This window comes from Salvelinus fontinalis, chromosome 28 (assembly GCF_029448725.1).
Source record: "Salvelinus fontinalis isolate EN_2023a chromosome 28, ASM2944872v1, whole genome shotgun sequence".
NCBI lineage: Eukaryota > Metazoa > Chordata > Actinopteri > Salmoniformes > Salmonidae > Salvelinus > Salvelinus fontinalis.
Genome location: NC_074692.1, coordinates 40,655,186 through 40,799,364, shown reverse-complemented (window position 1 = coordinate 40,799,364; position 144,179 = coordinate 40,655,186).

Below are 144,179 nucleotides of genomic sequence, written 5' to 3'. Positions count from 1 at the left end.
TACTGTAGTCATCCTGTTACCTACCCAGACTGCTCTCCTGCAGGTATAACTCTACTGTAGTCAACCTGTTACCTACCCAGACTGCTCTCCTCCAGGTATAACTCTACTGTAGTCAACCTGTTACCTATCCAGACTGCTCTCCTCCAGGTATAACTCTACTGTAGCCAACCTGTTACCTGCCCAGCCTGCTCTCCTCCAGGTATAACTCTACTGTAGTCAACCTGTTACCTACCCAGACTGCTCTCCTCCAGGTATACCTCTAATCGAGTCAACCTGTTACCTACCCAGACTGCTCTCCTCCAGGTATAACTCTACTGTAGTCAACCTGTTACCTACCCAGCCTGCTCTCCTCCAGGTATAACTCTACTGTAACCAACCTGTTACCTACCCAGACTGCTCTCCTCCAGGTATAACTCTACTGTAGTCAACATGTTACCTGCCCAGCCTGCTCTCCTAAAGGTATACCTCTACTCTAGCCAACCTGTTACCTGCCCAGACTGCTCTCCTCCAGGTATACCTCTACTGTAGCCAACCTGTTACCTGCCCAGCCTGCTCTCCTCCAGGTATAACTCTACTGTAACCAACCTGTTACCTACCCAGACTGCTCTCCTCCAGGTATAACTCTACTGTAACCAACCTGTTACCTACCCAGACTGCTCTCCTCCAGGTATAACTCTACTGTAGTCAACCTGTTACCTACCCAGACTGCTCTCCTCCAGGTATACCTCTACTGTAGTCAACCTGTTACCTACCCAGACTGCTCTCCTCCAGGTATACCTCTACTGTAGCCAACCTGTTACCTACCCAGACTGCTCTCCTGCAGGTATAACTCTACTGTAGTCAACCTGTTACCTACCCAGACTGCTCTCCTCCAGGTATAACTCTACTGTAACCAACCTGTTACCTACCCAGACTGCTCTCCTCCAGGTATAACTCTACTGTAACCAACCTGTTACCTACCCAGACTGCTCTCCTCCAGGTATAACTCTACTGTAACCAACCTGTTACCTACCCAGACTGCTCTCCTCCAGGTATAACTCTACTGTAGTCAACCTGTTACCTACCCAGACTGCTCTCCTCCAGGTATACCTCTACTGTAGTCAACCTGTTACCTACCCAGACTGCTCTCCTCCAGGTATACCTCTACTGTAGTCAACCTGTTACCTACCCAGACTGCTCTCCTCCAGGTATAAATCTACTGTAGCCAACCTGTTTCCTACCCAGACTGCTCTCCTCCAGGTATAAATCTACTGTAGCCAACCTGTTTCCTACCCAGACTGCTCTCCTCCAGGTATACCTCTACTGTAGTCAACCTGTTACCATCCAGCCTGCTCTCCTCCAGGTATAACTCTACTGTAACCAACCTGTTACCTGCCCAGCCTGCTCTCCTCCAGGTATAACTCTACTGTAGTCAACCTGTTACCTCCCAGACTGCTCTCCTCCAGGTATAACTCTACTGTAGTCAACCTGTTACCATCCAGCCTGCTCTCCTCCAGGTATAACTCTACTGTAACCAACCTGTTACCTGCCCAGCCTGCTCTCCTCCAGGTATAACTCTACTGTAGTCAACCTGTTACCTCCCAGACTGCTCTCCTCCAGGTATAACTCTACTGTAGTCAACCTGTTAACTACCCAGACTGCTCTCCTCCAGGTATACCTCTACTGTAGCCAACCTGTTACCTGCCCAGCTTGCTCTCCTCCAGGTATAACTCTATTGTAACCAACCTGTTACCTACCCAGACTGCTCTCCTCCAGGTATAACTCTACTGTAGCCAACCTGTTACCTACCCAGCCTGCTCTCCTCCAGGTATAACTCTACTGTAACCAACCTGTTACCTACCCAGACTGCTCTCCTCCAGGTATAACTCTACTGTAGTCAACCTGTTACCTACCCAGACTGCTCTCCTCCAGGTATATCTCTACTGTAGCCAACCTGTTACCTTCCCAGACTGCTCTACTCCAGGTATAACTCTACTGTAACCAACCTGTTACCTTCCCAGACTGCTCTCCTCCAGGTATAACTCTACTGTAGCCAACCTGTTTCCTACCCAGACTGCTCTCCTCCGGGTATAACTCTACTGTAGTCAACCTGTTACCATCCAGCCTGCTCTCCTCCAGGTATAACTCTACTGTAACCAACCTGTTACCTGCCCAGCCTGCTCTCCTCCAGGTATAACTCTACTGTAGTCAACCTGTTACCTCCCAGACTGCTCTCCTCCAGGTATAACTCTACTGTAGTCAACCTGTTAACTACCCAGACTGCTCTCCTCCAGGTATACCTCTACTGTAGCCAACCTGTTACCTGCCCAGCTTGCTCTCCTCCAGGTATAACTCTATTGTAACCAACCTGTTACCTACCCAGACTGCTCTCCTCCAGGTATAACTCTACTGTAGCCAACCTGTTACCTACCCAGCCTGCTCTCCTCCAGGTATAACTCTACTGTAACCAACCTGTTACCTACCCAGACTGCTCTCCTCCAGGTATAACTCTACTGTAGTCAACCTGTTACCTACCCAGACTGCTCTCCTCCAGGTATATCTCTACTGTAGCCAACCTGTTACCTTCCCAGACTGCTCTACTCCAGGTATAACTCTACTGTAACCAACCTGTTACCTTCCCAGACTGCTCTCCTCCAGGTATAACTCTACTGTAGCCAACCTGTTACCTACCCAGACTGCTCTCCTCCGGGTATAACTCTACTGTAGTCAACCTGTTACCTACCCAGACTGCTCTCCTCCAGGTATACCTCTACTGTAGCCAACCTGTTACCTACCCAGACTGCTCTCCTCCAGGTATAACTCTACTGTAGTCAACCTGTTTCCTACCCAGACTGCTCTCCTCCAGGTATAACTCTACTGTTGTCAACCTGTTACCTACCCAGACTGCTCTCCTCCAGGTGTAACTCTACTGTAGCCAACCTGTTTGCTACTCAGCCTGGTCTCCCCCAGGCAAAGGCCAACTGAGCACCTAAGAACTCTTTCCAGGAACTCCATTCCACTGGGAATGTTCCATCAAGATAGTCCACAATACATTTCCACCATAAATTCATAATTTCCCATGAACATAACATCATAAACAACAGTTTTACGTAAACCCACACTTCAATAACTTGTAACTAGCATCTTCTTTAAGTAAAAAAATACACGTTCATCAAGTAATTCACCCCCTGGGATGATTCATCCCTTTGGTTATTCCCATCTACCAATAAATGTTCCTGGATGACTGGCAGACTAATTTGCATCATGTGTAATACATGCTGGCACTTCAGCAAGGAAACAGCACAGAGCTTCAGACAAACACTTCAGGTAAATTATATGATTATTATTCTACCAACACTTCAATCGTTGGTAGAATATATTTAACATTGCTAAAGCATGTATTTTTAAATGGACAGCTTTATACATGGGGAAAATATAATTAACAAGTTGCATTGTTTTAGTAACTGGCATGCACAACAAACACTCGACTTTGGCGCCTTATGTCAAGGTATTGTTAACAAAAGGAATGCTCAACTCTAACCAACATTCTCTTTTGTATCAGGATTCTTGGTTTTACCTTAAAGAGATACATGAAAAAGTATTTCTCTAACCAATCATGCGTTTCAGTGTCAATGTCTATATGTCACAGACATGTGCTCCATGACAATGTGTGTGTTTGCCTGTGAATGTTTTAGTGTGTATTTGCTGGTTTTACAACTCTCAACTCTCAAGCTGTTTATAACCACATGCATTGCATAGCAGGAGTCCTTCCTAAATCCTTCATTGTCCATGTGTAGCCTCCTTGCCCTGTTCTGCTCCTCCACTCTAGTAAAGTTGAAGTGTTTGATCAGTGTAGAGGTGTGCGTGTGTACTACAAACCCAACATAGTCGATCAATAACACACGTCTTTCAGGTTGTAGAAACTTCTGACCTCCAAACATCACTCTTTCATTTGATTTATCAATTTTTTTCCTGCAAGTTGGGCCGTGCAGATACGTTTGTTTTAGGAGAATAGAAATAGTGAAAACAATGTTTTATTTCAAAATATTAAAGGTAGGTAGGGATGAAAAAGGTACAAGATATATCCTCAAAGTAACAGTTCTACTCTTCCCCAATTTAACCCCTACTGTTCAATTCAAAGGAGAATGAGTGAGATGAGAGTCCATCCCAGTGAGCTGTGATTATTGCAGCGCTGCATGGTAACAGGTCTCTTGTGGGGGCCGGGATCTGGACTTCCAGTAGAGCTAGAGCTCTACAACCTCTCTAATCTGTCATTAACATCGCACCAGGAGAATCACCCTAGACTCTCGCTCTCTTTTCTTTCCCTCTCTTTAGCCATATCTCTGCTCCACACACGCTAATGAGATAATAATTGCTAGTTTTCTCTCATAGGCGTCTTGCTGTGCTGAGCGATAAACAAGGTAGGAGGGATGGAGACAGACAAAGAGACCATGGACCCCATGCTGGATGATGAACCCATGCCTGAGGAGATGAGTGAAGCTCAAAGAGCTGGATGATGAAGCCATGCCTGGGGAGATGAGAAGGAGATGGAGGGATGTGAGAGATGGAGGAGAGCCATCCTGTCATCCATGACATGAAAGAAGTGTAACATGCTGTAAATGTTTCTTTCCCCCCGTCTCCCACATGGACCCCTCAGAGGAAAAAAAAATGGTCTTAGAAACTATTAGTTTTCCCCTACTGTGTTATTGACTTGTTTATTGTTTACTCCATGTGTAACTCTGTGTTGTTGTCTGTTCACACTGCTATGCTTTATCTTGGCCAGGACGCAGTTGTAAATGAGAACTTGTTCTCAACTAGCCTACCTGGTTAAATAAAGGTAAAATAAATAAATAAAATTGGACAGACATTTTTTGTTGCCAGAGGAGTTTCAATGGGAACCCTGCATCCCACTACTGTAGATAGTGTTGCGTATCAGGAAGGTACTGTTGATTAATCTTTGCCTAATGGCATGCAGATATGAAGATCAAACTCCCTGTCGTGATGACAAGCACTTTGTTTGATCACGTTACACTGGCAGGAAACCAGAAGCGATTGCAGAGATGTGTGAGTGGCCATCCTAGAGGTCAAGCGTTGATGTTGATACAGGGAGGGAGGCTATTTAAAGAGGGATAACAAACAGCAGAGCACACCCTGCGTGAGGCCCAGCACCAAACCTCTGCACCTCTACCATTGTCTTAAAGTCCGTTCTCATCCAACTTATTTCCTGTGCTTCATTGTATTTGAGAGAGAGAAGCCGCCATTGTTACAACTCTAGATAGCCAATAATATGAAATGTCTATACGCTTTAAAACTATTCTGTGTAATATTTGTGTAATATTTATTATTGTTTATATCCCTTTTGTTTATTGTCTATTCCATTTCCTTTGGCAATGTAAACATACAGTGGCTTGCAAAAGTATTCACCCTCCTTGCCATTTTTCCTATTTTGTTGCCTTACAACCTGGAATTAAAATAGATTTTTGGGGGTTTGTATCATTTGATTTACACAACATGCCTACCACTTTGAAGATGCAAAATATGTTTTATTGTGAAACAAAGACGAAATAAGACAAAGAACTGAAAACTTGAGCGTGCATAACTATTCACCCCCCTAAGTCAATACTTTGTAGAGACACCTGTTGCAGCAATTACAGTTGCAAGTCTCTTGGGGTATGTCTCTATAAGCTTGGCACATCTAGCCACTGGGATTTTTGCCCAATCTTCAAGGCAAAACTGCTCCAGCTCCTTCAAGCTGGATGGGTTCCGCTGGTGTACAGCTATCTTTAAGTCATACCACAGATTCTCAAATGGATTGAGGTCTGGGCTTTGACTAGGCCATTCCAAGACATTTAAATGTTTCCCCTTAAACCACTCACATGTTGCTTTAGCAGTATGCTTAGAGTTATTGTCCTGCTGGAACGTGAACCTCTGTTCCAGTCTCAAATCTCTGGAAGATTGAAACAGGTTTCCCTCAAGAATTTCCCTGTATTTAGCGCCATCCATCATTCCTTCAATTCTGACCAGTTTCCCAGTGCCTGCCGATGAAAAACATCCCCACAGCATCATGCTGCCACCACCATGCTTCACTGTGGGGATGATGTTCTCGGGGTGATGAGAGGTGTTGGGTGTGTGCCAGACATAGCGTTTTCCTTAATGGCCAAATAGTTACATTTTTGTCTCATCTGACCAGAGTACCTTCTTCCATATGTTTGGGGAGTCTCCCACATGCCTTTTGGAGAACACCAAATGTGTTTGCTTCTTCTTTTCATTGAGCAATGGCTTTTTTTCTGGCCACTCTTCCGTAAAGCCCAGCTCTGTGGATTGTGGCTTAAAGTGGTTCTATGGACCCATGCTCCAATCTCCGCTGTGGAGCTTTGCAGCTCCTTCAGGGTTATCATTGTTCTCTTTGTTGCCTCTCTGATTAATGTCCTCCTTGCCTGGTCCATGAGTTTTGCTTGGTGGCCCTCTCTTGGCAGGTTTGTTTTGGTGCCATATTCTTTCAATTTTTTTATAATGGATTTAATGGTGCTCCGTGGGATGTTCAAAGTTTCTGATATTTTTTTATAACACATCCCTGATCTGTACTTCTCCACAAATGTGTCCCTAACCTGTTTGGAGAGCTCATTGGTCTTCATGGTGTTGCTTGCTTGGTGTTCCCCTTGCTTAGTGGTGTTGCAGACTCTGTGGCCTTTCAGAACAGTTGTGTGTATATATACTGAGATCATGTATATCACATTGTATATAGACTTATTTTTCTACTGTATTATTGACTCAGTTTGTTTTACTACATTGGTAACTCTGTGTTATGTGTGTCAAACTGCTTTGCTTTATCTTGGCCAGGTCGCAGTTGTAAATGAGAACTTGTTCTCAACTTGCCTACCTGGTTAAATAAAGGTGAAATAAAATAAATACAAAATAAAATGTGATACTTAGTAAAGTCCACCTGTGTGCAATCTATTATGTGACTTCTGAAGTTAATTGGTTGCACCAGATCTTATTTCAGCGTCATTTCCGGTCACAACTTGTAGACTTGTTTACGTGCTGCTGTGCGTTTTGTTGCTAACCTTACTTTGCTACCTGACAACTTTACGGTTTTTACATTTTAATTACTGTTTATATTTTTATATTTTCCCTCACTCAACTTTTTTTCATTCAACTTTTTCACTCTGCACGCTTTATCTGGACTTGGTTCGTCAGGACCACCACCAGTGAAAGCTAAGTAGTAACATTACTTCTTATGGCTGCAAGGGGCCGTATTGAGTAGCCAGTTAAATCATGCCCATTTCAAACGGCCTCGTACTCAATTCTTGCTCGTACAATATGCATATTATTATTACTATTGGATAGAAAACACTCTCTAGTTTCTAAAACCGTCTGAATTATTTCTCTGAGTGAAACAGAACTCCTTCTGCAGCACATTTCCTGACCAGGAAGTGGAATGTCAGAAATCGATGCTCTGTTCAACTTCATGCCTATACATGGGCAATGAACGTAAGAGTCTACGTACACTTCATACACCTTCCTCTGGGTGTCAAGAAGGCTGTGAGAGAAGAAATTAGGTGATTATCTCGATCTGGGATGGAATAAATCCTCTTGGAATGACGTGTACCCCATTTCCGGTACTCTGAAGAACGTAATTTGGACAGTGGGGTTGCCTTTTGTTTTGCTGACGTTATAGGCGACTATTATTTCCGGCTTTGATTTTATTTGATACATGTCACCATATCATCGTAAAGTATGTTTTTTCAATATAGTTTCATCAGATTATTGAATTTTTTTCGGCAGTTTTGCCGTGTTCCGTTCTCTTCCGTTTGTTTACATGGAGAGATCCGTGCAACCCGGCTAGCGTGCTTGCTAAATGGAGAGAGAAAGTTGCCATTCTGAATCCAAACAACGACTCATCTGGACAAAGGACACCTTGTTCAACATTCTGATGAAAGATCAGCAAAAGTAAGACCCAACTTATGATGTTATTTCATATATCTGTCGTAGTCGCCGGCGCCCAAGTGTTTCTGGCTATTGTGCTAAGCTAATATAATGCTACATTTTGTTTTCGCTGTAAAACACTTGATAAATCGGAAATATTGTCTGGAATCACAAGATGCCTGTCTTTCAATTGGCGTACACTATGTATTTTTCTGAAATGTTTTATGATGAGTATTTAGTTATTTGGCGTTGGTGTCTGTAATTTTTCTGTCTGCTTTCGGTGCAATTTCTGACTGTAGCTGCAATGTAAACTATGATTTATACCTGAAATATGCACATTTTTCGAACAAAACATAGATTTATTGAATAACATGTTATAAGACTGTCATCTGATGAAGTTGTTTGTTGGTTAGTTTGGTTGGTTCTTGGTTAGTTAGTTTGGCTTTGTGCATGCTACCTGTGCTGTGAAAAATGTCTGTCCTTTTTTGTATTTGGTGGTGAGCTAACATAAATATTCGTGCTGTTTTTGCTGTAAAACATTTTAAAAATCGGACATGTTGGCTGGATTCACAAGATGTGTACCTTTCATTTGCTGTATTGGACTTGTTAACCTGTTTGGGCTGCAAGGGACAGTATTGAGTAGCCAGATAAAAGGTGCCCATTTCAAACGGCCTTGTACTCAATTCTTGCTCGTACAATATGCATATTATTATTGCTATTGGATAGAAAACACTATCTAGTTTCTAAAACCGTTTGAATTATTTCTCTGAGTGAAACAGAACTCATTCTGCAGCACATTTCCTGACCAGGAAGTGGAAAGTCTGAAATCGATGCTCTGTTCTTCTTCCTGCCTATAAATGGGCACGAGACCTATTAGTATACATGCACGTCATACACCTTCCCTGTAACAGTCCTGACCTATTTATGTTAGTTTTATGTGTTTTTGGTCAGGGCATGTGTTTTGGGTGGGCAGTCTATGTTATCTGTTTCTATGTTGGTTTCGGTTTGCCTGGTATGGCTCTTGATTAGAGGCAGGTGGTTTGCATTTTCCTCTAATCAAGAGTCATATTTAGGTAGGGCATTATCACTGTGTGTTTGTGGGTGATTGTCTCCTGTGATGTCTTTCGTCGTTGTCGATGTGTTTTCACTTACGGGACTGTTTGGCTGTTCGTGTGTTTCGATGTAACGTTCCTGTCCGTGAGTTTACGTTTATGTATGTGAGTTTATGTTCAGGTTACGTTCTACGTCGTTTTGTTATTTTGTAGTTTTGAAAGTGTTTTGTTTTGTTTCGTGTTACCATCTTCATCGTTGTAAATAAATAAAGATGGCATATTTCCCTGAACCCGCATTTTGGTCAGAAGATCCTTCTCTCCTCACCTCGTCCGAGGATGAGGAAAGTGACAGCTATAACAGAATCACCCACCAACAAAATGTGACCAAGCGGTATGGGAAAAATAAACGGAGTAAGGGACAGAAGAAGGAGCAATGGACATGGGACGATGTTCTGGATGGAAAGGGTGTCTACACATGGGAGGAGATCCTAGCGGGTAGAGATCGCCTCCCATGGGAACAGCTGGAGGCACTGAGGAGAGCGGAGGCTACCGGAGAGAGGAACCGGAGCTATGAGGGAACGCGTCTGGCACGGAAGCCGAAAAAGCCCGTGAGTAACTCCCAAAAATTTCCTGGGGGGGGGCTAAAGGGTAGTGGGCCAAGGGCAGGTAGGAGACCTGCGCCCACTTCCCAGGCTTACCGTGGAGAGCGGGAGTACGGGCAGAAACCGTGTTACGCAGTAGAGCGCACGGTGTCTCCTGTACGAGTGCATAGCCCGGTGCGGGTTATTCCACCTCCCCGCACTGGGAGGGCTAGATTGGGTATTGAGCCAGGTGTCATGAGGCCGGCTCAACGCGTCTGGTCTCCAGTGCGTCTCCTCGGGCCGGCATACATGGCACCTGCCTTACGCATGGTTTCCCCGGTTCGCCTACATAGCCCGGTGCGGGTTATTCCACCTCCCCGCACTGGTCGGGCAACCGGGAGCATTCAACCAGGTAAGGTCGGGCAGGCTCAATGCTCAAGAGAGCCAGTACGCCTCCACGGTCCGGTATTTCCGGCACCACCTTCCCGCCCCAGCCTAGTACCTACAGTGTCTACACTACGCACTAGGCTACCAGTGCGTATCCTGAGCCCTGTTCCTCCTCCACGCACTCTCCCTGTAGTGCGTGTATCTAGCCCGGTGCCTCCAGTTCCGGCCCCACGCACTAAGCTACCAGTGCGTCTCCAGAGCCCTGTACACACTGTATATTCTCCCCCTACTAATCCTGATGTGCTTGTCCTCAGCCCGGCGTCACCAGTGCCGGTACCACGCATCAGGGATAGAGTAGGCTCTGAGAATACAGTGTGCCCTGTCCCTGCTCCCCGCACTAGTAGGAAGGTGCTTGTCATTAGCACGGTGCCTCCAGTTCCGGCACCACGCACCAGGTCTACAGTGCGCCATATCCGGCCAGAGCCATCCGTCTCCCCAGCGCCATCTGAGCCATCCGTCTCCCCAGCGCCATCTGAGCCATCCGTCTCCCCAGCGCCATCTGAGCCATCCGTCTACCCAGCGCCATCTGAGCCATCCGTCTCCCCAGCGCCATCTGAGCCATCCGTCTGCCAGGAGCCTGCAAAGCCGCCCGTCTGCCATGAGCCTGCAAAGCCGCCCGTCTGCCATGAGCCTACAGAGCCGTCAGCCAGACAGGAGCCGCTAGAGCCATCAGCCAGACAGGAGCCGCTAGAGCCGTCAGCCAGACAGGATCTGCCAGAGCCGCCAACCAGACAGGATCTGCCAGAGCCGCCAACCAGACAGGATCTGCCAGAGCCGCCAACCAGACAGGATCTGCCAGAGCCGCCAACCAGACAGGATCTGCCAGAGCCGCCAACCAGACAGGATCTGCCAGAGCCGCCAGAGAGCCATGAGCAGCCAGAGCCGTCAGAGAGCCATGAGCAGCCAGAGCCGTCAGCGAGCCATGAGCAGCCAGGGCCGTCAGAGCGCCATGAGCAGCCAGAGCCGTTAGTGAGCCATGAGCAGCCAGAGCCGTCAGAGAGCCATGAGCAGCCAGAGCCGTCAGAGCGCCATGAGCGTCGAGAGCCGTCAGTCTGCCATGAGCGTCGAGAGCCGTCAGCCTGCCATGAGCGTCGAGAGCCGTCAGCCTGCCATGAGCGTCGAGAGCCGTCAGCCTGCCATGAGCGTCGAGAGCCGTCAGCCTGCCATGAGCGTCGAGAGCCGTCAGTCTGCCATGAGTGTCGAGAGCCGTCAGCCTGCATGGACCTGCCAGAGCCGTCCAAACAGGACCTGCCAGAGTCCTTCAGCCGGGATCTGCCCCTTGTCCCGGTGTTGCCCCTTGTCCCGGTGCTGCCCCTTGTCCCGGTGCTGCCCCTTATTCCAGTGATGGTCCTTATCCTGGTGCTGCCCCTTGTTTTTGTGCTGCCCCTTGTCCCGGTGCTACCCCTTGTCCCGGTGCTGCCCCTTGTTCCGGTGCTAGCTGTTTATTTAGGGGAAGCTAATGTTTGGGTGGTCAGTGGAAGGGGTAGAAAGAAGAGGGGAGTGACTATGGTGGTGCGGGGACAGCGTCCTGAACCGGAGCCACCACCGTGGTCAACTGCCCACCCGGACCCTCCCCTGGACTTTGTGCTGGTGCGCCCGGCGTTCGCACCTTGGGGGGGGGGGTACTGTAACAGTCCTGACCTATTTATGTTAGTTTTATGTGTTTTTGGTCAGGGCATGTGTTTTGGGTGGGCAGTCTATGTTATCTGTTTCTATGTTGGTTTCGGTTTGCCTGGTATGGCTCTTGATTAGAGGCAGGTGGTTTGCATTTTCCTCTAATCAAGAGTCATATTTAGGTAGGGCATTATCACTGTGTGTTTGTGGGTGATTGTCTCCTGTGATGTCTTTCGTCGTTGTCGATGTGTTTTCACTTACGGGACTGTTTGGCTGTTCGTGTGTTTCGATGTAACGTTCCTGTCCGTGAGTTTACGTTTATGTATGTGAGTTTATGTTCAGGTTCCGTTCTACGTCGTTTTGTTATTTTGTAGTTTTGAAAGTGTTTTGTTTTGTTTCGTGTTACCATCTTCATCGTTGTAAATAAATAAAGATGGCATATTTCCCTGAACCCGCATTTTGGTCAGAAGATCCTTCTCTCCTCACCTCGTCCGAGGATGAGGAAAGCGACAGCTATAACATTCCCCTGGGTGTCAAGAGGCTGTGAGAGAAGAAATTAGGTGATTATCTTGGTCTGAGATGTAACACATCATCTTGGAATGACGTGTCCCCCATTTTCGGTACTCTGAAGAGCGCGAGGTGGACAGTGGGATTGCCTTTTGTTTAGCTGCCGTTATGGGCGACTATTATCTCCGGCTTTGATTTTATTTGATACATGTCACCATATCATCGTAAAGTATGTTTTTTCAATATAGTTTCATCAGATTATTGAAAATTTTTCGGGAGTTTTGCCGTGTTCCGTTCTCTTCCGTTTGTTGACATGGAGAGATTCGAGCCACTTGGCTAGCGCGCTTGCTAAATGAAGAGGGAAAGTTGCCGTTCTAAATCCAAACAACGATTGTTCTGGACAAAGGACACCTTGTCCAACATTCTGATGGAAGATCAGCAAAAGTAAGAAACATTTTATGATGCTATTTCATATATCTGTCGTAGTCGTCGGTGCCCAAGTGTTTCTGGCTATTGTGCTAAGCTAATATAACGCTACATTTTCTTTCGCTGTAAAACACTTAATAAATTGGAAATTTTGGCTGGAATCACAAGATGCCTGTCTTTCATTTGCTGTACACTATGTATTTTTCAGAAATGTTTTATGATGAGTAATTAGGTATTTGACGTTGGTGCCTGTAATTATTATGGCTGCTTTCGGTGCAATTTCTGATTGTAGCTGCAATGTAAACTATGATTTATACCTGAAATGTGCACATTTTTCTAACAAAACATATGTTATACAATAAATATGTTATCAAACTGTCATCTGATGAAGTTGTTTCTTGGTTAATGGCTATTTATATCTTTATTTGGTCGAATTTGTGATAGCTACTGACGGAGTAAAAAACTGGTGGAGTAAAAATAGCACAATTGGTTAGGAGCCCGTAAAACGGCAGCCATCTCCTAAAAACGTGCAATATTGTCCTGCAGCCAACACAGTGACGTGACCAAGTTTTCCCAAGTCATCTTCAGAGCCACTATTTTAATGCCTACATTTCACACGTTCATCTCAAATTCCAATTGATACTGTGAGTCTTTTATTAAACTGTCTTTAAACTGCTACAGTAGGTTTTAGAAACTGCTGTGTGTAATAGCTGTCGCTTTCCTCATCCTCGGATGAGGTGAGGAGAGAAGGATCTTCGGACCAAAATGCGGAGTCAGGGAAATAAGCCATCTTTATTTTATAAACGACAAAACTGAATAATGATGGCAACACGAAAAAACAAACACTTTCAAAACTTACAAAATAACAAAACGACGTAGAACGAAAACCTGAACATAAACTTACATAACTGAAACGTAAACTCACGAACAGGCAACAGACGACATCGAAACAAAACGAACAGCCAAACAGTCCCGTTTGTGAATATACATCGACAACACGAAAACATCACAGGAGACAATCACCCACAAACAAACAGTGAGAATGCCCTACCTAAATATGACTCTTGATTAGAGGAAAATGCAAACCACCTGCCTCTAATCAAGAGCCATACCAGGCAAACCGAAACCAACATAGAAACAGATAACATAGACTGCCCACCCAAAACACATGCCCTGACCATAAACACATAAAAACTAACATAAATAGGTCAGGACTGTTACAGTACCCCCCCCCCCAAGGTGCGAACGCCGGGCGCACCAGCACAAAGTCCAGGGGAGGGTCCGGGTGGGCAGTTGACCACGGTGGTGGTTCCGGTTCAGGACGCTGTCCCCGCACCACCATAGTCACTCCCCTCTTCTTTCTACCCCTTCCACTGACCACCCAAACATTACCTTCCCCTAAATAAACAGCTAGCACCGGAACAAGGGGCAGCACCGGGACAAGGGGTAGCACCGGGACAAGGGGCAGCACAACAACAAGGGGCAGCACCAGGATAAGGACCATCACCGGAATAAGGGGCAGCACCGGGACAAGGGGCAGCACCGGGACAAGGGGCAGCACCGGGACAAGGGGCAGCACCGGGACAAGGGGCAGCACCGGGACAAGGGGCAGCACCGGGACAAGGGGCAGCACCGGGACAAGGGGCAGCACCGGGACAAGGGGCAGCACCGGGACAAGGGGCAGCACCGGGACAAGGGGCAACACCGGGACAAGGGGCAACACCGGGACAAGGGGCAGATCCCGGCTGAAGGACTCTGGCAGGTCCTGTTTGGACGGCTCTGGCAGGTCCATGCAGGCTGACGGCTCTCGACGCTCATGGCAGACTGACGGCTCTCGACGCTCATGGCAGACTGACGGCTCTCGACGCTCATGGCAGACTGACGGCTCTCGACGCTCATGGCAGGCTGACGGCTCTCGACGCTCATGGCAGGCTGACGGCTCTCGACGCTCATGGCTCTCTGACGGCTCTGGCTGCTCATGGCTCTCTGACGGCTCTGGCTGCTCATGGCTCTCTGACGGCTCTGGCTGCTCATGGCTCTCTGACGGCTCTGGCTGCTCATGGCTCGCTGGCGGCTCTGGCAGATCCTGTCTGGTTGGCGGCTCTGGCAGATCCTGTCTGGTTTGCGGCTCTGGCAGATCCTGTCTGGTTGGCGGCTCTGGCAGATCCTGTCTGGTTGGCGGCTCTGGCAGATCCTGTCTGGCGGGCGGCTCTAGCGGCTCCTGTCTGTCTGACGGCTCTAGCGGCTCCTGTCTGGCGGATGGCTCTGTAGGCTCATGGCAGACGGGCGGCTTTGCAGGCTCATGGCAGACGGGCGGCTTTGCAGGCTCCTGGCAGACGGATGGCTCAGATGGAGCTGGGGAGACGGATGGCTCAGATGGCGCTGGGGAGACGGATGGCTCAGATGGCGCTGGGGAGACGGATGGCTCTGGCCGGATACGGCGCACTGTAGACCTGGTGCGTGGTGCCGGAACTGGAGGCACCGGGCTAATGATAAGCACCTTCCTACTAGTGCGTAGAGCAGGGACAGGGCACACTGAACTCTCAAAGCGTACTCTATACCTGGTGCGTGGTACCGGCACTGGTGGCACCTGGCTGAGGGCACGCACCTCAGGACTAGTACGGGGAGAAGTGACAGTGTGTACAGGACTTAGGAGACGCACAGGTGGCTTAGTGCGTGGGGCCGGAACTGGAGGCACCGAACTGGATACACGCACTATAGGGAGAGTGCGTGGAGGAGGAACAGGGCTCCGGAAATGCACTGGTAGCCTAGTGCGTAGTGTAGGCACTGTAGGTACTAGGCTGGGGCGGGGAGGTGGCGCCGGAAATACCGGACCGTGCAGGCGTACTGGCTCTCTTGAGCATTGAGCCTGCCCAACCTTACCTGGTTGAATGCTCCCGGTCGCCCGCCCAGTACGGGGAGGTGGAATAACCCGCACCGGGCTGTGTAGGCGAACCGGGGAAACCATGCGTAAGGCAGGTGCCATGTATGCCGGCCCGAGGAGACGCACTGGAGACCAGACGCGTTGAGCCGGCCTCATGACACCTGGCTCAATGCCCAATCTAGCCCTACCAGTGCGGGGAGGTGGAATAACCCGCACCGGCCTATGCACACGTACAGGAGACACCGTGCGCTCTACTGCGTAACACGGTGTCTGCCCGTACTCCCGCTCTCCACGGTTAGCCTGGGAAGTGGGCGCAGGTCTCCTACCTGCCCTTGGCCCACTACCCTTTAGCCCCCCCCCCAAGAAATTTTTGGGAGTTACTCACGGGCTTTTCGGGCTTCCGTGCAAGACGTGTCCCCTCATAATTCCGGTTCCTCTCTCCGGTAGCCTCCGCTCTCCTCAGTGCCTCCAGCTGTTCCCATGGGAGGCGATCTCTACCCGCTAGGATCTCCTCCCATGTGTAGACACCCTTTCCATCCAGAACATCGTCCCATGTCCATTGCTCCTTCTTCTGTCCCTTACTCCGTTTATTTTTCCCATACCGCTTGGTCACATTTTGTTGGTGGGTGATTCTGTTTATTGTTTGTCATCTTTTAAAAATAAAAGAAGATGGCTTATTTTCCAACTGCTGCATTTTGGTCCGTCAATCCGCCACACGATCGTGACACTGTGGTTTCGGCTGGCTGACACAGATGAAAACTAAGTGCTGTATATGAAATATAATCCCCACAGCTTTGCATTTTCCTTCACAGCATACACCATAACTACTAAACCGGGACTTCAGTTTTTAGGCTTTCCCTTTTTTGTCCACATTCAAGGTGGTGGTATGCGTGTTTACTGTATGACAAAGCAAAGCCTAAATGGTAATTCATCTACCTCTGGCAGGAAGGTTTCAGGGGCCATTAATTCAGGCTAGAGATGCTTACCAGCGTAAAGCGCATTTCCAATCCTGTCCAGCACCATTTTAGATGAGTATCCCTTCTAATTTGTTTTAAAAAGCAGGCGATCCATGTCATTTTTTAAATGTGAAATACAATCACTTCTGATTAAATAGGAGAGGTGCATTCACTTTATCTCTGTTTCTGAAGGCGTTTGTCATGAAAGTACATAAAAAGCTAAACCCACTCCTTCAGGCAGGGGTTTATAACTTATATCAGTGACCTATAACTTCTATACCAAGACAAGTATCTGGAAGAGCTCCAAGACACACAGTAAAGTAGCTTTTACAGAATAAGGCTACCGTCAGTGTAGAAAATGTTCAATCCACCAGTGCAGTGGCTGCCATCTCTACTGTGTGATGTCACGCCTTACTATGAATGGGGATGTTATTAGAATGTTGCACCAACACGCAGCACAACACAGATAGACCTGAAACACGCAGCACAACACAGATAGACCTGAAACAGGCAGCACAACACAGATAGACCTGAAACACGCAGCACAACACAGATAGACCTGAAACAGGCTGCACAACACAGATAGACCTGAAACAGGCTGCACAACACAGATAGACCTGAAACAGGCAGCACAACACAGATAGACCTGAAACAGGCAGCACAACACAGATAGACCTGAAACAGGCAGCACAACACAGATAGACCTGAAACAGGCAGCACAACACAGATAGACCTGAAACAGGCAGCACAACACAGATAGACCTGAAACACGCAGCACAACACAGATAGACCTGAAACAGGCAGCACAACACAGATAGACCTGAAACAGGCAGCACAACACAGATAGACCTGAAACAGGCAGCACAACACAGATAGACCTGAAACAGGCTGCACAACACAGATAGACCTGAAACAGGCTGCACAACACAGATAGACCTGAAACAGGCTGCACAACACAGATAGACCTGAAACAGGCTGCACAACACAGATAGACCTGAAACAGGCTGCACAACTTCCTAACGAGGTGACGGAGGGATGCGGTCTGTCCGCCTAAACTTGGAGTGGGGGGGGAGTTTCAGACCTATTGTATCTAATCACAGCTATGTACTGTATACAGTAGACTGAGGGCAATGACTTCTGGTCCCTAATCAAAGACATAAGGCATAATGATACTGGTATGAGGAGGAGAGACGATGCACAATCTAATTAATGTCTGAGGACATGAAATGGCACAGGGCAGCCATGTTAGTTGAACAGCCCCCGTCTCCCTTTGATGATGTAGTTGCTAGCTTGCTAGGTGTCACAAGGTACAACTCTTCCTACTGTAATTAGAAGGACTCCTAAGCACGAGGCCAGCCTGATGCACATACATACACTGAGGGAACAAAACATTATGAACACCTGCTCTTTACATGACATAGACTAACAGGTGAATCCAGGTGAAAGCTATGATCCGTTATTAATGTCACCTATTAAATCAACTTCATTCAGTGTAGATGAAGGGGTAGAGACAGGTTAAAGTAGGATTTTTAAGCCTTGAGACAATTGAGACATGGATTGTGTATGTGTGCCATTCAGAGTGTGAATGGGGAAGACAAAATGTTTAAGTGCCTTTGAACAGGGTATGGTAGTAGGTTTGTGTCAAGAACTGCAACACTGCTGGGTTTTTCTCACACAGTTTCCCGTGTGTATCAAGAATGGTCAACCACCGAAAGGGCATCCAGCCAACTTGCCACAACTGTGGGAAGCATTGCAGTCAACATGGGCCAGTATCCCTGTGGAAAGCTTTCGACACCTTGTAGAGTCCATGCCCTGACGAGTTGAGGCTGTTCTGAAGGCAAAAGTGTTCCTAATGCTTGTACACTAAGTGTCTAGGCAGTAAATACATTTCTGTGTAATTGACATAACAGGCCCGATTCGGGCGTCAAGCTGGTTTGCCTTCCTCTGTTGACGGTGGAGCCTCTCCTAACCTCTACATTAATCAATTGGGGCGCTAGCGAGGACCAAATGGAGTGTGACGGCAACATTACAAAGCCATGCAAACATTTTGTGAGTTTTTTTTGTTTATTTCTTAACCATTTTCCTGGCGAGCGTCATAACAAGAAAACAACATCTCAGCGTTCCACAGAGTTTCTTGGTGAGACATTAATCAACACCATGCCGGTGTAGCACAGCATTTTACACCCCATTAACCAAACCACAGTGTGTTCGCTGAGGTAAATATTTTATCACCAGGACATCTGTACCGGGGTAATTAACGAAATCCAAGTAATATACCTGGTTGGTCAGGAGAAAATAAACAGGCCCTGGGCTATAGAACTATACTGAACACAAATATTAACTCAACATGTAAAGTGATGGTCCTATGTTTCATGAGCTGAAGTAAAATATCCAAGAAATGTTCCACACACACAAACAGCTTATTTCTCTCAAATGGTATGTGCAAATTTGTTTACATCGCTTTTAGTGAGCATTTTATCCTTTGTCAAGCTAATCTATCCACCTGACAGGTGTGGCATATCAAGACGCTGATTAAACAGCATGGAGTTACACAGGTGCAGCTTGTGCTGTGGACAATAAAGGGCCATTAAAAATGTGCAGTTTTGTCACACAACACAATGCCACAGATTTCTGAAGTTTTAAGGGAGAGGTTGCAATTGGCATGCTGACTTCAGGAATGTCCACCAGAGCTGTTGCCAGAGAATTTCATGTTAATTTCTCTACCATAAGATATCTCCAATGTCGTTTAAGAGAATTTGGCAGTATGTCAAACGGCCTCACAACCGCACGTGTATGGGGTCGTTTGGGTGAGTGGTTTGCTGATGTCAACGTTGTGAACAGAGTGCCCCATGGAGGTGGTGGGGTTATGGTATGGGCGGAATAAGCTATAGACAACAAACATAATTGCATTTTATTGATGGAAATTTTAATGCACAGAGATACCGTGATGAGACACTGAGGCCCATTGTTGTGCCATTCATTCGCTGCCATCACCTCATGTTTCAGCATAATGCATGGCCCCATATCGCAAGGATCTGTACACAATTCCTGGAAGCTGAAAATGTGCTAGTTCTTACTTTGCCTACATAATCCCGAGACATGTCACCCATTGAGCATGTTTGGGATGCTCTGGATCAACGTGTTCCAGTTCCCGCCAATATCCAGCAATGTCGCACAGGCCACAATCAACAGCTTGATCATCTCTTTGCAAAGGAGATGTGTCGCACTGCATGAGAAAAATGGTGGTCACACTCACACCCAATATTGACTGTTTTTCTGATCAACGACCCTACTTTTTAAAAGGTATCTGTGATCAACAGATGCATATCTGTATTCCCAGTCATTTGAAATTCATAGATTAGGGCCTAATACATTTTTTTCAATTGACTGATTTCCTTATATGAACTGTAACTAAGTAAAATCTATATTTTTGTTCAGTATAGTTGTCTACCCCTGCTGTATGGGCTGTGTGATGGATGGGCTGTGTGATGGATGGGCTGTGTGATGGATGGGCAGTGTGATGGATGGGGAGCGTGGGGTTTTAGGCTGGGTTTCTATATAAGCACCTTCTGACATCTGCTGATGTAAAAAGGGCTTCATAAATAAATATGATTCATTGATTGACTGTATGGGCTGTGTGATGTATGGGCTGTGTGATGTATGGGCTGTGTTATGTATGGGCTCTGAGCTGTTTGTATTGGCAGACTGGGGGGAAAATATCACTCCTATGCTGTGATATGTCTACAAAGCACCTTTCCACCTTACTTTATTGTATTCAGTCATCTCACATGACTTGATAGGTGAAAGCAAGGTTTCCACCACCACCTTACTGCGCTCCATGTGAGATGAGTAGCTGTTCAATGTGAGATCAGCTGCTGAGTGTTCTGCTGTTCCTGTGCTGAGTGAATACAAATGAGGCCTAACTAAGAACTGTGAACTAGTAAATGGCTAATGTGCTGGTTTCATTCTTACCTCTGATAGTATTTATTAAGTCCTGTTGATGAAACTAGAGAGACTTATGAGCAGGTCCCAATCATTTTCAGAATGATTCCTTGGGTCAGAGAAAGCTATTCCCAAACTAGCGGTTCATTCCTAAGGAAATACCCAGCAACTCCTCCCCAGGACCTCCATTCTTCAGAGCAACCATTGAGTTCATGAGAAGTAGGAGGCTGACGTACACAGGGGATCTTGAAAGGACAATTTCTACTTTTAGTTTCATCCCAAAGAAGAAAACAAAAAACTGCAACCATTACGGTAAAATCATCTCTTATTTCCCACTCCTCGCATCAAACACAAGAATAGACATTAATCTGGCCAGCTCTGATGAGTTTACAAGCAGGCTTCGGCCACTGTCATAACTCTGCACTGATTGATGATGTAAGCATATTTATTTGTGTTGACCTTGTAGTGGATTCCTCTTCATGACAGAGACAGACAGTTGCTACTAACAGACCCTGGGCAATTCCACGTAAACACTCAGATTTGTCACTTTACAAATGTATGTCAAACAAAAACCAATGATTGCTAAGTCAAACAAACCATACAAGGACTAACAATCTGAACTAAACATTTTTACAAAAACACATTTATTTATAGAACAGTGCAGATGCAAAGCCTGGAAACAGAATGATGGAAACTGTCATGCCCTGACCTTAGTTATCTTTGTTTTCTTTATTGTTTTGGTTAGGTCAGGGTGTGACATGGGGGATGTATGTGTTTTGTCTTGTCTAGGAGTTTTGTATGTTTATGGGGTGTTTACTAGTCTAGGTGTTTGTATGTCTATGGTTGCCTAGATTGGTTCTCAATTAGAGGCAGCTGTTTATTGTTGTCTCTGATTGGGAACCATATTTAGGCAGCCATATTCCGTTGGGTATTTCGTGGGTTATTGTCTATGTGTAAGTTGCCTGTGTCTGCACTTTATATATATAGCTTCACGTTCATTTTGTTGTTTTGATTCGTTCGTTTAACTTCTTTGGGCTGCAAGCCCGCAGCCGGGCACAATATGACAACAGCCACTTCAAGTGCAGGGCGCGAAATTCAAAATATATTTTTTAGAAATATTTAACTTTCACACATTAACAAGTCCAATACAGCATATGAAAGATAAACATCTTGTGAATCCAGCCAACATGTCCGATTTTTTAAATGTTTTACAGCAAAAACACCACGAATATTTATGTTAGCTCACCACCAAATACAAAAAAGGACAGACATTTTTCACAGCACAGGTAGCATGCACAAAGCCAACCTAACTAACCAAGAACCAACCAAACTAACCAAGAAACAACTTCATCAGATGACAGTCTTATAACATGTTATACAATACATCTATGTTTTGTTCGAAAAATGTGCATATTTGAGGTATAAATCAGTTTTACATTGCAGCTACCATCACAGCTACCGTCACAAATAGGACCGAAGCAGCCAGAGCAATTACAGACACCAACGTCAAATACCTAAATAATCATCATAAAACATTTCTGAAAAATTGATGGTGTACAGCAAATTAAAGACAAACATCTTGTGAATCCAGCCAATATTTCCGATTTTTTAGTGTTTTACAGCGAAAACACAATATAGCATTATATTAGCTTACTACAATAGCCTACCACACTACCGCATTCATTCATCAAGGCACGTTATCGATAGCAATAGGCACGTTAGCGATAGCGAATAAACCAGCAAAAGATATATAATTTTGACTAACCTTGATAAGCTTCATCAGATGACAGTCCTATAACATCAGGTTATACATACACTTATGTTTTGTTCGAAAATGTGCATATTTAGAGCTGAAATCAGTGGTTATACATTGTGCTAACGTAGCATCTTTTTCCCAGAATGTGCGGATATTTTTATGACACTCAAACTATTCTGACCAAATAACTATACATAAACGTTACTAAAAAATACATGTTGTATAGGAAATGACAGATACACTAGTTCTTAACCTGTTTGGGCTGCAAGGGGCAGTATTGAGTAGCCAGATAAAAGGTGCCCATTTCAAACGGCCTCGTACTCAATTCTTGCTCGTACAATATGCATATTATTATTACTATTGGATAGAAAACACTATCTAGTTTCTAAAACCGTTTGAATTATTTCTCTGAGTGAAACAGAACTCATTCTGCAGGACATTTCCTGACCAGGAAGTGGAAAGTCTGAAATCGAGGCTCTGTTCTTCTTCCTGCCTATAAATGGGCACGAGACCTATTAGTATACATGCACGTCAAACACCTTCCCCTGGGTGTCAAGAGGCTGTGAAAGAAGAAATGAGGTGATTATCTTGGTCTGAGATGGAACACATCATCTTGGAATGACGTGTCCCCCATTTTCGGTACTCTGAAGAGCGCGAGGTGGACAGTGGGATTGCCTTTTGTTTAGCTGCCGTTATAGGCGACTATTATCTCCGGCTTTGAATTTATTTGATACATGTCACCATATCATCGTAAAGTCTGTTTTTTCAATATAGTTTCATCAGATTATTGAAATTTTTTCGGGAGTTTTGCCGTGTTCCGTTCTCTTCCGTTTGTTGACATGGAGAGAATCGAGGCGCTTGGCTAGCGCGCTTGCTAAATGAAGAAGGAAAGTTGCCGTTCTAAATCCAAACAACGACTGTTCTGGACAAAGGACACCTTGTCCAACATTCTGATGGAAGATCAGCAAAAGTAAGAAACATTTTATGATGCTATTTCATATATCTGTCGTAGTCGTCGGCGCCCAAGTGTTTCTGGCTATTGTTTTAAGCAATATAACGCTACATTTTTTTCCCGCTGTAAAACACTTAATAAATCGGAAATATTGGCTGGAATCACAAGATGCCTGTCTTTCATTTGCTGTATTTGGTCGAATTTGTGATAGCTACTGATGGAGTAAAAAAAGTGGTGTCTTTTGCTAACGTGGTTAGCTAATAGATTTACGTATTGTGTCTTCCCTGTAAAACATTTTACAAATCGGACATGTTGGCTGGATTCACAAGATGTGTACCTTTCATATGCTGTATTGGACTTGTTAATGTGTGAAAGTTAAATATTTAAAAAAATATCTTTTGAATTTCGTGCCCTGCACTTGAAGTGGCTGTTGTCATAAGTGTACCGACGCCGGCCTGCAGCCATAAGAAGTTAACTTCTTCAGGCTGCAGGGTGAATATTGAAAAAACTGGAAAATATGTGCACATTTTCAAACGGCCTCTTAAGAAATTTTTGATTTTACAATATGCATATATTTACTACTATTGGATAGATAACAGTCTATAGTTTCTAAAAACGTTTGAATTATTTCTCTAAGTGGAACAGAACTATTTTTACAGCCATTTTCCCAGCCGAATTGAGATTTCCAAAATGCGATGTGTCTCTTTAAGACCTTGTCTATACAAGGTCATGACACTTAGGACCGTAGAAACACGTCATACGCCTTCATCTGGGTGTAATGCGGAAGTGAGAGTTGAAAGGAGTCGAATATCTCTTCCATGGACTGAATACCACATCTTCTTGTGACACCTGCGCAGTTTAATTTTTTTTCCGGGCGCGAGGCAGAATCTGGACTCGGCTCCTGGAATCCGCTCGTTAAAGGTGAATATGACCTCTGCCTACGATATTATTTGATACATGTCACAAAATCATCCTAAAGTATGTTTTTTCAATATACTTTAATTATATTATTGCAATTTATTCTGGACTTTAGATGTCATGCGACGGAAGAATTTTTTGAAGAAAGACAGATTAGCGCCGCACGGCCGTTGTGCTTGCTAACCAAAGAGGGAAATATTTCGTTTTGGAACCCAACTAAAGACTTTACTGGACAATGGACCCCGTTACAACATTCTGATGGAAGATCAACAAAGATAAGAACCCAATTTGGGATGCTTTTTCATATATCTGTCGAACTGTGCTATGCTAGCGCTTGACTAGAATTTATGCTGCCGTATGCTAGTGAATGTTGTAAGCTAATATAACGATATATATTGTGTTTTCGCTGTAAAACACTTCAAAAATCGGAAATATTGGCTCTATTCACACGATATTTGTCTTTCATTAGCTATCCACCATATGTTTTTCTGAAATGTTTTATGAGGTGTAATTAGTAGTTGACGTTGGTGTCTGTATTTTCTCTGGCTACTCCCGTCTGATTTCAGACTGTAGCTATGCTGTAGCAATGATGGGAGCAGTAATGTAAAACTGATTTATAGCTAAAATATGCACATTTAAGGAACAAAACATAGATTTATTGTGTAACATGTTATAGGACTGTCATCTGAGGTAGTTTTTTCTAGGTTCTTTAGGTTGGTTTTAGGTTATTTAGGTTGGCTTGTGCATGCTACTTGAATCATAATTCATACATCATAATCATAATCATACGTGTCTGTCCACTTTTGTATTTGGTGGTGAGCTAACATAAATATATGTGGTGTTTCTCTGTAAAACATTTAAAAAATCGGATATGTTGGCTGGATTGACAAGATGTTTATCTTTCAAATGCTGTATTGGACTTGTTAATGTGTGAAAGTTAAATATTTTTAAAAAATAGCTTTTGAATTTCGCGCCCTGCACATGAGCTGGATTTTGTCATATTTGTACCGACGTCGGGAGAGCCCGCCTAACAGGTTAAGGACATATTCAATCAATCCTTATCCCAGTCTGCTGTTCCCTCATGCTTCAAGAGGGCCTCCATTGTTCCTGTTCCCAAGAAAGCTAAGGTAACTGAGCTAAACGACTACCGCCCCGTAGCACTCACTTCCGTCATCATGAAGTGCTTTGAGAGACTAGTCAAGGACCATATCACCTCCACCCTACCTGACACCCTAGACCCACTCCAATTTGCTTACCGACCCAATAGGTCCACAGACGACGCAATCGCAACCACACTGCACACTGCCCTAACCCATCTGGACAAGAGGAATACCTATGTGAGAATGCTGTTCATCGACTACAGCTCAGCATTTAACACCATAGTACCCTCCAAACTCGTCATCAAGCTCGAGACCCTGGGTCTCAACCCCGCCCTGTGCAACTGGGTCCTGGACTTCCTGACGGGCCGCCCCCAGGTGGTGAGGGTAGGTAACAACATCTCCACCCCGCTGATCCTCAACACCGGAGCCCCACAAGGGTGCGTTCTGAGCCCTCTCCTGTACTCCCTGTTCCCCCACGACTGCGTGGCCATGCACGCCTCCAACTCAATCATCAAGTTTGCGGACGACACTACAGTGGTAGGCTTGATTACCAACAACGACGAGACGGCCTACAGGGAGGAGGTGAGGGCCCTCGGAGTGTGGTGTCAGGAAAATAACCTCACACTCAACGTCAACAAAACAAAGGAGATGATTGTGGACTTCAGGAAACAGCAGAGGGAACACCCCCCTATCCACATCGACGGGACAGTAGTGGAGAAGGTGGAACGTTTTAAGTTCCTCGGTGTACACATCACGGACAAACTGAATTGGTCCACCCACACAGACAGCGTTGTGAAGAAGGCGCAGTAGCGCCTCTTCAACCTCAGGAGGCTGAAGAAATTCGGCTTGTCACCAAAAGCACTCACAAACTTCTACAGATGCACAATCGAGAGCATCCTGTCGGGCTGTATCACTGCCTGGTACGGCAACTGCTCCGCCCACAACCGTAAGGCTCTCCAGAGGGTAGTGAGGTCTGCACAACGCATCACCGGGGGCAAACTACCTGCCCTCCAGGACACCTACACCACCCGATGTCACAGGAAAGCCATAAAGATCATCAAGGACAACAACCACCCAAGCCACTGCCTGTTCACCCCGCTATCATCCAGAAGGCGAGGTCAGTACATGTGCATCAAAGCAGGGAGCGAGAGACTGAAAAAACAGCTTCTATCTCAAGGCCATAAGACAGTTAAACAGCCACCACAACATACTGACTCAACTCCAGCCACTTTAATAATGGGAATTGATGGAAATTATGTAAAAATGTACCACTAGCCACTTTAAACAATGCCACTTAATATAATGTTTACATACCCTACATTACTCATCTCATATGTATATGTATATACTGTTCTCTATATCATCTACTGCATCTTGCCATCCTTATGTAATACAGGTATCACTAGCCACTTTAAACTATGCCACTTTATGTTTACATACCCTACATTACTCATCTCATATGTATATACTGTACTCTATACCATCTACTGCATCTTGCCTATGCCGTTCTGTACCATCACTCATTCATATATCTTTATGTACATATTCTTTATCTTTTTATTTAAGGTAGTAGTGGAATTGTTAGGTTAGATTACTTGTTGGTTATTACTGCATTGTCGGAACTAGAAGCACAAACATTTTGCTACACTCGCATTAACATCTGCTTACCATGTGTATGTGACAAATAACATTTGATTTGATTTGATTTGTGTCAGATTTCAAAAAAACTTTACGGAAAAAGCAAACCATGCAATAATCTGAGAACGGCGCTCAGAAAAAATCATTAATCTTCAATAACGTTCCAACCGGAGAATTCCATTGTCTGTAGAAAAGCCATGGAACACAGGTCGCTATCATGTGAAATGCCCATGACCAGGACCTGGCTCTCTGCCAAACCTCTGACTCAAAGAGCTCTCATCTGGCCCCACATCACAGTAGCAGCCTCATTCAAGTTTCTAAAGACGGTTGACATCTAGTGGAAGCCTTAGAAAGTGCAACATAACCAATATCCCACTGTGTATTCAATAGGGGCAGGGTTGAAAATCAACCAACCTCATATTTCCCACTTCCTGTTTGGATTTCTTCTCAGGTTTTAGCCTGCCATATGAGTTCTGTTATACTCACAGACATCATTCAAACAGTTTTAGAAACTTCAGAGTGTTTTCTATCCAATAATAATACTAATATGCATATATTAGCAACTGGGACTGAGGAGCAGGCCGTTTACTCTGGGAACCTCTGGGCACCTTTCATCCAAGCTACTCAATACTGCCCCTGCAGCCATAAGAAGTTCTTAACTCCCAAAATACAATTGGTTGTAGTTGTTTCTGTTTTTAAAACCCCACTACTCTATCTATAGCACAGCTCTCCAACCCTCTTCTTGGAGAGCTACTTTAGGTTTTCACTTCAAACCCAGTTGTAACTAACCTGATTCAGTTTATCAACCAGCTAATTATTAGAATCAGATTAGGGCTGGAGCACTAGATTAGGGTTGGAGTTTAAACCTACAAGATGGCTCTCTCCAGGAACAGGGTTGGAGATTAAACCTACAGGACAGTACTGTAGCTCTCCAGGAACAGGGTTGGAGTTTAAACCTACAGGACAGTAGATCTTCAGGAATAGGGTTGGAGATTAAACCTACAGGAGAGTAGCGCTCCAGGAACAGGGTTGGAGTTTAAAGCGACAGGACAGTAATGTAGCTCTCCAGGAACAGGGTTGGAGTTTAAACCTACAGGACAGTAGATCTTCAGGAATAGGGTTGGAGATTAAACCTACAGGAGAGTAGCGCTCCAGGAACAGGGTTGGAGTTTAAAGCGACAGGACAGTAATGTAGCTCTCCAGGAACAGGGTTGGAGTTTAAAGCGACAGGACAGTAATGTAGCTCTCCAGGAACAGGATTGGATTTTAAACCTACAGGACAGTAGATCTTCAGGAACAGGGTTGGAGTTTAAACCTACAGGACAGTACTGTAGCTCTCCAGGAACAGGGTTGGAGTTTAAACCTACAGGACAGTAGCTCTTCAGGAACAGGGTTGGAGTTTAAACCTACAGGACAGTACTGTAGCTCTCTAGGAACAGGGTTGGAGTTTAAACCTACCGGACAGTACTGTAGCTCTCCAGGAACAGGGTTGGAGTTTAATTCTTCTCAATAGGGGGTGCTGTTTGCACTTTGTAATAATTTTGTTCCCAAATTAAACTGCCTCGTACTCAGGCCATTTACAACCTCTCAGTTTAGTCAAGTTTATGATTAGTTATCGATTAGATTAGGTGCCTCTCCCAAGATTTCTCCCGACATATTGTTGGCAGCCTGGCTACTTTTCTCATTGTATAACCACGATTTGTGCCGCTAAATATGCAAATTTTCGAGCAAACTCTATATGTATTGTGTAATATGATGTTATAGGACTGTCATCTGATGAAGTTTTGAGAAGGTTAGTCAAAAATGTAATATCTTTTGCTGGTTTATTCGCTATTGCTAACGTGCATGAATCAATGCTGCTGTGTGGTTGCCTATTGTAGTAAGCTAATATAATGCTATATTGTGTTTTCGCTGTAAAACACTTAGAAAATCTGAAATATTGGCTGGATTCACAAGAGCTTTGTCTTTCATTTGCTGTACGTTGTGTATTTTTCAGAAATGTTTTATGATGAGTATTTAGGTAATTCAATTTGTAAGTCGGATAAGAGCGTCTGCTAAATGACTTAAATGTAAATGTAAATGTAATTCACGTTGCTCTCTGTAGTTATTCTAGTCGCTTTGGTGTGAGTTGTGATGGTGGCTGCAATGGTAAACTATGATTTATACCTGAAATATGCACATTTTTCTAACAAAACATATGCTATACAATAAATATGTTATCAGACTGTCATCTGATGAAGTTGTTTCTTGGTTAGTGGGCTATTTATATCTTTATTTGGTCGAATTTGTGATAGCTACCTATGCAGGAAAAAAATGGTGGAGTAAAAAAAGTTGTGTCTTTTGCTAACGTGTTTAGCTAATAGATTTACATATTGTGTCTTCCCTGTAAAACATTTTAAAAATCAGAAATGATGGCTGGATTCACAAGATGTGTATCTTTCATCTGGTGTCTTGGACTTGTGATTTAATGATATTTAGATGCTAGTATTTACTTGTGACGCTATGCTAGGCTATGCTAGTCAGCTTTTTTACTGATGGGGGTGCTCCCGGATCCGGGATTGTGTGGAAGTAGAGGTTAAACCTTCCCGGACAGTACTGTAGCTCTCCAGGAACAGGGTTTGAGTATAAACCTACCGGACAGTACTGTAGCTCTCCAGGAACAGGGTTGGAGTTTAAACCTTCCCCGGACAGTAATGTAGCTCTCCAGGAACAGGGTTTGAGTATAAACCTACCGGACAGTACTCTAGATCACTAGGAACAGGGTTGGAGTTTAAACCTACAGAATGGATCTCTCCAGGAACAGGGCTGTAAAGCCCTGATCTACAGTATATGTAGTAGCTAGAAGCTCCCTCCCTAGTGTGTGTATGAGCTCATATTTCATCACATTTAATCTCCACTGATCAGCAGCAGGAGGAGAGGATCATGGGCCATGTGATTGTGTTTGATGGAATGTCCCAGAGAGAGATTTGATATGTGCTGTACAGTTCCATAAAGTGGGTTGTGTGGAATGTTGCCTATCCTGTCAGTGCCTGCTAACAGTAGTAGTTAATGGGATGGTGTTGGTGTATAGGCGTGTGATTTAGCAGGGGGGCATTTCCACAGTTATACAATGATGCTGAGACTCAGATTGTTTACAAAGTTAAACAAAGCACACAACTCTATGCACAAGGGCTACTTTTAACATTTTCAACTGAACATTTTACAACACTCAGATTTGTCTCTTTACAAATGTTTATCAACAAAAACCAATGATTGCAAAGTCAAACAAACCATACAAGGACTAACAATCTGAACTGAACATTTTTACAAAAACACATTTACTTAAAGAAAAGTGCAAATGCAAAGTTTGGTAAGATACATATTTTTTTCTGTTTGTGCCATCTTTCTGTTTCCATCATTCTGTTTCCATCGTTCTGTTTCCATCGTTCTGTTTCCATCGTTCTGTTTCCATCATTCTGTTTCCATCATTCTGTTTCCATCATTCTGTTTCCATCGTTCTGTTTCCATCGTTCTGTTTCCATCATTCTGTTTCCATCGTTCTGTTTCCATCGTTCTGTTTCCATCGTTCTGTTTCCATCGTTCTTTTCCATCGTTCTGTTTCCATCGTTCTGTTTCCATCGTTCTGTTTCCATCATTCTGTTTGTGCCATCTTTCTGTTTCCATCATTCTGTTTCCATCTTTCTGTTTCCATCATTCTGTTTCCATCATTCTGTTTCCATCTTTCTGTTTCCATCTTTCTGTTTCCATCATTCTGTTTCCATCATTCTGTTTCCATCGTTCTGTTTCCATCGTTCTGTTTCCATCATTCTGTTTCCATCATTCTGTTTCCATCATTCTGTTTCCATCTTTCTGTTTCCATCTTTCTGTTTCCATCATTCTGTTTCCATCATTCTGTTTCCATCGTTCTGTTTCCATCGTTCTGTTTCCATCATTCTGTTTCCATCATTCTGTTTCCATCGTTCTGTTTCCATCGTTCTGTTTCCATCGTTCTGTTTCCATCGTTCTGTTTCCATCATTCTGTTTCCATCATTCTGTTTCCATCATTCTGTTTCTGTCACGTTCGTCGTATGGAGGAAGAGAGAAGGACCAAGGCGCAGCGTGATACGAATATATTCTTCGATTTATTTAACACGAAACGAAGAACACTTAACCTGTTTGGGCTGCAGGGGCAGTATTGAGTAGCCGGATAAAAGGTGCCCATTTCAAACGGCCTCGTACTCAATTCTTGCTCGTACAATATGCATATTATTATTACTATTGGATAGAAAACACTCTCTAGTTTCTAAAACCGTTTGAATTATATCTGTGAGTAAAACAGAACTCATTTTGCAGCAAACTTCCTGACAGGAAGTGGAAAATCTGAAATCGATGCTCTGTTCTAGGGCCTGCCTATAAATGTCCTTGATATATATCAGTATACATGCACATCATACGTCTTCCACGATGTCGACAGGCAGTGAGAGAAGAAATGGAGTGTGTAACTTGATCTGGGGTCGAACAAAAGCTCTTTGTATGACGTGTCACCAGTTTCCTGTTTTCTGGAGAGCGCGTGAAGGGACCTGGTTTTGCCTTCTGTACAGCTGTCGTTATAGACGACTAATATCTCCGGCTTTGATTTTATTTGATACATGTGACAATATCATCGTAAAGTATGTTTTTTCAATATAGTTTTATTCGATTATTGAAATTTTTTCAGGAAGTTAGGTGTGTTGCGTTGTGTGCCTTGTTCAGGAAGGAGAGCTTCGCGCCACTTTGCTAGCTTTCCGTGCTAATTGACTGGAGAAGAGGACATTCTAAATCCAAACAACGATTGTTCTGGACAAAGGACCCCTTGTACAACATTCTGATGAAAGATCCTCAAAAGTAGGACCCATTTTATGATGCTATTTCATATATCTGTCGAACATGTTGTACTAGTCGTTTGCGCCCAGAGTTTGGGCACTCTCTCGCTATAACTATGCTGGATGTCGTAATGAAGTTATTTTTAGAATTCTAACACGACGATTGCATTAAACACACCAGCCAGCTGGTCTGCGCATGCTCTGAGGACGTGGCTGGGAATGCCGTCTGGGCCTGCAGCCTTGCGAGGGTTAACACGTTTAAATGTTTTACTCACCTCGGCTGCAGTGAAGGAGAGCCCGCAGGTTTTGGTTGCGGGCCGTGTCAGTGGCACTGTATTGTCCTCAAAGCGAGCAAAAAAGTTATTTAGTCTGTCTGGGAGCAAGACATCCTGGTCCGCGACGGGGCTGGTTTACATTTTGCATTAAGGTTGCATTAAGGAGAGGTATATCTATAATTCCATGTGTAACAATTGTATTTTCATCAACATTTATGATGAGTATTTCTGTAAAATTGATGTGGATAAGCAAAAACCACTGGATGTTTTGAAACTAGTGAACGTAACACGCCAATGTAAACTCAGATTTGTTTATATAAATATGATCTTTACCAAACAAAACATACATGTTTTACATACATGTATTGTGTAACATGAAGTCCTATGAGTGTCATCTGATGAAGATCATCAAAGGTTAGTGATTCATTTTATCTCTATTTGTCATTTTTGTGACTCCTCTCTTTGGCGGGAAAAATGGCTGAATTTTTCTGTGACTTGGTGGTGACCTAACATAATCGTTTGTGGTGCTTTCGCTGTAAAGCCTATTTGAAATCGGACACTTTGGTGGCATTAACAACAAGATTACCTTTCAAATGGTATAAGATACATGTATGTTTGACGAATTTTAATTATTAGATTTCTGTTGTTTGAATTTGGCTCCCTGCACTTTCACTGGCTGTTGTCGTATCGATCTTGCAGCCATAAGAAGTTTTAACAAACACAACATATTTTCTTCATTTAACCTTTATTTAACCAGAAAAATCCCATTGAGACTCAGTCTCTTTTTCAGGTGAGACCTGGCCAAGGCAGCAGCAACAATCAATACATTGCATAATTAAAACATGCAACAAACAATACAATTGGGGCAGCAGGTAGCCTAAAGGTTAGAGGTTAATTGAAAGGTTGCAAAATCGAATCCATGAGCTGACAAGGTAAAAGTCTGTGTTTCTGCCCCTGAACAAGGCAGTTATCCCACTGTTCCTAGGCCATCATTGAAATTAAGAATGTGTTCTTAACTGACTTGTCAAGTTAAATAAAGACTTTAAAAAAATACAACAACATGATCCAGCCTAATAAAAGCATTTACACTCCTCTGTAACAGAGTCTCCCTTCAATATTTTAAATTCATTCAGTGGCACTAACATATCTAGATTAAGCATGGATTGTAGATTATTCCATGCATCTGGTGCAAAATAAGAGAATGCAGTCTTGCCTAGTGCTGTGAATGACCTGGGGACTTTAAGTGTCAACCACCTAGCAGACCGGGTATGATAACTGCTGATGGTGAAGGAGACAAGACTACAGAGGTAAATAGGGAGTTTACCCAAAAGGGCTTTGTAGATGAACACATACAAATGTATCTTTCTGCGCATATAAAGTGATGTCCAACCTATCATTTGATACAATGTGCAATGGTGGGTGAGTGACTTGGCATTTGTAATAATGTGAAAGGATGCATGATAAACAGAGTCCAGTCTCTGTAAGACAGAGGAGGCTGCATGCATATACACCAAGTCACCATAATCAATTACAGAGCGGGAAGCAAGCCTTATTACGGGGGAAAAAATGTAAGCTTTGTCACAAGATTATCCCGATAAACTTTAAAGGACACCTTGTCATCCAACCAAATACCTAGGTATTTGTAGGATGACACTTTTTCAATAGATGAGCCACCAAATGTGACAATATCTAGGTATATCTGCATTCAAGGAATTAATTATCATGGGGAAGCAAAATGTAGCATAATACTGCAAACAGATGTCTTCTATTGAACTTCACTGGCTCACGCAAAAGTTGGCAAAACCCTTGCACTGTTTTTATGCTTGCAAAAGACCACTGTATATCAGCGAATCATCACAAAAAGATGCCACCAACGCACACACTGACAACAACAACAGATGACTCAGACAGAATTTGGAATACATAACGCTGAATCACTTTACTGCAATTACGAGAAGCACTCAACTGGCACAGATCCTACTTCTCTCTCTCAGTGACTAACTCCCAGTCAGTCTCCCACACACAGTAGAGATGGCATTTTGGTATTTTTTTTAGAATCACCATTAGCTGTTGCAAAAGCAGCAGATACCCTTCCTGGGGTCCTCACAAAACATGAAACATGACATAATACAGAACATCAATCAGCAAAAACAGAACTACATATTTTTGTTAAAGGCAAATATAGCCTACATATGAATACATACAAAATATCTAGGTCAAATTGGGGAGGAACCAGGATTGCAGTATATTTGTGCAATACGAGGTGGAACGGAGTTCCATGCAATAATTGTCACGATCGTCCATGGGAGAGAGAGAGGACCAAGGCGCAGCGTGTAAAAAATGCATCTTCTCTTTATTAAGGAGATGACCAATCAAAGCAAAACAATAAATCGAAGACCGTGAAACCAAAACCGACTAAATGCAAAACATGCAAACCTGAAACAGACCTAGACACAGACTAAGACACCGACTAAATCAATGACCCAACAAACACATGATGCCTATGGCCGCCTAAAATATGGCTCCCAATCAGAGACAAATGAAAGACACCTGTCTCTGATTGAGAAACCACTCAGGCAACCATAGACATACCTAGAAACCCTCACTAAACCATAGACATACCTAGACATACTCACTCAACACAAAACCACAAACACAAAACCCAACAACCCCTTAACCATATAACCACCCAAACACAAACCTTCCCCATGTCACACCCTGACCTAACAAACATAATAAAGGAAACAAAGATAACTAAGGCCAGGGTGTGACAATAATGGCTCTTTATTGTACTGTACACTTTCTTACATTTGTTCTGGGTTTGGGTACTGTGAAAAGATCCCTGGTGGCATGTCTGGTGTGGTAGGTATGTGTGTCAGGGCTGTGTGTAATTTGATTATGCAAACAATTTGGAATTTTCAACACATTGTTTCTTATACAAAGAAGTGATACAGTCACTCTCTCCTCAACTCTTAGCCAATAGAGACTGGCATGCATTGTATTTATATCAGCCCTCTGATTACAGTGAAGAGCAAGACATGCCTCTCTGTTCTGGGCCAGTTGGAGCTTTACTAGGTCTTTCCTTGCAGAACTTTTATCACAGGCAGACGTCCCCCCATCTTTACAACCATTATGTGTGTATTAACCATGACAGTTTACAATCTAAGGCAGGGGTGTCAAACTCATTCCACGGAGGGCCTTGTGTCTGCAGGTTTTTGGTTTTTCCCTTCAATAAAGCCCTAGACAACCAGGTGTGGGGAGTTCCTAACTAATTAGTGATGTTAATTCATCAATCAAGTACAAGGGAGGAGCGAAAACCCGCAGACACTCGGCCCCCCGTGGAATGAGTTTGACACCTGTGATCTAAGGTAACAACAAGTAATTTAGTCTCCTTTATTTTAATTTTATATAACTAGGCAAGTCAGATAAGACAAATTCTTATTTACAATTACTGCCTACCGTGGCCAAACCCTATCCTGCATAATGCTGGACCAATTGTGCGCCGCACTATGGGACTCCCAATCACGGACTGTTGTGACACAGCCCGGGATTGAACCAGGGTCTGTAGTGATGCCTCTTGCAGTGCCTTAGACCTCTGTGCCACTCGGGAGCTTGAACTTGTTCAACAGCCTCAACAGTCATTACCAGATTCAGCTGAGGTCTAGAATTTAGGGAATGATTTGTACCAAACACAACGCTCTTAGTTTTAGAGATGCTGATGACCAGTTTATTACTGGCCACCCATTGCACAGACTGCAACTCTTTAAGGTTTTCAGTGACTTCATTAGCTGTTGTTGCTTGTTAGTATATGGTTGTATCATCAGCACACATGGACACATATGCTTTGTTTAATGCCAGTGGCAGGTCAAAGGTAAAAATAGAAAAGAGTAGAGGGCCTAGAGAGCTGTCCTGCGGTACAACACACGTTACATGTTTGGCATTAGAGAAGCTTCCATAAAAGAAAACTCTGAATTCTGTTAGATAGATAGCTCTGAATCCTCAATATGGCAGAGGTTGAAAAGCCATAGATGGTGTGATGCAACACGTGGCTGGTGGAAGTTAGACTTAGCTAGCCTTGTACACTACAGTGCTTAGGGAAAGTCTACACACCCCTTGCACTTCACATTTTGCTGCCTAACATATGTTTTATGTTTTCAAAGTATAAGAACAATTCTAGAAAATGTTCAAAATGATATACAGTACTGGTCAAATGTTTGGACACACCTACTCATTCAAGGATTTTTCTTTATTACTATTTTCTATATTGTAATCAAAACTATGAAATAACACATATGGAATCATTTAGGAACCAAAAAAGTGTTACAAATCAAAATATATTTTACATTTCAGATTCTTCAAAGTAGCCACCCTTTGCTTGATGACATCTTTGCACACTCTTGGCATTCTCTCAAACAGCTTCATGCGGTAGTCACCTGGAATGCATTTCAATTAACAGGTGTGGCTTGTTAAAAGTTAATTTATGGAACGTTTTAATGCGTTTGAGCCAATCAGTTGTGTTGTGACAAGGTAGGGTTGGGTATTATGGACCATATTATGGAAAGAAAAAACTAAAATAAACAAAGAGAAATGACAGTCCATTACAATAAAGACATGAAGGTCAGGCAATACGGAACATTTCAAGAACTTTGAAAGTTTCTTCAAGTGCAGTTGCAAAAACCATCAAGCGCAATGATGAAACTGGCTCTCATGAGGACCGCCACAGGAAAGGAAGACCAAGAGTTACCTCTGCTGTAGAGGATTAGTTCCTTAGTTTGTTTTACACTTTTTTGGTTACTCCATGATTCCATATGTTTTGTTTCATAGTTGCGATGTCTACAATGTAGAAAATAGTAAAATTATAGAAAAACCCTTGAATGAGTAAGTGTCCAAACGTTTGACTGGTACTGTATATAAACGTCCCTTTTTCAGGACCCTGTCTTTCAAAGATAACTTGTAAAAATCCAAATAATTTCACAGATCATCATTGTAAAAGGTTTAAACACTGTTTCCCATGCCTGTTCAATAAACCATAAACAATTAATGAACATGCACCTGTGGAACGGTCATTAAGACACTAACAGCTTACAGAAAGTAGGCATTTAAGGTCAACGTTATGAAAACTTAGAACACTAAAGAGGCCTTTCTACTGACACTGAAAAACACCAAAAGAAAGATGCTCAGGGTCCCTGCTCATATGTGTGAACGTGCCTTAGGCATGCTGCAAGGAGGCATGAGGACTGCAGATGTGGTCAGGGCAATAAATTGCAATGTCCCTGCTGTGAGACGCCTAAGACAGCGCTACAGGGAGACAGGACGGACAGCTAATCGTCCTCGCAGTGGCAAACCACGTGTAGCAACACAAGCATTTCGCTACACTCGCATTAACATCTGCTAACCATGTGTATGTGACCAATAAAATATGATTTGATTTGATTTGAACACCTGCACAGGATCGGTACATCTGAGCATCACACCTGCGGGACAGGTACAGGATGGCAACAACAACTGCCCAAGTTACACCAGGAACGCACAATCCCTCCATCAGTGCTCAGACTGTCCACAATAGACTGAGAGAGGCTGGACTGAGGGCTTGTAGGCCTGTTGAAAGGCAGGTCCTCACCAGACATCACCGGCAACAATGTGTGTGGGAACAAACCCACCGTCGCTGGACCAGACGGGACTGGCAGAAGGTACTCTTCACTGACGATTTGCGGTTTTGTCTCACCAGGGGTGATGGTCGGATTCGCGTTTATCGTCAAAGGAATGAGCGTTACATCGAGGCCTGTACTCTGGAGTGGGATCAATTTGGAGGTGGCGGGTCCGTCATGGTCTGGGGCAGTGTGTTACAGCATCATCGGACTGAGCTTGTTGTCATTGCAGCCAATCTCAACGCTGTGCGTTACAGGGAAGACATCCTCCTCCCTCATGTGGTACCCTTCCTGCAGGCTCATCCTAACATGACCCTCCAGCATGACTATGCCACCAGCCATACTGCTCATTCTCTGCATAATTTCCTGCAAGACAGGAATGTCAGTGTTCTGCCATAGCCAGCGAATGTCCCGGATCTCAATCCCAGGGCTAGGGCCCTTCCCCCCAGAAATGCCCGGGAACTTGCAGGTGCCTTGGTGGAAGAGTGGGGTAACATCTCACAGCAAGAACTGGCAAATCTGGTGCAGTCCATGAAGAGGAGATGCACTGCAGTACTTAATGCAGCTGGTGGCCACATCAGATACTGACTGTGACTTTTGATTTTGACCACCCATTTGTTCAGGGACACATTATTCCATTTCTGTTAGTCACATGTCTGTGGAACTTGTTCAGTTTATGTCTCAGTTGTTGAATCTTGTTATGTTCATACAAATATTTACACTTGTTAAGTTTGCTGAAAATAAACGTAGTTGACAGTGAGAAGACATTTCTTTTTTTGCTGAGTTCATATATATATTGTTTTAACAAACATGTCTTCATTGAGTATGTCTTCACACCCCATAGTTAATAATTGGTGGAAGTACATTTGGCAGCCATTGCAGCTGTGAATCATTTTGAATGAGATTCTACCAGCTTTGCACATCTCTTAGGGCAACACGCATGTATTATTTTTGTCAAAAATGCTCAAGCTCAGAAATTTGGTTGGGAATCATTGATGGACAGTAATCGTCAACCTTTTCTCTGATTTTCAAGCATATGTAAGTCAGGACTGAGAAAGGACCATTTAGGAACACTCAACACCTATTGAAAAGCCATTCTGGTGTGTCTTTGGCATTAACATTTAAGTAACTGTCTCGCTGGGGGAAAAAACTATATCTGAGGGTTAGATATTCAGAAGACTGAGGCAGGGTTTCTTCAAACTTTTTACCTGGGCTTTGCTCCTTTCATATTTATTTTGATCCTGACAAACTCCTAGGCCCCTGTCGGTGACAAGCATACTCATAACATGATGCTGCCACCACAAAGCTAAGGAAATACAGAGGATCAACAACATTGCATTCCACATTACTGGCCTGTATGACAAAGTGAAAAGAAGGAATCCTGTGATAAAAATACACTCCAAATCATCCATTCTGTTTAAATCAAGGTCGTTAAGTAACACTGCAAGACAACGCCGCAAATAATTATACAGGAGAGAAGTGATCATAGAGAGAGAGCTTAGACTTGATGTATTCTAACCAAGGACTCAGAAATTCATGTACATTAAAAGCCAGGCAGGAATGATTCTTTACAAGGCCAGTTTTCAGTGTTTATATGAAAGGAAATGAACACATATAGATCTTAATTTGACCAGTATGTTGTTACAGGACATTTCCTGCACAGCAGTAAATGCAAACTTGCAGTGTATTCAATGTTTTGGTTATTGATCATTGTTAAACAACCATTTTCAGGTATTGACATAGATTTTCAAGTAGATTTAAGATTATTCCTGCTGAATGGTGAATTTATTTCTGGTGTCTGGTGGAAAGCAAACAGAACCATGTATTCCTCTAGGATTTTGCCTGTGCTTAGCTCCATTCAGTAGATTTTTTTTCTTGAAAAACTCCCCAGTCCTTAACGATTACAAGCATATCCACAACATGATGCAGCCATGACTATGCTTGAAAATATGGAGAGTGGTACTCAGTAATGTGCTTTATTGGATTTTCCCCAAACATAGCACTTTGTAGTGAAAACACTTTCTCTGGAGTTAAGAGTCACGCTTCACCATCTGGCACTCCGACGGATGAATCTGGGTTTGGCGGATGGCAGGAGAATGCTACCTGCCCCAATGCATAGTGCCCACTGTAAAGTTTGGTGGAGGAGGAATAATGGTCTGGGGCTGTTTTTCATTAGTTCCAGTGAAGGACAATCTTAACGCTACCGCATACAATGACAGTCTAGAAGATTCTGTGCTTCCAACTTTGTGGCATTAGTTTGGGGAAGGCCCTTTCCTATTTCAAAATGACAATTCCCCTGTGCACAAAGCGAGGTCCATACAGAAGTGGTTTGTTGGATCAGTGTGTAAGAACTTGACTGGCCTGCACAGAGCCCTGACCTCAACCCCTACGAACACCTTTGGGATGAATTGGAATGACAACGTTGAGCCAGGCCTAATCGCCAGACATCTGTGTCCGACCTCACAAATGCTCTTGTGGCTGAATGGAAGCATGTCTCCACAGCAATGTTCCAACATCTAGTGGAAAGCATTCCTAGAAGAGTGGAGGCAACACAGGGGGGACAAACTCCATATTAGTGCCCATGATTTTGGAATGAGCAGGTGTCCACATACTTTTGGTAATGTAGTGTACACCATCTAAAGTGTAATTAATAACTTCACCACGCTCAAAGAGATATTCATTGTCTGTTTTTTATTTTTTACCCCTCTACCAATAGGTGACCTTCTTTGCGAGGCATTGAAAAACCCCCTGGTCTTTGTGGTTGAATCTGTGTTTCAAATTCACTGCTCGACTAAGGGACCATACAGATAATTGTATGTGTGGGGTACAGAGATGAGGTATTCATTAAACAAATCATATTAAACACTAATATTGCGCACAGAGTGAGTCCATGCAACTTATTACGTGACTTGCTATGCACATTTTTACACCTGAACTTATTTGGGCTTGCCATAACAAAGGGGTTGAATACTGATGGACTCAAGACATCGCAGCTTTTCAATTTTATGAATTTGTAAGCATTTCTACAAACATAATTCCACATTGACTTTATGGAGTATTGTGTGTAGGCCAGTAACATTTTCTTTTAAATGTACTACATTTTAAATTCAGGCTGTAACACAACAACAGGTGGAAAAAGTCAACGGGTGTGAATACCTTCTGAAGGCACTGTACATGCATGTTTGTCCCCTCTGCCAGCTGGAACGGAGACTCTGCTCACAAACACAAACAGACCCCACAGAGCCCCAGGACAGCAACACAATTAAACCCAACCAAATCATGAGAAAACAAAAAGATAATTACTTGACACATTTGAAAGAATCAACAAAAAAAACGAGTGAACTTGAATGTTATTTGCACCCCAACAGAGAGTATACAGTAGCAGAATACCTGACCACTGTGACTAACCCAAAATTAAGGATAGCTTTGACTATGTACACACTCAGTGAGCATGGCACATGCTCCAGCAGGTATATTTCACTGGTCATCCCCAAAGCCAACACTTCCTTTGGCCGCCTTTCCTTCCAAGTTCTATGCTGCCAATGACTGGAACGAATTGCAAAAATCACTGAAGCTGGAGTCTTATATCTTCCTCTTTAACTTTAAGCATCAGCTGTCAGAGCAGGTTACCGATCATTGTACCTGTACTTAGCGAATCTATAAATAGCACACCCGACTACCTCATCCCCATATTATTACTTACCCTCTTGCTCTTTTGCACCCCAGTATCTCTACTTTCAAATCATCATCTGCACATCTATGACTCCAGTGTTAATGCTAAATTTTAATTATTTCACCTCTATGGCCTATTTATTGCCTTATCTCCCTACTCTTCTACATTTGCACACACTGTACATAGATATTTCAATTGTGTTATTGACTGTACCTTTGTTTATGTGTAACTCTGTTGTTTGTGTCGCACTGCTTTGCTTCATATTGGCCAGGTTTCAGTTGTAAACGAGAACTTGTTCTCAACTGGCCAACCTGGTTAAATAAAGGTGAAATAAAAATAAAAAATTAATGAAATGGGTTTCCTCTAAAGAGAATACTTTCTGAAAGCACTGAACATGCAGGTGTGTTTTCTAGGTATGATACCATATAGAATTTACAAGAAAGATAAGACGTCCATCCCCATAAAGGGTAAGGATGGAAACATTGACCATGTCATACTTCTAGAGATACGCACTAAAGAGCCTGAATGTGCTGCCACTTCCATTCTGGTTCACAGGCTAGATGGTCCCGTAGCCATAACACATTGTGTTTGTCAGAGTTTTCCAGGGTGTTGTTTGTTGTTAGATAGGGGCCTATGGGGCCTTTCTCCTTATGTAGACTAATATCCACTAATACCTGTGTGTATGTTGTAAAACAAGGGTCCTATGAGATATTCCATAGACTAATAAAGGCAGTGCTTGGCCCCTTGATGCTGCCAGTTTCCTGGAAGTGTGTGTGAAAGGCCTGCTTTGTCTAGCTCCAGGGCCTGAGCAGGGTTATGGGGATACGTCAGTTCACTCTGAAGCCCCATAGATGGTTAATATGGAGGTTCACAATAAGCCAACAGAATAGTGAGGTGTAGTAGTACCTTTGTTCATGTGAAGGTTATGGGGGAGTACCAGAGCAGTGAAGAGGTTAATAGTGGACCCATAGATATCATAATAAGGGTTAATATGGAAGCAGCATGAGCCAAGAGTAGTGTACTGCACAAGTAACTGGGCAAGGTTATGGGGCTATATCAGCAGTGACGGAGTTAACTCTGTACTCAAGGTCACAATATCAACAACTAGCAGATTGTTATTTGAACAAAGCAACAGCAGCAAGACCCTCTATCTGTGCTGCCCAGTAGGATATACGTTGTTTACTTCTGCGCACAGTTTCTATATAAAACCAAATATTTCAAATGAACATTGTACAGTTTAATCGAGCTGTGGATGAGGACTACAATGACTCAGCACTGTGTACTACACTAGAAAAAGAGAGAGACAGAGACAAAGATAGAAATACAGAGAGAGAGAGAAGTAGAAAGCGAGAGAAACAGCAAAAGAGAGAGCGAGAGAGATAGAGGGAGACAGACAGAGAGAGAAGTAGAAAGTGAGAGAAACAGCAAAAGAGAGAGCGAGAGAGATAGAGGTAGACAGACAGAGAGAGTGAATGTGCCTCAAAACCAAATGTGTTCCACACCTCCACCCTGGACTTGAACAGACTTTACGACCAGGTCCACCTATACAAGGCAGCAGTGCCCATCTTCGCTCGAACCCTAAAGGACATTGCTCTCAAACGCAGCCCCACAACTTCACACAGGAGCAACAGATCAATATACACCCTGCCCAGACCAGCGAGACACTCTCCCAGACCAGCGGGACCCCCCAGCCCGAACCAATACATATAGAGGAGTCACGTCGAGAGGACCTACATCCAGACCACAACACCACCATTCACATACACCCCCCCCCCCAAGTCAACCACGCCCACACCCCATTTAGGCCCCCTCAGATCAGACCTATTCCCCTCCTGCCCACCCCATTCCCCCCACTCCCTTAAAAAGAGCCTCAACATGGAAAGTCACATATATGCCCAGGCCGTGAGCGGGCAAACAGGCCCAACCCCCACTCTTACACCAGCCCAAGCCAATGGCATGTGCCAGATTCTCAGCAGGCTCTGCTCACATTTACTGGCCTGAGGCCAAACCACATGACCAACAACATTGGACACTTTATGGAAAACAAAGCCCTCACTATCTCATCCTGGAATATCCAAGGCCTGAGGTCATCTGCCTTTGGCCTAAAGAGCAGGAACCTGGACTTCATCAAAGAAATCCGAATACAGACTTTGTCATCCTACAAGAAACATGGTATAGAGGAGATGGACCCACTGGTTGTCCTCTAGGTTACAGAGAGCTGGTAGTCCCATCCACCAAACTACCAGGTGTGAAACAGGGAAGGGACTCAGGGGGTATGCTAATTTGGTATAGAGCAGACCTAACTCACTAGTAAATTAATGAAAACAGGAACATTTTACATTTGGCTAGAAGTTCAAAAGGAAATTATCTTAACAGAGAAAAATGTCCTCCTCTGTGCTACCTATATCCCCCCACTAGAATCCCCATACTTTAATGAAGACAGCTTCTCCATCCTTGCGAGGAAATCAATAATTTCCAGGCCCAGGGACATGTACTAGTCTGTGGCGACCTAAATGCCAGAACCGGACAAGAACCTGACACCCTCAGCACACAGGGGGACAAACACCTGCCTGGAGGTGACAGCATTCCCTCCCCTTAAGCCCCCCTAGGCACAACTTTGACAACATATCAAACAAAAATGGGTCACAACTCCTGCAGCTCTATTGCACGCTGGGTATGTACATAGTCAATGGTAGGCTTCGAGGGCACTGCTATGGTAGGTACACCTATAGCTCATCTCTTGGCAGTAATACTGTAGACTATTTGAGCGTTCAGTCAGCCCACTGACACCCTTGTCAGATCACAGCAAAATCACAGTCTACTTGAACAGAGCAATACTCAATCATGAGGCATCAAAGCCAAAGGAATTTAGAAATATTAAGAAATGCTATAGATGGAAGGAATGCAGTGTGGAAATTTGGCAACAATAAATTCAATCCCTTTTAAACAACTTCCTGGACAAAACGTCCCAGTGTAATAGTGAAGGTGTAAACTTGGCAGTAGAAAATCTTAACAGTATATTTGACCTCTTAGCTTCCCTATCAAATCAAAAAATCTCAAATGGAAAACGATAAACAATGACAAATGGTTTGTCCAACCAAAAACATAGAGACCCAGAAAACCTGAGTCTATGCCTTCACTATGGTGAATCACTAAAACAATACAGAAATGTACTATGGAAAAAGAATGAACAGCACGTCAGAACTCAGCTCCATGTAATTGAAGAATCCATAGAATCTAACCTCTCCTGGGAAAATTGGACAACACTAAACAAACAACAACACAAAGAATTATCTATCCAAAATGGAGATGAATGGATAAACCACTTCTCCAATCTTGTTGGCTCTATAACGAAGAACAAACCGCAAAATCATGATCAAATACAAATCTTAGAATCAACTATTAAAGACTACCAGAACCCAGTGGATTATCCAAATACATTGAATGAACTAGAGGACAAAATAAAAACCCTACAACACAAAAAGGCCTGTGGTGTTGATGGTATCATCAATGAAATTATCAAATATACAGACAACAAATTCCAATTGGCTATACTTAAACTCTTTATTAACATCATCCTTAGCTCTGGCATCTTCCCCAACATTTGCAACCAAGCACTGATCACCCCAATCCACAAAATAACCCTATTACCTACTGTGGGATATTCATCAACAGAAACCATGGGAAAATCCTCTGCATTATCATTAACAGCAAACTCGTACATTTCCTCAGTGAAAACAATGTACTGAGCAAATGTCAAATTGGCTTTTTACCAAATTATCGTACGACAGACCATGTATTCACGCTGCACACCCTAATTGACAAACAAACAAACCAAAACAAAAGCAAAGGCAAAGTCTTCTCATGCTTTGTTGATTTCAAAAAAGTCTTTGACTCAATTTGGCATGAGGGCCTGCCATACAAATTGATGGAAAGAGGTGTTGGTGGAAAAACATATGACGTTATAAAATCTATGTACACAAACAACAAGTGTGCTGTTAAAAGTGGCAAACAATACACCATTTTCTTCCCACAGGGCTGTGGGGTGAGACAAGGATGCAGTTTAAGCCCCACCCTCTTCAACATATATATCAATGAATTGGCGAGGGTACAGCACCCGGCCTCACCCTACTAGAATCTGAAGTCAAATGTTTACTGTTTGCTGATGATCTGGTGCTTCTGTCACCAACGAAGGAGGCCATACAGCAGCACCTAGATCTTCTGTACAGATTCTTCCAGACCTGGGCCCTGACAGTAAATCTCAGTAAAACCAAAATAATGGTGTTCCAAAAAAGGTCCAGTCGCCAGTACCACAAATACAAATTCCATCTAGACACCGTTACCCTAGAGCACACAAAAAAACTATACATACCTTGGCCTTAACATGGGCACCACAGGTAACTTCCACAAAGCTGTTAAAACTTCTTAAGACTAGGGGGCGGTATTTTCATTTATGGCTAAAAAACATACCCATTTGAAACTGGCTATTTCTCAGCTCCCGAAAATAGAATATGCATGTAATTGTCAGATTAGGATAGAAAACACTCTAAAGTTTCCAAAACTGTCTTAATATTGTCTGTGAGTTAAACAGAACTGATATTGCAGGCGAAAACCGGAGGAAAATCCAATCAGGGTGTGTCCCTGTTTTTGAAAGCTCTCTGTTCCTATGCATCCCTATTGCCCATATAAAGGGATATCAACCAGACTTCTTTTTCTATGGCTTCCCTAAGGTGTCAACAGCATTTAGACATAGTTTCAGGCTTTTATTTTGAAGAATGAGCGTGAACGACCACATTGCGTAAGTGGATAGGTGGGGGCTCTCAGAGTGAGTTGTGCGCAAAAGGGAAAGGCAGCCATTGTTACTCCTGGTCCTAGTGAAAAGCCAACTGTCCCGGTTGATATATTGTCGAATAGATATTTGAAAAACACCCTGAGGATGGATTATGAAAAACGTTTGACATGTTTCTGTGGACATTATGGATATAATTTGGAATTTTTTTCGGCATTGTCCTGACCGCTCTTTCCGTTGGATTCCTGGGCATAACGCATCAAACTAACGGAGGTATTTGGATATAAAAAATATCTTTATGGAACAAAAGGAACATTTGTTGTCTAACTGGAAGTCTCGTGAGTCAAAACATCCGAAGATCATCAAAGGTAAACGATTAATTTGATTGCTTTTCTGATTTTCGTGACCAAGTTACCTGATGCTAGGTGTACTTATTGTTTTGTCGAGCGATCGATAAACTTACACAAACGCTTGTATTGCTTTCGCTGTAAAGCTAATTTCAAAATCTGAGACGACAGATGGATTAACAAAAGGCTAAGCTGTGTTTTGCAATATTGCACTTGTGATTTTATGAATATGAATATGTTCTAGTAATATTATTTACCTGTGGCGCTATGCTACGCTATGCTAGTCAGCGTTTCTGATGACAATTATCCCGGATCCGGGACGGGTGGTTCAGAAAGGTTAACGATCTGAGAACAAGGCAAGAACGGCCTTCTATGCCATCAAAAGGAACATGAAATTTGACATACCAATTAGGATCTGGCTAAAAATACTTGAATCAGTGCCTGAACCCATTGCCCTTTATGGTTGTGAGGTCTGGGGTCTGCTCACCAACCAAGAATTCACAAAATGGAACAAACACCAAATTGAGACTCTGCATGCAGAATTCTGCAAAAATATCCTCTGTGTACAACGTAAAACACCAAATAATGCATGCAGAACAGAACTAGGCCGATACCCCCTAATGATCAAAATCCAGAAATGAGCTGTTAAATTCTACAACCACCTAAAAGGAAGCGATTCCCAAACTTTTCATAACAAAGCCATCACCTACAGAGAGATGAACCTGGAGAAAAGTCCCCTAAGCAAGCCGGTCCTGGGGCTCTGCTCAGAAACACAAAGACCTCATTGAGCACCAGGAGAGCAATACAATGAGACACATCCAAATCATGAGAAAACAGAAAGTTAATTATTTGACACATTGGAAAGAATCAACAAAAAATGTAGCAAACTGGAATATTATTTGGCCCTAAACAGAGAGTACACAGTAGCAGAATACCTGACAATTGTGACTGACCCAAAATGAATGGCTCTCAAGAGATAGACAGGCTATGTTTCCACCCCATCATGAGGTGGAAACCGAGCTGCACTTCCTAACCTTTGGCCAAATGTATGACCATATTAGAGACACATATTTCCCTCAGATCACACAGACCCACAAAGAATTTGAAAACAAATAGAATCTTGATAAACTCCGATATCTATTAGGTGAAATACCACCAGTGTGCCTTCACAGCAGCAAGATTTGTGACCTGTTGCCACAAGAAAGGGAAACCACTAAAGAACAAACACCATTGTAATAACAAACTATATTCATCTGTTAATTTATTTTCTCTTTCGTACTTCAACTATTTGAACATTGTTACAACATTATACATAGCCATAATTTAACATTTGAAATGGCTTTACTGTTCATGTTTTCTTTTCTTTTGCCTTGTTTATTTCCCGCTTGTTTCTTGAGATAGAGATAGAGAGAGATGTAGGGAGAGAGAGATGTAGGGAGAGAGAGAGATTAGAGAGAGAGAGAGAGAGAGAGAGAGATGTAGGGAGAGAGAGACATGTAGGGAGAGAGAGGGGGATGTAGGAAGAGAGAGAGATGTAGGGAGAGAGATGTAGGGAGAGAGAGATGTAGAGAGAGAGAGATGTAGGGAGAGAGAGAGATGTAGGGGGAGAGAGAGATGTAGGGAGAGAGAGAGATTAGAGAGAGAGAGAGAGACGTAGGGAGAGAGAGAGATGTAGTGAGAGAGAGAGATGTAGGGAGAGAGAGAGATGTAGGGAGAGAGAGAGATGTAGGGAGAGAGAGAGATGTAGGGAGAGAGAGATGTAGGGAGAGAGAGATGTAGAGAGAGAGAGATGTAGGGAGAGAGAGAGATGTAGGGAGAGAGAGAGATGTAGGGAGAGAGAGAGATGTAGGGAGAGAGAGAGATGTAGGGAGAGAGAGAGAGATTAGAGAGATAGAGAGATTAGAGAGAGAGAGAGATGTAGGGAGAGAGAGATGTAGGGAGAGAGAGAGATGTAGGGGGAGAGAGAGATGTAGGGAGAGAGAGAGATGTAGGGAGAGAGAGAGATGTAGGGAGAGAGAGAGATGTAGGGAGAGAGAGAGATGTAGGGAGAGAGAGATGTAGGTAGAGAGAGAGATGTAGGGAGAGAGAGATGTAGGGAGAGAGAGATGTAGGGAGAGAGAGAGATTAGAGAGAGAGATGTAGGGAGAGAGAGAGATTAGAGAGAGGTCATGAGCTCCTGAACATTTCTGTAAAAAAATACCAGATTTAGAGTTAGATAAACTTAAATACTTGTTCCACTTTTTTCATAAGGACCTATAAAATGATATTACCCTCTACATCATAACCTTCATTTTAAACCAAAACTCCTAACATACCACCTGTATTTTGGACAAAATTACCTGGAAGGAGTTTTACCACCTAGGACTATCCAACAAACTTTTTGGAAAACCAACAACCAGCAGAAGAAGCACAGCAGAAACCTAAACATACCATCCAACCTGGAACTGAGTGAGTAATGTTCAATCTGAAACAATGTTTAAAGCTAAGAAGTAAATGCCATTACAATAACCTAGATATTATACTTCGAAGCGTGCTAGTACTATCTTCAATTAGCACTGAAGTGTGAAGTGAGAGGTGTGAACGCCCTTGAACCAACAATGTCAACAGAGAATCACAACCTCAGAGGCCCTCTGCCCCATGGCGTCCTTACCTCCCAGTGCAGAGCCTAGCATAGTACAGAAAAGAGTACAAACAGATGCTCCTCAGGGACAATCCGGAGACACTATTTGCGACTGTTAAAAGACTGGGAAAATGATAAACTTAATTTTCCATACGCACAATCCCCTGGGATGGAACAGTGCTATAAGAGCATGCTACCCCCCTGTCAAGAGACAGGGTATTGGCCCAGGGTGGAAACTCAGAATACTGGAACACGAGGACACAGACTGAGACAGACTGAGACAGCCTCAATTTGTTCAAGGTTGGAACAGTGGTGGTGCAGGGAAACTTCAAACACGTCCAAAAATACTTTTACAGAATCAAAAAGATCGTACAGCAGGAGAAGCTCTTCACCCATGCCAAGTGAGTCGGTTCACACCCCCACAGATGAACAACCCCAAGAGGAGAGTCCCCCCCCAGCACAGAGCACTACTACCTTATTGAAATGAGGGATTAATTCATCCAGCTGGAGGTAAGGCAGGTGGAACTCGAACAGTGTTTTTTAAATTTAACTAGGCAGGTCAGTTAAGAACAAATTCTTATTTACAATGAAGGCCTACCCTGGCCAAACCTGGACGTCGCTGGGCCAGGTGTGTGCCGCCCTATTAGACTCCAAATCACAGCCAGATGTGATACAGCCTGGATTCGAACCAGGGACGGTAGTGACACATCTTGCACTGAGATGCAGTGCCTCAGACAGCTGCAGTAAGTCGTCACACTCCAGTCAGCACAGACCCAGACAACAGTCCAGCATAACAACACCCCCTCAACTAGACCCAGAGACCGGGAGGGGGAGAGAGATGTGTCAGCACTTTGGACTGTGGTGAGACAACTTCAACAGGACAAAGAAGAGGAGAGGAAAGAGGAGGAGCCAGCGGCAGGAGAAGATAAAAACACTAGAGGAGGAGAGAAAGCTGAATGAGGAGGAGAGAAAGATGAGGTGCGACAGAGAACAACCCATGAAAGAGCTGGCCACTCCCCCAGCGAAGCCAGCAGAACATCCTACCCCAGACCATGACCAGAACCTTGACACCCCAGCAGAACAGCCCAGACCATGACCAGAACCTCGACACCCCAGCAGAACAGCCCAGACCATGACCAGAACCTCAACACCCCAGCAGAACAGCCCAGACCATGACCAGAACCTCGACACCCCAGCAGAACAGCCCAGACCATGAACAGAACCTCGACACCCCAGCAGAACAGCCCAGACCCTGACCACAGCCTCGACACCCCAGCAGAACAGTCCAGATCCTGACCACAGCCTCGACACCCCAGCAGAACAGTCCAGATCCTGACCACAGCCTAGACACCCCAGCAAAACAGTCCAGATCCTGACCACAGCCTCGACACCCCAGCAAAACAGCCCAGACCCTGACCACAGCCTCGACACCCCAGCAAAACAGTCCAGATCCTGACCACAGCCTCGACACCCCAGCAGAACAGTCCAGATCCTGACCACAGCCTCGACACCCCAGCAAAATAGCCCAGACCCTGACCACAGCCTCGACACTCCAGCAAAACAGTCCAGATCCTGACCACAGCCTCGACACCCCAGCAGAACAGCCCAGACCCTGACCACAGCCTCAACACCGCAGCAGAGCAGCCCAGACCTTGACCACAGCCTCGACACCCCAGCAAAACAGTCCAGATCCTGACCACAGCCTCGACACCACAACAGAACATGTCACATCAGACCCTGACCGCAGTCTCGACACCCCAGCAGAAAAGATAAATTAAGAACCACCAACCCAGCAGCCCTCATCCACTCCTAGCATCCCTTATGAAAACCATTGGACACCCGTTAAGGACACATCAAAGCCACAGATTGTACTCCTTATGGACTCGAATGGGAAATACATAGAAGAACATTTACATTTCCCCAAACACCCAGCACGCCCTCGATCTGCTGTCTGAGGACCAACTAGGGTCACCCAGCCACATCCTAATTCATACAGGCACAAACGACCTGAGAGCACAGCAGGAAAGGGTGGCCACAGCATTCAAGGGAGTGCTTGAAAAAGCTTCTTCCACTTTCCCCACCTTTTTGAGGGCAATATTTAATGTTAATTTCTAATCGTTTTTTGTTCATGTTTTGAGTCTTCACTTGCTTTGGCAATATAAACATGTTCCCCATGTCAATGAAGCCCCGTGGAATGGAGACAGAGAGAGAGAGATAGAGAGAGAGAGAGTGAGAGAGAGAGACAGAGTGAGAGAGACAGAGTGAAAGAGACAGAGTGAGAGAGACAGAGTGAAAGAGACAGAGTGAGAGAGACTGAGTGAGAGAGACTGAGTGAGAGAACAGAATTTGTTATGTTATTCTCTCTGCTGGAAGAGACAAGTCAATATAGTCAGCTGTAGAGAGAAGAAGAGTACTTTCATTTCTCAGAAAGGACCATGACAAAAACACTAAGAAACATGTATAGTCTCACAGGCACTATACATCTCTCTCTATCTGACACACACACACACACACACACACACACACACACACACACACACACACACACACACACACACACACACACACACACACACAGACACAGACACAGACACACAGACACACAGACACACAGACACACAGACACACAGACACACAGACACACAGACACACAGACACACAGACACACAGACACACAGACACACAGACACACAGACACACAGACACACAGACACACAGACACACAGACACACAGACACACAGACACACAGACACACAGACACACAGACACACACACACACACACACATCCATCCATCCGTGTCTCAATGCAGTATCAATCTGCCGGGCATATAATTGAGGGCTTACAGTACAGTCCCCTTCTGCTAAGCCTTGCTATCTGCAGGCCACACACGTTCTCTCTTTCTGTCACACAAACACACGCCTCTAACATAGCGCTCTCGTTGGGGCACATCTGATTAAGTCAGCTCTGTAAATGAGTCTTCACATATGAGGGAGATATTAGAGGAGGAGAGGAGAGAGGAGATGAGAAGGGAAGGAGGGAAGCAACAGGTTACAGCAAGATAATGGGGGGGGGGGGGGGGGGTAGAGGAGTTTGAGATTAGCAACAGTGTAGGTAAAGCAGGCCTCAGGGCAATCCAAGCCGTCTGTCAAACTTATTACTATCTCGCTATTAAATCAAAGGACCAGTGATCTACAGAGCTGGAGAGAAGCCCTGTACTCAAGTTAACAGACATTTTCTATTCCATATGATGTCTCGTGTACAAATAGTTGTTGTTATAATGTATTGCATCAACAAAATAACACTGACCTCTTAGACATGCAGAGCATGTGCATGTGCTGCCAACCACCTAACACGTGCCCGAGCACACATACAAACACAAACACACACGCACGCACACTCACACAGGCCATACACACACGTGTGTAGGGTGCAGTATGTGGGCCTGTGGAGTCCTCCTGCTACATTAGTCAGTTAGCTAGACAGGCTTTGTAACTAACATCCAGCCATTGGAGTATGGAGATGAATACCTAATTCCTCATATCCAGGGTCCGCATGCATGGCTCTGCTCACACCTGATGTTACGCACACACACACACGCACGCGCTAGGACACACAAAAACATGTGTGAATGCACACACATGCACATGAAAACACACTGATTCTCTATAGATATGGATGGATGGATGGATGGATGGATGGATGGATGGATGTGAGCAGTATAGGCTCTACTGTGCAAATGGCACAAGCATTTCATATATGTTCTTTTAAATGAATCATGGGATTCAATAACCTATAATGTATAATGAACAAAAATATAATCGTAGCACGTAAAGTGTTGTTTTCATGAGCTGAAATAAAAGACCCAGAAATGGTCCATACTCATACAAAGCTTATTTCTCCAAAATGTTGCGGACAAATGTATTTACATTCCTGTTAGTGAACATTTCTCCTTTGCCAAAATAATCCATCCACCTGACAGGTGTGACATATCAAGAAGATAATTAAACAGCATGATCCTTACACAGTTGCACCTTGTGCTCGGGACTAGAAAAGGCCACTCTAAAATGTGCAGTTTTGTTTCACAACACAATGCCACAGATGTATCAAGTTGTGAGGGAGCATGCAACTGGTATACTGACTGCAGGAATCTCCATCAGAGCTGTTGCCAGATAATTTTATGTTAATTTCTCTACCATAAGTCTCGTTTTAGAGAATTTGGCAGTACGTCCAACTGACCTCACAACCTTAGACCACATGTAACCACGCCAACCCAGGACCTCCACATCCAGCTTCTTCACCTGCGGGATGGTATGAGATGAGCCACCGGGATAGCTGATGAACTGTGGGTTTGCGCAACCGAATCATTTCTGCACAAACTGTCAGAAATGTCTCAGGGAAGCTCATCTGCATGCTCATCATCCTCACCAGGGTCTTGATCTGACTGCAGTTCAGCTTCGTAACCGACATCAGTGGGTAAATGCTCACCTTTGATGGCCACTGTCACGCTGCAGAAGTGTAATCTTCACGGATGAATACCAGTTTCAACTGTACCGGGCAGATGGCAGACAACGTGTATTACGTCATGTGGATGAGCGGTTTGCTGATGTCAACATTGTGAACAGAGTGCCCCATGGTGGCGGTGGGATTAAGGTATGGGCAGGAATGAACTACGGACAATGAACACAATTGCATTTTATCAATGGAGATTTGAATGAACAAAGATACCTTGATGAGATCCTGAGGCCCATTTTCGTGCCATTCATCCGCTGCATTAGTTTCAGCATCATAATGCACAGTCCCATGTCACAAGGATCTGTACACAATTCCTGGAAGCTGAAATTGTCCCAGTTCTTCCACGGCGTGCATACTCACCAGACATGTCACCCATTGAGCATGTTTGGGATGCTCTGGATTGCTGTGTACGACAGCGTGTTCCAGTTCCTGCAAATATCCAGCAACTTCGCACACCCATTAAAGTGGAGTGGGACAACATTCCACAGGCCACAATCAACAACCTGATCATCTCTATGCAAAGGAGATGTGTCGTGCTGCATGAGGCACATGATGGCCACACCAGATACTGACCCTTAAGGTATCTGTGACCAACAGATGCATATCTGTATTCCCAGTCATGTAAAATCCATAGATTAGGGCCTAATTTATTTGTTTCAATTGACTGATTTCCTGGTATGAACTGTAACCCAGTAAAAAAAAAAAAAATGTTATGCGTTTATATTGTATTTTGTTACGTATATTTCATATCAATATTTTTCACCATCTTCAATATTTAATGTGCAATTCTAATATCAACATGATAAACATGTTGAGAGGGGGAAAAGAGCGAGGGAGAAACACAACACAAGTGACTAAACACCAGCCAGCAAATCATTACTACTATAAACCCACCATTACCACGACACTACACTATTTTGTGCTCCTAATTTCTGCCCTGCATGTGGACAGGAAGACAGTTCTCATGTGTTCTCTTCATGATTCTATGTAATAGCTTCTAGAACCTCCATGGTATTCCGAGAGAGAGCGAGATCCACTGCTGGGTGTCCTATTGCTGAAGCACTGTACGCACGCACACGCACTCACACAAACGCACACAAACACCGAGTGTAAGTTCAGTAGGCTGATCTCATCCTATCTGTACTATTGATCAGCTGAAGTGTATAATAGGCCTGGACTGTGTTCTACTGTCTGACACTGTTCTGCTGTCTGACACTGTGTTCTACTGTCTGATACTGTGTTCTGCTGTCTGACACTGTGTTCTACTGTCTGACACTGTTCTGCTGTCTGACACTGTGATCTACTGTCTGATACTGTGTTCTACTGTCTGACACTGTGTTCTACTGTCTGACACTGTTCTGCTGTCTGACACTGTGTTCTACTGTCTGATACTGTGTTCTGCTGTCTGACACTGTGTGCTGCTGTCTGACATGGTGTTCTACTGCCTGATACTGTGTTCTGCTGTCTGACACTGTGTTCTACTGTCTGATACTGTGTTCTACTGTCTGACACTGTGTTCTACTGTCTGACACTGTTCTGCTGTCTGACACTGTGTTCTACTGTCTGATACTGTGTTCTGCTGTCTGACACTGTGTGCTGCTGTCTGACATGGTGTTCTACTGCCTGATACTGTGTTCTGCTGTCTGACACTGTGTTCTACTGTCTGATACTGTGTTCTGCTGTCTGACACTATGTTCTACTGTCTGATACTGTGTTCTGCTGTCTGACACTGTGTGCTGCTGTCTGACATGGTGTTCTACTGTCTGATACTGTGTTCTGCTGTCTGACACTGTGTTCTACTGTCTGATACTGTGTTCTGCTGTCTGACACTGTGTTCTACTGTCTGATACTGTGTTCTACTGTCTGATACTGTGTTCTACTGTCTGACATGGTGTTCTACTGTCTGACACTGTGTTCTACTGTCTGATACTGTGTTCTGCTGTCTGACACTGTGTTCTACTGTCTGATACTGTGTTCTGCTCTCTGACACTGTGTTCTGCTGTCTGACACTGTGTTCTACTGTCTGACACTGTGTTCTACTGTCTGACACTGTGTTCTACTGTCTGACACTGTGTTCTACTGTCTGATACTATGTTCTACTGTCTGATACTGTGTTCTACTCTTTGACACTGTGTTCTAGTGTTTGACGCTGTGTTCTACTGTCTGATACTGTGTTCTGCTGTCTGACACTGTGTTCTACTGTCTGATACTGTGTTCTGCTGTCTGACACTGTGTTCTACTGTCTGATACTGTGTTCTACTGTCTGATACTGTATTCTACTGCCTGACACTGTGCTCTACTGTCTTACACTGTGTTCTACTGTCTGATACTATGTTCTACTCTTTGACACTGTGTTCTACTGTCTGACACTGTTCTGCTGTCTGACACTGTGTTCTACTGTCTGATACTGTGTTCTGCTGTCTGACACTGTGTTCTACTGTCTGACACTGTTCTGCTGTCTGACACTGTGTTCTACTGTCTGATACTGTGTTCTACTGTCTGACACTGTGTTCTACTGTCTGACACTGTTCTGCTGTCTGACACTGTGTTCTACTGTCTGATACTGTGTTCTGCTGTCTGACACTGTGTGCTGCTGTCTGACATGGTGTTCTAATGCCTGATACTGTGTTCTGCTGTCTGACACTGTGTTCTACTGTCTGATACTGTGTTCTGCTGTCTGACACTATGTTCTACTGTCTGATACTGTGTTCTGCTGTCTGACACTGTGTGCTGCTGTCTGACATGGTGTTCTACTGTCTGATACTGTGTTCTGCTGTCTGACACTGTGTTCTACTGTCTGATACTGTGTTCTGCTGTCTGACACTGTGTTCTACTGTCTGATACTGTGTTCTACTGTCTGATACTGTGTTCTACTGTCTGACATGGTGTTCTACTGTCTGACACTGTGTTCTACTGTCTGATACTGTGTTCTGCTGTCTGACACTGTGTTCTACTGTCTGATACTGTGTTCTGCTCTCTGACACTGTGTTCTGCTGTCTGACACTGTGTTCTACTGTCTGACACTGTGTTCTACTGACTGACACTGTGTTCTACTGTCTGACACTGTGTTCTACTGTCTGATACTATGTTCTACTGTCTGATACTGTGTTCTACTCTTTGACACTGTGTTCTAGTGTTTGACGCTGTGTTCTACTGTCTGATACTGTGTTCTGCTGTCTGACACTGTGTTCTACTGTCTGATACTGTGTTCTGCTGTCTGACACTGTGTTCTACTGTCTGATACTGTGTTCTACTGTCTGACACTGTATTCTACTGCCTGACACTGTGCTCTACTGTCTTACACTGTGTTCTACTGTCTGATACTATGTTCTACTCTTTGACACTGTGTTCTACTGTTTGACACTGTGTTCTTCTGTTTGGCACTGTGTTCTACTGTTTGGTACTGTGTTCTACTGATTGACACTGTGTTCTACTGTCTGACACTGTGTTCTACTGTCTTACACTGTGTTCTACTGTCTGACACTGTGTTTTACTGTTCTACTGTCTGACACTGTGTTCAACTGTCTGACACTGTGTTCTACTGTCTGACATTGTGTTCTACTGTCTGACACTGTGTTCTACTGTCTGATACTGTGTTCTACTGTCTGATAATGTGTCTAATACTTCATTCTACTGTCTGATACTGTGTTCTACTGTTTGATACTGTATTATACTATCTGATACTGTGTTCTGCATATGAGACTAATGATTGCACTGTAGCACCTACAGATGAAACATTATGGAGTCTTAAAGGAAAACTCCATGTTGGTACTTGTTTCATTGTTGCTATAGTCCAAAAATGTTTTGTATGTCAGCAATTCAGTTTTCAAGAGAGAACAAGAGAAAGAAAGAAGAAAAAGAAAGAAAGAGAATGGGGAGGTGAAGAGAGGTGTGTAAATCCATTAGAGAGGTTCTTGTTGACTCAGTGTGTTCAGCTCTAAGCTATAGCAGACACTTACTCCTGCTCAGGTCCTGCTCAATACCAGTTGTCCTATAGAAGGGATTGGAGTTGTGTCTCATCCTGCAACACATGAAATATCTGTGCAATCTCCTCGCTATCCCAGATTCCTCTGTACTCAACCGAGTGTGTGTTTATGTGTGTGTCTCAGTTAAATTATCTTGTTTTCTAGGCTCTGTTCAACATTTTATTTTCATTTCTCCCTCCAGGACAAAACACAGCACTTTATGAATGTTTCTCTGTGATATTGCTCTATCATTTTTCCAGGGTCAGGGGAAGATGGGTTCTGTGGGTCACGGCTGTTGGCCATGGGCTGAGAGAAGAAAGGCTGTTTTATGTTTAATGTCTTTCAACTCAGGATTCTGAGTGGCTAATACCATCATCAGGCCTCATTGTATTGGTCAAACTAGGCATCAAGCAGTCAACAGCACTCTATAGAACTCCCCAAGGTAAATGAGAGACAGGCTCCAAACACACACACAGCAAAGTGATTAAAAAAAGAAATTGTCCATATTCGTCACCATGGGTGTAATAAGAGTACGCCGGGGCCTCTTCTCTAAATGTGAACCTCATAGCTAGCAATAAAGCAGACCCACACACATTATTGTGTCCTGAGGGTACACTTATTAGAGAGAGAGAGAGAGTGAGAGAGAGAGGAGAGAGGAGAGAGAGAGAGAGAGAGAGAGAGAGAGAGAGGAGAGAGAGAGAGAGAGAGAGAGAGAGAGAGAGAGAGAGAGAGAGAGAGAGGAGAGAGAGAGAGTGAGAGAGAGGAGAGAGAGAGAGAGAGAGAGAGATGAGGAGAGAGAGAGAGAGAGAGAGAGAGAGAGAGAGAGAGAGAGAGGAGAGAGAGAGAGAGAGAGGAGAGAGAGGAGAGAGAGAGAGAGAGAGAGAGAGAGAGAGAGAGAGAGAGGAGAGAGAGAGAGAGAGAGGAGAGAGGAGATGAGAGAGAGGAGAGAGAGAGAGAGGAGAGAGAGGAGAGGAGAGAGAGAGAGAGAAGGGAGAGAGAGAGAGAGAGGAGAAGAGAGAGAGGAGAGAGAGAGAGAGATGAGAAGAGGAGCAGAGAGAGGAGAGAGAGAGAGAGAAGAGAGAGAGAGGAGAGAGTGAGAGAGAGAGAGAGAGAGAGAGAGACCTATATGAGTTCCCACAAATAAGACCTGGGGTATTATTAAAAGTGACGGCCTCAATCTCCAGAACAATCCTCTGCTATCCTCCAAGGGGAGATTTAAGCCAGAAATAGCAGAGGCTTAAGCATCTTTTCCAAAGTTAAGCAAAGTGTGTAATGAAATATTGTCTGAGTAAGTGTGTTGGTGTCTAAGTATGTGCTTTTCTCCTTTCAAAATCAAACAGTGCCTGTAACACAGAGCTCAACACTAGAGAGAGAAGAGGACAATCTATGAAATTCAATTTCTACTCCTGCCCCAAATCTCCAAATACCACCTAATGCATGAAAATGCTTCATTCTATAGCTACACTAGATCTCCAGGAGTGATGAGTATCATTTTTGTCTATCTTTTGTTGTCTTTTTGCTAGCTAGGGCCATCTACTTTTAGTGCTGCCTGTCTTCCCAGTAGCCTACTGGTGTGTGAACTGCTGACTGCTATTAACCTGCAGATGATTGTTGACACACAAACCAGGATTAAGGGGCAGGGCAACTTGTGACTGTTGTTGTTTTGGTAATCAGTGTCTGTATGGAGGGGGAGTGGTTTCTCCTCTCCTAGGCAATCAGCAATTAGTACCGGGAGCTGTGCTCTTCACCTTTGCAAAGCAACTAGTATTAGTAATTCAGTCTCCCCTGTCTTCTCAGTGGTAGCTGTAAGTGGCAGTTGTATCAGCAGCGGTCTTGTCGCGAAACTAAGACTGTCATCGAAACAAAGACGGTTCTGCCAAGTTGTTCAAGGAAAGAGAGGAAGGCTCCACACCACGCTCTCACTTGAGTATCCTACCTAGTTATTTTCAGATCTCATTTTGCTCTTTTGTAACTTTGGCAACTACGTGTGTGTTTCTATCCCAGTTTGCTCCTCACCTTGTAGGCTTTACAGACGATTCCCTCCACGTGGCTGCAACCCTTCTAATTTAGTGTTCCCTGCGCGCACAATCCATGTGGAATTCCTGGTCTCTGGCAGCGTTTGGAACTGCCGATCTGTGGTCCAGAATGCAGAGTTCATCTCAGCCTATGCTGCCTTTCTGTCCCTTAGCATTTTTGGCCCTGACTGAGACATGGATCACCCCAGAGAACACTGCTACTCCAGTGTAGCAGTAACTACGTTTTCTCTCATAGTCAGAGAGTATCTGGTCGTCACGGTGGTGGCACAGGGCTACTCATTTCTCCTATGTAGAGATTTTCTCTTTTCTCCCTCTCTCACCTGTTCATCTCTTCATTTGAATTCTACTGTCACTGTCACTTGTCCACTCAAGCTTAACATTGTTCTCATATATTGCCCACCAGGTGACCTTAGAGAGTTCCTCAATGAGCTTGACACCTTGATAAGCTAATTTCCTGACGATGGCTCANGAGAGTATCTGGTCGTCACGGTGGTGGCACAGGGCTACTCATTTCTCCTATGTAGAGATTTTCTCTTTTCTCCCTCTCTCACCTGTTCATCTCTTCATTTGAATTCTACTGTCACTGTCACTTGTCCACTCAAGCTTAACATTGTTCTCATATATTGCCCACCAGGTGACCTTAGAGAGTTCCTCAATGAGCTTGACACCTTGATAAGCTAATTTCCTGACGATGGCTCACTGCTCTTCGTACTTGGCGACGTCTACCTCCAGATGTCTGCCTTCGATTAATTTCTTTACAACTCTCTCTTTCCCCTCCTTGCCTCTTGACCTCAACCTTTCCCAGTCCCCTCCCACTCACAAGGCAGGCAATACGCTTGACCTCATCTTTACTAGAGGCTGTCCGCCAACTAATCTCACTGCAACCCCCCCAGGTCTCTGATCACTACTTTGTTCCGTTTTCTGTCTCCCTTTCCTCCAACCCTAACCACTCAGCCCCTACCCAGATGGACATGCGATGTCGCAATCTTAGCTCTTTCTCCCACTACTCTTTCCTCTTCTGTCCTATCATCTCTCCCTTTTGCTAAATCCTTCTCCCTCACGTCTCCTGATTCTGCCTTTTCAACCCTACTCTCCTCCCTTTCAGAATCCTATGACTCGCACTGTCGCCTTTCCTCCCTCCCAGCTCGGCTTTCCCCTCCTGCTCCGTGGCTGAGTGACTCCTTGCATGCTTACAGAACAGGGCTGCAGGCAGCTGAGCGAAAATGGAGGAAAACTAAACTTCCGGAGGATCCTTCATCCTTTCCACTCTCTCCTCTCTACCTTGTCTTATTCTGTATCCACTACCAAAGCTGCTTTCTATCACTCAAAATGTCAAGCATCTGCCTCTAACCCTAGGAAACTCTTTCCCACCTTCTCCTCCCTCCTTAACACCAGCTAACTCTAACAGTAAATCTCCATAATGGCATTGTTGCATCTTCGGTAGAAGAGTTTTGAAATTCCTGAATTTACTGAGACCATGACCTATGTGTACATTTATGAACATACTTTGCTGGTGTAAAACCATAAATGAAAACATGATACATATTTTCAAAGCTGGGAAACAACCCTTTCAAATTATGACATGCAGTGGCACCACATCAATCAAATGGTAATCTGTTAAGAAAACAACTGCCATTTACACATTTTCCTAATAACTTAGAGCTTATTGAGTCTTATTTATTTTGTAAGGATTGTTCATCTGAAATCAGAATAGTAATACCTTTTACTGTGAAGGAATTACAACCGAATATTGTGTGATCAGACACTTTCTTATCCGGATAGTATATTATGTCTATACTGGGCATTCGGAAAGTATTTTGACCCTTTGACTTTTTCCACCTTTTGTTACTTTACAGCTGTGTTCTAAAATTGATTAAAATATTTGTTTTCCTCATCAATCTACACACAATACCCCATAATGACAAAGTGAAAACAGATTTAGACATGTATGCTAATTAATAAAAAATAAAACCCAGAAATACTCTATTTACATAAGCATTCAGACCCTTTGCTATGAGACTCGAAATTGAGCTCACGTTCATCCTGTTTCCATTGATCATCCTTGAGATGTTTCTTCAACTTATGTAATGAACAGCCAATGTTAACTTGTTTAATGTGAGGATATGAGAGACAATTGCAAATTAGTCTGACATAATTTATATTCTCTCACCACCACTAGTGACATAGATGTGCTTGATACATATTGCATCAGAGCTTCTTAGAGCCAAGGGGCGTGGTCAAAAGTGCGCACCTCATCTCTGCTGTCACATCCAACCTGATCGATATTTGTTTTTAATGCAGACGAGAGCACAGAATCAGATTACTATGAGTTTTAACGATAGGAGGGAGACGGCACAGTATTCCCTTTGAGACAGGAACCAAAACTCCTCCATAGTGACCCGTGAATGTGTTGTCTGCAGCATTCGGTCACATGACAGCTCGATCAGCTGTTTGATTTCACTTGCCGGCATGTCAACTGAGCCAGGATCACAGTCAAACGGATTTCGCTGATTCAGTCACTCATCTGTATAATTATAATTATTTTGCTTTAGTTCGTTCAGTTTCCCAAATATGTCTGTTACATAGGCAAGGAGACACACTTTTTTTTTTACATCCATTGTGAATGACAACTGTTCCTCTCTCAAAGAAAAATATTTTCAACACTACACTACGAAATAGAGCATTGCCATGCTGTGATCCCATATCTCCACATAGTTTTGCGAACGGGTGTGCACGATGTAGTTTACATTGGAAGTTACCTGCTGCATATCTCAGAGTTCTGTGCTCAGCTCTTTTGCCCCCAGTTGCTCTCTGTGTATCATACAATGTGTCCATATGGCAGAGCGAGACACATTCATAACTAGAGTACAGAGGCCTGCCCTCTGTCCCGCCATAGATGGAGCCCAATCTGTGCAAAAGACCACCATTCACTCCCATGGAATCTGTTTTTCGTCAATTCTTTAGCCATGCAGAACACTGAACATCACCGGTGCCATTTCATGCTTGGGAATCGCGAGACAAGAACAGTATGTCCTTGTGAATAGCATCCCCGACTTTTAGCAAACAAAATAAAATGAATGGGCATAAAACTCCAAAAAGCTTAATAAGAATTTGTTATTCACTGACTTGCCTAGTTAAATAAAGGTTAAATAAATAAAATCAATAAATTGCGTCATGTGGCCAAGCGGTTTGCTGATGTCAACATTGTGAACAGAGTGCCCCATGGTGGAGGTTGGGTTATGGTAGGTGCAGGCATAAGCTACAGACAAGGAGCACAATTGCATTTTATCAATGGCAATTTGAATGCACAGAGATACCGTGATCAGATCCTGAGGCCCATTGTGAGACCCATTTTTTTTTAAAGTTATCTGTGACCCACAGATGCATATCTGTATTCCCAGTCATGTGAAATCCACATATTGGGGCCCTATGCATTTATTTCAATTGACTGATTTCCTTATATGAACTTTAACTCAGTAAAATTGTTGAAATTGTTGAATGTTGCATTTATATTTTTGTTCACTATAGTTAGGGCAGAGATCTGTATTTAATGACGAGATGCTCATGTCTCCACCCTAACAATGGGAGTCGCTCTCCCAAAGGCAGGAAGGCAGGCCTGCATATTAAGCCCATAGAAAAGAATTGGGCTTATTGTGGACAGATTTAGGCAAGAGATAACACTCTCACTTTGCCACTTCCTCTATGGTTAGGGTAGGAGTGGGAAGCTATGTTTTTGTAGTTGCCTAGCAGCATCCAGGACCTTCCTTGTTGTAAAGTCCACTAAGACAATCTGTATAGTAGAGAATTTGGGCCTAGTTACTGTTGCTAGGCCTAGTTACTGTTGCTTGGCCGAGTTACTGTTACTAGGCCTAATTACTGTTGCTAGGCCTGAAAGTACCTTGTCTTGAACATTATGTCCCTGTTGTATAACAGCTTCAAGAGAATGGGAAGTAAACTTTAACATGGATGGTTATAAAAGGCTTGGCTTTGGGGAAAGAGTTGGAACACATACCAGAAAAGTGATATAATAGGAGTAATGTAAAACACATAAAAATACATTGTAGTTAGTAGAGGACACACACACACACGAGACTCATGTAAAATGCTTGTCAAAGCCTTTGTAATAGTACTGCTAAACAGACTTGAAAGGAGTGTTTGACATTGTGAAATATAGCCTAGTCTCAAGAGCTTTGTTCCTCTGTCCTGTACTTTCTTCACCTGTTAGCAGTAGTTACCTATATGTTGTAATGATAATGAATAATATACAGTACCAGTCAAAAGTTGAAACACACCTACTCATTCAAAGGTTTTTCTTTATTTTTACTATTTTCTACATCGTAGAATAATAGTGAAGACATCAAAACTATGAAATAACACATATGGAATCATGTACTAACCAAAAAAGTGTTAAACAATTGAAAATGTATTTTAGATTCATCAAAGTAGCCACACTTCGCCTTGATGACAGCTTTGCACACTTTTGGCATTCTCTCAACCAGCTTCATAAGGAATGCTTTTCCAACAGTCTTGAAGGAGTTCCAACATATGCTGAGCACTTGTTGGCTGCTTTTCCTTCCCTCTGCTGTCCAACTCATCCCAAACCATCTCAATTGGGTTGAGGTCGGGTGATTGTGGAGGCCAAGTCATCTGATGCAGCCCTCCATCACTCTCCTTCTTGGTCAAATAGCCCTTACACAGCATGGAGGTGTGATTTTGGTCATTGTCCTGTTGAAAAATAAATGATAGTCCCACTAAGCGCAAACCAGATGGGATGGCATATCACGGCAGAATGCTGTGCTAGCCATGCTGGTTAAGTGTGCCTTAAATTCTAAATAAATCACAGACAGTGTCACCAGCAAAGCACCCCCACACAATCACACCTCCTCCTCCATGCTTCACAGTAGGAACTAACAAGTGCGGAGATCATCTGTTCACCTACTCTGCGTCTCACAAAGACACGGCGGTTAGAACCAAAAATGTCAAATTTGGACTCCAGACCAAAAGCCACATTTCCACCAGTCTAATATGCATTGCTCGTGTTTCTTGGCCCAAGCAAGTCTCTTCTTATTATTGGTGTCCTTTAGTAATTGTTTCTTTGCAGAAATTTGACCACAAAGGCCTGATTCACACAGTCTCCTCTGAACAGTTGATGTTGAGATGTGTCTGTTACTTGAACTCTGTGAAGCATTTCTTTGGGCTGCAATTTCTGAGGCTGATTAACCTGTCTAGGACTGGGGTGCCACTAGCGGCACTCCCCCCCCCACCCCCACTGAAAAGGCAGAGCCGCGAAATTCAAAATTTTTTTTTTTTTTAATATTTAACTTTCACACATTAAAGTCCAATACAGCTAATGAAAGACACAGATCGTGTGAATCCAGCCAACATGTCCGATTTTTAAAATGTTTTACAGGGAAGACACAATATGTAAAGATGTAAATCTATTAGCTAAACACATTAGCATAATCCACCATTTTTTCTTTGTCCACCAACACCAGTAGCTATCACCAATTCGGCTAAACTAAGATATTGATAGCCACCAACCAAGAAAAAACCTCCTCAGATGACAGTCTGATAACATATTTATGGTATAGGATAGGTTTTGTTAGAAAAATGTGCATATTTCAGGTAGATGTCATAGTTTACAATTGCACCCACCGTCACAAATGGACTAGAATAATTACAATGAGCAACGTGTTTACCTAACTACTAATCATCAAACATTTCGTAAAAATACACAGCATACACTAATCGAAAGACACCGATCCTGTGAATACAGACAATATTTCAGATTTTCTAAGTGTCTTACAGCGAAAACACAATAAATCGTTATATTAGCATAGCACATGTGCAAACATTACCCCAGCATTGATTCTAGCCAAAGAGAGCAATAACGTAAACATCGCCAAAATATATTAATTTTTTCACTAACCTTCTCAGAATTCTTCAGATGACACTCCTGTAACATCACATTACAACATACATATACAGTTTGTTCGAAAATGTGCATATTTAGCCACCAAAATCATGGTTAGACAATGAGAAAAGTAGCCCAGCTGGTCAGAAAATGTTTGTGCGCCATATTAGACAGTGATCTAGTCGTATACATAAATACTCATAAACGTGACTAAAAAATATAGGGTGGACAGCGATTGATAGACAATTTAATTCCTAATACAATCGCGGAATTACATTTTTTAAATTATCCTTACTTTTCAATACAATTTGCGCCAAGCGAAGCTAAGTCAAAAAACATGGCGTCCTAAGCCACTAACATTTTTCGACAGAAACACGATTTATCATAATAAATTGTTCCTACTTTGAGCTGTTCTTCCATCAGAATCTTGGTCAAAGAATCCTTTCTTGGGTCTAATCGTCTTTTGGTCGAAAGCTGTCCTCTTGCCATGCAGAAATGCACATTGCGTTCGGCATGAACTGGAACGGTGCCCAGAGATTCACAGTGTCTCAGAAATAAATGTCCCAAAATCGCACTAAACGGATATAAATTGCTATAAAACGCTTTAAATTAACTACCTTATGATGTTTTTAACTCCTATAACGAGTAAAAATATGACCGAAGAAATATAACTGGCTACACTAATGCTTGGAAAAACAGTAGTTCGGTATCCTCCGCGCGCATGACGCACCAAGAAAAGAGTTCCTACCTACAGGGTTTTTTCATTTATAGTGGCTGTGATTGGGCAATCGATACCATTCAAATCGTCATCACGTAAAGGCATCCAGGGGAAGATGTAAGCAGTGTCCGTATACTCATAGGAATAACAGTGGCCTTAAAACTGACTCCAGAACAGGGGCCAAAATGTGTGAAATCTGACTCCATGTCAGGGAAATTGCTGTAGAATGAGTTCTGTTCCACTTAGACAAAATTTCAACGCCTATAGAAACTATAGACTGTTTTCTATCCAATAATAATAATAATATGCATATTGTACGATCAAGAATTTTGTAAGAAGCCGTTTCAAAAATTACAAGATTTCCATAAATAGTGACAACAGCACCCCCTAGCCTCAACAGGTTAACTTCTCTAGGGTAGGGGGCAACATTATGAATTTTGGATGTAAAGCATGCCCAAATTAAACTGCCTGCTTCTCGGGCCCAGAAGATATGTTATGGATATAAAGTTAAAGTTTCCAAAACTGTTAAAATAGTGTCTGTGAGTATAACAGAACTGATTTGGCAGGCGAAAACCTGAGAAAAATCCATTCAGGAAGTAGTTTTTGTTTGGTTTTGTAGTTTTCTATTCAATGCCATTACAGTATCCATTGACTTAGGACTCAAATTGCAGTTCCTATGCCTTCCACTAGATGTCAACAGTCTTTAGAAATAGTTTCAGGCTTGTATTCTGAAAAATGAGGAAGTAAGAGCAGTCTAAATGAGTGGACCCTAAAGTGTCAAAGAGCTTTTTCATCCGCGTGACCGAGAGAGTGCCTTTCTTATTTACCTTTTATATTGACGACGTTATTGTCCGGTTGAAATATTATCAATTATTTAGGCCAATAACAACCTGAGGATTGAATATAAACATCATTTGACATGTTTCTATGAACTTTACGGATACAATTTTGTTTTTGTCTGCCTGTTTTGACTACGTTTGAGCCTATGGATTACTGGAGAAAACGCGAACAAAACGGAGGTTTTTGGATATTAAGAGACGTTATCGAACAAAAGGATCATTTATTGAGTAAATTAACGTCTGCTGAGTGCAACCATATGAAGATCATCAAAGGTAAGGGATTAATTTTATCTCTATTTCTGACTTGTGTAACTCTTCTACTTGGCTGGTTACTGTTTGTAATGATTTGTCTGCTGGGCTATGTTCTCAAATAATCATAAGGTATGCTTTTGCCGTAAAGCATTTTTTAAATCTGACAACGTGGTTGGATTTACAAGAAGTTCATCTTTAAACCTATGTAAAATATGTTTTGTTTTCGGAATTTTTATAATGAGTATTTCTGTATTTGAATTTGGCGCCCAGCAGTTTCACTGGCTATTGAAGAGGTGGGACGCTAACGTCTCATGTACCCAAGAGAGGTGAATGAACTTATCCTTATGCAGCAGAGGTAACTCTGGGTCTTCCTTTCTTGTGGCGGTCCTCATGAGAGCCAGTTTCATCAGAGTGCTTGATGGTTTTTGCAACTGCACTTGAATAAACTTTTAAAGTTCTTGACATTTTCCGTATTGTCTGACCTTCATATCTTAACTTCTTTGGGGTAGGAGGCAGCATTTTCACGTCCGGATGAAAAGCGTGCCCAGAGTAAACTGCCTGCTACTCAGGCCCAGATCCTAGGATATGCATATTATTAGTATATTTGGATAGAAAACACTCTGAAGTTTCTAAAACTGTATGAATGATGTCTGTGAGTATAACAGAACTCATATGGCAGGCAAAAACCTGAGAACAAATCCAACCAGGAAGTGGGAAATCTGAGGTTTGTAGGTTTTCAACTCTTTGCTTATCCAAGATACAGTGTCTATGGAGTCATGTTGAACTTCCTAAGGCTTCCACGAGATGTCAACAGTCTTTAGAACCTTGTCTGATGCTTCTACTGTGAAGTGGGGGCGAATGAGAGGAGATTGAATAAGGTCTCTCCCAGAGTACCACAAGCTGACCATGCGCTGACCATGCGCGTTCATGTGAGAGTTAGCTGCGTTCCATCGCATTGCTGAAGACAAAGGAATTCTTCGATTGGAACATTATTGAAGATTTATGTTAAAAACATCCTAAAGATTGATTCTATACATCGTTTGACATGTTTCTATGGACTGTAAAGGAACTTTTTGGACTTTTCGTCCGTACTTTCCGCTGGACTTGCACGCGCGTCGTGAGTTTAGATTGTGTATTGAACGCACAAACAACAAGGAGGAATTTGGACATAAATGATGGACATTATCGAACAAAACAAACATTTATTGTGGAACTAGGATTCCTGGGAGTGTATTCTGATGAAGATCATCAAAGGTAAGTGAATATTTATAATGCTATTTCTGACTTATGTTGACTCCAACATGGCGGATATCTCTTTGGGTTGATTTGTCGTCTGAGCGCTGTACTCAAATTATTGCATGGTTTGCTATTTCCGTAAAAAAAAAATTGAAATCTGACACAGCGGTTGCATTAACTATGATTGCAATCAACAGAACAAGTCCGTACAGTATCCTGCCAGCATTCAGGTGTTCTTATTATCAGCATTATTATCTGTAATGACTGTTACTCTGTTTGACGCTGTTCAGCTACACACACCATCACCAATACCATCCACCATCACCATCCCCACCACATCACCAATACTCCAATACCATCACCTGCACCATCACAAACACCATCGCCACCATCACACCCAGGGTAAACAGTGGGTTGTGTAATATATTTAATTCACCATACTGTGCAGGGTAAACAGTGGGTTATGACACAGATTTAATTCACCATACTGTGCAGGGTAAACAGTGGGTTATGACACAGATTTAATACACCATAATGTGCAGGGTAAACAGTGGGTTATGACACAGATTTAATACACCATAATGTGCAGGGTAAACAGTGGGTTATGACACAGATTTAATTCACCATAATGTGCAGGGTAAACAGTGGGTTATGACACAGATTTAATTCACCATACTGTGCAGGGTAAACAGTGGGTTATGACACAGATTTAATACACCATAATGTGCAGGGTAAACAGTGGGTTATGACACAGATTTAATACACCATAATGTGCAGGGTAAACAGTGGGTTATGACACAGATTTAATTCACCATAATGTGCAGGGTAAACAGTGGGTTATGACACAGATTTAATTCACCATACTGTGCAGGGTAAACAGTGGGTTATGACACAGATTTAATACACCATAATGTGCAGGGTAAACAGTGGGTTATGACACAGATTTAATACACCATAATGTGCAGGGTAAACAGTGGGTTATGACACAGATTTAATACACCATACTGTGCAGGCTAAACAGTGGGTTGTGATCTAGATTTAATACACCATAATGTGCAGGGTAAACAGTGGGTTATGACACAGATTTAATTCACCATAATGTGCAGGGTAAACAGTGGGTTATGACACAGATTTAATACACCATAATGTGCAGGTTAAACAGTGGGTTATGACAGATTTAATTCACCATAATGTGCAGGGTAAACAGTGGGTTATGACACAGATTTAATTCACCATACTGTGCAGGGTAAACAGTGGGTTGTGATCTAGATTTAATTCACCATAATGTGCAGGGTAAACAGTGGGTTGTGATCTAGATTTAATTCACCATAATGTGCAGGGTAAACAGTGGGTTGTGTAATATATTTAATTCACCATACTGTGCAGGGTAAACAGTGGGTTATGACACAGATTTAATACACCATAATGTGCAGGGTAAACAGTGGGTTGTGTAATATATTTAATTCACCATACTGTGCAGGGTAAACAGTGGGTTATGACACAGATTTAATACACCATAATGTGCAGGGTAAACAGTGGGTTGTGATCTAGATTTAATACACCATAATGTGCAGGGTAAACAGTGGGTTGTGATCTATATTTAATACACCATAATGTGCAGGGTAAACAGTGGGTTATGACACAGATTTCATTCACCATAATGTGCAGGGTAAACAGTGGGTTATGACACAGATTTAATTCACCATACTGTGCCGGGTAAACAGTGGGTTATGACACAGATTTAATTCACCATAATGTGCAGGGTAAACAGTGGGTTATGACACAGATTTAATTCACCATACTGTGCAGGGTAAACAGTGGGTTATGACACAGATTTAATTCACCATACCGTGCAGGGTAAACAGTGGGTTATGACACAGATTTAATTCACCAAAATGTGCAGGGTAAACAGTGGGTTATGACACAGATTTAATACACCATAATGTGCAGGGTAAACAGTGGGTTATGACACAGATTTAATTCACCATAATGTGCAGGGTAAACAGTGGGTTATGACACAGATTTAATTCACCATACTGTGCCGGGTAAACAGTGGGTTATGACACAGATTTAATTCACCATAATGTGCAGGGTAAACAGTGGGTTATGACACAGATTTAATTCACCATACTGTGCAGGGTAAACAGTGGGTTATGACACAGATTTAATTCACCATACCGTGCAGGGTAAACAGTGGGTTATGACACAGATTTAATTCACCATACTGTGCAGGGTAAACAGTGGGTTATGATACAGATTTAATACACCATAATGTGCAGGGTAAACAGTGGGTTGTGATCTAGATTTAATTCACCATACTGTGCAGGGTAAACAGTGGGTTATGACACAGATTTAATTCACCATACTGTGCAGGGTAAACAGTGGGTTATGACACAGATTTAATTCACCATACTGTGCAGGGTAAACAGTGGGTTGTGATCTAGATTTAATACACCATAATGTGCAGGGTAAACAGTGGGTTGTGATCTATATTTAATACACCATAATGTGCAGGGTAAACAGTGGGTTATGACACAGATTTAATTCACCATACTGTGCCGGGTAAACAGTGGGTTATGACACAGATTTAATTCACCATAATGTGCAGGGTAAACAGTGGGTTATGACACAGATTTAATTCACCATACCGTGCAGGGTAAACAGTGGGTTATGACACAGATTTAATTCACCATACTGTGCAGGGTAAACAGTGGGTTTTAATACAGATTTAATACACCATAATGTGCAGGGTAAACAGTGGGTTGTGATCTAGATTTAATTCACCATACTGTGCAGGGTAAACAGTGGGTTATGACACAGATTTAATTCACCATACTGTGCAGGGTAAACAGTGGGTTATGACACAGATTTAATTCACCATACTGTGCAGGGTAAACAGTGGGTTGTGATCTAGATTTAATACACCATAATGTGCAGGGTAAACAGTGGGTTGTCATCTAGATTTAATACACCATACTGTGCATTGTAAACAGTGGGTTGTGATCTAGATGTAATACACCATACTGTGCAGGGTAAACAGTGGGTTGTGATCTATATTTAATACACCATAATGTGCAGGGTAAACAGTGGGTTGTGATCTAGATTTAATACACCATACTGTGCATTGTAAACAGTGGGTTGTGATCTAGATGTAATACACCATACTGTGCAGGGTAAACAGTGGGTTGTGATCTATATTTAATACACCATAATGTGCAGGGTAAACAGTGGGTTGTGATCTAGATTTAATACACCATACTGTGCAGGGTAAACAGTGAGTTGTGATCTATATTTAATACACCATAATGTGCAGGGTAAACAGTGGGTTGTGATCTAGATTTAATACACCATACTGGGCAGGGTAAACAGTGGGTTGTGATCTAGATTTAATACACCATAATGTGCAGGGTAAACAGTGGGTTGTGATCTAGATTTAATACACCATACTGTGCAGGGTAAACAGTGGGTTATGACACAGATTTAATACACCATAATGTGCAGGGTAAACAGTGGGTTGTGATCTAGATTTAATTCACCATAATGTGCAGGGTAAACAGTGGGTTGTGACTCAGATTTAATACACCATACTGTGCAGGGTAAACAGTGGGTTATGACACAGATTTAATTCACCATAATGTGCAGGGTAAACAGTGGGTTATGACACAGATTTAATACACCATACTGTGCAGGGTAAACAGTGGGTTATGACACAGATTTAATACACCATACTGTGCAGGGTAAACAGTGGGTTGTGATCTAGATTTAATACACCATACTGTGCAGGGTATACAGTGGGTTGTGACACAGATTTAATACACCATACTGTGCAGGGTAAACAGTGGGTTATGACACAGATTTAATACACCATACTGTGCAGGGTAAACAGTGGGTTGTGATCTATATTTAATACACCATACTGTGCAGGGTAAACAGTGGGTTGTGACACAGATTTCATGCACCATACTGTGCAGGGTAAACAGTGGGTTGTGACACAGATTTAATACACCATACTGTGCAGGGTAAACAGTGGGTTGTGATCTAGATTTAATACACCATACTGTGCAGGGTAAACAGTGGGTTGTGATCTAGATTTAATACACCATACTGTGCAGGGTAAACAGTGGGTTGTGATCTAGATTTAATACACCATACTGTGCAGGGTAAACAGTGGGTTGTGACACAGATTTAATACACCATACTGTGCAGGGTAAACAGTGGGTTATGACACAGATTTAATTCACCATAATGTGCAGGGTAAACAGTGGGTTGTGACTCAGATTTAATACACCATACTGTGCAGGGTAAACAGTGGGTTATGACACAGATTTAATTCACCATAATGTGCAGGGTAAACAGTGGGTTATGACACAGATTTAATACACCATACTGTGCAGGGTAAACAGTGGGTTATGACACAGATTTAATACACCATACTGTGCAGGGTAAACAGTGGGTTGTGATCTAGATTTAATACACCATACTGTGCAGGGTATACAGTGGGTTGTGACACAGATTTAATACACCATACTGTGCAGGGTAAACAGTGGGTTGTGACACAGATTTAATACACCATACTGTGCAGGGTAAACAGTGGGTTGTGATCTAGATTTAATACACCATACTGTGCAGGGTAAACAGTGGGTTGTGATCTAGATTTAATACACCTTACTGTGCAGGGTAAACAGTGGGTTGTGATCTAGATTTAATACACCATACTGTGCAGGGTAAACAGTGGGTTGTGACACAGATTTAATACACCATACTGTGCAGGGTAAACAGTGGGTTATGACACAGATTTAATTCACCATAATGTGCAGGGGAAACAGTTGGTTTATGACACAGATGTAATACACCATACTGTGCAGGGTAAACAGTGGGTTGTGACTCAGATTTAATACACCATACTGTGCAGGGTAAACAGTGGGTTGTGATCTAGATTTAATTCACCATACTGTGCAGGGTAAACAGTGGGTTGTGACACAGATTTAATACACCATACTGTGCAGGGTAAACAGTGGGTTGTGATCTAGATTTAATACACCATACTGTGCAGGGTAAACAGTGGGTTGTGACACAGATTTAATACACCATACTGTGCAGGGTAAACAGTGGGTTATGACACAGATTTAATACACCATAATGTGCAGGGTAAACAGTGGGTTGTGATCTAGATTTAATACACCATGCTGTGCAGGGTAAACAGTGGGTTGTGATCTAGATTTAATACACCATACTGTGCAGGGTAAACAGTGGGTTGTGACACAGATTTAATACACCATACTGTGCAGGGTAAACAGTGGGTTGTGACACAGATTTAATACACCATACTGTGCAGGGTAAACAGTGGGTTGTCACACAGATTTAATACACCATACTGTGCAGGGTAAACAGTGGGTTGTGATCTAGATTTAATACACCATACTGTGCAGGGTAAACAGTGGGTTGTGACACAGATTTAATACACCATACTGTGCAGGGTAAACAGTGGGTTGTGACACAGATTTAATACACCATACTGTGCAGGGTAAACAGTGGGTTGTGATCTAGATTTAATACACCATACTGTGCAGGGTAAACAGTGGGTTGTGATCTAGATTTAATACACCATACTGTGCAGGGTAAACAGTGGGTTGTGATCTAGATTTAATACACCATACTGTGCAGGGTAAACAGTGGGTTGTGACACAGATTTAATGCACCATACTGTGCAGGGTAAACAGTGGGTTATGACACAGATTTTATTCACCATAATGTGCAGGGTAAACAGTGGGTTGTGATCTAGATTTAATACACCATGCTGTGCAGGGTAAACAGTGGGTTGTGATCTAGATTTAATACACCATACTGTGCAGGGTAAACAGTGGGTTGTGACACAGATTTAATACACCATACTGTGCAGGGTAAACAGTGGGTTGTGACACAGATTTAATACACCATACTGTGCAGGGTAAACAGTGGGTTGTGACACAGATTTAATACACCATACTGTGCAGGGTAAACAGTGGGTTGTGATCTAGATTTAATACACCATACTGTGCAGGGTAAACAGTGGGTTGTGACACAGATTTAATACACCATACTGTGCAGGGTAAACAGTGGGTTGTGACACAGATTTAATACACCATACTGTGCAGGGTAAACAGTGGGTTGTGACACAGATTTAATACACCATACTGTGCAGGGTAAACAGTGGGTTGTGACACAGATTTAATACACCATACTGTGCAGGGTAAACAGTGGGTTGTGACACAGATTTAATACACCATACTGTGCAGGGTAAACAGTGGGTTGTGACACAGATTTAATACACCATACTGTGCAGGGTAAACAGTGGGTTGTGATCTAGATTTAATACACCATACTGTGCAGGGTAAATAGTGGGTTATGATCTAGATTTAATACACCATACTGTGCAGGGTAAACAGTGGGTTGTGATCTAGATTTAATACACCATACTGTGCAGGGTAAACAGTGGGTTGTGATCTAGATTTAATACACCATACTGTGCAGGGTAAACAGTGGGTTGTGATCTAGATTTAATACACCATACTGTGCAGGGTACATAGTGGGTTGTGATCTAGATTTAATACACCATACTGTGCAGGGTAAACAGTGGGTTGTGATCTAGATTTAATACACCATACTGTGCAGGGTAAACAGTGGGTTATGACACAGATTTAATACACCATACTGTGCAGGGTAAACAGTGGGTTATGACACAGATTTAATACACCATACTGTGCAGGGTAAACAGTGGGTTGTGATCTAGATTTAATACACCATACTGTGCAGGGTAAACAGTGGGTTGTGATCTAGCTTTAATACACCATACTGTGCAGGGTAAACAGTGGGTTATGACACAGATTTAATACACCATACTGTGCAGGGTAAACAGTGGGTTATGACACAGATTTAATACACCATACTGTGCAGGGTAAACAGTGGGTTATGACACAGATTTAATACACCATAATGTGCAGGGTAAACAGTGGGTTATGACACAGATTTAATACACCATAATGTGCAGGGTAAACAGTGGGTTATGACACAGATTTAATACACCATAATGTGCAGGGTAAACAGTGGGTTATGACACAGATTTAATACACCATACTGTGCAGGGTAAACAGTGGGTTATGACACAGATTTAATACACCATACTGTGCAGGGTAAACAGTGGGTTGTGTGGATAAAGAGTCTTACAGGCAGGTTGTTTTCTGCTCTTTAGATAATACATATCTGTTAGGCTACAGGTAGCGGCTTTGCCTTTTTGAATGTGGTGTGTGTGTGTGTGTCTGTGTGTCTGTGTCTGTGTCTGTGTCTGTGTCTGTGTCTGTGTCTGTGTCTGTGTCTGTGTTTGTGTTTGTGTTTGTTGGCAGAAGACATTGAAACGCAACAGGCCAACCACAGCACTCCTTGATCTCACTTCGTTCCCCCTCTCTCTCTCTCTCTCTCTCTCTCTCTCTCTCTGTCTCTCTCTCTCCCCTCTCTCCATCAATTATCTCTCTCACTCTGTTCTCGCTACATCGTACTTTTCCTCCCCTCCGCATTCATAATGTAAAACAAATTTGAACAAAGCCTGGTGAAATTGAAAAAGCCTCTATCCTGCATCACTCTGGAATGAGTTTATTAGAATCTTAAAGGCGGTACAAAATAGACTTAAAAACCCATTTTCAGGGGGAAATGACTTTTTAAGAAAAGACACATTGTACACATTTGGGGATGATAAGTTGGATGACACAAAGGGGAACCTTCGAGGCAGCAACTGAGTTTTATCAGAGGGAATTGAGGTGTAGTGGGGTGTTTGTTGCCGTCTCACACATTTGTTTCCCAAAGAAAACAAATCAGGCTGAGAATAAACAAATCTTTATATCTGTGCTGTGGTTGGGTGTGTGTGGGTGTGCTCCCTAAATCATTGGTCTTTTACTGGGGGTAAATGAACACTTACTTATTTTGCTGTAGGCTTGGACAGATTCTGTGTTTGTGTATATGGGTCTTTTTAAACTAGGGTACCAGTGAGGATTACTTACAATGATCAACATGTTACAGCTGTTGATAAGTCACTGATCATTTTTTTTCATGTCATTACATTACGATATAAGGTTGGATCATATATTTAGCATTACAAACTGGTTGGTTCAAGCCCTGAATGCTGATTGGCTGACAACCGTGGTATATCAGACTGTTTACCAAGCGTATGACAAAACATACATTTTTATTGTTCTAATTATGTTGGTAACCAGTTTATAATAGCAATAAGGCACCTCGGGGGTTTGTGGTATATGGTCAATATACCACACGCCCTCAGGCCTTATTGCTGAATGAATCAGTTAAATTAGACATTGTACTTGAACCCTGTAAGAATTTTGGATCTAGCTGTTGGACAGTTTTGTGTATAGAGATCTCAGAAATGCAGTGTAACTAGATAGCATTTTGTGTCTCCTTATGTTACAGGGTGGAAACAGTTTTAATAAATAATAATTGCTTTTGAAAAATCGAATGCTTCTAACAAATAGAGTCACCTTACATTGATACTTAAAACCTAAATCAATACTGTCATTGATGTGGCTCTTCAATAAGTATGCATAATGGCTCTTCAATAAGTATGCATAATACTTGTTGGATGAGCATTTGGTGTTGAGCTGTTTCATTATGGATCGTCTGATCCAAGAAGGACTTTTCAGAATGACAGCCAAGTGATGAACAGCTGTTGTGATAGCAGGTAATGCAACAACAGCTCAAATGCTGGATAAAAGGAATGTCCAGAATATTTTGTTGTCTCATTCATTATGCCGGGGGAAGACAGTTGCGTCTGGATCCACGTTGGATCTAATATCTCTAGCCAATGGATGTTGATCATCTGTTGGTGTCTGCTTGATTTACAGCAGAGTCTAGTTAGATTTAACATAGAAAGCTTCAAGTTACTGAGTTCATGTTTTCATATGTTTTTGTGCCTCAGATTGGACACCAAGTCTACTGTGTGCAATTGTGTAGGATAGACTATTGTGCAACACCCAATGCTCTTCTAATGAATTATTCTGCATATAATGACAACAAATTACATTATTACATGGCCTAGTGGGTTCACAATATAATCAGGTAATGACAAAACATGACAAATACACTTTGTTACCATGTTACACCTGCAATTTCTAACCATACAAGGGGCTTGATGCAGCCTACTTGAACTTGAATTTGGAGCTCAGAAAGTACTGGAATTCACCTACCTGGAAAATCTGACATTTCCTCAATTTGGTGCTTGAAAAGTTATTGTAATTATTGTAGTCTGTTTATATGTTCTTCCTTGATTTAATTTTGTATCAGTTTTTGTGAGAGATTGCCACTTTCGTTTGTTTCCCGTTGCTTCATTTGAATGGTGTTGTGCTATTCTGTTGCAGTAAAACCACGTGAGGTTATTATGAGGACAACAACATCTAATGTTGCCTTCAACTTGGCTTTCCATACAAATCCTTCCAGTAAAAAAGGAACGTGGTTTCCATAGAAACAACGATGATGAGATAAATGCATGTCTTTATTATGTGTGCCTGCGTCACCTACACAGGCCACATCTCTATTTAGTCAGGCAATGTCCACATTATTCTCACATATTTTATAATATAATAATAATTTGAATATCAAGGCCTAAAATATTAATTATTCCAAAAGTGATAATGGCCTACTTTTTTCTTTGACTTTTTTGGGGGGAGGAGGGTTCTATATTAGGCCCTATATGTACAAATATTTAAATTATACAATTGTATAACATTGATGTCCTTGAAAATTACAATGAACTGCTTGAAAATCTCCCTGAAAGTCCTTGAATGTGACTTGCCGATGTCTTTATGAACCCTGTTTAAAGGACGTATAGTCCTAGACCTATGCTGTTGTATAGCTGGGGTTATGGGTCCATTGGCATGTATTCCTCTGTACATATGTGGAACTGCATAAAAATCACATTTATTTTTGTTTCAAACCATTTTGAAAATGTGGTTTCCAATGTTACACATTGGCCCTCGTTATTTATAGAAAGATGTGTGGCTAGGCTTATGTGTGTTTGTATATTCACCAATGAAGGCGTTAGAACAGTGAACAGGTGAGGGGATGGTGTGTGTGTGTGTGTGTGTGTGTGTGGTGTGTGTGTCAAGTAGCTGCTTTAGTAAAGGATAGGGAGAGGGATCGGAAGAGTGAGAGAGAAGAAAGGATGCCAGATGAGAGAGGATAAGGTTGAAGGATGGATATTTATTGTTTGTTCTAAACCTCACCCATCTCACATGAAATGATGCGTGTGTGTGTGTGTGTGTGTGTGTGTGTGTGTGTGTGTGTGTGTGTGTGTGTGTGTGCATGTTTGAGAGAGAGAGACTGGCCGTACGTAATCTTTGGGGTTCCAACGACTTGTGTGTGGTTGAGGTTAATTCAGCGACAAACGCCACAGTTAATCCAGCGACAGGCCTCACATGCAGAGGTACTTACCCATGTTTTGAGAGATATACATTTGGGGGGGGGGGGGTTGAAGGTGACAGGCCATGCATACAGAGGCACTTACCCATGTATTGGGTAACACATTGGGGTGGTTGAAGGTGACAAGCCATCCATACAGAGATACTTAGTCATGTGTTTTCTGCCTTTGGTCAACACTAACACACTGAGCTACTGAGATATGCGTATGATGTCCCAACACGAGAGAGAGACAACATACAGGGAACATATCTCTGAACGACAGAGATAGATGGGCAGACAGAAAGACAGACATGTATGTGTGTGGGTGCTTCTGCCAAGCACACTAGCTCCAACATCCCTGTCTCTATTGGCCAGCTTTCCGCCTGACCTTTAGACAGTGCCATTGTATTACATTGAATGAAATAGCAGTATGCCCATATTACAAGATAATACCATGTATTTTACACAGCAGGATGACTTACTAAAGACGTCATTTAATGAGTTTCTCATATTGTCATGTCTAACCTCCAATTTAAGGCTGGCACAATTACCATATAATCGTGAAACTGAGGATTATGGATGAAGACGGTGATGAAAATAAAATAGAGAGCCAGAGAACAATTAGCCCCAGTCTCAATGCTGGGGGGACGAACGGTTCCTAGGGCAACCAACGGGTGTGTGTGTGTGTGTGTGTGTGTGTGTGTGTGTGTGTTAGTAGAGTAAGCGTATGTGTGTGTTTGTTCAGTTAGTCTTGTGCAAAGCCCTTCTTATGGTTAGCAAGCCTGGGACTTTGATTACCACTAAAGACATTTTATAGACTCCAGCAGAGAGCCAGAAGAGGACTTACACAGAGTACCATAACATACTATACAATACCATACATTACCAGCCCTATTTGTACCCCTCTCCCCCCTCCTCATTTAGTGGTCTGGTCAGTTTGTCGGTCGGTGGTGGGTTGTCGGTCGGTGTGTTGAATGCTATTGAAACGTAACAGACTGAAAAGTTCCTGAAAAGTTCCCAGAGATGTCATAACCAGACAGTGGTGGAATGACTTTTCCTGACTCAACCAGGCTCTGTCTCTCTGTCTCCCTCCCTCTCTCTCTCACACACACACACACACACACACACACACACACACACACACAGGATGCAAGCCCACCCTGTGGGTGAAGTCACTATCTGTGATACCCCTAGTCCCATCATATAGTATCAGGCAAATAGGATGAGCCTAGTATGCTGATATTTGTTGCTTGCAGCATTCGTTTTTACTAAACAGTAAGTGCTATATAGTATGATTAGTACACAGTGTGCAGTTTAAATACTGTAAGTAGTAGACAAGACAGATTTCAGACCTGGACACACACACACACATATAATGGATTGCTCACCAGGGACCACATTCCAAAAATGCTCCCCTTGGCTCTCATGTGGCATAAACAAACAAACACACACACACACACACACACACACACACACACACACACACACGTGGTGTAGGGTTCCATGCTGAGTGGATTGTAGAGACATCAAAACCGAGATGGCAGATTGAGAGCCAACAGACTCCAATTCCCTACAGTTAATGCAAAGTGGTGTGTGTGTGTGCGTGGGCGTCTGTGTGACCAGCTTTGAGAGCTTATGTAGTTCAGATCAGAATCCAACCCTTCGGTTTTGGCAGGAACCATGTTCAGTGTCCTTGAATGTAAGCTGGATACAGAGAGGTGCTGAAACATCTCTGGACTGGAGCGCTCTATTGTATTGAGAGAAATATTGAGACCATTATAGGAGTACATTATCACTTAGAACAATTCGGCCTGTTGGAATGACATCAACATACATACTGCTGTTATACACTATATTACATACGTCTTTCTGGAATAAAAGGCAGCTCTTCATACACAAACGCATGTGCATACATACAAACACACACACGTGACTCCAATACCCATCAGTGTTTTTTATGATGGTTAGAATTATCAGTAGTTACGGTTTTCTCCTTATTGATGGTTAGAATTAGCATTAGTTACGGTTTTCTCCTTATTGATGGTTAGAATTAGCATTAGTTACGGTTTTCTCCTTATTGATGGTTAGAATTAGCATTAGTTATGGTTTCTCCTTATTGGTGTGGCTGACACGAGCCATACAGTCACAAATCATTGTGTTCAATGCGTCATGGTAGGTGTGTTCATGTGTGTGACACAGACCATGAATCCAGTCAGTATTTTTACAGCGTCATGGCGTATTACAGAGGCTTTGACAGCGAGTTGTCCCGTTGTTTCCCAGTCTCTCTCTCTCACACACACACACACACACACACACAGCTGCGCCCTAGCTCATTGAGTGTGTAATGATTGCGGTTTGACTAAGATTAAGAGGATATCATGTGAAATAGAGAGATAATGCTGAAGGTCTCTGTTGTGGTAAGGTTGAAGCAGTGATACATCTGGCTAGTAGTGTGTCTGTCATGGTAACACTGTCTAAGTAGTGTGTCTGTCGTGGTAACGCTGTCTAAGTAGTGTGTCTGTCGTGGTAACTCTGTCTAAGTAGTGTGTCTGTCGGGGTAACACTGTCTAAGTAGTGTGTCTGTCGGGGTAACACTGTCTAAGTAGTGTGTCTGTCATGGTAACACTGTCTAAGTAGTGTGTCTGTCGTGGTAACACTGTCTAAGTAGTGTGTCTGTCGTGGTAACACTGTCTAAGTAGTGTGTCTGTCGTGGTAACACTGTCTAAGTAGTGTGTCTATCATGATAACACTGTCTAAGTAGTGTGTCTGTCATGGTAACACTGTCTAAGTAGTGTGTCTGTCGTGGTAACACTGTCTAAGTAGTGTGTCTGTCGTGGTAACACTGTCTAAGTAGTGTGTCTGTCATGGTAACACTGTCTAAGTAGTGTGTCTGTCGTGGTAACACTGTCTAAGTAGTGTGTCTGTCGTGGTAACACTGTCTAAGTAGTGTGTCTGTCGTGGTAACACTGTCTAAGTAGTGTGTCTGTCGTGGTAACACTGTCTAAGTAGTGTGTCTGTCGTGGTAACACTGTCTAAGTAGTGTATCTGTCATGGTAACACTGTCTAAGTAGTGTGTCTGTCGTGGTAACACTGTCTAAGTAGTGTGTCTGTCGTGGTAACACTGTCTAAGTAGTGTGTCTGTCGTGGTAACACTGTCTAAGTAGTGTGTCTGTCGTGGTAACACTGTCTAAGTAGTGTGTCTGTCGTGGTAACACTGTCCTGGGTAGAGAGGATCGTTTTGGCGTGTTTCTTGTCGCTGGTCATTGTTTTTGTCATTAGTGCGTGGCAGAGTCAGGGACAGCACATGTGCTAGTCATGGAAGAGTGTCTACTTAACGTCTTCTCTTGAACATTCTGTACACACAGAGTCAGGGATGGGGTGGGGAACAGACATAAATATATGGATGGAGGGAGAGAAGTATATAGAGAGAATCAAAGACAGAAAGTGATGGCTGGAAGAATATAAATAGGTAGTGATGAGAGAAAGAGATGGGGAGATGGAGGAGGGACCACATCAGAGGATGAGAGAGAGAGGTTGAGAATGAGCAACAAGGAGAAAGATAGAATCCTAGATCTAGGATGTGGTTAACTGTCTTGCTGTTAAACAGATGAAGAGAGGGGGGAGAGGAAAGAGAGAGGAAAGAGAGAGGAAAGAGGGGGAAGACAACAGCATAAAAAAGGAAGAATGTGGGGATCTGCTGTAGACCAGTGAGACATGGAGAAATAGAAAGGGAACGAGAAAGAGAGAGAGAGTACGGTCGGCATCTAGAATCTATCAAGTATGGTTGGACTGTATGAAAGGCTATTATAACACCATTGCCAAACACTGTCTATTAAATCCTCTCTTTTTTCTTCTTTCTCTCTTTCTCTTTTCCTCTTTCCTCTCTTCCTCCCTCTCTCCCCCCGTTCCTCTCATTTCCATATCCCTTTCTTCTGTCATTCTCCTCCCTCTCTTCCATCTTTCTCTCTATCCAACCAGCCTGTTGTCCAGTTCTGTAAATGAAAGAGGATGTGATGGGAGGAGGATGATAAAAGGATAATTAGTGTATTACAACAGGAGATATAATGGAAACACAACTAAAGTAACAGGACTGGTACTCTAACTAATGTTGTCCCATGCTCTCACTGACACAGACACGCATACAGATGTAGGATCTTAATTTGATCCAGATTCCTACATCCTGAATATTAATCCCGCAGAAACAGGAAATTTGAATTATTATGTGGATTATTATTATTATTATTATGTTATTTTTTGGATTATATTGAATTTACATTTTTGTAGCGGTTTATAAAGCGGAAATCAAGTCTGACATTTTAAAGTGGAAATTACAACCTTCAGAAACCTTTTTAAACCTCAAATACACTACAAGGTTTAAATGTCCTGCGTTGCGGGAACATTTTCCTGCAACAGTGTGATCAAATTAAGATCCTACATCTGTAGACACAGTACATACACCAAGTTAATGACATTACCTTCAGTGCCACAAATTTTTAAAAACCTGAGAAGTTATTTAAGGGGGATTAAGGATAGTCCCCCCTCTCTTTCTTTTTCCACATTTCTCCCTCTCCACTTCTGAAACTAAGCCATGTCTGCTTAACCAATGATAAGCAATTGGAGTGCCTATTCCAGTCTCCTTTAACAAATTAACTTGGCTATCAAACTAATGATATTCTGTTTTCCTCTGCTCCCCTAAAATGGCATCTTCAAGACTGGGAGAAGGGGGACAGGGGAAGAGAAGACTGTGCACGTTGAAATGGGATAAACCATGCTCTCTCTCCCTCCCCTCCCTTCCTCTCCTCCTTCCATCCTCCTTTCCCCTCTCCTGCGGGAGAAAATATCATTGCTCTTTCTTGGCACGGGATCAAACGGCGTTCCTTGGGAAATTCATTTGGGATTCTGGCCATTGGCTGTGGAGAAGCACTCAAGCTGGTTGACATCTGTTTTAGTGAATACCTAATGGCTGTGTGTCACCAGAGTCAATCTTTCTCTCTCTTTCTCTCTCTGTCTCGCTCGCTCGCTCTTTCGTGCTCTCTCTCCCTATCATATTGTTATTTAGCCACAAGGTTCCCATTACAGTGTTTTACCTCTCCTCCACCTCCTCTTCCTCTCTACCCACAGGGGAAACAATTGATTAGCAACTGGGATATTTGTTAGTGTGGCTTACTCATTCTCTTTTGAGGAGTGTTTTATATGTAACGCCTGTGTTTGTTTTGTTTTTCTTATGTCAGCAGTTTGAATGGTATATAACTAGGTCAGAAATTAAATTCTCTCTTATAATAAAGCTGTAGGTGGGTTGGTTGTTTAGCAACACAACTGACGTATGTGCAAGAATGAGGCAAAACAGACGGGGTTGGCTCTAATGTTTATTGAAAACATGAATAAAGCTACAAAATGAGCACTTGTCTCTCAAATACTGTAACGGTGGTCCTCCTCTTCAACCGAAAAGGAGGAGTAGTGATGGAACCAAGGCGCAGCGGGTTGTGAACACATAATTTATTTAAAGACAAGACGAAAAAACACGAACTTCACTATAACTAACAAAACAACAAACGGAGTAGACAGAACGAACTTACATTAAACACGAAGAACGCACAAACAGGGAAAATAGACTACACAAAATGACGATGTACAAAAACAAACCGAACAGTCCCGTATGGTGCGACAAACACTGACACAGGAGACAACCACCCACAACGAACACTGTGAAACAACCTACCTAAATATGACTCTCAATTAGAGGAACGCCAAACACCTGCCTCTAATTAAGAGCCATACCAGGCAACCCTTAAACCAACATAGAAACAGAAAACATAGAATGCCCACCCAAACTCACGTCCTGACCAACTAACACATACAACAAACTAACAGAAATAGGTCAGGAACGTGACATAACCCCCCCCCCCCCCATAAGGTGCGAACTCCGGGCGCACCAGCACAAAGTCTAGGGGAGGGTCTGGGTGGGCATCTGACCACGGTGGTGGCTCAGGCTCAGGGCGAGGTCCCCACCCCACCATAGTCAATCCCAGCTTACATCTCCCCCTACAAATGACCACCCTCATATTACACCCACTAAAACTTTTGGGTAACATCGACACAAGGGGCAGCACCGGGATAGAGGGATAGCTCAGGACAGAGGGATAGCTCAGGACAGAGGGATAGCTCAGGACAGAGGGATAGCTCAGGACAGAGGGATAGCTCAGGACAGAGGGATAGCTCAGGATAGAGAGGTAGCTCAGGATAGAGAGGTAGCTCAGGATAGAGAGGTAGCTCAGGATAGAGGGGCAACTCCGGACTAAAAGGCAGCTCCGGACAGAGAGACAGCTCTGGACTGAGGGGCAGTTCTGGATAAATAGCCGCTCTGGGCTGAGGGACAGCTCATGACTGGCTGACGACTCTGGACGCTCATGGCTGGCTGACGGCTCTGGACGCTCATGGCTGGCTGACGGCTCTGGACGCTCATGGCTGGCTGACGGCTCTGGACGCTCATGGCTGGCTGACGGCTCAGGACGCTCATGGCTGGCTGACGGCTCAGGACGCTCATGGCTGGCTGACGGCTCTGGACGCTCATGGCTGGCTGACGGCTCTGGACGCTCATGGCTCACTGACGGCTCTGGCAGATCCTGTCTGGTTGGCGGCTCTGGCAGATCCTGACTGACGAATGGCTCTAGCGGCTCCTGACTGACTAACGGCTCTGACGGCTCGGGACAGACGGGCGGCTCAGACGGCGCTGGGGAGACGGATGGCTCAGATGGCGCTGGGGAGACGGATGGCTCAGATGGCGCTGCGGAGACGGATGGCTCAGATGGCGCTGCGGAGACGGATGGCTCAGATGGCGCTGCGGAGACGGATGGCTCAGATGGCGCTGCGGAGCAGGATGGCTCAGACTGATCCTGTCTGGCGGAAGGCTTTGGCTGCTCCTGTCTGGCGGAAGGCTCTGTAGGCTCATGGCAGACGGACAGTTCAGGCGCCGTTGGGCAGACAGCAGACTCTGGCCGGCTGATACGCACTGTAGGCCTGGTGCGTGGTGCCGGCACTGGTGGCACCGGGCTGAGTGCACGCACATCAGGACGAGTACGGGGAGAAGGAACAGTGTGTACAGGGCTCCGGAGGCGCACAGGTGGCTTAGTGCGTGGTGCCGGAACTGGAGGCACCGGACTGGAGACACGCACCATAGAGAGAGTGCGTGGAGGAGGAACAGCGCTCTGGAAACGCACTGGAAGCCTGGTGCGTGGTGTAGGCACTGGTGGTACTGGGCTGGGGCGGGGAGGTAGCGCCGGAAATACCGGACCGTGCAAGCGTACTGGCTCCCTTGAGCACCGAGCCTGCCCTACCTTACCTGGTTGAATGCTCCCCGTCGCCCGACCAGTGCGGGGAGGTGGAATAACCCGCACCGGGCTATGTAGGCGAACCGGGGACACCATGCGTAAGGTTGGTGCCATGTAAGCCGGCCCAAAGAGACGTACTGGTGGCCAGATATGTAGAGCCGGCTTCATGGCGCTTGGCTCAATGCTCCATCTAGCCCTACCAGTGCGGGGAGGTGGAATAACCCGCACTGGGCTATGCACACGTACAGGAGACACCGTGCGCTCTACTGCGTAACACGGCGCCTGCCCGTACTCCCGCTCTCCACGGTTAGCCTAGGAAGTGGGCGCAGTTCTCCTACCTGCCCTTGGCCCACTACCTCTTAGCCCCCCCCCAAGAAATGTTTGGCTGGTACTCACGGGCTTTTCGGGCTTCCGTGCTAGACGCGTCCCCTCATAACGCCGGTTCCCTTCTCCGGTTGCCTCTGCTCTCCTCAGTGCCTCCAGCTGTTCCCATGGGAGGCGATCCCTTCCAGCCAGGATCTCCTCCCATGTGTAGCAACCTTTCCCGTCCAAAACATCGTCCCAAGTCCATTCCTCCTTCTTGCGCTGTCCCTTCCTCCGATTACACTGCTGCTTGATTCTGGAATTGTGGGTGGTTCTGTAACGGTGGTCTTCCTCCTCTTCAACCGAAAAGGAGGAGTAGTGATGGAACCAAGGCGCAGCGGGTTGTGAACACATAATTTATTTAAAGACAAGACTAAAAAACACGAACTTCACTATAACTAACAAAACAACAAACGGAGTAGACAGAACGAACTTACATTAAACACGAAGAACGCACAAACAGGGAAAATAGACTACACAAAATGACGATGTACAAAAACAAACCGAACAGTCCCGTATGGTGCGACAAACACTGACACAGGAGACAACCACCCACAACGAACACTGTGAAACAACCTACCTAAATATGACTCTCAATTAGAGGAACGCCAAACACCTGCCTCTAATTAAGAGCCATACCAGGCAACCCTTAAACCAACATAGAAACAGAAAACATAGAATGCCCACCCAAACTCACGTCCTGACCAACTAACACATACAACAAACTAACAGAAATAGGTCAGGAACGTGACAAATACATTGTTAAAATTATTGGTTAGCTAGCTAGCAAATTGTTTGCCATATTAGCATAGATGTGACATAAATCAAACCACCTCAAAACAAGACATGGCATCAAGAACAAGATCAAATGAGCTGAACCGAGACACTTATGATTTACCACATGACAGCTAGCAACAATGACAAGTGTCACAAGCCGGCTCATAGCCTGTGACAAAAATGAGGGGACACGAACAACAGGTATAGGCCAATTCAAAAGTGTTCTTTATTATTAAGCAAACTATTAACTTAAACTAAGAAATAGGAATGAGGTGTGGATGTATCATAATGTAAGGTGTATGTAAAGTGCATGGGTGCATGAATATGGGTGTGTGAACATGACTGAGTGGAAACTATGCAAAACTAAAAAGGAACAAACAAATCATGAGCATACCTGGAGGAGCAGAGAGAGAGAGAGAGCAAGAGTGATTAGTGACAGCTTTATACCCTGAGCCCAGGTGGCTCCAATCACTAACGACCCTCCTCTGCCTGCAGGAGGAACCGCCCCCTGCACTGCAGAGGAGGAGCCGTGACACCCCCCTCCTTAAAATGAGGGTCCCACCCTCAACCCAACTTCCTCCAACATAATCAAAATAATTCAAATTTCCCCAAAAACAAATAAACAAAAAAAAACAATCCCGGCTCCTAGCAGTAGCCCCGTGTCCCCCAGCCGACTGTCCGTCCCTCAAACTCGGCAGCCCTGGTACCTGGGGAGCAATTTAAGAGGAAAGAGGCACAGACAGCCCGTAGGGGTCAACAGAGAAAAGGTACAAGCTAGGTTAAAGGAGCACGGGACAGAGCATCAGCAATGATATTATCCTTACCCTTAATGTGCCTAATATCAAGGTTGAATGGTTGCAAGAACAAAGCCCAACGCATCAGGCGCTGGTTGGGGTTTTGCAGGGACCTCAGAAAAACAAGTGGGTTGTGGTCAGTGAACACAGTTAAAGGGGTCAAACCAGAACCAACATAGACCTCGAAGTGCTGTAAAGCCCAAATGAGACCTAAAGCCTCCTTTTCAATTACAGAATAGTTTTTCTGATACTTATTAAATTTTCGGGAGAAGAAACTGACTGGACACTCAACCTTGTCGTCATTCTCCTGGAGAAGCACAGCCCCAGCACCGATTTGACTGGCGTCTACCTGCAATTTGAAAGGTTTCCCAAAATGTGGTGCTGCCAACACAGGTGCCAAACACAAAAGAGTCTTAACTGCATCAAATGCCTCTTGACACTGGGTGGACCAGATAAATTCAGCCTTGGCCTTCAACAGATTGGTCAGTGGGGACACTACTCCCGAAAAGTTTTTACAAAAAGCACGGTAGTACCCCGCCATTCCCAGGAAGCGCATCAGTTCTTTCTTTGTAGAGGGCTGTGGGAACTGCCTCACAGCCTGAACCTTGGCTTCCACGGGACAGACAAATCCCTGACCCACAACCTTGCCTAGGTATGTGACTGTAGCTTTGGCAAACTCACATTTTTCCAAATTAATACCTGTGTCCAACATAGACTGCATCTCTGTTTCCAGTTTTAGTCTCTTCTCCTCAGATACACGATCAAATCTGTGTTTGATAGGCTTAGCATCTCCGATGTCTATATCATGTTCAATTAACCTGTCTAGGATCAGCGTGGCGCTAGCGGCACACCCCCCCCCCCCCCACTGAAAAACCAGTGCCGCGAAATTCAAAAAAAATATTTTTTTAAAATATTTAACTTTCACACATTAAAGTCCAATACAGCTAATGAAAGACACAGATCTTGTGAATACAGTCAACATTTCCGATTTTTAAAATGTTTTACAGGGAAGACACAATATGTAAAGATGTACATCTATTACCTAAAAACACATTAGCATAATCCACCATCTTTTATTTGTCCACCAACACCAGTAGCCATCACCAATTCGGCTAAACTAAGATATTTATAGCCCCTAACCAACAAAAAAACTCATTAGATGACAGTCTGATAACATATTTATGGTATGGGATAGGTTTTGTTAGAAAAAAGTGCATATTTCAGGTATATGGCATAGTTTACAATTGCACCCACCATCACAAATGGACTAGAATAATTACAATGAGCAACGTGTTTACCTAACTACTAATCATCAAACATTTCGTAAAAATACACAGCATACACGAATCGAAAGACACAGATCCTGTGAATACAGACAATATTTCAGATTTTCTAAGTGTCTTACAGCGAAAACACAATAAATCGTTATATTAGCTTAGCACATAGCAATTAGCAGCCCAGCATTGATTCTAGCCAAAGTGAGCGATAAAAGTCAACATCGCCAAAAGATATTAATTTTTTCACTAACCTTCTCAGAATTCTTCCGATGACACTCCTGTAACATCACATTACAACATGCATATACAGTTTGATCGAAAATGTTTATATTTAGCCACCAAAATCATGGTTAGACAATGAAATGTAGCTCAGCTGGTCAGAAAATGTCCTTGCGCCACTTAGACAGTGATCTACTCTTATACATAAATACTCATAAACGTGACTAAAAAATATAGGGTGGACAGGGATTGATAGACAATTTAATTCTTAATACAATTGCGTTATTACATTTTTTAATTTATCCTTACTTTTCAATACAGTTTGCGCCAAGCGAAGCTACGTCAAAAAACATGGCGTCCTAAGCCACTAAAATGTTTCGACAGAAACACGATTTATCATAATAAAAATGTCCTACCTTGAGCTGTTCTTCCATCAGTATCTTGGGCAAAGGATCCTTTCTTGGGAGAAATCGTCTTTTGGTGGAAAGCTGTCCTCTTGCCATGTGGAAATGTCAACTGAGTTCGGGATGAACTGAAAAGCATGCCCAACTTTTCACATCGTTGCAAAAATAAATGTCCCAAAATCGCACTAAACGGATATAAATTGCTATAAAACGCTTTAAATTAACTACCTTATGATGTTTTTAACTCCTATAACGAGTGAAAAGATGACCGGAGAAATATAACAGGCTAAACTAACGCTTGGAACAGGAGAGGGTCGGTGTCTTCCACGCGCGTTACGCAGCAAGAAAAGACTTGCTAGCTAAAGGTTTTTTTCATTTGTAGGGCCTGTGAACGAGCAATCGACCCCGTTGGAATCGTCATCACGTAAAGGCATCCAGGGGAAGACGTAAGAAGTGTCCGTATAGTCATAGCAACGACAGTGCCCTTTTAACTGACTTCAGAAAAGTGGCCAACATTTCTCAAATCTGACTCCATGTCAGGGAAATTGCTGTAGAATGGGCTCTGTTCCACTTAGAGACAAAATTTCAACTCCTATAGAAACTATAGACTGTTTTCTATCCAATAATAATAATATGCATATTGTACGATCAAGGATTTTGTGGGAAGCCGTTTAAAAAATTAGCCACATTAGCATAAATAGTCTAAACAGCGCCCCCATCCCCAACAGGTTAAGTGGGTTTGTGATGGAGTGTCAGAAAACAAAACAAGGGTAGTTTCTAATAAGAGCAACCAATTCATCACGTTTCTCAGAGTCTAAATGATCTACCAAAACCCCAAGGTTTTGCAAAGTCTGGGAGTTTTTCAACCGTCCTTGTAAGACCTCATCTGAAACTTTAACTTCCTCTTCTCCCCCCTCCACCAAATTAAAGCCACAAGATGCAGGGACTGGGGCAGCAGTCAACACTGACCTCACTGCTGGAGTGCCTTCAACTTTGCTTAGATCACGGGAGTGATAACATTTTAACAGGTTCACATGGCATAATTTAGAGGACTTCCTATGACTAGGGGTTTCAATAAGATAGTTCAAATCTGACACTTTACGCAACACAGTGAAAGGACCACAGTATTTTGCCTGAAAAGGTGAACTTACAAGAGGCAGAAGAGCAAGTACCCGATCACCGGGACTAAACTCACGCAGCTCAGCCTGTCCGTCATATTTCAGTTTCATTTTCCGTTGAGAACATTTTAGTTTTTCTTTCGCTAGTTCACCAGCCCTATACAACTTCAACCTAAAGCCATTTACATAGTCAATAAGGTTCCGAGGTGGTTCCTCAGGCAAACAACCATCCTGCAACACTGCTAAAGGCCCACGCACCTTATGGCCAAACACTAAGTCATTTGGGCTAAACCCTGTGCTTTCCTGCACTACTTCACGAGCAGCTAGTAACAGCCAAGGTAACCCCTCCTCCCAGTCGACAGACAGTTCCGTACAATATGCACGAAGCAAGGATTTTAAAGTTTGATGAAAACGTTCCAAAGCTCCCTGGCTCTGGGCATGGAACGCAGTAGACTTGTTGTGTTTAACTTTAAGCTGTTTGAGAACCTGAGCAAATAAATGAGAGGTAAAGTTAGACCCCTGATCTGACTGGATGGTTTTTGGAATCCCAAATGTTGAAATAAATTGAGTTAAAGCTTTAACTACTGATTTTGAAGTTATGGTACGCAAGGAAAAAGCTGCCGGATATCTGGTTGCTTGACACATAACAGTTAATAAGTAGCTATGACCTGACTTGGACCTTGGTAATGGCCCAACACAATCGATAATAAGATGCTCAAAAGGTTGCCCTACGGCTGGTATTGGATACATCGGTGCAGGCTTTACAACCTGATTTGGCTTGCTTGTGCGCTGACACGTATCACAAGTTTTAATAAACTGAGATACATCCCGCTTTAAACGTGGCCAGAAAAAATAACGAAGTATACGATCATACGTTTTACGAACACCCATATGACCTGCCACATCACCATGTGAAGTTTGCAACACTTTATTTCGCAAAGTAGTAGGTACAACTATTTGAAAGACTGGTTCTCCTAAACCCTTATCATAGTGTGGAACCCATTTCCTGACCAACAGCCCATCAAGAAGAAAATAACACTGAGCACTATTCCTCACCACTGAATCAGGAACCACTTTATCAAACAGATCAGCCAAAGTAGTATCGGCTTTTTGCTCAGCCATCAATGAATCTCTAGAACTAGTCAACTGTTCTGTCTGGAGTTTGATTGGCAACTCAAGACTTTCTGGCTTACTCTCAATCTCCTTACGAGAGGCTGCGCGGGTAACCGCACAAACTGGAAATACCTCAGGAGACACACAGTTCTGATCCGGAGATTCCCTTGCAGGTGACACTGAAGGTTGCTTCTTACAGATGTTTAATTTGCCATCTGCCCACACCTTACTACCTGCCAAGTCATTCCCCAAAATCATGTGTACTCCCTCTACTGGCAACTGAGGTCTAACCCCAACATCTACATCACCCTCTATCAGACCACATTTTAGGGTAACTTTTTTTAAAGGACAAGAGAATGGAAATAAACCCATACCACATACCATTACACAACGGCCAGTATCAGACTCTTTAGAGAACGGCAAAACAGATTCCAGAATAAAAGAATCTAAAGCTCCAGTGTCTCTTAGGATCTTGATTTTAACATTCTGGTTGCCATCTACCAGGGACACCACACCATCTGAAATAAAGGCTGAAAAATCACAGCGGGAAAACTGAGAATCAAACTCAACTAGTGGCTGAAACAGCTCACCCTGGTGGTCAGAGGCTGTAACAGGAGCTGCCATCATAGCAGGTTTAACTTGACCTGACTGTTTTGAATGAAGCCGAGGACAATCTTTCTTCCAATGTCCTTCAACTAAACAGTAGCGACAAGTATTAGCATTAACCGGTGCTTTAAGTCCTCCAGACCCAAACTTCTGCTGAGGCCTTTGGAAAGATGCCCCCCAAAAAGGTGACCTACTATTCCTAGGAGTAAAGTTATTCTTATGGTACATATCACTGTTTGACTCAAAATGGCTTTTATGTGTTAGCCTGTACTCATCGGCAAGGATTGCTGCATCACTTGGAGACTTAACTTTACGTTCATTCATGTATGTAGCAACCTGGTCAGAAACAGAATTTTTGAACTGTTCTAACACAATCAAATTAGACAGCCCCTCAAAAGTACTAACTTCAGAAGCTGTACACCAACGATTAAATGCAGAAGTTAAATCACAAACAAACTCAGAATAGGTTTGTGAATCTAACTTTTTCCTGTAACGAAAACGTTGACGATATGCCTCTGGCACAAGCTCGTAGACCTTCAGAACTGCTGATTTAACTTTAGCATAAACTTTACTGTCAGCTACACTCAGTGCTGCAAAAGCCTCACGTGCTTTACCTGTAAGTACACATTGCAACAACGTAGTCATGTCCAAATCTGACCAAGCTCTAGCTTCCGCAATACGCTCAAATAAAGTAAAGTATGTGTCTGGATCTGACTCATCAAATTTAGGCAACAAATGAAGATTCTGTGAAACATCAAACTGTGGTAGTCTTTCCGGTCTATTAGCATTTCTCAATCGCTCTATCTCTAATTGCATTTGCATTTGCTCTAATTGCATTTGCCTTTGCATTTGCAACAGTTCCCTCTGCTGCTCAAAAGTTAATGAAGGGCTAGCCTGAAAACTTGCACCCTCACTACTAGCAGACTGACCGCCAAAAACACCCATTTCCCTAAGACCCTGCTTTAAGCTAGTTTTAACAGTCTCTTTAATTTTTTTATCAACAATCTCAATCTGATAATGTTCAGCAATTTCAATTAACTGCTCCTTAGTACACAACTCTAAGGCTACCTCTGAAGGAGCTTGAACAAAACTACTCAAAATGGAAGACATTTTCCCTCAACCAATACAACTATTACAAATGCTCAAAAAAAAACACAACTCACCTGCTGTCAATCTGGGTTCAAGGACAGGAGCCACACCCCACTATCCTCCAAAACTACTAACTAACTGGCCCTGGTCTTCGTGCAGTCACATGTGGTGGGGTTTTATGCACACAAAACCAGTGGAGAGGAAAAGACAACCAGAAACTGGCAGCCCTCCCATAACCACGGAGGTGCTCCCGAGCCGATGTAGGGGAAAAGGGAAAAGGATGCTCTACCCACGTTCACTGCCACCTAAAACAAAAACACCACAAGCCTCCTATGGACACTTGCTGATATGCCTGAACAGGAGAGGACTCCCACCTGAACAAAACCCAGAAAAAAAGTGAATTGCTTAGCTACCAAGCTAACTGAACCAAAAGAACACATGGCTCTCAACGCTCTCTTCAACAAAATTGGCCCAACCAAAACATCCACTCAAACAAAAAAAAGTCAATCTGAACTAAACTAACCCAAGTTAACTACTATCCCGGACGAGTCCCCACTTGTCACAAGCCGGCTCATAGCCTGTGACAAAAATGAGGGGACACGAACAACAGGTATAGGCCAATTCAAAAGTGTTCTTTATTATTAAGCAAACTATTAACTTAAACTAAGAAATAGGAATGAGGTGTGGATGTATCATAATGTAAGGTGTATGTAAAGTGCATGGGTGCATGAATATGGGTGTGTGAACATGACTGAGTGGAAACTATGCAAAACTAAAAAGGAACAAACAAATCATGAGCATACCTGGAGGAGCAGAGAGAGAGAGAGAGCAAGAGTGATTAGTGACAGCTTTATACCCTGAGCCCAGGTGGCTCCAATCACTAACGACCCTCCTCTGCCTGCAGGAGGAACCGCCCCCTGCACTGCAGAGGAGGAGCCGTGACACAAGAACCTATCTGGCCAACCAGAACCATAGCGACACACAGCCTTCTGACCTTTTGAAGCGCGCATCGTTTTAGTGACGTCAGCTAACCCGTCTATGAGAAGAGTGGTTTGTTAGAATCAACTCACTTCTAAAGCTTCAAAGATGTTTAGCAATTGCAAAGGAACATGTCAAACTCAAGCCCACTCAATCTGTCCAGCGGGTGGTTTGAGTAAAAAGTATTAATTTTAGATTGACATTGAACTGACTAAAACCAAATTTTAACTGTGTGGAATTGATAATAGACCTTCATTTCTAGTCTCTTCACTCTGTCCAGTGTGCTAACAGTCATCTATTCTCTTCACTCTGTCCAGTGTGCTAACAGTCATCTATAGTCTCTTCACTCTGTCCAGCATGCTAATAGTCATCTATTCTCTTCACTCTGTCCAGTGTGCTAACAGTCATCTATAGTCTCTTCACTCTGTCCAGTGTGCTAACAGTCATCTATTCTCTTCACTCTGTCCAGTGTGCTAACAGTCATCTAGTCTCTTCACTCTGTCCAGTGTGCTAACAGTCATCTATAGTCTCTTCACTCTGTCCAGCATGCTAACAGTCATCTAGTCTCTTCACTCTGTCCAGCTTGATAACAGTCATCTATTCTCTTCACTCTGTCCAGCATGCTAACAGTCATCTATAGTCTCTTCACTCTGTCCAGTGTGCTAACAGTCATCTATAGTCTCTTCACTCTGTCCAGTGTGCTAACAGTCATCTATTCTCTTCACTCTGTCCAGCATGCTAACAGTCATTTATTCTCTTCACTCTGTCTAGTGTGCTAACAGTCAGCTATAGTCTCTTCACTCTGTCCAGTGTGCTAACAGTCATCTATTCTCTTCACTCTGTCCAGCATGCTAACAGTCCTCTAGTCTCTTCACTCTGTCCAGCATGCTAACAGTCATCTATTCTCTTCACTCTGTCCAGTGGGCTAACAGTCATCTATTCTCTTCACTCTGTCCAGTGTGCTAACAGTCATCTATTCTCTTCACTCTGTCCAGCATGCTAACAGTCATCTATTCTCTTCACTCTGTCCAGTGTGCTAACAGTCATCTAGTCTCTTCACTCTGTCCAGTGTGCTAACAGTCATCTATTCTCTTCACTCTGTCCAGCATGCTAACAGTCATCTATAGTCTCTTCACTCTGTCCAGCATGCTAACAGTCATCTATTCTCTTCACTCTGTCCAGCATGCTAACAGTCATCTATTCTCTTCACTCTGTCCAGTGTGCTAACAGTCATCTAGTCTCTTCACTCTGTCGAGTGTGCTAACAGTCATCTAGTCTCTTCACTCTGTCCAGTGTGCTAACAGTCATCTATTCTCTTCACTCTGTCCAGTGTGCTAACAGTCATCTATTCTCTTCACTCTGTCCAGCATGCTAACAGTCATCTATTCTCTTCACTCTGTCCAGTGTGCTAACAGTCATCTATTCTCTTCACTCTGTCCAGTGTGCTAACAGTCATCTATAGTCTCTTCACTCTGTCCAGTGTGCTAACAGTCATCTATTCTCTTCACTCTGTCCAGTGTGCTAACAGTCATCTATAGTCTCTTCACTCTGTCCAGTGTGCTAACAGTCATCTATTCTCTTCACTCTGTCCAGTGTGCTAACAGTCATCTATAGTCTCTTCACTCTGTCCAGTGTGCTAACAGTCATCTATTCTCTTCACTCTGTCCAGTGTGCTAACAGTCATCTATAGTCTCTTCACTCTGTCCAGTGTGCTAACAGTCATCTATTCTCTTCACTCTGTCCAGTGTGCTAACAGTCATCTATAGTCTCTTCACTCTGTCCAGTGTGCAAACAGTCATCTATTCTCTTCACTCTGTCCAGCTAGATAACAGTCATCTAGTCTCTTCACTCTGTCCAGCATGCTAACAGTCATCTATTCTCTTCACTCTGTCCAGTGTGCTAACAGTCAGCTATAGTCTCTTCACTCTGTCCAGTGTGCTAACAGTCATCTATTCTCTTCACTCTGTCCAGCGTGCTAACAGTCATCTATAGATTTATTTATTTTTTTTTTTTTTTTTACTCTTCACTCTGTCCGGTGTGCTAACAGTCATCGGAATGAAAGTAAGGCAGTCAGGGAGCATTGAAAATGTACATTTTGGACAGCGAGGAAATGTAATCGATTTTGAGTGCGGCCCTCCGGACTTCTGTGAAGACCAAATGCGACCTGTGGTAAAAATGAGATTGACACCCCTGGCATAGAGCTTTACTTAAGCATCTAAAATGTTGTTTTTGGAATTCACCCCATCCACCGCTCACTCATTCACTCTCAATCACGTACTGAGTCCTTTTTTTTCTCTAATTTGGAGCTCTTTTTACCTGGATGTTCTGTTTTGGAACATGCCAGAGAGTCTATTTGGTGTTTGTGATGCCTGGCCTGTACATGTTGAAATGATTTCATAGAAAACTAAATGTATCGTAAAATGATGAGACAGAGTGTTTTTCTATTGAGTTTTTCTCTCTCTCCATATCTCCATGCTCTCTCTCCCCATTCCTCCCACTTCCTCTCCCTGATCTCTCTCTTTCTCACCCTTCTCTTTTCATGAACCAACACCTCTCTCTGGCTAGGGAACTAGAGAAAAAGAGAAGTTTATGGACCAGCCATATAAGAGTAGCCAACAGTGTACAGCCAGACCACAATACCCCTTCCTAATCTCCATCCAGATTGTGTGCATGTCTCTCTGCTTAATGGAACATCAGGAGTCAGCTCCCTTTCTTTCTGAGCCCTACAGAACTCTTCTTATGTGCCAATATCCATGCACTTTCATGGCTGTAACTTTATTGAATTTAGATGGTACGTTATATACATATAATTTGATATTTTAATGTGTGATATTGGTTTCACCAATACCGGATCAATGGTGACCTCCAGGAAGAGAGTAAGGAAATATGTAGCCTATTGTTGCAGTATTAAAACAGTTACTTATTATGAAGCCATGTGTGGGCTAGAGTCTTACTGCTTAGTTACAACTCTGCAGCCCATAGATCAACTTCTCACAGCCCAGTTTTCATCCGCTGCATAGAGAAGCAGTATCCATCTCACAGAGCCGCAGCACACAGCGCCCTGGAGAAGGAACATTCACTCTGATTGTGATCACACATCGGAGACATATTTCCTGTAATTACAGCCACACAGTGTAATTGAAGTTTCTGCACTCCGTCATAGTAGTGGGAAAATTACGCGCTAGAATATGACTTGTTTCTCCGTTCTCCAGAATTTGTAGTATTTTTTTCCCCATCCCTCTCTCCTTCTCCATCCCTCTCTCATTCGCCATCTCGAGGCCCTCTACTCTTTTCTATTTTTACCAATGACCTGCCACTGGCAACAAAGAATGTGGGTCCATGTATGCTGATGATTCAACCATATACACATCAGCAACCACAGCTAATAATAGTCACTGAAACCCATAAAGAGTTGCAGTCTGTGCAATGGGTGGCCAGTAATAAACTGGTCCTGAACACCTCTAAAACTAAGAGCATTGTATTTGGTACAAATCATTCCCTAAGTTTTATACCTCAGCTGAATCTGGTAATGAATGATTTGACTATTGAATAAGTTGAGGATACTAAATTACTTGGCATTACCTTAGATTGTAAACTGTCATGGTCAAAACATATAGATGAAATGGTTGTAAAGATGGGGAGAGGTCTGTCCGTAATATAGTCATGCTCTGCTTTTTTGACACCACACTCCACAAAGCAAGTCCCACAGGCTCTAGTTTAGTCTTATCTTGATTATTGTCCAGTCATGTGGTCAAGTGCTGCAAAGAAAGACCTAGTTAAGCTGCAGCTGGCCCAGAACAGAGCGGCACGTCTTGCTCTTCATTGTAATCAGAGGGTTAATATCTATGCATGCCTGTCTCTCTTGGCTGAGAGTTGAGGAGAGACTGACTGTGTCACTTCTTGTTTTTATGAGAAACATTCATGTGTTGAAAATCATTTTTTGCATAGTCAATTTACACACAGCACTAACAAACACACTTACCTCACCAGACAAGCTACCAGGGGTCTTTTCACAGTCCCCAGGTCCAGAACAAATTCAAGGAAACGTACAGTATTATGCAGAGACATGAGTGCATGGATCTCCCTTCCATCTTATATAGCGCAAGTGAACAGTAAACCTGGTTTAAAAAAACAATAAAGCAACACCTCATGGCATAATGCCTCTCCCCCATGTGACCTAATTGTTGTGTGTATGTACTGACATGTACAGTGCACTGTATTCAGACCCCTTGACCTTATTTAAAAAATATATGTTACAGCCTTATTCTAAAATTGATTAAATCGTTTTTTTCCCTTAATCAATCAACACACAATACCGCATAATGATAAAGCAAAAACAGGTTTTTAGACATTTTCGCCCAAAAAAAATGAAATATTTAATTTACGTAAGTATTCAGACCCTTTACTCAGTACTTTGCTGAAGCACCTTTGGCAGCGATTACAGCCACAAGTCTTCTTGGGTATGACACTACAAGCTTGGCACACCTGTATTTGGGGAGTTTCTCCCATTCTTCTCTGCAGATCCTCTCAAGCTCTGTCAGGTTGGATGGGGATCGTCACTGCACATCTATTTTGAAGTCTCTCCAGAGATGTTAGATGGGGTTCAAGTCTGTGCTCTGGCTGGGCAACTCAAAGACATTCAGAGATTTGTCCCAAAGCTACTCCTGTGTTGTCTTGGCTGTGTGCTTAGGGTCGTTTTCCTGTTGGAAGGTGAAACTTCTCCCCAGTCTGAGGTCCAGAGCGCTCTGGAGCAGGTTTTCATCAAGGATCGCTCTGTACCTGGCTCCGTTCATCCTTCGTTCGTTCATCCTTCGATTCTGACTAGTCTCCCAGTCTCTGCTGCTGAAAAACATCCCCACAGCATGATGCTGCCACCACCATGCTTTACCGTAGGCATGGTGCCACGTTTCCTCCAGATGTGACGCTTGGCAATCAGGGCCAAAAAGTTCAATCTTTGTTTCATCAGACCAGAGAATCTGTTTCTCACGGCCTGAGAGTCCTTAAGGTGTAACGGGTGTCATCGGAAGGATGAGACCAAGGCGCAGCGTTCTTTGAGTTCCACATCATTTATTAACGAAGTGAAACTTTAGAAAAATACAAAAGAATACAACGACCGAACAGCTTCGTTGTGCAAACTACCTGCATACAAACAAAGAACAAGATCCCACACAGAAGGAGGGAAAAGGGCTGCCTAAGTATGATCCCCAATCAGAGACAACGATAGACAGCTGCCTCTGATTGGGAACCACACTCTACCAGAAGAAATAAAGAACATAGAACGCACACCCAAATCACACCCTGACCAAACCAAAATAGAGACATAAAAATGCTCTCTAAGGTCAGGGCGTCACATTAGGTGCCATTTGACAATCACCAAGCCGTCTGTCAAGGGCCTTTTATTGAGGAGTTGCTTCCGTCTCGCCACTCTACTATAAAGGCCTGATTGGTAGAGTACTTCAGTGATGGTTGTCCTTCTGGAAGATTTTCCCATCTCCACATAGGAACTCTGGAGTTATGTCAGAGTGACATTCCCCCGAGGAAGAATCTTGGTGGTTCCAAACTTCTTCTCTTTAAGAATGATGGAGGCCACTGTGTTCTTGGTGACGTTCAATGCAGCAGAAAGGTTTTGGTACCCTTCCCCAGATCTATGCCTTGGCGCAATCCTATCTCGGAGCTCTACGGACAATTCCTTCAACCTCATCCCTTGGTTTTTGCTCTGACATGCACTGTCAACTGTGGGACTTTATATATACTGGTGTGTGCTTTTCCAAATCATGTCCAATCAATTGAATTTACTACAGGTCGACTCCAATCAAATTGTAGAAACATCTCAAGGATGATCAATGAAAACAGGACGCACCTGAGCTCAATTTGGAGTCTCATAGCAAAGGGTCTGAATACTTATGTAAATAAGGTATTTCAGTTTTTCTTTTGTGCACATTTTTTTTAATTTGCAAACATTTCTATAAACCTGTTTTCGATTCATCATTATGGGGTATTTTGTGTAGATTGACGAGGAAAATATGTTATTTAATCCATCTTAGAATAAAGCTGTGACGTAACAAAATGTAGAAAAAGTCAAGGGATTTGAATATATTCCGAATGCTCTGTATGTGTAACTGATAGGTACAAACACTACATGTTAATGTTTTTAAATGTCTGTAAATTGTAAAGTATTTTCTTCTGTAATGTATTTTCTGTTATTTGTCGGACCCCAGTATGACTAGCTGTCTCCATTGGTGTCGACTAATGAGGATCTTAATAAATCAAATCAAATCCCTCTCTCCTTCTCCATCCCTCTCTCCTTCTCCATTCATCCGTCTCTCCTTCTCCATGCCTCTCTCCTTCTCCATCCATCACTCTCTCCTTCTCCATCCATCCGTCTCTCCTTCTCCATGCCTCTCTCCTTCTCCATCCATCCCTCTCTCCTTCTCCATCCATCCCTCTCTCCTTCTCCATCCATCCCTCTCTCCTTCTCCATCCATCCCTCTCTCCTTCTCCATCCATCCCTCTCTCCTTCTCCATCCATCCCTCTCTCCTTCTCCATCCATCCCTCTCTCCTTCTCCATCCATCCCTCTCTCCTTCTCCATCCATCCCTCTCTCCTTCTCCATCCATCCCTCTCTCCTTCTCCACCCATCCCTCTCTCCTTCTCCATCCATCCCTCTCTCCTTCTCCACTCATCTCTCCTTCTCCATCCATCCCTCTCTCCTTCTCCATCCATCCCTCTCTCCTTCTCCACTCATCTCTCCTTCTCCACTCATCTCTCCTTCTCCATCCATCCCTCTCTCCTTCTCCATCCCTCTCTCCTTCTCCATCCCTCTCTCCTTCTCCATCCATCCCTCTCTCCTTCTCCATCCATCCCTCTCTCCTTCTCATCCAACCCTCTCTCCTTCTCCATCCATCCCTCTCTCCTTCTCCACCCATCTCTCCTTCTCCATCCATCCCTCTCCCCTTCTCCATCCATTTATGCTCTAGTTTATGTAGGTAAACAGTCCATTAATGACAAGTTTTTTTTTTCAACATCTTTTTTTCAGATGTTGTACAAGTGCTGGTAACATTTTTTGTCCGTTCTAGACTGAATGAATGACATCTCCCCAGTCCCAAAGAAGAGAAAAACAAGGAAACAGAAACTAAGACCTCTCTCCCTTCACAGCCTGTTTATCATGGACCAACATCGCACTGTCCTTCTCACATCAGAACACATACACCATTCCGTCAGGTCTTATCAGTGTCTGCCCACAGGGCACTGCCCAACCCTTCTTGAGACACTAAGACATGAGCGAGAGAGATGTGAGGGGGTGTGGGTGGATGGTGTTGCTTCACAGAAGCACAGTATGTGTTTACAGCTGTGGGGGGTTGCAACAGTAAACTTTTGAGAAAAAGAGACAGGAGATGCTGGAGTGGGCCACTCTGTTCATGTGATTTTTCATAGTGAAACCCAGTGTCACGTTCCTGACCTGTTTTCTGTTGTTTTGGTATGTGTTTTAATTGGTCAGGGCGTGAATTTGGGTGGGTAGTCTGTTTTCTGTTTCTATGTTGGTTTAAGGGTTGCCTGGTATGGCTCTCAATTAGAGGCAGGTGTTTGGCGTTTCCTCTAATTGAGAGTCATATTGAGGTAGGTTGTTTCACAATGTTCGTTGTGGGTGGTTGTCTTCCGTGTCTGTGTATGTTGCGCCACACGGGACTGTTTCGGTATGTTTGTTCGGTTTTTGTGTAGTCTGTTTTCCCTGTCCTTGCGTTCTTCGTGTTACATGTAAGTTCTTAGGTTTAAGTCTGTTTAGGTCGGTTTGTTATTTTGGTAATCCTTCCGAGTGTTTGTTTTCGTGTTTCGTCTTTGTGTTAATAAATTATTATGTATGCACAACCCGCTGCACGTTGGTCGAATCACTACTCCTCCTCTTCGTATGAAGAGGAGGAGGAACGCCGTTACACCCAGGTTTTTTTTTTGTTGAAGTGTGATTGGTTCTCTGTTTAGGGAAAATTCAGTGGTCAAAAAAGTTAATGAATTAATGAATGAATGAAAAGCCCAAACCGAGCCAAACATTCAGCCCCCTGACAGGTTTTGAGGTGCTGTTTATGATAAATGATCTCACCCCTCTCTTCTGCTCTGTTGGCTAACTGTGTGTCTTTACCGTCGCCCCAACCAGTTGTCTCCCACACAAAGGCTGCATCCTAAATGGCATCCTATCCCTTATGTAGTGCACTACTTTTGACCAGGGCCTATTTCACAAAGCCTGCTGAGAGCAGAGACGATGGTGGGCATTCATGTGTTCAGTTATGAGTCCATGGGCTCAGCTTTGAGCAGGCCGGATGACAAGGGTCTGGAATCACCACGGCCATATTCCAGCATGATAAACGACCCCGCTCAACACAAAAGAAATGTGAATCTCATTTTAACGATGAGCACTGGAGCCAGAGGGAGAGCTGGAGCTAGGCATGCTAGGAATGGAAGGCCTCCAGCCAGGTCCTAAATGCTCCAGCAGACCCTCTCTCTCTGTATGAGCCTGCCATAACATCCACAGACTAATTTCGTATATGGACAGAAATACTGTTAAATAAAAGAGTGGATGCATTGATGGTGAATTCAACCCGTCTGAAAGCGTACATACAATACAGGAACTAATTGTGTGGTGTATTGACAAAGAAATGGAGAAGCAAAAATGTTCCTTTGTTAAAGTGTATTTGAATCGTAGTTGACCTCGAAAAAGTCTACATTGTTGCTAAAAAGCACTTAAAGGGCAACACTCTGCTCCTTTTCAATAAGTATTTATATCAAAAGATTTATAAAAAGATTTACAAGCCTGTTGCTGATAACGGTATTTTAGTACATCTCAGTCTTGGCTTTGTTTCTCAGTGTTAAAGAGAGAACATAGAGTTATTGTGTTTGTACTGAACAGGCATTTCCTGTAACAATGACTGCATCACTACCCTTTCACTGGCCATCCATGTGGCCTGTGTTATTCCATCTCCAGATCATTTCGCTTCTTCGATGTTGAGGACTAGTTACCCATTGAAAGACTCCCTGGGGTATGTTGGATATTTGACATTCAGTTCTATTAGTCTAAGGAAAATAAAGTCTTCTAGTTTTTGTTAACATCTCAATGTTGCAAGTAGTCTGAGACAGAGGCATGGATTTATGGGTGAATGTAAACTAAATGTACTGCAATAAAAATTCTGAGAAAGCGATTCCCTCAGAAGTATAAAATCCTGACTTCCTCTCCTCTCCTCCTTTCCTAGCACGCTCCGCCCCTTCCATGTCATTAAGCCTGAAGACAGCTACAGACCAGCAACGTCTCTCCACCGCCTTCTTTTATGTGTTCACCCTTTTCCAGACCTTGAGCCACTTTTTTCATGCTGAACTATTTTTTTCTCTCTACCTCAAAAATCATTATTTTCTATTTTCCTGCTGCCTATGTGTGAGAGAGGATGAAACTCTGCTGCGTGTGTGTTTGTGTGTGTTGGTCTACAGTACTGTACGTACATAGAGCCATTCTACTGGTTCGCTCCTTTCTTCCTCCTCCATTGTGGCTTGCTGCTAAAGAGAAGCGCTACACATGGCTGTTGCCTGACTGTCTGTCTGCAGGCTTTGTGATAATAGGGAGCGCTTGTCCTCACAACTATTGTTGTTGTTATTTCTCAGCCTGTCTGGATTATCTGGTCACACTGTGAAGGAGTAGATTAGCTCCACTTCTTTGGCACGTACACTCTCTCTTTCCTTCCTTCCCTCCTTCCCCCTGCCTGTCTCCTGTGCTAATCCTTGTTGTAGAGTTGAGGCTGTGTCTGGGCCCAGTAAAAGTCCTGAGTAGACGTGTTTCCATTAGGGGCTTAGGCCTGTGTGTTTGGAAGGCCCCCACGTTCCACTGATGTAGTTCCACAGACAGCGTTGTACTGGGAACTCCTTTTTATGACGGATGTCTACAAGCTATTACATCAATAAGAATCATATGTGCGGCCGACTATGTACAAAATGGTGCTTAATGCATTCTGGCTACTACCACACGGGCCACAGACTTGTATGTCAATGGATCTTTTTGTCATTTATTGACATTTTTTTTAATTTTAACCATTATTTAACTAGGCAAGCCAGTTAAGAACAAATTCTTATTTACAAACCCTAACCCAGACGACGCTGGGCCAATTGTGCACTGCCCTATAGGACTCCCAGCCACAGCTGGTTGTGATACAGCCTGGAATCAAACCAGGGTCTCTACTGATGCCTATTGCACTGAGATGCAGTGCCTTAGACTGCTGCGTCACTCGGACTCTGTACAGCCACTGTATTCATGTGCTGTAGATGAATACTGTAAAGGTCATGTTGAACAAGGGTCTGAAACAACGTAACATACTAAATCTTTCTATTTCTAAGTGTGGCTAATTTATGTAAGCAATAAGGCTCGAGGGGGTGTGGTATATGGCCAATATACCACAGCTAAGGGCTGTTCTTATGCACAATGCAACGCAGAATGCCTGGATACAGCCCTTAGCCGTGGTATATTAGCCATATACCACAAACCCCCGAGGTGCCTTTTAGCTAAAGCTGAGTTTATATCTAACAGAGCATATTTTTCTCTAAGCAGGAATCAAAGTATTAATGCTGAGCTGTGATCAGGTAGCAGTGCAACAGCACAGACATGGCGTTGAGTAGCACACTCAACTCCTCTGAGGGTACAGGTACTGCTACGCAGATAAAAGCACTTTCTACGCACACACACATCCAACAAAGCACTTTCTACGCACACACACACCCAACAAAACACTTTCTACGCACACACACACCCAACAAAACTCTTTCTACGCACACACACACCCAACAAAACACTTTCTACGCACACACACACCCAACAAAACACTTTCTACGCACACACACATCCAACAAAACTCTTTCTACGCACACACACACCCAACAAAACACTTTCTACGCACACACACACCCAACAAAACTCTTTCTACGCACACACACACCCAACAAAACACTTTCTACGCACACACACACCCAACAAAACACTTTCTACGCACACACACACCCAACAAAACACTTTCTACGCACACACACATCCAACAAAGCACTTTCTACGTACACACACACACCCAACAAAGCACTTTCTACGCACACACACACACCCAACAAAACACTTTCTATGTACACACACACCCAACAAAATTCTTTCTACGCACACACACACCCAACAAAACTCTTTCTACGCACACACACACCCAACAAAGCACTTTTTTGACGGCAGTCCAAGTCCGAGTGATCGTCTCCGCTTGCTGTCTTTGTGATTTCAAACACTGGCCAGGGTTGATAAAGCGCCTGTTCGGAGCTGCTCTGCATCCATTTTGAAAAGGGATCAGAAAGCCCTTGTACTGAATGGCAGGGATTCGTTTGTAGGGCGAATAGACAGTGACATATTGTACAAAGGTGGAACAATCACCTCGGATAAAAGCATGCTCTGTGAAATTGAATTAATACCATACTTATCACTGGTGTATCGAATGCTTTAAATACGTTATAGACAGCAAGGTTTTGAATGTATGACTAGATACAGCGAGCTTGCATAATCATGATCTCTTAGGACTGCTTTCCTTCTGATATATATTCTATTGGAATGCTACTGACAATTTCAATATGGAGCTAGTTATTCTATTCTTGATAGAAAGACACTTTTGTTGTAATCTACTGTTCTGAAACGAGAGAAAAGCATATCAATCCATGTCATCACAATCAGTTGGCCAGTAAGTGAACAGAAGCAGGAAGAATTCTAAGACTCTCCCTCACCTTTGACCTTAGTCCTGAGCCCTCTCTGTGACCCCAGGTCATCACCAGGCATTCTATTATCCTTTTGACGGTCAGTGTTCACCCCACATGGCCATCGACAGCAGGTGGCTGCTGTGCGTGTGTGTGTGTGTTGTCTGTGCTACGTGGTGCTTATTTAACTTTGTGTGTGAGCAGAGACAGGTTTATTACTGCTTACCTGGCTCAGTGTGACAGTGTGGTGACAGGGAGTCAAAATGCACTCTGACCCCTGGGTGAGACACTACCACGCACCTCTCTCACTCTCTCTCCTTCTGGCTCTCCTTCTCTCTCTCCTTCTCTCTCTCCTTCTCTCTCTCCTTCCCGCTCTCATTCTCGCTCCACTTCTCTCTCTCCTTCTCTCTCTCCTTCTCTCTCTCCTTCTCTCTCCCCTTCTTGCTCTCCTTCTCTCTCTCATTATCTCTCTCCTTCCCGCTCTCCTTCTCTCTATCCTTCCCGCTCTCCGTCTCTCTCTCCTTCTCGCTCTCCTTCTCTCTCTCCTTCCCGCTCTCATTCTCGCTCCCCTTAACTCTCTCTCCTTCTCTCTCTCCTTCTCTCTCTCCTTCTCTCTCTCCTTCCCGCTCTCCTTCTCACTTTCCTTCTCTCTCTCCTTCCCACTCTCCTTCTCTCTCTCCTTCTCTCTCTCATTCTCTCGCTCCTTCCCGCTCTCCTTCTCGATCTCCTTCTCTCTCTCCTTCCCGCTCTCCTTCTCGCTCTCCGTCTCTCTCTCCTTCTCTCTCTCATTCTCGCTCTCCTTCTCTCTCTCATTACCGCTCTCCTTCTCTCTCTCATTCTCTCTCTCATTCTCTCTCTCCTTCCCTCTCTCCTTCTCTCTCTCATTCTCTCTCTCCTTCTCTCTCTCCTTCCCGCTCTCCTTCCCTCTCTCCTTCTCTCTCTCCTTCTCTCTCCTCTCTCTCATTCTCTCTCTCCTTCCCTCTCTCCTTCTCTCTCTCCTTCTCTCTCCCCTTCTCTCTCTCCTTCCCGCTCTCCTTCTCGCTCTCCTTCTCGCTCTACTTCTCTCTCTCATTCTCTCTCTCCTTCTCTCTCCTCTTCTCTCTCTCATTCTCTCTCTCCTTCCCGCTCTCCTTCTCTCTCTCCTTCCCGCTCTCATTCTCGCTCTCGCTCTCCTTCTCGCTCTCCTTCTCTCTCTCCTTCTCTCTCTCATTCTCTCTCTCCTTCTCGCTCTCCTTCCCTCTCTCATTCTCTCGCTACTTCTCTCTCTCCTTCCCTCTCTCCTTCTCTCTCCCCTTCTCTCTCTCCTTCCCGCTCTCCTTCCCGCTCTCCTTCTCTCTCTCCTTCTCGCTCTACTTCTCTCTCTCATTCTCTCTCTCCTTCTCTCTCTCCTTCTCTCTCTCATTCTCTCTCTCCTTCCCGCTCTCCTTCTCTCTCCTTCCCGCTCTCCTTCTCTCTCTCCTTCTCGCTCTCCTTCTCTCTCTCCTTCTCTCTCCTTCTCTCTCTACTTCTCTCTCTCCTTCCCTCTCTCCTTCTCTCTCTCATTCTCTCGCTCCTTCTCTCGCTCCTTCCCTCTCTCCTTCTCTCTTCCATTTTTTCTCTCATTCTCTCTTCCCTTTTTTCTCTCATTCTCTCTCTCATTGTCTCTCTCATTCTCTCTCTCCTTCTCTCTCTCCTTCTCTCTCTCCTTCTCTCTCTCCTTCCCGCTCTCCTTCTCTCTCTCCTTCTCTCTCTTTCTCCTTCTCTCTCTCCTTCCCGCTCTCCTTCCCGCTCTCCTTCCCGCTCTCCTTCTCGCTCTCCTTCTCTCTCTCCTTCTCTCTCTCCTTCTCTCTCTCCTTCTCTCTCTCCTTCTCCTTCTCTCTCTTTCTCCTTCTCTCTCTCCTTCCCGCGCTCCTTCTCTCTCTCCTTCCCGCTCTCCTTCCCGCTCTCCTTCTCGCTCTCCTTCTCTCTCTCCTCTCTATCATTCTCTCTCTCTCATTCTCTCGCTCCTTCTCTCTCTCCTTCCCGCTCTCCTTCTCTCTCTCCTTTTCTCTCTCATTCTCTCTCTCATTCTCTCTCTCATTCTCTCTCTCCTTTTCTCTCTCCTTTTCTCTCTCATTCTCTGTCTCATTCTCTCTCTACTTCTCTCTCTCCTTCTCTCTCTCCTTCCCGCTCTCCTTCTCTCTCTCCTTCTCTCTCTCCTTCTCTCTCTCATTCTCTCTCTCATTCTCTCTCTCCCTCTCTCTCTCTCTCATTCTCTCTCTCCCTCTCTCTCTCTCTCCTTCCCGCTCTCCTTCCCGCTCTCCTTCCCGCTCTCCTTCCCGCTCTCCTTCTCTCTCTCATTCTCTCTCTCATTCTCTCTCTCCCTCTCTCTCTCTCTCATTCTCTCTCTCCCTCTCTCTCTCTCTCCTTCCCGCTCTCCTTCCCGCTCTCCTTCCCGCTCTCCTTCCCGCTCTCCTTCTCTCTCTCCTTCTCTCTCTCATTCTCTCTCTCCTTCTCTCTCTCCTTCCCTCTCTCCTTCTCTCTCTCCTTCTCTCTCTCCTTCTCCTTCTCTCTCTTTCTCCTTCTCTCTCTCCTTCCCGCGCTCCTTCTCTCTCTCCTTCCCGCTCTCCTTCCCGCTCTCCTTCTCGCTCTCCTTCTCTCTCTCCTTCTCTCTCTCATTCTCTCTCTCTCATTCTCTCGCTCCTTCTCTCTCTCCTTCCCGCTCTCCTTCTCTCTCTCCTTTTCTCTCTCATTCTCTCTCTCCTTCTCTCTCTCATTCTCTCTCTCATTCTCTCTCTCCTTCTCTCTCCTCTTCTCTCTCTCATTCTCTCTCTCCTTCCCGCTCTCCTTCTCTCTCTCCTTCCCGCTCTCATTCTCGCTCCCCTTAACTCTCTCTCCTTCTCTCTCTCCTTCTCTCTCTCCTTCCCGCTCTCCTTCTCACTTTCCTTCTCTCTCTCCTTCCCACTCTCCTTCTCTCTCTCATTCTCTCGCTCCTTCCCGCTCTCCTTCTCGATCTCCTTCTCTCTCTCCTTCCCGCTCTCCTTCTCGCTCTCCGTCTCTCTCTCCTTCTCTCTCTCATTCTCGCTCTCCTTCTCTCTCTCATTACCGCTCTCCTTCTCTCTCTCATTCTCTCTCTCATTCTCTCTCTCCTTCCCTCTCTCCTTCTCTCTCTCATTCTCTCTCTCCTTCTCTCTCTCCTTCCCGCTCTCCTTCCCTCTCTCCTTCTCTCTCTCCTTCTCTCTCCTCTCTCTCATTCTCTCTCTCCTTCCCTCTCTCCTTCTCTCTCTCCTTCTCTCTCCCCTTCTCTCTCTCCTTCCCGCTCTCCTTCTCGCTCTCCTTCTCGCTCTACTTCTCTCTCTCATTCTCTCTCTCCTTCTCTCTCCTCTTCTCTCTCTCATTCTCTCTCTCCTTCCCGCTCTCCTTCTCTCTCTCCTTCCCGCTCTCATTCTCGCTCTCGCTCTCCTTCTCGCTCTCCTTCTCTCTCTCCTTCTCTCTCTCATTCTCTCTCTCCTTCTCGCTCTCCTTCCCTCTCTCATTCTCTCGCTCCTTCTCTCTCTCCTTCCCTCTCTCCTTCTCTCTCCCCTTTTTTCTCTCCTTCTCTCTCTCCTTCTCTCTCCCCTTCTCTCTCTCCTTCCCGCTCTCCTTCTCTCTCTCCTTCTCGCTCTACTTCTCTCTCTCATTCTCTCTCTCCTTCTCTCTCTCCTTCTCTCTCTCATTCTCTCTCTCCTTCCCGCTCTCCTTCTCTCTCCTTCCCGCTCTCCTTCTCTCTCTCCTTCTCGCTCTCCTTCTCTCTCTCCTTCTCTCTCCTTCTCTCTCTACTTCTCTCTCTCCTTCTCTCTCTCCTTCCCTCTCTCCTTCTCTCTCTCATTCTCTCGCTCCTTCTCTCGCTCCTTCCCTCTCTCCTTCTCTCTTCCCTTTTTTCTCTCATTCTCTCTTCCCTTTTTTCTCTCATTCTCTCTCTCATTGTCTCTCTCATTCTCTCTCTCCTTCTCTCTCTCCTTCTCTCTCTCCTTCTCTCTCTCCTTCCCGCTCTCCTTCTCTCTCTCCTTCTCTCTCTTTCTCCTTCTCTCTCTCCTTCCCGCTCTCCTTCTCGCTCTCCTTCTCGCTCTCCTTCTCTCTCTCCTTCTCTCTCTCCTTCTCTCTCTCCTTCTCTCTCTCCTTCTCTCTCTCCTTCTCCTTCTCTCTCTTTCTCCTTCTCTCTCTCCTTCCCGCGCTCCTTCTCTCTCTCCTTCCCGCTCTCCTTCTCGCTCTCCTTCTCTCTCTCCTTCTCTCTCTCATTCTCTCTCTCTCATTCTCTCGCTCCTTCTCTCTCTCCTTCCCGCTCTCCTTCTCTCTCTCCTTTTCTCTCTCATTCTCTCTCTCATTCTCTCTCTCATTCTCTCTCTCATTCTCTCTCTCCTTTTCTCTCTCCTTTTCTCTCTCATTCTCTGTCTCATTCTCTCTCTACTTCTCTCTCTCCCTCTCTCTCTCTCTCCTTCCCGCTCTCCTTCCCGCTCTCCTTCCAGCTCTCCTTCCCGCTCTCCTTCCCGCTCTCCTTCTCTCTCTCCTTCTCTCTCTCATTCTCTCTCTCCTTCTCTCTCTCCTTCCCGCTCTCCTTCTCTCTCCCCTTCTCTCTCTCCTTGCCGCTCTCCTTCTCGCTCTACTTCTCTCTCTCATTCTCTCTCCCCTTCCCGCTCTCCTTCTCTCTCTCCTTCTCTCTCTCCTTCTCTCTCTCCTTCTCTCTCTCCTTCTCGCTCTCCTTCTCTCTCTCCTTCTCGCTCTCCTTCTCTCTCTCATTCTCTCGCTCCTTCTCTCGCTCCTTCTCTCTCTCCTTCCCGCTCTCCTTCTCTCTCTCCTTTTCTCTCTCATTCTCTCTCTCATTCTCTCTCTCATTCTCTCTCTACTTCTCTCTCTCCTTTTCTCTCTCCTTTTCTCTCTCATTCTCTCTCCTTCGCTCTCCTTCCCGCTCTCCTTCTCTCTCTCCTTCTCTCTCTCCTTCTCTCTCTCCTTCTCTCTCTCATTCTCTCTCTCCTTCTCTCTCTCCTTCTCTCTCTCATTCTCTCTCTCATTCTCTCGCTCCTTCTCTCTCTCCTTTCCGCTCTCCTTCTCTCTCTCCTTCTCTCTCTCCTTTTCTCTCTCATTCTCTCTCTCATTCTCTCTCTACTTCTCTCTCTCCTTTTCTCTCTCCTTTTCTCTCTCATTCTCTCTCTCATTCTCTCTCTCTCCTTCTCTCTCTCTCCTTCCCGCTCTCCTTCTCTCTCTCCTTCTCCCTCCCATTCTCTCTCTCATTCTCTCTCTCCTTCTCTCTCCCCTTTTTTCTCTCCTTCTCTCTCTCCTTCTCTCTCCCCTTCTCTCTCTCCTTCCCGCTCTCCTTCTCGCTCTCCTTCTCGCTCTACTTCTCTCTCTCATTCTCTCTCTCCTTCTCTCTCTCCTTCTCTCTCTCATTCTCTCTCTCCTTCCCGCTCTCCTTCTCTCTCCTTCCCGCTCTCCTTCTCTCTCTCCTTCTCGCTCTCCTTCTCTCTCTCCTTCTCTCTCCTTCTCTCTCTACTTCTCTCTCTCCTTCTCTCTCTCCTTCCCTCTCTCCTTCTCTCTCTCATTCTCTCGCTCCTTCTCTCGCTCCTTCCCTCTCTCCTTCTCTCTTCCCTTTTTTCTCTCATTCTCTCTCTCATTCTCTCTCTCATTCTCTCTCTCCTTCTCTCTCTCCTTCTCTCTCTCCTTCCCGCTCTCCTTCTCTCTCTCCTTCTCTCTCTTTCTCCTTCTCGCTCTCCTTCCCGCTCTCCTTCTCGCTCTCCTTCTCGCTCTCCTTCTCTCTCTCCTTCTCTCTCTCCTTCTCTCTCTCCTCCTTCTCTCTCTTTCTCCTTCTCTCTCTCCTTCCCGCGCTCCTTCTCTCTCTCCTTCCCGCTCTCCTTCTCGCTCTCCTTCTCTCTCTCCTTCTCTCTCTCATTCTCTCTCTCTCATTCTCTCGCTCCTTCTCTCTCTCCTTCCCGCTCTCCTTCTCTCTCTCCTTTTCTCTCTCATTCTCTCTCTCATTCTCTCTCTCATTCTCTCTCTCATTCTCTCTCTCCTTTTCTCTCTCCTTTTCTCTCTCATTCTCTGTCTCATTCTCTCTCTACTTCTCTCTCTCCTTCTCTCTCTCCTTCCCGCTCTCCTTCTCTCTCTCCTTCTCTCTCTCCTTCTCTCTCTCATTCTCTCTCTCATTCTCTCTCTCCCTCTCATTCTCTCTCTCATTCTCTCTCTCCCTCTCTCTCTCTCTCTCTCCTTCCCGCTCTCCTTCCCGCTCTCCTTCCCGCTCTCCTTCCCGCTCTCCTTCCCGCTCTCCTTCTCTCTCTCCTTCTCTCTCTCATTCTCTCTCTCCTTCTCTCTCTCCTTCCCGCTCTCCTTCTCTCTCTCCTTCTCTCTCTCCTTCTCTCTCTCCTCTCTCTCCTTCCTGCTCTCCTTCCCGCTCTCCTTCTCTCTCCCCTTCTCTCTCTCCTTGCCGCTCTCCTTCTCGCTCTCCTTCTCGCTCTACTTCTCTCTCTCATTCTCTCTCCCCTTCCCGCTCCCCTTCCCGCTCTCCTTCCCTCTCTCCTTCTCTCTCTCCTTCTCTCTCTCCTTCTCGCTCTCCTTCTCTCCTTCTCTCTCTCCTTCTCGCTCTCCTTCTCGCTCTCATTCTCTCGCTCCTTCTCTCGCTCCTTCTCTCTCTCCTTCCCGCTCTCCTTCTCTCTCTCCTTTTCTCTCTCCTTTTCTCTCTCATTCTCTCTCTCATTCTCTCTCTCATTCTCTCTCTACTTCTCTCTCTCCTTTTCTCTCTCCTTTTCTCTCTCATTCTCTCTCCTTCTCTCTCCTTCCCGCTCTCCTTCTCTCTCTACTTCTCTCTCTCCTTCTCTCTCTCCTTTTCTCTCTCATTCTCTCTCTCATTCTCTCTCTCTCCTTCTCTCTCTCTCCTTCCCGCTCTCCTTCTCTCTCTCCTTCTCTCTCCCATTCTCTCTCTCATTCTCTCTCTCATTCTCTCTCTCATTCTCTCTCTCCTTTTCTCTCTCCTTTTCTCTCTCATTCTCTGTCTCATTCTCTCTCTACTTCTCTCTCTCCTTCTCTCTCTCCTTCCCGCTCTCCTTCTCTCTCTCCTTCTCTCTCTCCTTCTCTCTCTCCTTCTCTCTCTCATTCTCTCTCTCATTCTCTCTCTCCCTCTCTCTCTCTCTCATTCTCTCTCTCCCTCTCTCTCTCTCTCCTTCCCGCTCTCCTTCCCGCTCTCCTTCCAGCTCTCCTTCCCGCTCTCCTTCCCGCTCTCCTTCTCTCTCTCCTTCTCTCTCTCCTTCTCTCTCTCCTTCTCTCTCTCCTTCCCGCTCTCCTTCTCTCTCTCCTTCTCTCTCTCCTTCTCTCTCTCCTTCTCTCTCTCCTTCTCTCTCCTTCCTGCTCTCCTTCCCGCTCTCCTTCTCTCTCCCCTTCTCTCTCTCCTTGCCGCTCTCCTTCTCGCTCTACTTCTCTCTCTCATTCTCTCTCCCCTTCCCGCTCTCCTTCTCTCTCTCCTTCTCTCTCTCCTTCTCTCTCTCCTTCTCTCTCTCCTTCTCGCTCTCCTTCTCTCTCTCCTTCTCGCTCTCCTTCTCTCTCTCATTCTCTCGCTCCTTCTCTCGCTCCTTCTCTCTCTCCTTCCCGCTCTCCTTCTCTCTCTCCTTTTCTCTCTCATTCTCTCTCTCATTCTCTCTCTCATTCTCTCTCTACTTCTCTCTCTCCTTTTCTCTCTCCTTTTCTCTCTCATTCTCTCTCCTTCGCTCTCCTTCCCGCTCTCCTTCTCTCTCTCCTTCTCTCTCTCCTTCTCTCTCTCCTTCTCTCTCTCATTCTCTCTCTCCTTCTCTCTCTCCTTCTCTCTCTCATTCTCTCTCTCATTCTCTCGCTCCTTCTCTCTCTCCTTTCCGCTCTCCTTCTCTCTCTCCTTCTCTCTCTCCTTTTCTCTCTCATTCTCTCTCTCATTCTCTCTCTACTTATCTCTCTCCTTTTCTCTCTCCTTTTCTCTCTCATTCTCTCTCTCATTCTCTCTCTCTCCTTCTCTCTCTCTCCTTCCCGCTCTCCTTCTCTCTCTCCTTCTCCCTCCCATTCTCTCTCTCATTCTCTCTCTCCTTCTCTCTCCCCTTTTTTCTCTCCTTCTCTCTCTCCTTCTCTCTCCCCTTCTCTCTCTCCTTCCGCTCTCCTTCTCGCTCTCCTTCTCGCTCTACTTCTCTCTCTCATTCTCTCTCTCCTTCTCTCTCTCCTTCTCTCTCTCATTCTCTCTCTCCTTCCCGCTCTCCTTCTCTCTCCTTCCCGCTCTCCTTCTCTCTCTCCTTCTCGCTCTCCTTCTCTCTCTCCTTCTCTCTCCTTCTCTCTCTACTTCTCTCTCTCCTTCTCTCTCTCCTTCCCTCTCTCCTTCTCTCTCTCATTCTCTCGCTCCTTCTCTCGCTCCTTCCCTCTCTCCTTCTCTCTTCCCTTTTTTCTCTCATTCTCTCTCTCATTCTCTCTCTCATTCTCTCTCTCCTTCTCTCTCTCCTTCTCTCTCTCCTTCCCGCTCTCCTTCTCTCTCTCCTTCTCTCTCTTTCTCCTTCTCGCTCTCCTTCCCGCTCTCCTTCTCGCTCTCCTTCTCTCTCTCCTTCTCTCTCTCCTTCTCTCTCTCCTCCTTCTCTCTCTTTCTCCTTCTCTCTCTCCTTCCCGCGCTCCTTCTCTCTCTCCTTCCCGCTCTCCTTCTCGCTCTCCTTCTCTCTCTCCTCTCTCTCATTCTCTCTCTCTCATTCTCTCGCTCCTTCTCTCTCTCCTTCCCGCTCTCCTTCTCTCTCTCCTTTTCTCTCTCATTCTCTCTCTCATTCTCTCTCTCATTCTCTCTCTCCTTTTCTCTCTCCTTTTCTCTCTCATTCTCTGTCTCATTCTCTCTCTACTTCTCTCTCTCCTTCCCGCTCTCCTTCTCTCTCTCCTTCTCTCTCTCCTTCTCTCTCTCATTCTCTCTCTCATTCTCTCTCTCCCTCTCTCTCTCTCTCATTCTCTCTCTCCCTCTCTCTCTCTCTGTCTCCTTCCCTCTCTCCTTCCCGCTCTCCTTCCCGCTCTCCTTCCCGCTCTCCTTCCCGCTCTCCTTCTCTCTCTCCTTCTCTCTCTCATTCTCTCTCTCCTTCTCTCTCTCCTTCCCGCTCTCCTTCTCTCTCTCCTTCTCTCTCTCCTTCTCTCTCTCCTCTCTCTCCTTCCTGCTCTCCTTCCCGCTCTCCTTCTCTCTCCCCTTCTCTCTCTCCTTGCCGCTCTCCTTCTCGCTCTCCTTCTCGCTCTACTTCTCTCTCTCATTCTCTCTCCCCTTCCCGCTCCCCTTCCCGCTCTCCTTCCCTCTCTCCTTCTCTCTCTCCTTCTCTCTCTCCTTCTCGCTCTCCTTCTCTCCTTCTCTCTCTCCTTCTCGCTCTCCTTCTCGCTCTCATTCTCTCGCTCCTTCTCTCGCTCCTTCTCTCTCTCCTTCCCGCTCTCCTTCTCTCTCTCCTTTTCTCTCTCCTTTTCTCTCTCATTCTCTCTCTCATTCTCTCTCTCATTCTCTCTCTACTTCTCTCTCTCCTTTTCTCTCTCCTTTTCTCTCTCATTCTCTCTCCTTCTCTCTCCTTCCCGCTCTCCTTCTCTCTCTCCTTCTCTCTCTCCTTTTCTCTCTCCTTTTCTCTCTCATTCTCTCTCTCATTCTCTCTCTACTTCTCTCTCTCCTTCTCTCTCTCCTTTTCTCTCTCATTCTCTCTCTCATTCTCTCTCTCTCCTTCTCTCTCTCTCCTTCCCGCTCTCCTTCTCTCTCTCCTTCTCTCCCCATTCTCTCTCTCATTCTCTCTCTCCTTCTCTCTTTCATTCTCTCTCTCATTCTCTCTCTCCTTCTTGCTCTCCTTCTCGCTCTCCTTCTCTCTCTCCTTCCCGCTCTCCTTCTCCCTCTACTTCTCTCTTTACTTCTCTCTCTCATTCTCTCTCTTACACACAGAGCGACATTCCTCTCTGTTTTATTTTTGGTTCAAAGTGTGTATTATGTTGTTTCCACTACTTAGTTGATGTACTTTGCAGTGTAGATATCTCTCTCTTTCCTTTTCCTTTTCTCTGTATCTCGGTCTCCCTCTTTCCTTTTTTTCTCTCTTTCTCCTCTTTTTTCGATGCCACTCACACAAATCACTCAACTGTGGAGTATTTTTGTTGTCATGGTAACTCATTTGATGTCCCCTTGTTGGCTATTGGGGGTTGAGGCAGTATTGGGTAGCGTTCTAACAGGCAGTCGAACACAGGGTTCTGGACAATAATTGGCAGAAAGCATTCAAAGCCATGCTATATTCCCTGATATAGTAACACCTATGATCTTACTGGAAATAAAATATCACTGCTCAAACAGGATGCAAGAACAACAGTACAGCAGAAACATGCATACAAGACTCAACTACTCATAACAGTTCAGAAACGTATTCCTACACACTAACGTTGAACGTCTAAGTCAAGTTCTAAGTGAAACCATAGTAATGCCTACATTGACCTTACCCCACCAGCTGCATTGCTTTTAGCGAGGGACTTATGTTTTGGGTTATCATTTCACATGACCTAGATTTGAACCTTTATTTTAAGCCTTTTTCAGAAATGAGAATGAAAAAAAAAAATGTAGCCAATTGTCTGAGAATGGTGCTGGACCATCTGATGTAAAAATAAAAGGGGACAGTTTTTTGAAAAAGCTTGAAATAAAGGTTAAAATCGCGGTCATGTGACATGTTTGTGCCAAACACAGGGCTCTACTCATAGCACCAGGACTACTAGCATTAATAGCATTCATATAACAGAGGTGTTGTGCACACTAAGCCCCTGCTCCATGTATCCCTTCGCCAGGGCCTTTTATCATGGCTTCTCTACATGATTGAATGAGAGTGGATCACTAATTAATGTCAGTGGGGTGTGGGCATGTGGGAACCAAGGGGAGGCAGTGTGCATCGTTGCCTCTCAATCAGGGGGAATTCTTTAATGTGACACTTACCATGATGCCCTTTATAGATGGTGGATTAATGTAGATAGTTCGCTCAGGCTCTCCCATAGACACCAATACAATAGCACCTGGGTCTGGTCTACCTAGTTCATTGACTTTCATGAAAAATCTCTCTCACTCTCTACCTCTCTACCTCTACCCATACCCCAGACACTTGGGCACACAGTAACAAGCTCTCAAAGGAACCATCACACTCCTCCCTACATCCGTTACCCCTCTACCTCTGCTCCATGTGCTCATTTGTCACCCTGTATGGTCCCTAATGCTGCAGCACTAAGATGCTCCAGGGAGAATCATGGTCCATGGGACTTAATGGTTCTGCCTCAGCTGCCCAGTTTGACCCATTGGACTGGTGTCTCAGGTTCTACTACTCATGTTTGATGAGATCTGAGTAGGTATTTGTCTTTTTCTCTACTATGACTACCACAGCTAGAGTGTTGTGTCTCAACTTCACCATTTTGACCAGAACGGCGCCACTTTTCGCAGACAAACCGAATTAGTGGAGCTTGCGTGCAGTTCAACTCATAGAGACACAAACATTTACAGTTTAGAATGAACCTGTAACGGCCTATTTACAACGGCCTATCTCCCCCACAGGACTGCGTATCAGGTCCTGTGGGGGAGAGGGGTTTGGAAAGAGATGGAAACAGCATTAGTTGTGTGGAGAGCAGGGTATTGTTATCTGATGGTCTAGCAATGGTCCTCAATAGCCTTTTCATGGGCACCACTGAGACACATTAAACGGCAGTCAATTTCAAGTAAAGTTTTCCCTCCATTTGGAAGATCGTTTGCAGTGGAAATGGAAAGACAGCGATAAGGGGGGAGGCACAATGTAATATATAATATATAATGTTATCTATTTGGATTCAGACCAGTGAACTAAAGCTAATGGGGCCAACACATGTTGGGGGTCAAACTCAATCAATACCGGAATATGAGAATATACCCTGTACCCATTCTTGATGATGCTGTCACAGACTTTCATGTTTTCTTTTACCTCTGAGTGTTTCATTGCAATGTGTCACAATACTAGGTGTAGCATATGAGAATACTTATCCATGCGGTCTTTTATATGTGAGCGCAAGTGTATTGTATCAAATGAAAAGTGGAGAATCTCACATGGAGACGAAAAGGATGGGATTTGTCTCAATACAACACATTTCCATCTGAACTATCTCGCAGTGTAGTGGTGTAGTGAAGCGCTCATGTTTTCACTACGCTGTGTGGAGCAGAAGACAACGACTGCATCCAAAATGGCACCCTAATCTTTGTATAGTGTACTACAGCCCTACTCAATAGGCAGAACACAGGCCGGATCCGGAACCAGAACGGGGTCATTACGGTCCGCGGTTGCTGACAAATAAAATAAACAATTACTATAAAACATTTTGGGAAGGGGATTCGCTTGGGATTCAACTCCTGGTATCATATGAACAAAAGACATGGAATTATTTTAGAATTTCAAGAAATTAGCTTTAAATGGCTAAATGTTTTTATCCCGATGTGGCATTCATGTCACGCCCTGACCATAGAGAGCCCTTGTTTCTCTATGGTGTAGTAGGTCAGGGCGTGACTAGGGGGTGTTCTAGCTTAATTTTTCTATGTTGGTGTTTTGTATGATTCCCAATTAGAGGCAGCTGGTAATTGTTGTCTCTAATTGGGGATCATATTTAAGTAGCTATTTTTCCCACCTGTGTTTGTGGGATATTGTTTTGTGTTTGTGCACCACGTAGTAACGTTTCGTTGTTCGTTTATTGATTTATTGGTTTTGCTTTAAGTTTCACTTTTGAAATAAATATGCGGAACTCAACATCCGCTGCGCCTTGGTCCCGTTCTTACAACAACCATGAAAATTCAAGACAAAATTATTGCCCAACCTTGGCCTTATGTGTATAATTGCAGGAAATTAGCTATAAAACGGATAATTTTTGCCTCGGCCAAGAAGATGAGCGTGAAGAGTTTGAACAGTTTGTGGTCGCATGGGTTGCGAGGTGGGAGTTTGCTACTACTCCGATAAATGACAATATCTGGACCTTTGCTACCTAGGACATTTGTGTGACCGGACCTTCTCAAACAGTATTTGAGTTCCCCTTGTGTACTACATTTGCCCTGGTAATTTGAGACGTAACCAATGTGGACAATGGAATAGTTTTCTGCTCGTGATCCTAATTCTCCAGAGAGAATGGGTGACATGAGGCAGTTTGTGTGGATGTAGGATCAGTTTTGTGTTTTAGATCATAATGAATAAGATGACATGGACAGTAGGGACCTGATCCTAGCTCAGTTCTCTAAGACTCTACTCTGAGATGCTTTATGAATACGGGCCCAGAACCTGAAAGGCCCATCCTTCAGAAATCCTGCCCTTCAAAATGCAGCAACAACGTCATTTCTTTTACTGCAAAATCTGACTTCAAAGTATGTTTTGGTCTAGACAGACAGCAATTTCTGATACTCCATAATGTATTCTGACCAACTGCCTTGTTCTTGTGTCAGGAAACTAAATACCACATTAATCAGATAATATACCTGGTCATTACAACAGATCAAAACATTTTTTACCAAATTTGTAGTAACTGCGTTTTGCCTTTGTAGGGCAAAATAGAAGACAGTGGAGCGTCATACTGTTTCACTCTAAACTCATGAGAAATCCCCTGAGTGTATTTGATTATATTAAATATGCAGCATCATCCTGACAAAAAGATCAAAGGGTTTTGCTGAAGGTTAATGGGTCAAACATATTGAAGGGAACAGTGTTGTTGCTAACCCTCGCCTCATTAGGACCATTTACAGGGAATCATCTGAAAGAGCTTCTCTGATCTTCCTCCAGCCTCCTGTGGAGTGCCTACGCACGCAAGCATGCATACACACGTGCACACACACATAAACACACACACACACACATACACACACACACACACACACACACACACACACACACACACACACACACACACTTTAATGAATCAACCGATCACTGCCCGCACCCACCCGCCCGACTAGCATCACTACTCTGGACGGTTTTGACTTGTGTGGACAACTATAGATACCGAGGCGTCTGGCTAGACTGTAAACTCTCCTTCCAGACTCATATTAAGCATCTTCAATCCAAAATTAAAAGCCAAAATTGCCAAAATTGGCTTCCTATTTCGCAACAAAGCCTCCTTCACTCATGCTGCCAAACATACCCTTGTAAAACTGACTATACCACCGATCCTTTACTTTGGCGATGTCATTTACAAAATAGCCTCCAACACTCTACTAAGCAAATTGGATGCAGTCTATCACAGTGCCATCTGATTTGTCACCAAAGCCCCATATTCTACACGCCACTGCGACATGTATGCTCTTGTTGGCTGGTCCTCGCTACATATTCATCGCCAGGCCCACTGGCTCCATGTCATCTATAAGTCTTTGCGAGGTAAAGCTCTGCCTTATCTCAGCTCACTGGTCATAATAGCAACACCCACCCATAGCACGCGCTCCAGCAGGTATATTTCACTGGTCAAATCAAATCAAAGTGTATTTGTCACATGCGCCGAATACAACCTTACAGTGAAATGCTTACTTACAGGATTTAACCAACAGTGCAAAAAAGGTATTAGGTGAACAATAGGTAAGTAAAGAATTAAAAACAACACTAAAAAGGCTGTGAAAAATAACAGTAGCGAGGCTATAACTGTAGCGAGGCTACATACAGGCACCGGTTAGTCAGGCTGATTGAGGTAGTATGTACATATGGTTGAAGTGACTATGCATATATGATGAACAGAGAGTAGCGGTAGCGTAAACGAGGGGTTGGCGGGTGGTGGGTGGTGCGACACAATGCAGATAGCCAATGTGCTGGGGCAAGGGTTGGCCGGGCCAATTGAGGTAGTGTGTACATTAATGTATTGTTAGTAACTATGCATATATGATAAAAAAGAGAGTAGCAGCAGCATAAATGAGGGGTGGGGGGGGGCACACAATGCTGTCCGGGTAGCCATTTGATTAGCTGTTCAGGAGTCTTATGGCTTGGGGGTAAAAACTGTTGAGAAGCCTTTTTGTGCAAGACTTGGTACTCTGGTACCGCTTGCCATGCGGTAGTAGAGATAACAGTTTATGACTGGGGTGGCTGGGGTCTTTGACAATTTTTAGGACCTTCCTCTGACACCGCCTGGTGTAGATGTCCTGGATGGCAGGCAGCTTAGCCCCAGTGATGTACTGGGCCGTACGTACTAACCCCTGTAGTGCCTTGCGGTTGGAGGCCGAACAATTGGTGTACCAGGCAGTGATGCAACCAGTCAGGATGCTCTCGATGTTGCAGCTGTAGAACCTTTTGTGGATCTGAGGACCCATGCCAAATCTTTTTAGTTTCCTGAGGGGGAATAGGCTTTGTCGTGCCCACTTCACGACTGTCTTGGTGTGTTTGGACCATTCTAGTTTGTTGGTGATGTGAACACCAAGGTACTTGAAGCTCTCAACCTGGTCCACTACAGCCCCGTCGATGAGAATGGGGGCATGTTCGGTCCTCCTTTTCCTGTAATCCACAATAATTTCCTTAGTCTTGGTTACGTTGAGGGATAGGTTGTTATTCTTGCACCACCCAGCCAGGTCTCTGAACTCACTATGGGATGTCTCGTTGTTGTTGGTGATCAGGCCTACCACTGTTGTGTCGTCTGCAAACTTAATGGTGGTGTTGGAGTCATGCCTGGCTATGCAGTCGTGGGTGAACAAGGAGTACAGGAGTACCCCTAGGGGGGCTCCAGTATTGAGGATCAGCATGGCAGATGTGTTGCTACCTACCCTCACCACCTGGGGGCGGCCCGTCAGGAAGTCCAGGATCCAGTTGCAGAGGGAGGTGTTTAGTCCAAGGATCCTTAGCTTAGTCATGAGCTTTGAGGGTACTCTGAGCTGTAGTCAATGAATAGCATTCTCACATAGGTGTTCCTTTTGTCGAGGTGGGAAAGGGCAGTGTGGAGTGCAATAGAGATTACATCATCTGTGGATCTGTTTGGGCGGTATGCAAATTAGTAGGTCTAAGGTTTTTGGGATAATGGTGTTGATGTGAGCCATTACCAGCCTTTTAATGCACTTCATGGCTACGGATGTGAGTGCTAAGGGTCTGTAGTCATTTAGGCAGGTTGCCTTTGTGTTCTTGTGTACAGGGACTATGGTGGTCTGCTTGAAACATGTTGGTATTACAGACTCAATCAGGGACATGTTGAAAATGTCAGTGAAGACACCTGCCAGTTGGTCAGCACATGCCCTGAGTACACGTCCTGGTAATCCGTCTGGCCCTGCAGCCTTGTGAATGTTGACCTGTTTAAAGGTCTTACTCACGTCGGCTACGGAGAGCGTGATCACACAGTCGTCCGGAACAGCTGATACTCTCATGCATGCCTCAGTGTTGCTTGCCTCGAAGCGAGCATAGAAGTGATTTAGCTCGTCTGGTAGGCTTGTGTCACTGGGCAGCTCGCGGCTTTGCTTCCTTTTGTAGTCTGTGATAGTTTGCAAGCCCTGCCACATAAGACAAGCTTCGGAGCAGGTGTAGTATGATTCAATCTTAGCCCTGTATTGACACTTTGTCTGTTTGATGGTTCGTCGCAGGGCAAAGCAGGATTTCTTGTAAGCTTCCGGGTTAGAGTCCCACACCTTGAAAGTGGCAGCTCTTTAGCTGAGTGCGATTGTTGCCTGTAATCCACGGCTTCTGGTTGGGGTTTGTACGTACAGTCACTGTGGGGACGACGTCCTCTATGCACTTATTGATAAATCCAGTGACTGATGTGGTGTTCTCCTCAATGCCATCAGAAGAATCCCGGAACATATTCCAGTCTGTGATAGCAAAACAGTGCTGTAGTTTAGCATCTGCTTCATCTCACCACTTTTTTATAGACCGAGTCACTGGTAAACAGTCACGAAAAGTATAGCTGAAAACTCTCTAGGCAGGTAGTGTGGCCTGCAATTTATCACAATATACTCTACTTCAGATGAGGTAAATCTTAGACTTCCTTAGATTTCGTGCACCAGCTGTTGTTTACAAATATGCACAGACCTCCCTCCCTCGTCTTACCGGAGTGTGCTGTTCTATCTTGCCGGTGCAGCGTATATCCCGCTAGCTGAATATCCATATCATCATTCAGCCACGATTCCGTGAAACATAGGATATTACAGTTTTTGATGTCCCGTTGGTTGGATATTCGTGATCGAACCTCGTCTAATTTACTGTCCAATGTTTGCACGTTGGCGTGTAATATTGACGGTAATGGCAGCTTTCCCACTCGCCTTTTGCGGAGCCTCATGAGGCATCTCGCTCTGTGTCCTTTGTTCCTGCGTCTCTTCCTCTTGCAAATGACTGGAATGTTGGCCTTGTCGGTTGTTCGGAGAATGTCCTGTGCATCCTGCTTGTTGAAAAAAAATCAATGTCAAATCCGAGGTGAGTGATCGCTGTCCTGATATCCAGAAGCTCTTGATATCCACAGCTGCAGAAACATTATGTACAAAATAAGTTACAAATAACGTGAAAAAAAACACATAATAGCACAATTGGTTGGGCGCCCCTAAAACTGCTGTCATTTCTTCCGGCATCATTTTCTGTTGGCTTTGGTCATTCTCAAACCAACACCTCCTTTGGCCGCCTTCCATGCTGCCAATGACTGGAACGAAGTTGGAGACTTATATCTCCCTCTGTCCCTGAGAGGATCACTGAGTGTGACTAGGGTGGGCATTCTAGTTTCTTTATTTCTATGTTTGTGTGGTTCTCAATCAGAGGCAGCTGTCTATCGTTGTCTCTGATTGGGGATCATATATAAGTTGTCCTTTTCCGTTGGGTTTTGTGGGTAGTTAGTTTCTGTTTAGTGTCTGCACCTGACAGAACTGTTCCGTTTTTTCACTTTGTCGTTTTGTTCGAGTGTTTTTTGAGAAATAAAATATCATCAAATATCACACTTACCACGCTGCACTTTGGTCCATGTTACACCCTCAATAACTTTAAAACCCCTTTGGGCTAGGGGGCAGTATTTTGACGTCCGGATGAAAAGCGTGCCCAAATTAAACTGCCTGTTACTCAGGCCCAGAAGCTAGGATATGCATAATAATGTCTGTGAGTATAACAGAACTGAAATGGCAGGTGAAATCCTGAGGACAAACCAACCCTCCCCCCCAAAAAAATTCGGCCTACCACTGATTTCAATGGCTGGCACTTTTATTATAAGGCAAAATCCTCCCAAACTGCAGTTCCTAGGGCTTCCATTTGATGTCAACAGCCTTTAGAAAGAGTTTCAGGCTGGGGTTTTTTTAAATGAAGGAGAAGTTGTAGTTTTTCTAAGTTGCTCCAATTTTGGCTGTAGTGTTTCCATGCGAATGGACGAGAGAGCATGTTCTTTTTGTTGATCTCTGGTAAAGACAATAACGATTCGCCGTCTTAAATTTCATTGTTTATTTGCGTATTAGGGTACCTAAGGTTTGATTATAAACGTTGTTTGACTTGTTTGGATAAGTTTATTAGTAACGTTTGGGATTCATTTTGTATGCATTTTGATGGAGGGAAACCGGTGGATTATTGACTGAAGCGTGTCAGCTAAACTGAGTTTTTGGGGATATAAAGAAGAACTTTATCGAACAAAAGGACCATTTGTAATGTAAATGGGACCTTTTGGAGTGCCAACAGAAGAAGATCTTCAAAGGTAAGGCATTTATTATATTGCTATTTCAGACTTTCGTGTCGCAACTGCCTGGTTGAAAATGATTTGTCATGCATTTGTATGCGGGGCACTGTCCTCAGATAATCGCATGGTTTGCTTTCGCCGTAAAGCCTTTTTGAAATCTGACACATTGGCTGAAATAGCAAGAAGTTAATGTTTGCGCGTTTTGTTCAGTAATCTACAGGCTCAAACGCAGTCACAACAGGCAGACGAAAAATCCAAATTGTATCCGTAAAGTTCGTTGAAACATGTCAAACGATGTTTATAATCAATCCTCAGGTTGTTTTTAGCCTAAATAATCAATAATATTTCAACCGGACAATAACGTTGTCAATATAAAAGGTAAACAAGAAAGGCGCACTCTCGGTCATGCGCATGAAAAATCTCTGGGACACTCTAGGGTCCACTCATTCAGAGTGGACTTACTCTCTAATTTTTCAGAATACAAGCCTGAAACAGTTTCTAAAGACTGTTGACATCCAGCGGAAGCCATAGGAAGTGCAATTTGAGTCCTAAGTCAATGGATACTGTAATGGCATTCAATAGAAATCTACAACACAGCCCATCTGTAAATAGCCCATCCAACCAACCAACTACCTACCACATCCCATATTTGTTTTTTTTGCTCTTTTGCACACCAGTATTTCTGCTTGCACATCCTCATCTGCACGTCTATCACTCCAGTGTTAAATGCTAAATTGTAATTACTTCGCCACTATGGCCTATTTATTGCCTTACCTCCTTACTTCATTTGCACACACTGTATACAGATTTTTCTATTGTGTTATTGACTATGTTTATTTATCCATGTATCCCATGTGTAACTCTGTGTTCATGTCACACTGCTTTGCTTAATCCTGGCCAGGTCGCAGTTGTAAATGAGAACTTGTTCTCAACTGTCCTACCTGGTTAAATAAAGGTGAAATATATATATATTTTTTAAACGAGAGCAGAAAGTGGTTCATTGTTGATCAGTGTAAGTGTTAGGAGAAGCAACACAGTGAATACATGTGAACGGATATGAGCCTGGAGCTGTCATGTTTAACCTAAAGTGGGGAATACTGCCCACCGTGTGTGTATCGGTCGGCGTAGAAGTAATAAGCATAGAGCCAAACCCTGTAAGTTTTTAAATCGTTAGGTGATCTAGACCTCTCCTCTCATCCCCCTTTTCTCCGTCTCTTCCTCCCAGGTATGTAGAGATCATCGCTAAGGAGGGGATGAATCTCAAAGAACTCTACCTGGTCTCCTGCAAGATCACAGATCACGGTAAACATCACACTCTATTCCCTCTATTTCTATAACTTCTGCTCTCTCTCTCTCTCAGTACTATTCTCTATCAGGAACAGTGTGAGACAGAGAGAGAGTGTGACACAGAGAGAGAGTGTGACACAGAGAGAGAGTGTGACACAGAGAGAGAGTGCGAGACAGAGAGAGAGTGCGAGACAGAGAGAGAGTGCGAGACAGAGAGAGAGTGCGAGACAGAGACAGAGTGCGAGACAGAGACAGAGTGCGAGACAGAGAGAGAGTGCGAGACAGAGAGAGAGTGCGAGACAGAGAGAGAGTGAGAGAGAGAGTGAGAGACAGAGAGAGAGTGCGAGACAGAGAGAGAGTGCGAGACAGAGAGAGAGTGCGAGACAGAGAGAGAGAGAGTGCGAGACAGAGAGAGAGAGAGTGCGAGACAGAGAGAGAGAGAGTGCGAGACAGAGAGAGAGAGAGTGCGAGACAGAGAGAGAGAGAGTGCGAGACAGAGAGAGAGGGAGTGCGAGACAGAGAGAGAGGGAGTGCGAGACAGAGAGAGAGTGTGAGACAGAGAGAGAGTGCGAGACAGAGAGAGAGTGCGAGACAGAGAGAGAGTGCGAGTTGTTGTACTGTGTGTGTATTCTGTTTTAGTTGACCTCAGAAAGGTGACTGTGTCTCTTCAGCTCCGGACTCAGATCCTGTACACCCCTTTCATGTTTACTGATATTATTTAAATACCTCATCTATAATCCACACACATCATCAGATCTGAACCTAGTGAGCTCTCTCTCCTCTCGACCAACCCAATACAGTAATGGTTTCATGAATTGTGTTTGCATGTCAAGCCCTTGGTAGCATGGACGTTACTCACACTACTCACTAATTTGTTGGTCTAGTATTTTTCTCCCCAGTGTAAGATCCTATGGTATCTCAGCCTAGTCTGTGGTGGTCAGGGGAACTCTGTGTGTTCATGTGTTAAATCGTTCAGGGGTTTCACTGCCATGTGTTTCCACACTAGCCAAACCATTGTGACTGTAATCACTGAACCACTCCCCTCTAGCCAACCCATTGTGACTGTAATCACTGGACCACTCCCCTCTAGCACACCCATTGTGACTGTAATCACTTGACCACTCCCCTTGAGTGTTTCTGTGTGTTCATACTGGACCTGAACCGTGCACCGACAACTTGATAAATGACCACCTCTCGCTCTCTTGTTCTCTCTCTCTCTCTCTCTCTCTCTCTCTCTCTCTCTTGTTCTCGTTCTCTCTCTCTGAACAAGATTAATTAGTGATCCCGGATCTTCTCTCTTTATTAATGACCTTTCAGACCATCAGTGACTACTTCAGGTCTCAGGGGTCTGCGTGTATGCATGTTTTTGTGTGTGTGTATTGTCAGGCCTTCCTGTTGTGGCCGGATAGAGATGTCCTCCCTCCTCTCCCAGATCTAATAGAATGATTCCTGCTCCAGCCTTTGATAAATGGAATCCTAGACGTGAGGCTTTCCATCTGCCATGCTGGGCCAGTCTGTTCCGCTCATCTTCTACAATAATGATTCTATATTAATGGCTGCCAGGAGAACATTTGAGATGTCTACGAGCCGCTTGTGATCAATTGTTCCATTTCCCCTGGTCATTCTCTTCCTGTGTGTTTAGTTTTTATTAGAAAGAGGGGAAGGGGGGAGGTGGAGAGGGAGACAATAACAAGGGAAGAAATAGCTTTAGTAATGGAGATTTAGTTACACATTAAACATGTATACTGAACAAAAATATATACAGTAAACGCAAAATGTAAAGTGTTCGTCCCATGTTTCATGAGCTGAAATAAAATATCCCAGAAATGTTCCATTCCACAAAAATGTGACTCACCACCTGGATTCGGTCTTATGTAGCAAAAATTGAAGTTGTGTTTTTTTACATGAGATAAAAGGAGAGACTCAGAGCTACAAAATGGTATATCATACACTGCATTTGAGGAACAATGGGAAGTTATTCTGCTTTGAAAGTTGATCAACTTGTAAACTCACTTTTGAGAAAATCGCCATTGAATGTTTTGCTATCTAGAGAAGAGCTCTTTGTCTACACCCATTCAGCATCGTTCACACCCTCTTAAGCTTTAGCCCCACCCATCTCGTTTCACTCTCGAAGCGCACACTTGACGCTCTGTACAATGATTTGTTTACCTCTGGATAACATGAAAACAGCCTAACCAGCTCTGCTGGCAACAATTTCATTATGCTTTTTTGCAGACGTTTACTGACACTGGCCATATTCAACGGGTGTTGTACACACGTCATGTAACATTAGCTAACAAGCCAGCCAGCTAACGTTAGCTAGTTAAACAACAGTGAACAGTGCCAACAATGCCACAGTGCTGGGAGCTAACCAACCATGTTTAATGTTAGCTACCTAACATTAGGCTCTAACTAGAACAGCAAAAAGCTCTGGGAAACGAATAACAACGTTAGCTAGGGAGCCAGCCAGCTAACGTTAGCTAGCTAGCTAACAGTAAACTTTAGCTTGAAATAAAACCACTTTCTGTCAAAATTAGAAAACTTGTAATATCTGAAAATGTAGCTAGCTAACGCTAGACTATCTTACCTGTATACATCATCATGCATGATGGACGCGTCTCCCTGTCAGGAATGCCATGCCACGGTTGCCCTTAGATTGAAGATGTAATCCGGAGACAGGTGTTTTCTCCATCTCTTTAGTTATCAAACTCTATTTCAACTGATTTCAAAACTTGATCCTCCAGAAAGTGGAGAGCAACACTTATGCAGATCCACTACACAGTACATAACAAAAAAGAAGCTTTCGACAGGATTACCAACACAGACTGACAAGCTTCTATGGCAGACCAATCCAAACACCTCTCTAGGCATGTCCAGTCCACTCATTATCTCAGCCAATCATGGCTAGTGGGAAGGTTGCTTTTTCTGTGGCTTAACCAACAAGGCTTGTAATTTAACAATTGTATTCGTATTTACAGATGGCGTGCACATTGGTTGTTAAGGCACATGAATGTTCACATGTTCGAAAGGGCATTTCTGTCAAAAAACACATTTTGATTTAAAAAAATTACGTTCAAATGGCTCTCCTGTAAAGTCGTGGCTTGAGACATATGCCTAGTTTGCTGAATTGGGTCACAACTTATTTCTCTCAAATTCTGTGTACAAATGTGTCTACATCCCTCTTAGTGAGCATTTCTCCTTCGTTAAGATAATACATCCAGCTGACAGGTGTAGCAAATCAAGAAGCTGATTAAACAGCATGATCGTTACACAGGTGCGCCTTGTGCTGGGGGCAATAAAAGGCCACTCTAAAATGTGCAGTTTTGTACCACAACACAATGCCACAGATGTCTCAAGTGTTGAGGGAATGTGCAATTGGCATGCCGACTGCAGGAATGTCCAACAGAGCTGTTGCCAGAGAATGTAATGTTAATTTCTCTACCATAAGCTGCCTCCGGCGTCGTTTTAGAGAATTTGTCAGTACGTCCAACTGGCCTCACAACCGCAGACTACGTGTAATCACATCAGCCCAGGACCTCCACATCTGGCTTCTTCATCTGCGGGATCGTCTCAAACGAGCAACCTGTACAGCTGATGAAACTGTGGGTTTGCAAAACTGAAGAATTTCTCAGGGAAGCTCAAATGCGTGCTCGTTGTCCTCACCAGGGTCTTGACCTGGCTGCAGTTGAACTCACAGAGATAACGTGATGCGATCTTGTCGTGCCATTCATCCACCGCCATCACCTCATGTTTCAGCAAGATATTGCAAGGCCCCATGTCGTTAAACAATTCCTGGAAGTTGAAAATGTCCCAGTTCTTCCATGGCCTGCATACCCACCAGACATGTCACCCATTGAGCATGTTTGGGATGCTCTCGATCGACATGTATGACAGTGTGTTCCAGTTCCCATCAATAACCAGCAACTTCGCACAGCCATTGAAGATGAGTGGGCCACAGGCCACAATCAACAGCCTGATCAACTCTATGCGAAGGAGATATGTTGCACTGCTTAGTCCAACACACACACAAACATGCACACACAAGCACACTGGCACAGACACACAGGCCTTGTGTCATGTCATCTGGGCAGTCCTGGTCTGTCTAGATTTACAGCAATGACACACACTTCCTCTCTCTAACTACTCTGCTGTGGGAGACGTTAGAGACTACAACCACACAAACAGACAAACATTCACATTCATTCATAGAACAGTAGTAGAGACTGTTGTGGAGGGAGCAATAATATAGACTGTTGTGGAAGGAGCAGTAATAAAGACTGTTGTGGAGGGAGAGGTTATATAGACTGTGTTGGATGGAACAGCAGGAGAGACTGTTGTAGAGCAACCAGCAGTAGAGACTGTTATGGAAGGAGCAGTAGTTGAGACTGTTGTGGAGGGAGCAGTCGTAGAGACTGTTGTGGAGGGAGCAGTGATAGAGACTGTTGTGGAGGGAGCAGTAGTTGAGACTGTTGTGGAGGGAGAAGTCATAGAGACTGTTGTGGAAGGAGCAGTCGTAGAGACGTTATGGAGGGAACAGCAGGAGAGACTGTTGTAGAGCAACCAGCAGTAGAGACTGTTGTGGAGGGAACAGTAGTTGAGACTGTTGTGGAGGGAGCAGTAGTAGAGACTGTTGTGGAGGGAACAGTAGTAGAGACTGTTGCTGAAGGAGCAATAATAGAGACTGTTGTGGAGGGAGCAGTCATAGAGACTGTTGTGGAGGGAGCAATAGTTGAGACTGTTGTGGAGGGAGCAGCAGTAGAGACTGTTGTGGAGGGAACAGCCTTAGAGACTGTTGTAGAGGGAACAGTAGTAGAGACTGTTGTGGAGGGAACAGTAGTAAAGACTGTTGTGGAGGGAACAGTAGTAGAGACTCTTGCCAAAGGAGCAATAGTTGAGACTGTTGTGGAGGGAGCAGTCATAGAGACTGCTGTGGAGGGAGCAATAGTTGAGACTGTTGTGGAGGGAGCAGTAGTAGAGACTGTTGTGGAGGGAACAGTTGTAGAGACTGTTGTGGAGGGATCAGTAGTAGAGACTGTTGTGGAGGGAACAGTCATAGAGACTGTTGTGGGGGGAACAGTCGTAGAGACTGTTGTGGAGGGAACAGTAGTAGAGCCTGTTGTGGAGGGAACAGTAGTAGAGCCTGTTGTGGAGGGAACAGTCGTAGAGACTGTTGTGGAGGGAACAGCAGGAGAGGCTGTTGTGGAGGGAGCAGTAGTTGAGACTGTTGTGGAGGGAACAGTCGTAGAGACTGTTGTGGAGAGAACAGCAGGAGAGACTGTTGTGGAAGGAACAGTTGTAGAGACTGTTGTGGAGGGAACAGTTGTAGAGACTGTTGTGGAGGGAACAGCAGGAGCAACTGTTGTGGAGGGACCAGTCATAGAGACTGTTGTGGAGGGAACAGCAGGAGAGACTGTTGTGGAGGGACCAGTCATAGAGACTGTTGTGGAGGGAACAGCAGGAGAGACTGTTGTGGAGGGAGCAGTCGTAGAGACTGTTGTGGAGGGAACAGCAGGAAAGACTGTTGTGGAGGAAACAGCAGGAGAGACTGTTGTGGAGGGAAACAGCTGGAGAGACTTTTGTGGAGGCAGCAGTCATAGAGACTGTTGTGGAGGCAGCAGTCATAGAGACTGTTGTGGAGGCAGCAGTCATAGAGGCTGTTGTGGATGGAGCAGTGGTAGAGACTGTTGTTGAGGGAACAGCAGGAGAGACTGTTGTGGAGGGAGCAGTCGTAGAGACTGTTGAGGAAGGAGCAGTCGTAGAGACGTTATGGAGGGAACAGCAGGAGAGACTGTTGTAGAGCAACCAGCAGTAGAGACTGTTGTGGAGGGAGCAGTAGTTGAGAGATGTTGTGGAGGGAGCAGTAGTTGAGACTGTTGTGGAGGGAGCAGTAGTAGAGACTGTTGTGGAGGGAACAGTAGTAGAGACTGTTGCTGAAGGAGCAATAATAGAGACTGTTGTGGAGGGAGCAGTCATAGAGACTGTTGTGGAGGGAGCAATAGTTGAGACTGTTGTGGAGGGAGCAGCAGTAGAGACTGTTGTGGAGGGAACAGTCATAGAGACTGTTGTGGAGGGAACAGTAGTAGAGACTGTTGTGGAGGGAACAGTCGTAGAGACTCTTGTGGAGGGAACAGTAGTAGAGACTGTTGCCAAAGGAGCAATAGTTGAGACTGTTGTGGAGGGAGCAGTCATAGAGACTGCTGAGGAGGGAGCAATAGTTGAGACTGTTCTGGAGGGAGCAGTAGTAGAGACTGTTGTGGAGGGATCAGTAGTAGAGACTGTTGTGGAGGGAACAGTCATAGAGACTGTTGTGGGGGGAACAGTCGTAGAGGCTGTTGTGGGGGGAACAGTCTTAGAGACTGTTGTGGAGGGAACAGTCGTAGAGACTGTTGTGGAGGGAACAGCAGGAGAGGCTGTTGTGGAGGGAGCAGTAGTTGAGACTGTTGTGGAGAGAACAGCAGGAGAGACTGTTGTGGAGGGAACAGTCATAGAGACTGTTGTGGAGGGAAAAGTCATAGAGACTGTTGTGGAGGGAACAGCAGGAGAGACTGTTGTGGAGGGAGCAGGGCTAGAGACTGTTGTGGAGGGAACAGCAGGAGAGACTGTTGTGGAGGAAACAGCAGGAGAGACTGTTGTGGAGGCAGCAGTCATAGAGACTGTTGTGGAGGCAGCAGTCATAGAGACTGTTGTGGAGGCAGCAGTCGTAGATGCTGTTGTTGAGGGAACAGCAGGAGAGACTGTTGTGGAGGGAGCAGTCGTAGAGACTGTTGTGGAGGGAGCAGTCGTAGAGACTGTTGTGGAGGGAGCAGTCATAGAGACTGTTGTGGAGGGAGCAGTAGTAGAGACTGTTGTGGAGGGAACAGCAGGAGAGACTGTTGTGGAGGGAAACAGCTGGAGAGACTGTTGTGGAGGCAGCAGTCATAGAGACTGTTGTGGAGGCAGCAGTCATAGAGACTGTTGTGGAGGCAGCAGTCATAGAGACTGTTGTGGAGGCAGCAGTCATAGAGACTGTTGTGGGGGGAACAGCAGTAGAGCCTGTTGTGGAGGGAACAGTCGTAGAGACTGTTGTGGAGGGAACAGCAGGAGAGGCTGTTGTGGAGGGAACAGTCGTAGAGACTGTTGTGGAGGGAACAGTCGTAGAGACTGTTGTGGAGAGAACAGCAGGAGAGACTGTTGTGGAGGGAACAGTCATAGAGACTGTTGTGGAGGGAACAGCAGGAGAGACTGTTGTGGAGGGAGCAGTCGTAGAGACTGTTGTGGAGGGAACAGCAGGAGAGACTGTTGTGGAGGAAACAGCAGGAGAGACTGTTGTGGAGGGAGCAGTCGTAGAGACTGTTGTGGAGGGAAACAGCTGGAGAGACTGTTGTGGAGGCAGCAGTCATAGAGGCTGTTGTGTAGGCAGCAGTCATAGAGACTGTTGTGGAGGCAGCAGTCATAGAGACTGTTGTTGAGGGAGCAGTAGTAGAGACTGTTGTTGAGGGAACAGCAGGAGAGACTGATGTGGAGGGAACAGTGGGAGAGACTCTTGTGTAGGGAGCAGTCGTAGAGACTGTATTGGAGGGAGCAGTAGTAGAGACTGTTGTGGGGGGAACAGCAGGAGAGACTGTTGTGGAGGCAGCAGTCATAGAGACTGTTGTGGAGGCAGCAGTCATAGAGACTGTTGTGGAGGGAGCAATAGTTGAGACTGTTGTGGAGGGAGCAGCAGTAGAGACTGTTGTGGAGAGAACTGCCTTAGAGACTGTTGTGGAGGGAACAGTAGTAGAGACTGTTGTGGAGGGAACAGTAGTAGAGACTGTTGTGGAGGGAACAGTAGTAGAGACTGTTGTGGAGGGAACCGTAGTAGAGACTGTTGCCAAAGGAGCAATAGTTGAGACTGTTGTGGAGGGAGCAGTCATAGAGACTGCTGTGGAGGGAGCAATAGTTGAGACTGTTGTGGAGGGAGCAGTAGTAGAGACTGTTGTGGAGGGAACAGTTGTAGAGACTGTTGTGGAGGGATCAGTAGTAGAGACTGTTGTGGAGGGAACAGTCATAGAGACTGTTGTGGGGGGAACAGTCATAGAGACTGTTGTGGAGGGAACAGTAGTAGAGCCTGTTGTGGAGGGAACAGTCGTAGAGACTGTTGTGGAGGGAACAGCAGGAGAGGCTGTTGTGGAGGGAGCAGTAGTTGAGACTGTTGTGGAGGGAACAGTCGTAGAGACTGTTGTGGAGAGAACAGCAGGAGAGACTGTTGTGGAGGGAGCAGTCGTAGAGACTGTTGTGGAGGGAGCAGTAGTAGAGACTGTTGTGGGGGGAACAGCAGGAGAGACTGTTGTGGAGGGAACAGCAGGAGAGACTGTTCTGGAGGGAAACAGCTGGAGAGACTGTTGTGGAGGCAGCAGTCATAGAGACTGTTGTGGAGGCAGCAGTGATAGAGACTGTTGTGGAGGCAGCAGTCATAGAGACTGTTGTGGAGGGAGCAGTAGTAGAGACTGTTGTTGAGGGAACAGCAGGAGAGACTGTTGTGGAGGGAGCAGTCGTAGAGACTGTTGTGGAGGGAGCAGTAGTAGAGACTGTTGTGGGGGGAACAGCAGGAGAGACTGTTGTGGAGGGAACAGCAGGAGAGACTGTTGTGGAGGGAAACAGCTGGAGAGACTGTTGTGGAGGCAGCAGTCATAGAGACTGTTGTGGAGGCAGCAGTCATAAAGACTGTTGTGGAGGGAGCAATAGTTGAGACTGTTGTGGAGGGAGCAGCAGTAGAGACTGTTGTGGAGGGAACTGCCTTAGAGACTGTTGTGGAGGGAACAGTAGTAGAGACTGTTGTGGAGGGAACAGTAGTAGAGACTGTTGTGGAGGGAACCGTAGTAGAGACTGTTGCCAAAGGAGCAATAGTTGAGACTGTTGTGGAGGGAGCAGTCATAGAGACTGCTTTGGAGGGAGCAATAGTTGAGACTGTTGTGGAGGGAGCAGTAGTAGAGACTGTTGTGGAGGGAACAGTTGTAGAGACTGTTGTGGAGGGATCAGTAGTAGAGACTGTTGTGGAGGGAACAGTCATAGAGACTGTTGTGGGGGGAACAGTCATAGAGACTGTTGTGGAGGGAACAGTAGTAGAGCCTGTTGTGGAGGGAACAGTCGTAGAGACTGTTGTGGAGGGAACAGCAGGAGAGGCTGTTGTGGAGGGAGCAGTAGTTGAGACTGTTGTGGAGGGAACAGTCGTAGAGACTGTTGTGGAGAGAACAGCAGGAGAGACTGTTGTGGAGGGAACAGCTGTAGAGACCGTTGTGGAGGGAACAGCAGGAGCAACTGTTGTGGAGGGACCAGTCGTGGAGACTGTTGTGGAGGGAACAGCAGGAGAGACTGTTGTGGAGGGAGCAGTCGTAGAGACGTTATGGAGGGAACAGCAGGAGAGACTGTTGTAGAGCAACCAGCAGTAGAGACTGTTGTGGAGGGAGCAGTAGTTGAGAGATGTTGTGGAGGGAGCAGTAGTTGAGACTGTTGTGGAGGGAGCAGTAGTAGAGACTGTTGTGGAGGGAACAGCAGGAGAGACTGTTGTGGAGGAAACAGCAGGAGAGACTGTTGTGGAGGGAAACAGCTGGAGAGACTGTTGTGGAGGCAGCAGTCATAGAGGCTGTTGTGGAGGCAGCAGTCATAGAGACTGTTGTGGAGGCAGCAGTCATAGAGACTGTTGTTTATGGAGCAGTAGTAGAGACTGTTGTTGAGGGAACAGCAGGAGAGACTGATGTGGAGGGAACAGTGGGAGAGACTCTTGTGTAGGGAGCAGTCGTAGAGACTGTATTGGAGGGAGCAGTAGTTGAGATTGTTTTGGAAGGAGCAGTAGTAGAGACTGTTGTGGAGGGAGCAGTAGTAAAGACTGTTGTGGAGGGAACAGCAGGAGAGACTGTTTTGGAGGGAACAGTGGGAGAGACTGTTGTGGAGGGAACAGTCGTAGAGACTGTATTGGAAGGAGCAGTAGTAGAGAATGTTGTGGAGGGAGCAGTAGTTGAGACTGTTGTGGAGGGAACAGCAGGATAGACTTTTGTGGAAGGAGCAGTAGTAGAGAATGTTGTGGAGGGAGCAGTAGTAGAGACTGTTGTGGAGGGAGCAGTCGGAGAGACTGTATTGGAGGGAGCAGTAGTTGAGACTGTTGTGGAAGGAGAAGCAGTAGAGACTGTTGTGGAGGGAACATTCGTAGAGACTGTTGTGGAGGGATCAGTAGTAGAGACTGTTTTGGAGGGAACAGTCATAGAGACTGTTGTGGGGGGAACAGTCGTAGAGACTGTTGTGGAGGGAACAGTAGTAGAGCCTGTTGTGGAGGGAACAGTCGTAGAGACTGTTGTGGAGGGAACAGCAGGAGAGGCTGTTGTGGAGGGAGCAGTAGTTGAGACTGTTGTGGAGGGAACAGTCGTAGAGACTGTTGTGGAGGGAACAGCAGGAGAGACTGTTGTGGAGGGAGCAGTCGTAGAGACTGTTGTGGAGGGAACAGCAGCAGAGACTGTTGTGGAGGAAACAGCAGGAGAGACAGTTGTGGAGGGAAACAGCTGGAGAGACTGTTGTGGAGGCAGCAGTCATAGAGACTGTTGTGGAGGCAGCAGTCATAGAGACTGTTGTGGATGGAGCAGTAATAGAGACTGTTGTTGAGGGAACAGCAGGGGAGACTGTCGTGGAGGGAGCAGTCGTAGAGATGTTATGGAGGGAACAGCAGGAGAGACTGTTGTAGAGCAACCAGCAGTAGAGACTGTTGTGGAGGGAGCAGTAGTTGAGAGATGTTGTGGAGGGAGCAGTAGTTGAGACTGTTGTGGAGGGAGCAGTAGTAGAGACTGTTGTGGAGGGAACAGTCATAGAGACTGTTGTGGAGGGATCAGTAGTAGAGACTGTTGTGGAGGGAACAGTCATAGAGACTGTTGTGGGGGGAACAGTCGTAGAGACTGTTGTGGAGGGAACAGTAGTGGAGCCTGTTGTGGAGGGAACAGTCGTAGAGACTGTTGTGGAGGGAACAGCAGGAGAGGCTGTTGTGGAGGGAGCAGTAGTTGAGACTGTTGTGGAGGGAACAGTCGTAGAGACTGTTGCCAAAGGAGCAATAGTTGAGACTGTTGTGGAGGGAGCAGTCATAGAGACTGCTGAGGAGGGAGCAATAGTTGAGACTGTTCTGGAGGGAGCAGTCGTAGAGACGTTATGGAGGGAACAGCAGGAGAGACTGTTGTAGAGCAACCAGCAGTAGAGACTGTTGTGGAGGGAACAGTAGTTGAGACTGTTGTGGAGGGAGCAGTAGTAGAGACTGTTGTGGAGGGAACAGTAGTAGAGACTGTTGCTGAAGGAGCAATAATAGAGACTGTTGTGGAGGGAGCAGTCATAGAGACTGTTGTGGAGGGAGCAATAGTTGAGACTGTTGTGGAGGGAGCAGCAGTAGAGACTGTTGTGGAGGGAACAGCCTTAGAGACTGTTGTAGAGGGAACAGTAGTAGAGACTGTTGTGGAGGGAACAGTAGTAGAGACTGTTGTGGAGGGAACAGTAGTAGAGACTCTTGCCAAAGGAGCAATAGTTGAGACTGTTGTGGAGGGAGCAGTCATAGAGACTGCTGTGGAGGGAGCAATAGTTGAGACTGTTGTGGAGGGAGCAGTAGTAGAGACTGTTGTGGAGGGAACAGTTGTAGAGACTGTTGTGGAGGGATCAGTAGTAGAGACTGTTGTGGAGGGAACAGTCATAGAGACTGTTGTGGGGGGAACAGTCGTAGAGACTGTTGTGGAGGGAACAGTAGTAGAGCCTGTTGTGGAGGGAACAGTAGTAGAGCCTGTTGTGGAGGGAACAGTCGTAGAGACTGTTGTGGAGGGAACAGCAGGAGAGGCTGTTGTGGAGGGAGCAGTAGTTGAGACTGTTGTGGAGGGAACAGTCGTAGAGACTGTTGTGGAGAGAACAGCAGGAGAGACTGTTGTGGAAGGAACAGTTGTAGAGACTGTTGTGGAGGGAACAGTTGTAGAGACTGTTGTGGAGGGAACAGCAGGAGCAACTGTTGTGGAGGGACCAGTCATAGAGACTGTTGTGGAGGGAACAGCAGGAGAGACTGTTGTGGAGGGACCAGTCATAGAGACTGTTGTGGAGGGAACAGCAGGAGAGACTGTTGTGGAGGGAGCAGTCGTAGAGACTGTTGTGGAGGGAACAGCAGGAAAGACTGTTGTGGAGGAAACAGCAGGAGAGACTGTTGTGGAGGGAAACAGCTGGAGAGACTGTTGTGGAGGCAGCAGTCATAGAGACTGTTGTGGAGGCAGCAGTCATAGAGACTGTTGTGGAGGCAGCAGTCATAGAGGCTGTTGTGGATGGAGCAGTGGTAGAGACTGTTGTTGAGGGAACAGCAGGAGAGACTGTTGTGGAGGGAGCAGTCGTAGAGACTGTTGAGGAAGGAGCAGTCGTAGAGACGTTATGGAGGGAACAGCAGGAGAGACTGTTGTAGAGCAACCAGCAGTAGAGACTGTTGTGGAGGGAGCAGTAGTTGAGAGATGTTGTGGAGGGAGCAGTAGTTGAGACTGTTGTGGAGGGAGCAGTAGTAGAGACTGTTGTGGAGGGAACAGTAGTAGAGACTGTTGCTGAAGGAGCAATAATAGAGACTGTTGTGGAGGGAGCAGTCATAGAGACTGTTGTGGAGGGAGCAATAGTTGAGACTGTTGTGGAGGGAGCAGCAGTAGAGACTGTTGTGGAGGGAACAGTCATAGAGACTGTTGTGGAGGGAACAGTAGTAGAGACTGTTGTGGAGGGAACAGTCGTAGAGACTCTTGTGGAGGGAACAGTAGTAGAGACTGTTGCCAAAGGAGCAATAGTTGAGACTGTTGTGGAGGGAGCAGTCATAGAGACTGCTGAGGAGGGAGCAATAGTTGAGACTGTTCTGGAGGGAGCAGTAGTAGAGACTGTTGTGGAGGGATCAGTAGTAGAGACTGTTGTGGAGGGAACAGTCATAGAGACTGTTGTGGGGGGAACAGTCGTAGAGGCTGTTGTGGGGGGAACAGTCTTAGAGACTGTTGTGGAGGGAACAGTCGTAGAGACTGTTGTGGAGGGAACAGCAGGAGAGGCTGTTGTGGAGGGAGCAGTAGTTGAGACTGTTGTGGAGAGAACAGCAGGAGAGACTGTTGTGGAGGGAACAGTCATAGAGACTGTTGTGGAGGGAAAAGTCATAGAGACTGTTGTGGAGGGAACAGCAGGAGAGACTGTTGTGGAGGGAGCAGGGCTAGAGACTGTTGTGGAGGGAACAGCAGGAGAGACTGTTGTGGAGGAAACAGCAGGAGAGACTGTTGTGGAGGCAGCAGTCATAGAGACTGTTGTGGAGGCAGCAGTCATAGAGACTGTTGTGGAGGCAGCAGTCGTAGATGCTGTTGTTGAGGGAACAGCAGGAGAGACTGTTGTGGAGGGAGCAGTCGTAGAGACTGTTGTGGAGGGAGCAGTCGTAGAGACTGTTGTGGAGGGAGCAGTCATAGAGACTGTTGTGGAGGGAGCAGTAGTAGAGACTGTTGTGGAGGGAACAGCAGGAGAGACTGTTGTGGAGGGAAACAGCTGGAGAGACTGTTGTGGAGGCAGCAGTCATAGAGACTGTTGTGGAGGCAGCAGTCATAGAGACTGTTGTGGAGGCAGCAGTCATAGAGACTGTTGTGGAGGCAGCAGTCATAGAGACTGTTGTGGAGGGAGCAGTAGTAGAGACTGTTGTTGATGGAACAGCAGGAGAGACTGTTGTGGAGGGAGCAGTCGTAGAGACTGTTGTGGGGGGAGCAGTAGTCTAGACTGTTGTGGGGGGAACAGCAGGAGAGACTGTTGTGGAGGGAACAGTCATAGAGACTGTTGTGGGGGGAACAGTCGTAGAGACTGTTGTGGAGGGAACAGTAGTAGAGCCTGTTGTGGAGGGAACAGTAGTAGAGCCTGTTGTGGAGGGAACAGTCGTAGAGACTGTTGTGGAGGGAACAGCAGGAGAGGCTGTTGTGGAGGGAACAGTCGTAGAGACTGTTGTGGAGGGAACAGTCGTAGAGACTGTTGTGGAGAGAACAGCAGGAGAGACTGTTGTGGAGGGAACAGTCATAGAGACTGTTGTGAAGGGAACAGCAGGAGAGACTGTTGTGGAGGGAGCAGTCGTAGAGACTGTTGTGGAGGGAACAGCAGGAGAGACTGTTGTGGAGGAAACAGCAGGAGAGACTGTTGTGGAGGGAGCAGTCGTAGAGACTGTTGTGGAGGGAAACAGCTGGAGAGACTGTTGTGGAGGCAGCAGTCATAGAGGCTGTTGTGTAGGCAGCAGTCATAGAGACTGTTGTGGAGGCAGCAGTCATAGAGACTGTTGTTGAGGGAGCAGTAGTAGAGACTGTTGTTGAGGGAACAGCAGGAGAGACTGATGTGGAGGGAACAGTGGGAGAGACTCTTGTGTAGGGAGCAGTCGTAGAGACTGTATTGGAGGGAGCAGTAGTAGAGACTGTTGTGGGGGGAACAGCAGGAGAGACTGTTGTGGAGGCAGCAGTCATAGAGACTGTTGTGGAGGCAGCAGTCATAGAGACTGTTGTGGAGGGAGCAATAGTTGAGACTGTTGTGGAGGGAGCAGCAGTAGAGACTGTTGTGGAGAGAACTGCCTTAGAGACTGTTGTGGAGGGAACAGTAGTAGAGACTGTTGTGGAGGGAACAGTAGTAGAGACTGTTGTGGAGGGAACCGTAGTAGAGACTGTTGCCAAAGGAGCAATAGTTGAGACTGTTGTGGAGGGAGCAGTCATAGAGACTGCTGTGGAGGGAGCAATAGTTGAGACTGTTGTGGAGGGAGCAGTAGTAGAGACTGTTGTGGAGGGAACAGTTGTAGAGACTGTTGTGGAGGGATCAGTAGTAGAGACTGTTGTGGAGGGAACAGTCATAGAGACTGTTGTGGGGGGAACAGTCATAGAGACTGTTGTGGAGGGAACAGTAGTAGAGCCTGTTGTGGAGGGAACAGTCGTAGAGACTGTTGTGGAGGGAACAGCAGGAGAGGCTGTTGTGGAGGGAGCAGTAGTTGAGACTGTTGTGGAGGGAACAGTCGTAGAGACTGTTGTGGAGAGAACAGCAGGAGAGACTGTTGTGGGGGGAGCAGTCGTAGAGACTGTTGTGGAGGGAGCAGTAGTAGAGACTGTTGTGGGGGGAACAGCAGGAGAGACTGTTGTGGAGGGAACAGCAGGAGAGACTGTTCTGGAGGGAAACAGCTGGAGAGACTGTTGTGGAGGCAGCAGTCATAGAGACTGTTGTGGAGGCAGCAGTGATAGAGACTGTTGTGGAGGCAGCAGTCATAGAGACTGTTGTGGAGGGAGCAGTAGTAGAGACTGTTGTTGAGGGAACAGCAGGAGAGACTGTTGTGGAGGGAGCAGTCGTAGAGACTGTTGTGGAGGGAGCAGTAGTAGAGACTGTTGTGGGGGGAACAGCAGGAGAGACTGTTGTGGAGGGAACAGCAGGAGAGACTGTTGTGGAGGGAAACAGCTGGAGAGACTGTTGTGGAGGCAGCAGTCATAGAGACTGTTGTGGAGGCAGCAGTCATAGAGACTGTTGTGGAGGGAGCAATAGTTGAGACTGTTGTGGAGGGAGCAGCAGTAGAGACTGTTGTGGAGGGAACTGCCTTAGAGACTGTTGTGGAGGGAACAGTAGTAGAGACTGTTGTGGAGGGAACAGTAGTAGAGACTGTTGTGGAGGGAACCGTAGTAGAGACTGTTGCCAAAGGATCAATAGTTGAGACTGTTGTGGAGGGAGCAGTCATAGAGACTGCTGTGGAGGGAGCAATAGTTGAGACTGTTGTGGAGGGAGCAGTAGTAGAGACTGTTGTGGAGGGAACAGTTGTAGAGACTGTTGTGGAGGGATCAGTAGTAGAGACTGTTGTGGAGGGAACAGTCATAGAGACTGTTGTGGGGGGAACAGTCATAGAGACTGTTGTGGAGAGAACAGCAGGAGAGACTGTTGTGGAGGGAACAGCTGTAGAGACTGTTGTGGAGGGAACAGCAGGAGCAACTGTTGTGGAGGGACCAGTCGTGGAGACTGTTGTGGAGGGAACAGCAGGAGAGACTGTTGTGGAGGGAGCAGTCGTAGAGACGTTATGGAGGGAACAGCAGGAGAGACTGTTGTAGAGCAACCAGCAGTAGAGACTGTTGTGGAGGGAGCAGTAGTTGAGAGATGTTGTGGAGGGAGCAGTAGTTGACACTGTTGTGGAGGGAGCAGTAGTAGAGACTGTTGTGGAGGGAACAGCAGGAGAGACTGTTGTGGAGGAAACAGCAGGAGAGACTGTTGTGGAGGGAAACAGCTGGAGAGACTGTTGTGGAGGCAGCAGTCATAGAGGCTGTTGTGGAGGCAGCAGTCATAGAGACTGTTGTGGAGGCAGCAGTCATAGAGACTGTTGTTTATGGAGCAGTAGTAGAGACTGTTGTTGAGGGAACAGCAGGAGAGACTGATGTGGAGGGAACAGTGGGAGAGACTCTTGTGTAGGGAGCAGTCGTAGAGACTGTATTGGAGGGAGCAGTAGTTGAGATTGTTTTGGAAGGAGCAGTAGTAGAGACTGTTGTGGAGGGAGCAGTAGTAGAGACTGTTGTGGAGGGAACAGCAGGAGAGACTGTTTTGGAGGGAACAGTGGGAGAGACTGTTGTGGAGGGAACAGTCGTAGAGACTGTATTGGAAGGAGCAGTAGTAGAGAATGTTGTGGAGGGAGCAGTAGTTGAGACTGTTGTGGAGGGAACAGCAGGATAGACTTTTGTGGAAGGAGCAGTAGTAGAGAATGTTGTGGAGGGAGCAGTAGTAGAGACTGTTGTGGAGGGAGCAGTCGGAGAGACTGTATTGGAGGGAGCAGTAGTTGAGACTGTTGTGGAAGGAGAAGCAGTAGAGACTGTTCTGGAGGGAACAGTGGTAGAGACTGTAGTAGAGGGAGCAGTCATAGAGACTGTTGTGGAAGGAGAAGCAGTAGAGACTGTTGTGGAAGGAGAAGCAGTAGAGACTGTTGTGGAGGGAACATTCGTAGAGACTGTTGTGGAGGGATCAGTAGTAGAGACTGTTGTGGAGGGAACAGTCATAGAGACTGTTGTGGGGGGAACAGTCGTAGAGACTGTTGTGGAGGGAACAGTAGTAGAGCCTGTTGTGGAGGGAACAGTCGTAGAGACTGTTGTGGAGGGAACAGCAGGAGAGGCTGTTGTGGAGGGAGCAGTAGTTGAGACTGTTGTGGAGGGAACAGTCGTAGAGACTGTTGTGGAGGGAACAGCAGGAGAGACTGTTGTGGAGGGAGCAGTCGTAGAGACTGTTGTGGAGGGAACAGCAGCAGAGACTGTTGTGGAGGAAACAGCAGGAGAGACAGTTGTGGAGGGAAACAGCTGGAGAGACTGTTGTGGAGGCAGCAGTCATAGAGACTGTTGTGGAGGCAGCAGTCATAGAGACTGTTGTGGATGGAGCAGTAATAGAGACTGTTGTTGAGGGAACAGCAGGGGAGACTGTCGTGGAGGGAGCAGTCGTAGAGATGTTATGGAGGGAACAGCAGGAGAGACTGTTGTAGAGCAACCAGCAGTAGAGACTGTTGTGGAGGGAGCAGTAGTTGAGAGATGTTGTGGAGGGAGCAGTAGTTGAGACTGTTGTGGAGGGAGCAGTAGTAGAGACTGTTGTGGAGGGAACAGTCATAGAGACTGTTGTGGAGGGATCAGTAGTAGAGACTGTTGTGGAGGGAACAGTCATAGAGACTGTTGTGGGGGGAACAGTCGTAGAGACTGTTGTGGAGGGAACAGTAGTGGAGCCTGTTGTGGAGGGAACAGTCGTAGAGACTGTTGTGGAG